The sequence below is a fragment of the Phoxinus phoxinus genome (genome assembly GCF_949152265.1).
Source record: "Phoxinus phoxinus genome assembly, chromosome: 3".
Taxonomy (NCBI): Eukaryota; Metazoa; Chordata; class Actinopteri; order Cypriniformes; family Leuciscidae; genus Phoxinus; species Phoxinus phoxinus.
The window spans coordinates 8384743-8498749 of record NC_136878.1 but is presented as its reverse complement, the minus strand read 5'-3'; the positions used below and the strand labels follow the sequence as shown (position 1 = coordinate 8498749).

General features: G+C 36.2%; 6 protein-coding genes across 7 annotated transcripts; all 6 read right to left on the bottom strand.

The window, feature by feature from the left end:
- Positions 1-5521: 5521 nt before the first annotated feature.
- On the bottom strand, positions 5522-20880 carry ckap2l (cytoskeleton associated protein 2-like). Its single transcript, XM_079607489.1, has 9 exons — positions 20684-20880; positions 19700-19766; positions 19502-19565; positions 18239-19413; positions 17744-17942; positions 12637-12792; positions 11560-11617; positions 7654-7807; positions 5522-6628 (listed from the first exon to the last, which is right to left on the bottom strand). Exons 1-9 carry the CDS (start codon positions 20727-20729, stop codon positions 6328-6330), a joined length of 2220 nt encoding a protein of 739 aa, XP_079463615.1. The 5' UTR covers positions 20730-20880; the 3' UTR covers positions 5522-6327.
- A 3564-nt stretch (positions 20881-24444) lies between these two features.
- LOC306995687 (metal transporter CNNM4) lies at positions 24445-61336 on the bottom strand. Of its 2 annotated transcripts, XM_079607487.1 has the most exons (8): positions 59947-61336; positions 44631-44774; positions 44157-44291; positions 42608-42777; positions 32461-32557; positions 30524-30586; positions 27060-27235; positions 24445-26292 (listed from the first exon to the last, which is right to left on the bottom strand). In XM_079607487.1, exons 1-8 carry the CDS (start codon positions 61316-61318, stop codon positions 26053-26055), a joined length of 2397 nt encoding a protein of 798 aa, XP_079463613.1. In that variant the 5' UTR covers positions 61319-61336; the 3' UTR covers positions 24445-26052. The 2 variants fall into 2 exon arrangements, with proteins under 2 accessions (XP_079463613.1, XP_079463614.1); XM_079607488.1 differs by lacking the exon at positions 30524-30586.
- A 1319-nt stretch (positions 61337-62655) lies between these two features.
- Positions 62656-85951, bottom strand: sec14l8 (SEC14-like lipid binding 8). Its single transcript, XM_079607492.1, has 12 exons — positions 85805-85951; positions 85368-85443; positions 81248-81291; positions 77549-77611; positions 76616-76804; positions 74037-74132; positions 73884-73944; positions 72756-72839; positions 69954-70060; positions 66110-66249; positions 63734-63903; positions 62656-63652 (listed from the first exon to the last, which is right to left on the bottom strand). Exons 1-12 carry the CDS (start codon positions 85856-85858, stop codon positions 63549-63551), a joined length of 1188 nt encoding a protein of 395 aa, XP_079463618.1. The 5' UTR covers positions 85859-85951; the 3' UTR covers positions 62656-63548.
- Positions 85952-86144: 193 nt separating this feature from the next.
- On the bottom strand, positions 86145-99573 carry tctn2 (tectonic family member 2). The gene is made up of 18 exons (XM_079607490.1): positions 99431-99573; positions 99041-99154; positions 98501-98574; positions 96203-96404; positions 95131-95231; positions 94584-94783; positions 93830-93950; positions 93611-93749; positions 93125-93205; positions 92228-92347; positions 91551-91625; positions 91360-91449; positions 91163-91280; positions 90958-91061; positions 87818-87965; positions 87546-87689; positions 87130-87218; positions 86145-86443 (listed from the first exon to the last, which is right to left on the bottom strand). Exons 1-18 carry the CDS (start codon positions 99516-99518, stop codon positions 86322-86324), a joined length of 2130 nt encoding a protein of 709 aa, XP_079463616.1. The 5' UTR covers positions 99519-99573; the 3' UTR covers positions 86145-86321.
- Positions 99574-102773: 3200 nt separating this feature from the next.
- ccl19a.1 (chemokine (C-C motif) ligand 19a, tandem duplicate 1) lies at positions 102774-104502 on the bottom strand. Its single transcript, XM_079607503.1, has 4 exons — positions 104344-104502; positions 103713-103836; positions 103411-103531; positions 102774-102907 (listed from the first exon to the last, which is right to left on the bottom strand). Exons 1-4 carry the CDS (start codon positions 104417-104419, stop codon positions 102869-102871), a joined length of 360 nt encoding a protein of 119 aa, XP_079463629.1. The 5' UTR covers positions 104420-104502; the 3' UTR covers positions 102774-102868.
- A 1630-nt stretch (positions 104503-106132) lies between these two features.
- Positions 106133-107394, bottom strand: ccl19a.2 (chemokine (C-C motif) ligand 19a, tandem duplicate 2). The gene is made up of 4 exons (XM_079607502.1): positions 107259-107394; positions 106807-106927; positions 106612-106726; positions 106133-106434 (listed from the first exon to the last, which is right to left on the bottom strand). Exons 1-3 carry the CDS (start codon positions 107350-107352, stop codon positions 106621-106623), a joined length of 321 nt encoding a protein of 106 aa, XP_079463628.1. The 5' UTR covers positions 107353-107394; the 3' UTR covers positions 106133-106434; positions 106612-106620.
- Positions 107395-114007: the final 6613 nt, after the last annotated feature.

The following is a 114007-nucleotide window of genomic DNA, read 5'->3' as shown; positions in this document are numbered from 1 at the left end:
AGACGGAAACGCCGGAGACACCGGACACAATGGGCCCTGTCTGCTCAGGAGGGGCGGACTCCGAGTGCGTGCCAGTGGACGTTTCTGCTATTGCACCATATAAGTCCAAATAAACTCAGGCACATGTTAACTGTGATTTCAGTCTGTTCCCTATTAATGGGTACACGCATTTGCCATAAATGCAATGGATACATCAAATCTCTGGTGTACTTTTGGTCAGATACACTGTTGTCTGGGAGAAGCTAGTTATTTTAGAGTATTAAGTTATAAATATGGGTATTTTTCTTAGAAAAACACGGCTTCTCTTCAGAAGGCCTTATTAACCTCCCAGAGCCGTGTGGAGCACTTTTATCATGGACAGATACACTTTTATGTACTTCAAAACAGAAACGGCCATTCACTGCCATTATAAAGCTTGGGAGAGCCAGGACATTTTTTAATACCGTTTAACTTGTATTCATAGAAGAGAAACATGAGTAATCCTTTTTTTTAATGGATTTAGTGTTCTCCAGGGGTCGCACAAGTTCAAATCTTTCATAACTTCCAGCTTCGAGAGCGTGAGCAATCAAGTCACGATGAGCGGTCAAGCGGGTCAAGAGTGCAGTTAAAGTCACCTGCTTCTATAACTGTACCAGGAAGAGAGGCAATTACTAAAGAAAAATGTGGGGTTATCCTAATTTGGGCCTTGTCTGTAATACTCTTATTCATCAACACCATAACCCCTCTAGAATGAGAAGAAAACCATGAAGCCAAGACCTGACCTGGCCATTTTCTTTGTACCTCCTGAAGTTTCCTGTAAAAAAATACTATAGAGGAAGTTGTTTTATCCTTGTCATCACTTGTTTAATATAATAAATCCCATTAGCTGTCAACCCTAAAAGGACATCCTGTCACACACCCCCTCTATCACCTTGAGATCTAAAGTTAGTTATATCCCAACACTGATCCAACGTCAACAAGGGAGCGGTTAAACCAGACCTAAAAAAAAGAAACAATAAAACAAGTGAGAGACTTTGAATCTTCTGGCGTCATTTAAAAGTTGTAAAAAAATAAATAATAATAAGTCTTTTAAATTAGGTTTTCGATCTCTTTAAAGAAATGAGCCTCTTATACAATGTGTTTAATTTTCTTACTCACTAAGATAGATAGGCTACTAGGCCTACTATTAGGTAAAATGCTGGAAAACAGCCGGTACAATTCAATGGAAAAATCTACCCATAAGTGAAGTTTTAACAGCATAATAAACAACAGCATTTTAATCCTTAGTTAAAACCTTGAAGAGTTAATAAAACAAAGTCCCTTAAAGGATAATTCCGGTATTTAACACCTTGAGTCTATATTGTAGTTTGTTTTGGATGAACAAGAGTGGTGGACAACATTTTTTTGACAATGGTTCCTCTCTCGAGTTTTTGACTATAATAGAATTGGCCATGGACCCATTTAACATTGGAGTCAATGGGCATGTCCGAAAATGTCATTAAAACAGCCAATAATGTTCGTTTACAAAACTGTTAAACTCACCGAGTGGTTAGTGGTGTTCGTTGATGATTATAAACAATATATCGTCGCAATATATGATTCCAATCCGTTTATTTTGCTATAGTGGAACTATTTTTTCAGACACTTCACAACCGTGTAACTTCTGCTCAATATTTGAATCTGAAGCGTTAGCACACTCCCGACCACTTGATGGCGATAACCGATGTCTCGCGGGATCGAAATCGAGCGGGTCCTCCATAATCCACTTTTCATAATCCATGTTACAAGTAACAATTAATGAAGGTTTTGTTTGTTTATTTCGCTTACTCTCCCGGAGCACAGTTGCTCTGCTCGCTAGCCTTATGAGAAACGGAAGCGAGCAAAAACTACATCGACCAAATGTAAACAGCCCCCTTTCTGTTTCCGGTAGCGCATTTATATTAACGAGCACTCAGTCCTTCAACAGAATTCAATGGGATTTTACAAAATGACGAATAAAACACGACAGAAACTGTATTTCGCAACACTTTTTGTTTCTGGAACATCAACTAACACCACTAACCACTCGGTGAGTTTAACAGTTTTGAAAACTAATGTTAAAGTCTGTTTTAATGACATTTTCGGACATGCCCATTGACTCCAATGTTAAATGGGTCCATGGCCAATTCTATTATAGTCAAAAACTTGAGAGAGGAACCATTGTCAAAAAAATGTTGTCCACCACTCTTGTTCATCCAAAACAAACTACAATAGACTCAAGGTGTTAAATACCGGAATTATCCTTTAAGGCAAGTAATTTCACTCGGCGGCCATCTTTGAAACCACTCTCGGGCAGCTACCAGTAACTCAGTCATGCAAGTACAGCTCCTAACTCTTTGAATGGGGAAACATAACATTTTCCAAAGTTGTTCACTCACAATTGCATGTTTATATCATGCAATTCTGAGAAAAGTCAGAATTTGTAATTTAAGATGCTGTTAATCTCATGTAATCAAAGATGAAGTGCTATAAATAACAAGCTATTTAGGACAGTTTTGCCTTGGCAGCAAATGCTAGACTAAGACACTGTGAGGAGCCAATGAAGTTACAAGGTTTAGTCACAAACTCTTTTTAATACTTTTCAATGTTTAAATATTTGCAAAACCCACAGGCAGGCAGACGTAAAGGGTGACCAATAGATTTTGTATGAAAAAAACAAAATAATAATAAAATAAAAATTATATGGAGATATGAGGTTTCTGCCCGACAGCGACGATATTTTAAAATGTATTAATTTATAAAGTAATTGTCAAAAAGAGACATTTTGAGAGACATGTCTAAAATTGTATAATAATAAAAACACAATATTATTTCTCCTCATTGTAACGGACATAATCCAGAATAAACTGTAAATCATCTATGATTTTAGTCTTGATGGAAGATAATTGTAATATAATTCCTGTAGCTCAAACAGTAGCATGGTGATGTATCCACTATTCACAGAACCTCCAGGAATTGATTGGATCGTTGTTATTTGCTAATTCGTGTGGTAGCTGGAAGCAGGGTTCCCACTCTAAACCAAATGTCAAATTCCCTGACTTTTCCCTGACTAAAAATATGAATTTCCATGACCTAAAATGAACGGCAAAACAGGCTGTTTTGCGGAGCACCGAGCTGTTTTGTAGAAAGCCTTTCTTTAAAGTAAAATTGTTTTGTATAAATTGTATCTTAATTTTAATCATTTTTGGCCTGTATTTAATAAATAAGAAGCAAATATATAGCCGACAACATAATCATGGAGGCGCGCCGCGGTCACTTGCATTGCACGTGCATTGGAGCACATCTCATCATAAATTAACCGAAACTCTGTGTATGCCTCACATACATGAGAAATACATCTGAAGATAGCTTGGAATGTCTTTAAACGAAACAATTCAAAACGAAAAGAAATGGGCTACTATTTTACATCGGATTAGGCTATGTAATCAATGATGTGGGATCTGATATTCATTTATGTGATATTCATGCTTTTTTTCTTACAGAGCTTTAAGCACAGTCCACAAACAACCTCCCTATAATAAGACACATCTCTGGAGGCATGCTCCAAGCACACTCTCATCTCATCCCTTTTCCCACATTTGTTAATGACACTAGGCTATAACCAAACCGGAAATTGTAACGCTTGTGCACGCGAAAAGTCCGTATTATTATTTTTTTGCTAAGGTCCCCTCAGCGGCTCCGTAGAAAGACGTGTGAAACAGCGCGATAAAAAAATTCGGTATAGAAAAATTACATTTTGATAAATGGAAACTAAAATTTAAAGCAACAAACTAAATTCCCTGATTTTCCATGACTTGGACAAAAACTATATAAAATTCCCTGACTTTCAATGTCTGGAATAGACCTTTAAAAATTCCATGACATTCCAGAAATTCCATGACCCGTGGGAACCCTGTGGAAGGGATGGAGTGTGAGAAAATGTTTTTCAGTAAAGATTACAAAGACACATTTGTCATTTGTGTTGGAATCTGAGGCCTGGAAATGATCCAACAATGAAAGCATTCAAAAGTGATTTAATCTTACTCCCTAACAAGCTCACGCATGCACATTTTCACTCACCGAAAGAATGTTGGACACCCATGGACAGGAATACATGGATCAGTAATTTAGAATGAGCTTTGTAATTCTGCATTGACGCAATAGTCAGAAACAGAAATGTACTCTTCTGACAGTAAAATAGTTCAGTTTAACTGAATTCTTTAATAGCCTACTTTTGTGTTTAATTTTAACACAAAACAATGTGTTAATTAAGCACAAATCTCAAACATTCTGTTCATTACCCAAATTTCTCCCAACTCACCCATTGCCACGGTCAACAAAAACTAACAAAATGCAAAGTGGATATAATGTTTTTCAAGTGAACCCCAGTGGAAAATATTGTTCTATCACTTCTTTTTAATTATAAAAAATGTCTGGATTTTTAAAGTGAAGGAGGGTGACAAAATAGAGAAAGACTTGTAAAATATACAACAGGGATTTGGCTTTTTCTCCACTGTAAACAGATCTTCTCAGTGTAGGAAGAACAGTATGCTATAAAACAGAACGGGTGGTCTAGGATTAGAACAGATGCACACACAGTACATATTTAATCTAACTGGGTTACACGGCCTTACACTTGGTGAAATGTTAACATTCTGGGCTCACTACTAGCTCAACCATCAGGACAACATGTATGTTTTTTTGTGGAAGAACATTGTTTTGGTTGTGCTTTGACTGTGCGGATAAATATGATAATCTATACTGCTCATAAAACATTCACTAATAGGCTTAAGATATATAACCAGTTTAGATGAAAAAGGATCTCAAGCTGACTAGCTGAAGACGTTACTCTAGCTTTACCCATTAATAGACACGGTACTTCCTTGAAAATAAATTCCAGCACAGCGCTACAACCATAATGAAATTATCTTTTCAAAATAGATAATGCTTTACAATGAACCCTGTTAGTGAGATATATGGGTTACCTGTCCAATAAAATAACGTACTCAACTGTAGGGTGACCATACGTCCTCTTTTCCCCAGACATGTCCTCATTTTGGACCTAAAAAATGCGTCGGCCGGAATTTCTAGATCGCCCAAAATGTCCGGTATTCTACAGTCGCCATTCATTATGTTTGCATGCACACCTTTTGTTTCAATCGGACTGAATTAATTCCGGTTGATGAATCTGAATCTAGTGTTTACATGAACGCTAAACAAGAAGTGACCGGGTTGATGTGCGTTTAAGCATTGCTTTAGGTCCTGCCTTCTCTCGCACGCCACCATTGGTCGTTCGCTCTATGTACGTAACGCAACAACTGACTCCGGTTTGAACATAAAAGGCTAAAAGTTTTTGAAATTTTCAGTGCATGTCTGTGTGAGTGCAAGCTCTTGAAGCTCCGCCCCCTGTGTCAGCTCATTTGCATTTAAAGGGACAGACACAAAACAGGCGTTTTTGCTCACCCTCAAAAAGCGAAAACCTCGAAGCCCACATAAGGAAAGTATACAAGAGAACATCAGGACTGAAATACATTTTTTTTTTTTTTACTGAAATAGTGTTTTTTTTTTCCTGCGCCCTCCCCTCCTTCCCTCCCTTGCCCTGTCCACACACACACACACACACACAAACACGCCATTACACATTTTTCAAACTTGCCACATCATGCTTACATTTTTTTACAGCGAGTATCCTGATTTTTTTTAAATGAGCTGTAAATAATGGGAAAAAATTTTTTGGTTGAAATATACCATCAGATGTGTCCTGTGAAGTGTGAACATACACAATAGTTCCCTCAGTAACAACTAAGACATTCTACTCCTAACTAAAGTCACTACTTGTATTGACTCACTGACCTTTAACTGAACCAAAAAAGCAAATAGTCGGTAGCACATGAACTTCAATGTCTTTAAAGTTTCACTAACCTAAAAACCACACAGTGTTCAGCCAATCAACAGCAAACATATTCGTTTCAAGATTTAATAAAGAAAAAAAAAACTTAAGAAAAGTCATGTGTGCTATTGCTCAGATATGCACAAGAGATTGAGGCTGATCCATAAATTATAACTGAAGTTATAAGGATAGGTTTGACTTAAGTCACTGATTAACTGAATATTGACTTTTCTGTTGAATCTTTTGCAGAAAGAATATAGACAATGTATTTTTTTTTTTACATACAGCAATGCTTAATGTTGAAATTCATCATAGCAGTCCAAATGTGCATCATATTACAAAAGACATTTTACAAACAAATAGTAAAAACAGATTTAAAATAATAAAAACAATTATTGGCTTCCAGGTGGGAAAAGAAGGTCAGTGCATTTTAACAAACATTATAATGTTTCAACCTCCTCTGGATAAACAAGTTTAACTTGAACATGGTCGCTCAGTGCTTCATTCTCCCGGTACACATACACAGGAGAGCTCTGGGGTTGTGTGTAACCTTCGACCTCTTCCTTACTCTCATCTGCAAGGTCACAAAGAGAGGTCACACAGGGGTCATGTTCCTGCAAGGCTGTTGGATAGCGCAGAGCCGTTTTCTTAATCCGCACTGAACGCCGCACTGGGGTAAAGAAACGGATTTCGTGACCGTCTACTTGTCCTGATTCCATTCCCTGCTGATTCCTTTTCCCCCTTAAATTGTGCAAGAAAATACAAAGTTATAAGACATTACTCAATTTATTGCAGGAAAAAGAGCAGACAATCATCCTGGGATACTTTGTGGAGCTGGACCTTTGGAAAATGTATTAATTTCCTGTATTAAATATTTGTATTAGTAGGGCTGGGTTGAAAATATACATTTCTCAAGTGTAATCAGTTCTCATTTTGATGAACCAATATTAATTCTTTAGTCTGTGCTGTTATCGTGTTGATGTGGAGTTGTATTTTACAGACAAACACCCTATATAAATATCACAGTCTAATCATATTAAGGCTCATATTTAAATGTTAGGGTTTTTATTAGACAAATATAAGCTGTTACCTTGTAAAAATGTCTTATAGGTAGCATACATTTGTAGATTTAAAGCTCAAATATAATTTCATGGTTTGTACAATGTTATGTTGATTATTACAATTATTTTAAATGTGAAAAGTTTTATTAATAAAGAATGAGGAGTTGTATTCAAAGTTTTACTGGTACTATAAAGAAGTAAATATATGATTTCAATTTATTATTATTTTTGGAAACACTTCACAATAAGGTTCATTAGCTGACATTAGTTAATGTATTAACTAAGACGAACTAACAATGAGCAATACATTTGTTACAGTATTTATTAATCTTCGTTAATGTTAGTTAATAAAAATTCAGCTGTTCATTGTTTGTTCACAGTGCATTAACTAATGTTAACAAATACAACATTTGTTTTTTAATAATGTATTTAGTAAATGTTGAAATTCTTACTAACTAAGATGAATAAATGTAGTAAAAGTAGTATTGTTCATTCTTAGTTCACGTTAACTAATGAACCTTATTGTAAAGTGTTACCATTTTTTTTTTTATACAAAAAAGAAACTGAATTTTACATCTATAACAGTCCAAACATTTTGCTACTTATTCCAAAGAATATTTAGCCAACTAATATGAACAAAAAATATTTACCATTAAACATGAGATCAAGGTTATTCAAATTCAAGTCGGAGTGTGTGTGTCGTACCCTGGGGTGGCTGTAATTTTATATTTGACGACAGACGAGTCTCCCCTCATTCCACATATGAGGGCTCCAACAGGTTTTGGGGTACACATGACGTCACCGACTTCCTGTTCGTCATGCATGCTAGTCTCTACCGTTTCAGGCATCGGAGACATACCTGAATGATTTAAAACATGGTGAGATTAGTTTATTCATTTACATTTATGCATTTAGCAGACACTTATCCAAAGTGATTTACAATACTTCTTATTGCATTAACACAAAGGATTCATATTCATCTGGGCTCGTATTCTTACTTGTATATAGAGACAGAGCGTAACGCGTCATAATCTGAAGACCATGCCCACCGGGGGGGAAAACAATCCAACCGTCTCTATTGACTTTGCATTGCGAGAGGCTGCCTCCTTGTCATTCCTTGCTTCTAACTAAAGACAGAAAAATGCCTTAAAGCTGATGTGTGAGAAGGTGTACAGCAAACAAGCTAAGAAACCCAGAAATAAGTTTTTATAAGCTGTCGACCCCAAAAAACGAGCGTTTAAAAGTGGATACAGGCTGGAACGAATGGGTAAATTGTGGGATCCTGACACTCAGTATGCACTAAAAATACAGTTACGTGTGCAGTAAGTTAAACATTTGGTCACTGCTGAGTCAAATATCCAAATGTCAGTTTTATATATTATATTTCTGTAAGATAAGCGATCCTGTGTTGCCGATTACGTTCTCTTCCAGCGGGCGTACGTTAGTTCTCAGAGTAATGAGACACGTTACGCTCTGTCTCAACTGCCTGTATCCACTTTTATATCCTTAAACGCTAGTTTTTTTTCGGGTCGACAGCTAATAAAAACTTATTTCTGGGTTTTTTAGCTTGTTTGCTATACACCTTGTCACACAGCAGCTTTTAGGCATTTTTCTGCCTTTAGTTAGAAGCAAGAAATGACAAGGAGGCAGCCTCTCGCAATGCAAAGTCAATGGAGACGGTTGGATTATATATATATTTTTAATTGCAATTAATCGCATGATTGTCATGAGTTAACTTACGATTAATCGCAATTAATCACACATTTTTATTTGTTTTAAATGTACCTTAAATTAATACTTTTCAAGTTTGTAATACTCTAATCATTATGGGCATGGATAAATATGGATGCTTTATGCAAATGTATATTTATTATTGAAACCATAGTCAACATAGAGCATGAAGATAAGACATGTTTCAAAGGTCATAGATGTTTTTCGAAGAACAAAGAAATACCAGGTTCCCATTACTTCTCTTTCTTTGCACGGAGCAAAGATTTATTATTACTAATTTATTATTACATTAGTTTGTCTCTCTCTGTGCCCATTTTGATGAAGCTAAATTCTCAATAAAACTGTTTTCATTGGTATATTTTACTGTTTCTGTTGTCAATCAACGGAGAGAGAGAGAGAGAGAGAGAGAGAGAGAGAGAGAGAGAGAGAGAGAGAGAGAGAGAGAGAGATAGAGATAGAGAGAGGGAGGGAGGTGCGGTTTACTCACCCTCAAGCCATCCTAGGTGTATATGACATTCTTCTTTCAGACGAAAACAATCTAATTATATTAAAAACTGTTCTGGCTCTTCCAAGCTTTATAATGGCCGTTTATGTTTTGAAGTACATCAAAGTGCATCCACCCATGATAAAAGTTCTCCACATGGCTCCGGGGGTTAATAAAGGCCTTCTGAGGTGAAGCGATGCGCTTTTGTGTGGAAAAATTTTATCGACTAAAATATTTAGCTTCCGGCATACGGCCGTACACATCGATTTACGGCGAAAGAGTAACACTTGACATGACACATGATGCATTGACGAACGCGGAAGCGTAGAGGATAGAGCAAAACAAAACACCAGTCATGAATTAGAAGTCCAAAATGACAATTTTTAAAGAGAAATGTTGGAGGAGCTTGAGTTTGTTGCCCAGCCCTGTTTGTTTGAGCCGAGAGAGGCGTCAAAGCTTACGCTACTCCTACATCCTCCGTCATACATCGTCAAGTGTTACTCTTTTGGCATAAGTCGACTTGCGTAGGCCGTCTGCCGGAAGCTAGTGATTTTAGTCGATAAAGTTTTAAATATGGATATTTTTCTTACACAAATGTATCGCTTCACTTCAGAAGGCCTTTATTAACCCCCAGAGCTGTGTGGAGCACTTTATCATGGGTGGATGCACTTTGATGGACTTCAAAAAATAAACGGCCATTCACTGCCATTACGGTACGTTCACACGGGGCGTGAGCGTCAACGCTTCCCATTGACTTTGAATGGGTGACGTCAAGCGTTGCCGAAAAGGATTGTGGATCCGTCGGCGGCGCTTCACTGGCGTTGCTCGCGGCAGAAGTTGAGAATTTTTCAACTTCTGCCGCGAGCAACGCCAGTGAAGCGCCGCAGACGGAAGCGTCAGCCAATCAGGATCGCTCTATGCAAATACAGTAGCCAGGCGGCAGCCAATCACGTTCTTCACTTTCATCCTGTCATTCCTGTCTAATTTCATTGGCTGACGCTGCTATGACCATGGCGTCTGCCAAACTTCAGCCACGCCTTCCGTCAAGCGTTGACGCTGAAGCCCCGTGTCAACGTACCGTTATAGCTTAGAAGAGCATTTTATAATATAACTCCGATTGTATTCGTCTAAAAGAAGAATGCCATATACACCTAGGATTGGCTTGAGGGTGATGAAATCATGGGATAATTTCCCATTAAAGCTGCAGTCCGTCGTTTTTCCTCTTTGTCGCCATCTCTGTTAGAAATCTGCAATTGCAGTTATTCGCGGAATTATTAACTGTGCGTGGGTAGTAAATCGGCATGAAACAGCGCGGATGAACACAATTGAGGCTGCCGCGTCGCTGTGGATACTGTAACGTTACTGTCATCAGCAATCTCAGAGTATACTTTTTGAAAGTGTCAACATTAGAATTTTCATCGGAAAATTTCATCTGAACAAGTAAGTAACATTCACTTTTGTTCTGACCAAATTCGGGGGGTGGGGGGAAGCATTGCAGTAGCTATATCATGCGGATTAAATCTAACGATTGCTTATATCACGTCAAAACGTGAACAATATATTTTTTCTGTAGCCAATCTGAAGTCCGAAGACTTTGGGTTTTACAACTGGTGAATCTCCAGTTGTCATTGGTGATTGTCGCTTTAAACTTTCGGGATCCGTCATACCAAGTGCTAAGCTAAATCTCCACCTCCATCATCCACACACGCTAGCCGGGGACTCCTTCTCTATGTGTACAGAAGTGACGTAATGACGCAAAGACATGCTCGAAATTCCCGCGGAAATCCACCAGTACCACTGGAATTAAAATCATTATTACAAGCTTACCGTTTTGAATCGAGGTAAGGCAAGCAGATCGTTTTGAACACTGGCTGGTTACGTTTTTTTTCAAAAATGTCTTTTTGGATTTTTTTAAACCCAAAAAAGTGCCGGACTGCAGCTTTAAATAACTATCCCTTAAATCTCTCCCTGTTCTAGCTTGTACTATCTTCAATGATGTCTAAAACCTTGTATTTCTGGCACTTCTTGCATTGATTGCCTTAAGATGAATTGTTTCTTGTCTATCTCGTATGTCGCATTGAATAAAAGCGTTTGCTAAATGAATAAATGTAAATTATTTCTGAAGGATCATATGACACTGAAGACTGGAGTAATGATTCTGAAAATTCAGCTTTGCCATTAATTAAAATTTAAAATATATTTTAAATATATTTAAAAACAGTTATTTTAATTTGTAATAATATTTCACAAAACTGTTTTTTTTTTTAAAGAAAGAAAAACAGCCTTGGTGAGCATAAGGCTTCTTTCAAAAACATAAAAAGATAGTGTACACTAATAATCCACACCTAATCGAAACCCAAGAAAATTGCAAAAACATGGATTACTCATCCTCCCACCTTGAATCTGACTCTTTTTAAGGATCTCAAAAACCACAGATCGTAGTTCATCCACTGGCTGTTGAGAAAAAAATCACATTAAGTGAAAACAAGTCTGTTACTCACACACATGCGTCTCTTTGATTTGCTTACTGTAAATCTTGCCTAAGTAACTGGAATTAGCTCATTTCAAAATACAAACAAAACTATGTTTTAGGGATGTTAATTTCTTAATTTCCCCCCTAAACAACAACCGAAGATTGTTAACCGATAATTTTTACCATTAACCGACAAGATTATGTTAAACTAGAATTAAATTAGAATGAATAAGTGTCTGTGACCCAATAAAACACCAGGGGTGTTTGTTTTAAATGCGCAAATAGCAGCATATACAACAGAACATGAGGATTCACACATCATCACATCACGCACCTACAGTGCTTCTGTGAACAGAGAAAAAGTACAGAAAGTTTTGTTCATTTCAAGTTCAGGCGTGGATACGCTGTTGTCAAAGGATGTTGGTAGCAGGCCGAGCCATTGGCAGACTGCCCGGACACGTCCCAAGAACACCAGAGTTACCGCTACCGTCTTTCTTTGAAAAATGTAATCCCAGGCCACAAGGAACGCAGACTCACTGACTAGCTGTGAGCCTTACGGCCATTTCTGTTTCAGTTCTGCTTTAAATTAATTCGCTTTGGCATTTATATAGTTACTTTTATTTTTTTATATTTAACCATATTTTACATCAATGCAATAATAAAATACAACTTATATGCAAATTGTTTATTTTCTCTCAAAAACCCAATTTTATATGTATAGCATATTTTTTTTAACCATGCAGCAAGCGTTTTCAAAAACAAATCTTGAAAATAATACTTTTAAACTGTTAAACCGACAGTGTTAATCTGTCAAAAAATTCGTACTGTCGGCTAACGGTTAAACAGTTAATTATGAGCATCCCTACTATGTCTATTTTTCTTTTCAACTCTTCAGTGGCTTCTCAGATTATCAAGACTAATACAAAAAAGCAACAAGCTAAAGAAAATACCATCAATAAAAAAAAAAGTGCGTATGTTTGACAGATAAAGAGAGACTGACCTCTCTCACTACACGGATGGCCTCCTGGAACATGGGCAGGACCTCCAGGTTTCCTTCTCTTTCCATTAGTCTGGCCTGGCAGATCCAGTATTTAGCAAACTTCTGTGCCATTGGCACCCGAGACAGCACATCTCTGACCTTTTCCACCGGGAAACCCTGTCAGATAAAAGACACAAACAGCATTGGATCAGTTCTCAATATGCTTGTGAGCACTTAAAGGAAAGCATCATTTAATCAGACTCATATTCGACAGTTATTTTAAAAATACCGGTAAATCGGTTCTGGCGAATTAGAAACTACTTTATGGGAAGTTCTAACATTACCAGTAAATCCAGTATTATGCCGTGTGTGAACGCAGAATGAAGATTATCGGTAAGAGTGCAAAGTCAGAACGGCTGACGTAAGAAATCTGCTTCAGGACAATCAGAGTTCTTATGGAGATGACGTGATTACTCAGCTCTGTGTAGAGTAAGCTCCGCTGCTTTGTGTAATGTGCGCTAAATGGACATTACCGGTAAATTCTGTGATGTCAGGTCACACACTGTTTTTTAAGGGGGGTTGGGGTGGAGGATTTTGGTGCAGATGTGTGAATGGTCCCTTAATGGTAAAAACTACCAAAAACAAAGTTTTTGGTCAAGATAGGTAATTTCTCCTCTTCTGTTGCTCACCTCTCCTGTGGCCTCCAACAAGGATCGATCTTGGCGCCCTCCCTTTTCTTGCTGTACATGCTACCATTAGGTTCTGTTTTAAGAAGACATGGTGTTTCCTTCCATTTTTATGCTGACGACACCCAAATATACCTATCAAGAGAAATGATCCGTCTGCATTAATTTCTCTTCTATTATGCTTAGATGAGGTTAAATCTTGGCTTGCTCAAAACTTTTTGTCTTAAAATGAAGACAAAACTGAGGTGATAGTTTTCGGCCCCACTGGTCATTTTAAGACCACCAGCATCGATTTGAGGAGCTCATCTGCATTCAGATCTACGCATGTGTGGAATTTGGGTGTGCTTTTAGATGGGCCTTTAAAACTTGACAAACAAATATCTTCGGTAATTGGATCTAGTTTCCATCAACTCAGTCTTTTGTCTAAAATTAAACCCTTCCTAACTGACAAAACACTAGAGATGGCTGTTCATGCTTTTATTACTTCTCGTTTATGGCGCTTTTCCACTGCATGGTACGGCTCGGTTCGGCTCGGTACGGTTCGCTTCGCTTTTCCACTGCGTGGTACGACTCGACTCGGTACGGCACGGTTCGGTTCGCTTTAGCTCGGTTGCTTTTCCACTGCAGTTAGTACCGCTTCAAAGTGGGTGGGACTGATCGTTAATATAGTTGCCGCCTCTACTGGCTCGGTAGTCACTTTTTAGTTAAAAAGACTCAAGAAGGAATAATATGGTTGAAATCTATAAAGTTTACAAAATGACAAAACAGAGAGAACAAAAATATTTTTAACCCGTAATTACAAAACGAAAACGGTTGTTGTATTTTTAAAAGGCAAAGTTGAACACCAAAATTTTAATTTTAACTGTAGCCTAGGCTACACCAAATGCTGCACAAAAAATAAATATTGACGAATTTTTGTTTATTACTTTTTGCACCTTAATTAAACATTTAAAATATTCACAAATTAATATGGATTTTGTTGTTGTTGATTTATTTTTCTAAGACAAAATTAGAACCTGGAAATTATATTATTCCCGCAGTGCTGAATGAGAAGAGCCATATCTCTGGAACCACAGCCTACAGAAAGGTGATTTATAGGCTAATGATAATAAATGTGTCAGAAAAAATAACGAGGCATTTTAATTGTTTATTAATAAACTATTGTTTTCTAAATCAGTGTCGGCTAAAAACATATCTCCATCTCCGCTGTTAAGCGGATGCGCCTTTAGAGAGAAATGGACCTTTCATACGCATTACATAATCAGAAGGTATTAGCTTTCGATTCGCATTTGTTCGTTTTAAAGTGGACATTTCGAGCTTTAGCCTACATAGACTATTTAGTTTCAGTTCTCGCGCTCCAGTTCACGGAGATCATGAAAGCGCGCCTGATTGTTTTATTTTATTTGACAAAAGCACAACGTTTTCTTGTTATTGCGAGTTTACACAAATGAAAGTAGTTGTGAATGTATTATTAGTTTCTGTATGACCAGAAATGATAGAGTATTTTTAATTGTTTCACTGTTGATAGGGAAATGCAAGTGTTCGCCCCCGCGCGTCTGTGCCATGCAGTGCGCGCTCACACTACGCTCCACAAACGCTTGGATATGCGTCAAAATCTTGTGTTTATTTGTGATAATCTTAGGCTAGCCCTGTATTATTATGGTCTAACCCGTGCGGCTACTGACCGTAATGCAGCGCAATATAAAAGACTTCGTCTTAGGTTTAACACTAATAATGAACAATATGAAACTATAGCCTAAGCTTAATTTAAAATGGCTTAGGAACTATATGCTATAGAGGTGGATAAACGCAATTTGGAAGTGGATAAACGCACTTTGGAGGTGGATAAACGCTATTTCAGAATTTTGGGAGGTGCCCAAACGGCGTTTACGTGCGTTTAGCCTCCACTACATCCCTGGGTCCGGTGGTAGCCGTGTGCGGCTAAGAGCTGTGCTACTTCTTGGAACACTTTTTCATTCCGTATTGCCCCATCCAGCTCTCGCTGGATCCGCTCCTCGGCAACCAACGAGAGGAACGTCTGCACCTCGTCCATTGACCAAGATTCAGCCATTTCTTGTTTGATTTTTTTTTACTTCTTTTGTCAAGTAAATACAGATGCTTCCGCGTTGGCTGTTGTCTGGCTATTTAAATCTAGCGGATTTAGTTGTGTCTCGTATCACAAATACAATGACGCTGAAGTGACGATTCTGTCTGACCAATCAGTGATCTGCAGTGTTTTCACGTCACATTTAGTATCGGTACGGTACGCTTGGAACCTCAACAGAGGTGGTACCATTTAAAGCGAGCCGAAGCGAGCCGTGCCGTACCATGCAGTGGAAATGCGCCATAAGTGAGCCGTACCGAACCGAGCCGTACCGTACCATGCAGTGGAAAAGCGCCAAAGCGTGCCGTGCCGTACCGAACCGTACCATGCAGTGGAAAAGCGCCATTAGACTACTGCAACTCATTGTATTGCGGTATTTCCAAGTCACAAATCACTCGCCTTCAACTGGTCCAAAATGCTGCAGCAAGATTTATTCGCAAAAGTCGTAAATATGATCGCATCACTCCAATTCTAAGAGATCTTCACTGGCTGCCTATTCAGTATAGAATTGATTATAAGATTATTTTATTTGTATATAAATGTCTGCATAACCATGCTCCTATCTACTTATCAGAATTGCTGCATTCCTATACCCCTTCCAGAAGCTCAAGTGAGCATAACCTCCTTCTAGTGCCACACTAGCCCAAATACTCTCCAGGATAGCCCAGACCATAGTCGCCATGACCAAATTGAAGGTCATCTGGAACGACAGTAACATCGCCAACGGCTCAAAGATCAGGCTGATGATGCGTTCCCTGGTCATGTCAATATTTCGATACGCATGCGAGTCATGGATTTGACAGCCGATATTGAGAGAAGGATTTAGGCAGTGGAGATGAGATGCTTCTGTAGACTAATATAGAAGTGAAACACATCACTAATATAGAAGTGAAAGCCCGAATTGAGAGCGCCATCGGGACATATGAAGACCTCCCATCTTCAGTAAAAAAAAACGCAAGCTGAAATGGTACGGGCACGCCACAAGATCATCAGGACTTGCTTACATAATATTACAAGGCACAGTACAGGGAAGCAGACGAAGAGGTAGACGGAGGAAGAGATGGGAAGACAACATCAGAGAGTGGACAGGTCTAGAGCTGAGTGACAGTGCGGAAAGCAGAGAACCGGGAGGAATGGAAGAAGCTGGTTGCCAAGTCTTCAGTGGTGCCCATACGGTCCAGAAGACTATGGGATAAGTGAAGTGAGTCCCACACTCACGACCCAAACGTAGAGGGGATCGAGCATTTTCTGTGGTTGTGCCACGTTTAGAGAACAACCTGCCCCTAGAGATTAGAGTGGCATCTTCCCTGACCATTTTGTTTTCTCTGGCATATTGATTTTTTAATGAACACACATTTTTCTTAAATGTGTACTGTATTTTCCGGACTATAAGTCACACCTTTTTTCATTGTTTGACTGGTCCTGCGACTTACAGTCAGGTGCGACTTAAATATCAAAATTAATTCATACTGACTGAGATAAACCAAGAGAAAACATTACCGTCTACAGCCACGAGAGGGAGCTCTAGTTGGCGGAGTTGTTCAGAAGCGACACCGAGGAAGAACTCAATGGATTCACTGATGTGGAATGAGATCGCGGGAGCTTGGTGAACTTGCTTACCGGTAACTTGTTGGACTCGCTGACTAATGTTAATTTAGCCTATTCAGCCTCCCAGGTATATGTTATTTGTGCTATTGTGGAGCTGAATAACTGTTAATGTGTTATGTTAACATACCGGACACCTATTCAGCCTGTTGTTCTGTGTGCTATTGTGTAGTTGAATAACTTGCCTTTCCAGATTAAATGTCTGTTCTTGGTCTTGGATTTTGTGAAATAAATTTCTAAATAAATGCAACTTATAATTCAGTGCGACTTATGTTTTTTTCCTCTTCATGACACATTTTTTTGACTGATTCGATTTATACTCCGGAGCAACTTATAGTCCGGAAAATATGGTATATTATATTTGTGTGTATTAAAGTGTGTATATTTAGGATATGTATTTAGTTGTCTTGTACAGCACTTTGATCAGTCTTGTGGCTGTTTTAAATGATAAATTAATTTTATTTATCATTTAAACTTTATAAATGAATTAAACTTGAAACTAAACTTGAAGTTATTATTAAGCATGCAGTTAGACAGTCAATTACTAAGAACATTTTTGATGTATATCAACAGCGTGATTTTGTACCAGTCAGTCAGAATTCACTGCTGGCTGGTTCAAACATCAATTCAGATTTCCATGGAAGAACATGCTTTGTTGCATTACCCGTTATAATGCCCATTCATTTAATTACACGTTTTTTAAAAGTAGAAACTCATATTATATGAATAATACCTGCTGTAATAATTGAATGCAGTCATCTAGTGACCGGTCCACAGCAAAGACAATGTTATGAACTTCATCTTCTTTCTCGATAGAAGCCCAGTATGGCTGAGGAATAGCAGAGACCGTCTTCCTCCTCACCAGCCGGACAGGCATGGGAGGACGTTTATACGTGATGCCCCTCGATTCCCGCCACTCCTGGAGCTTACACCTGCACAGACAACACTTTTTTGTTAGGGTTTGACCCATACACACACACAAAAAACCCTATACTTATTTCCCTACAGGGATCATTCACCCAAAAAAGAAAAGTCTGTTATCATTTACTCACCCTCATGTCATTACAAACACATACAGAAGATTTAAACTGCCCTTACTATGTTTTTTTTAAATATTCCCTTTCATGCAGTACTTTTTGTACGATATTTAGGAAACATGCTAAGTTCACATACTCTTTTCTCTGAAATGATGAGATGCTACAGTTAGCTATAACTTCAGTAAACTTACAGTCTCTGCTCCTGAGCTGCAGTCGGCATCTTCCTTCCTTCTACGGGGGCTGTTCGGACACCTTGAGTACTGGGACAGAAACTGGATTTAGGGGTCTGAAATTGCACCGCAGGCTTGGCCTGGCTGGATCTCTTGGCGGGCCCTTGAAGCTCTTGGGGTGCAGTGCTTGTCTGTGGCAATACACAACTCTTGGTGTTTCGACTGAGGAGTTTGGTCGAAGCAGTGGCACTATTTGGTTTAACAGTGGCACTATTTGGTTTAACAGTGGCACTAGTTGGTTTAACAGTAATATTCTGTTTATTTTTGATGACAGCTGATCCTTCACTATTTGCAGGTTTAGATAAAGTAGAGACACTTGCTCTTGTTACTCTGTTTGTGACAGGGCAATGCGATTTCGATTTTGTGGCATCAACTTTTGTGATAATGCATGAAATATCCTTTCTCTGGTTCACGTCAAATCTGTTTGTCGCCGAATTCGATTTTCGGCTAATGGGTTTACTGCTCTGAGAACTGCTGTTGTGAATCCCAAACTTGGGTACAGCACTTTGACTTCTGGGTTGCTGTGTTAGTTTTGCCTGGGTTTTAGAAACATTGTTTGTCTGAATTTTTGTCCCAGTTGTGCTCATTGGTCTTTGACTCTTCAAATTGGCAGTTGAGGTTGTTTTGATGGTTGTTTCTGTTAATTTCTTAGCCAAATGCCTTGTTGACTGAAGCTCCATCTTGGTACGGGACGTTTGATCTGTGCGTCTGTGAGCAGAGATGCCATATCCAGACTTTGAAGGGTCACAGACTGAAACAAGACTTGATTTTCTTGACGTTTGAGTTGTATTTGAAGCATGGGAAGCTGGCTGTGCTTGATGGGCTTTGTGTTGGCCATTTTGAAGGCTTTGTGAACGTGTCCTATTTGCTGCATGGATTGATGCAGTCGTTTTCTCAGCTTTGTGTGGTTTCCTTGGATTTTGAAGAGAAGCAGTTATATTGCTCTGTGTCTTTAAGCCATGAACGCCTGCCTGGCCAGTATTACTGGAAGACTGTGCTGGGGCTTTGGCTAGTGAATGAAGGCTGAGTCCTTTTTTTGTGGATGTGTTTTTATTAACCTCTGCCAATTTCTTCACTCTCTTCACTTCTTTTACATTTGTGCCATTGATGCCACAATTCTCCTTTGCATCACCTCGCTGAGAGAAATAAAGAGACATTAATTCATTAGTCTACACTTTCAAAATAGAATAGTGCAAAATTTCAAGAAATGTAATTTTAACTTACAATTTTGTCCTTTTGATTATTTTCAGCATGTTTCTTTGTAATGGGTATGTCCTTGAGATATGGTCTTTGAGTAAAAAACAAAACAAGTTTATTCAGAACATAAACATAACATACTATGGTGGTTATAAATGTTGAAAATATTTCTATATTTTAAATCATCTTTACAGACAGACAGAAAGATCCTTTAGGACCACCTACTTTGGATTAGGTGCTTTCAGTCTTCCTTTTCCCACCAGATATTCTGCCAATTTTAGTTTGCGTTGCTCTGTAAATGCAATGGAAATCCATTTAACATACCTGCATGCATTTAATACATTTTATAGATGTGCTAGTTTTGTATCTGTCTACCATATATTTTGTGTATTGTATATTTTTTATCAAATAATAATATAAATCAAATCAATATTACATTTTAAATCAAATATGTTTATTTGATAAGGACAATGTTGTCAGCTGGTCATTATTGAAAAAATGCAAAACATTTAGGGTGATGCCAGACAGATAATAGAACTTTTGCCATTTTAGAAGTAAAAGACATGTTTCTCCATCAACCATTTGAATAATGTCATAATAAGGTTATGGCGTAGTTGACATTTGACAGACATGCATACTGTGACATGCTGTGCTCCAACTACAATTATTTAAACATCATTTTGCCGTTTTATTGTGCATGCAGCTTGTATGAGCTCATATTAAGAGAGGAAATATCCGTACTTTTCACATTTTATTTGCATGACGTTTATCTGCATGACTGTTTTAACAAACTAGTAGCAGCTAAAGGCAAGCAAGAAGGGCCAATGATGGAAAGTGTCAACATGATACAGATAGAGAAGATATTATTAAGACTATTTTGTATCTTTATTAAGCTGTTTCCCTGGGGGAAAGATGAGGTGACACCACAAGTAATTACATTTAGGCAAAAGATGTGCCTCTTTCACTCACGCGCGCACATACACATAATACACACATCACTATCGTACTGCAGTGTTTTAAACAGCAGCTCATTGGTTTTTACATCAATGTTAGGTTTTTTTCCAAATTATATTCCTGACATAACTAACTATAATTTAGCGGTATAAAACTAAACAAATGTGAATCGATAGGAACAATAAATATCCAACAGCGTACATGATGCATAGGACTAACGTTAGCCTGGTGTTAGCTTATAGGCGAGCACTTTACCTATCTTAGATAGTTTAGATACGTCTCCCCCCGTCACTGTTTCCATTGCTTTATCCGATCATCCACATCAAAATAAATTTCGTACTTGTTTTTAACTTTGACTAGAAACGAGTCTATTAACACACAGACACGGTGTTGCTAACCCAACGTCCTCCACCAAACTGCCTGTGTTGCTTGAATTTTACGGGGACACGCCCATCTAATTTCCCATTGGTTCATTTAAATATTTGGAGAACGACTATTGGTTCGTCAGTTATGATGATTCATATGATTTGATAATTCGTTATGTCAAAACGTTCTCTATTTTGTAGTCGATATTTCAACCATTACGCTGCTTTAGAAGTCTGTCCGAAATCAGTTTATTATATTTTATTGTAAAACTTTGTGGTCCCCTGTTCTTAGGGGCAATTTGTTCTGCATGGGATTTTTTTCAAATACACAACATTAATAGCACATTAAGAAATCAAAATTTAAAATGACCTCTTTAAATTAAGAAAATGTATGGCACAAATGATAAACAAAAATTTAAATCTTTTTGTCTTGGCTAAAGGGACCCTATACAAAGATCCTGAGGGAAGCGTCTGAAATGCATGCATCATAAAGATGTGTGTGATGTGTCAGATATGGTGTGATGCGCTTTCTTTATCACCTGCATATCAAACGAATCTGAAAACCCAGGCCCATTTTTACACCCAATACTTTATGACAGTTATTTACAACCTTTGACGATGCATTCTTTTGTTTGACCTTTACTGATAAAAAAAAAAAACAGTCATCAATGTTCTGTTAAAATAAAATTTGGCTAATTTCCACAGACAATAAAGTCTTTTGTTGACTCATCTTACAGTCTATCAGTATTCTCTGCTAAATTAAATGTATTATTATTGATAATAGTGCCTAGGTACTTTTAACTTTCGACCAATTGAATCGAATGATTATCGATAATCGTACATGGTAGGTAGGCCTACTGATTGATTGATTGATTGATTGAAGATTGTTTTTTATTTCTGGATCAAACCGATACAAAATAACAAGACAGTAATCCAAGAGGATAACATGCTAAAGTAAAAATACTTATTTCCAGCACGGTCCTTGGTGTTGCACACAGGAAAAACAATAGACAGAAAAACAACAGGCAAGACATACAATATGAGGAGAAGGGTAAAAAAAACATCACATAAAAACAAAATAAAACATAAAATAAAACTATAAAGACTCTCCAATTTATCAATAACTATTCACCCTGTCCCATAAATGTTTTTTGACTTGTGCTTTAAAAATGCCTCGTGATGATAGGAGTTTTGTAGCAGTAGGCAAACTATTCCATGCCATAATACCAGTATAAAAGAAAGAAAATTTAATTGCGTTTGTAGCTCTAGGAACTATGCAAGAGCGGATGCTGGCCCTAGTATTATAGTCATGCTGCGTATGGACCATGTTTACGTTAGAGCATAAATATTTGTGGGCATGACCATTAACAATGTTAAACATATGATTCAACTTAAGTTGTTCCACTCTAAGATGTATAGGTATAGGTAGTAGACCAGCTCTTGTAAACTCCTCCTATACCTATATGAGTACGGGAGGGTACTTTTAATAGGAACCGAATAATATTGTTTTGCAGCACTTGGAATTCGTTTTTAAATTTCACAGTCAACTCAGAAAACCATGCAGAGCAAGCAAAATCTACATGGCATTGAATCAGAGTTAATACCAATAATTTCTTTACAGAGAAATCAAAAAGCTTTGTCTTGCGATATAATAACTTACAGGCACATTTGGCTAAAACCTTGGCTGCAATGGCTTCACCTTTAAGTGATTGATCCAATGTTAAACCCAACTATGTAACACTTGATTTGGATAATTTCAAACCCATTACACATCACCTTCAAAGTATTTAATTTTGCCAGTTTCCTTTTTGTACCAAACAAAATTGATTCAGTCTTGCCCAGATGCATAGAGAGCTTATTGTCTACCAGCCACTGGCTGACAGACTCGAGCTCTATGCCACGAGTATTTTCAATGTCTTTAACATTACACCCTGGGACAAGTAAAACAGAATCATCAGCATATAATAGCAACTTGCACCGTACCGCAGCTGATATGTCGTTTATATATACTAAAAATAACAGGGGCCCCAGGATCGAACCTTGGGGCACCCCGCATGTTATACTCTGTGTGTCAGAGAGGGTCCCCTCAACATCACAGACTTGAGTCCTGTCTGTTAAGAAAGAAGTGAATCATATGAGTGCGGAGTTACTAAACCCCATGCACTGTAATTTAGAAATCAAAATCTTGTGGTTCACATCGAATGCTTTTTGCAGGTCAAGTAATAGCATACCAACATAATTCCCTCGATCAAAGTTCTGACGCACATGAACAAAAAGGTGAATGAGACTGGTGTCGGTAGAATATGCAGCTCTAAAACCAGACTGGAGCTCATATAATAGATCATGCCTGATGAAATACTCCTCCACCTGTTCATACACAAGACGCTCAAAAATCTTTGATATAGACGACAAGATTGATACTGGCCTATAATTTCCAACATCAGCTCTGCTACTTTTCTTAAAAAGAGGAACCACTCTGGCATTTTTCATATTGTTTGGGAAAACACCCTGACTTATGGACAAATTTATAATATGGGTAAGAATACTATATGTAACCCCAGCACTACAAGTAAATGTAACCCCGAGGCAACAAGTCAGCTTCCTAATCTTTCAGATGCAGCCATAATATATGTCAGAACCAGTGTTAAGAGTTACACATTACAAGTAAGGTAATCTGATTACTTTTAAATTTACAACAAAAAATCAGTAGCATTTTTTTTTTTAAATAACGCAAGTATCTTTCTTTTCCCATTTATTGAGTGACACTTCTCCTGTCCGCATGAGAGAAATCAGGAGTAAGTGCAGAGACATGATGGTTATTGTAGACTGAATGCGAGCATTTATTTACGCTCACTTGCACAAAAACAGATTCAGTATTCCCCAAAATGAATAAAAACAGTGAAATACCAACTCAGAATAATGCGCTAACTTGAAATATTGTACTTTTTTTTTTAAATCTCACTTTAATGTCTTTGCTGCTGACATTCAATTATCCAATTAAACCATATGCAAAAATTACTTTAGCTAAATATCACAATTTGTATTTTTTTGTTTCATTGTTGTTTTAATTTTTCTTTCAATGTTGAGCTTTCTTCTCTTGTGTCCTTGTTCTTCTACAATCTAGAACAGCAGCTGAAAGGTTTGTTTGAGCTGCGTCCTCTACTGTACAGGTGTGTATTTGTATTTCATTCAGCCTGATGCTTATTTATTACACTTTTGGTGTGAAAGGGACTTTTCATTAACTTTTTTTTGTTATTAAAAAATAAACAAGTAAGCCTATAATCCATGTGAATATTACGTAACATCACTTTCCATTAAAAGTAACTAAGCAACACAATTTTTTTTTTTTTTTTTTAGGGAGTAATGCAATAGGCCTACTTTTAAAAGTAACTTTCCCCAACACCGGTCAGTACACCTGCAGATGACTTAATGCAGAACATCTGAATTGTTAAACAACACTTTTGCTGTGCTAAACAGTGGAGGAGTCAGAGGGAAAGCTGGATGACTTACAGAATAAATCCTTACAATGGAAAAACAGGAAATTATAAATCATATAAAAGGACTACTTCCCTTTAGTCCTTTAAAAAAATACTCTTGATTTGAGGTTCATAAAATACCACTGATTAAGAATACAAGAATATGAAACGTATTACACTGATTAAATAAATAATTTAATAGCCAAACTCAGATCATCTAAAAGAAGACCTTTCCCAAACCACAAAATAACTTGGAAAAATACAGTATAAAAAGAATCAAGAAGTTGTCACACCTTCAGTTTCCATTAAAGAAACAAACATAATCTGTGATAATTCGCAATGTAATCCATCACTAATTTGAGAAGGACAGGAAATAACTTGAATAACAGTTTGAATGAACAGGGAGTGTTGTCTTTGGAAAAGAACTGAGCAGCTGTCAACAGCCAAAAATAGAAATACACAGTGCAGTTCTTGCACCCCTTTTTTACCATAATTGAAAGATGCTACATAATTGAAGAGGCTTTTGTGTCCAAGATATCTTCCATGTTCTCATCAGTTTCAAACATATTTGGTATGAAAGCAAAATATTTGCACAGAGGCAAAAAAAGGCAAAGAAACAGTACATTTTATGAAGTCACTTCCTGAACCTGCCATCTCCTAGTTTTAGGCATCTACAATTTGTAGTCTGTACCATGTCAACCAGCATATAAAATGCACAGCAATTTTAAGAAATCACACACAAAAATAATAATAATAATAATAAAAGAATTTTTTTAAAATATACAACCTCAACTGAATGCTAAATAAATACAGCAAAGAGTTCAATTCTTTTGGTTAGATTACCTCTGGTCCAATGGGAGCAACAGATACAGTTCGAGAGCTCGAATCGCACACAAACGTCTTGTGCAGAAAAGTGACTCCATATACAGTTGTGCTACAATGACAAATGCTTGTTCTCTTTGGAGTAAAAAAAAAAAAAGTCAATGCATTATTTTCAAAAGGACAATTTTACACATACACAAACACTGCATCACATTAACAAACCTCCACAGACAACCAGCAGAAATACCAGACATAGAAATGACATGTGGATGCCATGTGTATGAGATGCAGTGTATCTTAGTATTTCACTGTTTGGTGCATTTGACGACAGCATGCTTCACTTTTTTTTTTTTTTTGATCACTTGTCGCATGGGTTCACGTAAATCAATAGGGAATTATCGAACATGCAATTAGTATGTGAAGCTCAGCGTCTCCCTGAGTTGTTGCGTACGTGGGCTGCAACGGCCAAATCGGACTCATGCGTTGTCGTATATACAAACATACACTGGCACGTATATCTCTATCACAAACTCACTTTCATTTTCACTCACACACATATAGAATTTGGTACAAATATGACAGAGCTATGGACTAACACCAAATAAAAAGGCATCCACAGTTTCCCTCATTCGCGTTTCTGTAAGCAACCTCAATAGAAAAATGACAAAATAAACATCTTCATGTATATAGAAACGGCTCTATTCGCACAGTCTATAAAACGCCCCGGAGAGTCTGTCTGAAACAGGGGTCCTTTCTCAGTCCAGATACACTTTGGCTTCTCTGTGCCTTCGTCTTGCACAATGTGTTACACAAAGTCTTCTTTAGATGTCTCAGCAAACTATTGCTCTTCGTAGACCCACACTGATATACTGTAATGGCTAGCGCTAAAACGGGTCTGGGGGAAAAAAGTGCTAAATGTCCAATGGGTGCGTGGGATATCGGTGAATTGTGTGTGAGTGTGTCAAATGGCACTCTCGTTGTGTGTGCTGTGGTTGGCCTGGCACGTGGGTTGGCTGTTCTGTTCGATGAGGAGCGAGGTCGTCTCGTCGGGGGCATCCGTGAGCGTGAGCATGTTTTCCGACGAGGGGTTGGGAATGGATGACGTGCTGTTAGCCACGCGGCCGTGTCCGCTGTCTGGAGACTGGGGCGAGCTGTCCAGCCGAGACGCCATCAGACCGTTTTGATACTGAGAGCGTGTGATCTGGAAAACAGGAAGAGACGGAAAGGTATTGTGAGAGGTTCAGAGATGATACATTTCAGTATATTCTATTGTATCTTTCACTTGTTTATTTTGTGCTATAACTAGTAGTAAAGATGATCGGTTCACATGCCGTATGTATTTTGCTATAAAAATGACAGAATATGAAAGCTGAGACTTAAGAAAGCTTATTGCGATTTTTGGATGGTAGGTGCGCTACAAATTTGACAAATTTACAAGTTTTGTTCACGCATCAACTGAAAACAGCATAGACTAAATGAAGATCGATTAAAGTCGGCTTCTAGAACAAGAAAAGAATTTAGGGCGGGGCTTGATTTTGTCCATGGGGAATTGATTGGATGGTTGAGGATTTCTATAGGTGGGTCCTTTGTGAGTGACAGGTTGTCCCGGCCTCGCGCCAGTAAACGTAGAGTATTGAAGAAATTTTGCTGCAAGAAGGGAGGGGAAGTTATTTTGATTAAATATAACGAAGGCACATGAATTAAAAAATATATATACATATATGTGCACGGATAAATTATTAACAATTAAAAACAAAAATAGGAATTGTGAATTTTGATTTCATGGTGCCTTTAAAATGAGAAATAAATGATGTCAACCCAGCCCTAGGGTCCACTCCACACACACATGCTGACATGTTTACCTGTTGCAGTTTATCCACACTGTGTACATGAAATATACGCTGGGACAGCCAAAACGTACAATTGTAAAAGCGCTACCGTTTTATAGTTACTACACCATATCTTTACCTTCACAAACTGTAGGTCTGCCAGAGCTCGGACATTGAAGTCTGGTGTGTACTGTGGCAATGGAGCGCTGCTGAGCTGCGTGTTGCTGCCACCGACAGACTGAGGTTCAGGGTGATCCGAGTAGTTTAGAGACGCAGATCGGTTGAGTCCGCTGATGTGAGAGGGCGAGCGGAATTCTGAAACACACACATGGAATGTTGAAAACGTGTGAGAGATGAGGGCGAGCAAATGACAACAGACTTGCCCAACACAATGATGATGATATACAATGTATATAGGAGTTACAGTGCAAAACATATGAGAAATAAAATAAACCAAAAAACTAAATAATACTTTACCACTTTTCATTGATCAAAAGTTACAAAGACCTTAAAATGTTATTTTTTTTAAACTATTTTTCAAATAAATGTTCTTTTAAACTTTCTATTCATCAATGAATCATGAAAAAAGGTATTACGGCTTCCACAAAAATATTAAGCACCACAACGGTTCTCAACATTGATAAGAAACGTTTGAGCAGTAAGTGACTTTGCAAGATGATAGATGTGTAAAGTTGTCTTTAAAATAAATGTAGTGCAGCAGACATGCTGTGGCAGATGAGACGAGTTCATCCGAAAATAAACAATTCAATGCATCAGCACATTTTCAGAGAGAGAGAGAGAGAGAGAGAGAGAGAGAGAGAGAGAGAGAGAGAGAGAGAGAGAGAGAGAGAGAGAGAGAGAGAGAGAGAGAGAGAGAGAGAGAGAGAGAGAGAGAGAGAGAGATGCAAACACACTCTTCATCACTACAAGGTGTTAGTAGAGAGGTTCAGAGAAGAGTGTTAAAAGAGTAGTTCACACAACAATGAATACAGGCACATAAAATATAAGACAATGCAGGAACTCATGGAACATACACCGTCATTCAAGTTTCATGGTTTTACGATTTTTTTTGTTTTGTTGAAAAAAAAAGGTATTCAGCAAGGATGCATTTAATAATACAAAGGTAACAATAAAGGCATTTATAATGTTACAAATTATTTTGATATGAAATAAACGCTGTTCTTTTCAACTTCCTGTTCCTCAAAGATTTTTGTTTCCACACAAATATTAAGCAGCACAACTGTCTTGAGCAGCAAATCATCATATTAGAATGATTTCTGAAGGATCATGTGACACTGAAGACTGGAGTAATGATGCTGAAAATTCTGCTTTACCATAACAGGAATAAAATAACATTGTAAACTAAAAAAATAACATTCAAAAACTAATCCTACCAACCCCAAACTTTTGAACGCTAGTGTACATGTTTATAGTTGTTGTTGTAATGTGTGCGAGTGTGTAAGAAAGAATACATTCTGATGTGAAGAAACACCAGACAAAAAGGATAAGGTATGCTGATGTGAGGGATATCACACAGATAAAGACAAGCTCCACTCAGATATCGCCACCTACTGGCACATTCAATGTACAGCAGCCCACAGTTGGATAGTTCACCCAAAAATAAAAATTATCATTGTCTTGTGTGAAATTATTTCTTCTATCAAACACAAAAGAAGCCATCTTGAGGAATGTCAAGCCACAAAAAGACAAATTAAAGCACCATGACAGCATCCACATTTTGAGCCTTACATTACTATTACAAAAAAAAAAAAACATTTAATTTGATATTCACTGAAAATGCACCATAGCTTCTGCGTATAATTTGTGCTTGCGCATATTCATTATATGGACAGTTTTTATGGTGCTTTTTGTGACTTGAAAGTGCCTACTTTTACATTTATAGAAAAGAGCTGCTTTTCAGCTAAATATCTTTGTGTCCCACAAAGAAATAAATTCATACAGGTTTGGAACGTGGGTGAGAAAATCATGACAGAATTTTCATTTTTGGGTGAACTATCCCTTTAAGTGTGTCAATTATTAAAGGAACACTCCACTTTTTATTTTAAATAGGCTCATTTTCCAACTCCCCTAGCTTTACCGTTTTCGAATCCATTCAGCCGATCTCCGGGTCTGGCGGTAGCACTTTTAGCATAGCTTAGCATAGATCATTGAATCTGATTAGACCGTTAGCATCTCTCTCAAAAAAATGACCAAAGAGTTTAGATATTTTTCCTATTTAAAAAGTGACTCTTCTGTAGTTACATCGTGTACTAAGACCGACAGAAAATGAAAAGTTGCGATTTTCTAGGCCAATATGACTAGGAACTATACTCTCATTCCTGCGTAATAATCAAGGATCTGTGCTGCCGTACCAGCAGGCGCAATGATATTACAAACTTAGTGCCGGTCACGTTGGAAGTTACCGGGCTATTTTACCCATAGATATCCATATAAGCCGAGGCTAGATGTCTTAAGGCGGAGTCTCAAACGGTATCACCGGCGGCCATCTTGTCACAGGGAAGCTTTCTGGCGGGCTCTGTGGTATCTGAAGTAAGGTGAGTGATCTGCACGAACACAAACACTCTTATCTCGCTGAAATCTTGACAAATTTACAAGCGGTTTGGTTTCTTACAAACGTTATTAACGTGGCTATAATTCTGGATGCTTGAACAGGTTGAAATGTATATTAATATAATTATTCATATGTATGCAGTGTCATAACTACATTTATGATGTTTATAACAAACCAAACCGTTTGAAAATTGGTAGAAAATTGAGCAAGTTATGGTTATTTAAAAAGTACATGCACCATTAAAACACAATGTTACGAGTGGGCGTGCCTCCTGTGGCAAGATGGCCGCCGTGTGCGGACATCGACCTCCATTGGCCAGCAGCGCGTACGAGACATCAAGCCTTTATTATATGATATCTATGATTTTACCAAGCTATACCGGGGACTATTGTCAGGCGCTGCGTAATATCATTGCGCCTGCGGGTACGGCTGCACAGTTCCTTGATTATTACGCAGGAATGAGAGTATAGTTCCTAGTCATATTGCCTAGAAAATCGCAACTTTTCATTTTCTGTCGGTCTTAGTACACGATGTAACTACAGAAGAGGCAAGTTTAAATAGGAAAAATATCGAAACTCTTTGGTCATTTTTTTGAGAGAGATGTTAACGGTCTAATCAGATTCAATGATCTATGCTAAGCTATGCTAAAAGTGCTACCGCCAGACCCGGAGATCGGCTGAATGGATTCGAAAACGGTAAAACTCAACTGTTTAACTCTAGAGGAGTTGGAGAATGAGCTTATTTCCAAAAAGTGGAGTGTTCCTTTAAGGCTCTGCAGGGTAAAAGGTGTATGAGAGGAATTATTCAACTCCAGATCTGTTCGACTGATCAAATCTACGTAAATCAAAGTGTTACGTTATTGATGTCTGTAAACAAAAACCTATCCACTATACTATTCTTAAGAGATAGGAGAAGGAGCAAAAGGCGGCCCCTTAAATAGCACTTGAATGTTATTTCTGCAAAAACAATCACTGTTAATCAGTCTGACCCTTCCCTGTCAGTGGTTAGAGCCCCGACATGCCGGCAGTTACCTGGGAAACGAGAGAAGAGAGAGCATCTCTTAAGAGACAGGTGACGAGGACGAGACACACTCACTGGGAGCGAGAGAGAAATACAGATTGATGATACATGTAAGACAGGGTTGAGGGAAGAGGGAAGTACAGGTAGAGGGAAAACACAAGAAGACACGCACTACCGTTCAAAAGATTGGGGTCAGTGAGATGTTTTTAAAGTAAAAAATTTATTATAGCAAGGTTGCTTTAAATAGATAAAAAAATGACAGTAAAGCCGTGTATAATGGTACAAAAGATTTCTATTTCAAATAAATGCTGTTCAACTTTCTATCCATCAAAGAATCCTGAAAAAAATTAGAGATTTCACTCTTAGAAAAAAAGGTTCAATGGGATTATAAATAGAGCCCACAGGTTCTTGGCTCAATTTTAAAGAACACTTTACGCCAAAAACTTTCTAAATAAGGACTTATTTTCATGTTTTAATTCATACAATTTAATCCTAATTAAAAACAATTAAAACAAAATTAATAAAAAAAGGTTCTATATGAAGATCTGATAGAAACACTTTAAGGTTCTATAAAGGGTGTATTATGTCCTAATATATTTTGGACCTATGGTTTATTTCCCATTTTTTAAGTGAATTTTAAATCCTATATGTGGGCTTTTGAACTGTTTAAAAAAAAAAAAAAACATGTTACTGTATTTTTGATAAAATAAAGCAGCCTTGGTGAGCATAGGAATTTTCTTTCAAAAACATAAAAAAAATTTATGAATCCCAAACCTTTGAACGATAGTGTACATTCATGAACACAGATAGAAAAACACCAGCATGACCTCTATTATAAATAAAGTGTTAATTGACCCAAAAATGGATATTTATTTACTCGCCCTGATGACAATCCAAAATGGACTTACTTTCTTTCGTGGGACGCAAAAGGAGATGTTAGGCAGAACATTCACGCTGCTCTTTGTGTGTGTGGAAAAAAAGAAATTTAAGTCATTAAACCCTATAAAGCCTCCTCTCCATCACAGCTCTCAAATCTCATTCATATAGATGTAATTACACACATGAAGATGCATTACATCAGGTGTTACATCTATAATGCCAATTGAAACTGGTTGTTGAACAGGTGGAATATATGAAAGCTATGGCAGAGCCGATTTCCAGTGACTTCAATTTTGCTCTGTTCCTCACACAAAGCTATTGTACAGATTCAAAATGCTTATACTGTGGAAGTTGTATGAAATACTTTTATGATGCTATTTCTGTCCTTTTTGGTGCTTCCCATTTACTTCTATGACAAAGGACAGCATCCACATTCAGCCAACAATCTCCTTTTGTACACCACTGAAAATCACACAGGTTTGGAATGACATGATGGTGAGTGACGGTAAAAAAAAGACAATTTATGGGTGAACTAACCCTTTAAATGAACTAAGAGGAAGCAGATGGCCACTAGAGGGCGATGATGTCCAGCTTTTTCAGAGCTCAACACGTAAAGATGGGTGGCCTGGAAAAGTCCCAGAATCCCACGTGAGATAATTATAATTATGAGTGATTAGTGGCAAAGCCGACTGTTGCTTTAAAGTATTTTCCCATCTGTTGTTGAACCCTTTCATAATGTGGCCTTTACCATAATGCACACACACACGCACAAACAAGACCACCTACTGTTCATTCATGCACAAATCCGAAAGGATAGTCTGTAGGATATGATCTTTAAATAGACTATCCTGACGTCGAGTCACTTAATAATGAACCCACAGCTTTGAAGGGGTGAGTAACACAATATGTAGTAGCATGTATGTTTGTGCATGTTGGTAAATCAAATATTAGAGGTTTAGACTGTCCTATTGATTCCCATTTTTAAGTTGTTGATGAAACGAAGTATGAAAAGTGTCTTGGTTTGCATGCATTTCTGATGCATGTTTTAGTTTGTGTGTGTTTGACTCACCTAATGTTGGAGCGCTGAGAGCCATGACTCCATAGAAAGAGAAAGGTCCAGTCTCGAACTTCATGTTTTCATTCCCAGCCTCCACCTCCACACGGCCCTGTACACAATAAAGGAAGATGATTCTGGCTGGGTTTTTTAAAACAAGAACTGCAAAAAAAAAAAAAAAAAAACTTCAAAGTGCATAAATTGTAGGTTTAAACAAAGTAAAAACAACATTATTCTGAAATAATATAACAAGTTTAAATAACCGTTTTCTTATTTAAATATATTTGTAAGTGTAATTTAATCCTGTGATGCAAAGCTGAATTTTCAGCATCATTACTCCAGTCTTCATTGTCACATGATCCTTCAGAAATCATTCTAATATGATGATTTGCGGCTCAAGAAACATTTCTTATTATTATCGATGTTGAAAACGGCTGTGCTGCTTAATTATTTGTGGAAAACATGATACTTATCAGGATTCTATGATTAATAGACAAGTTTAAAAGAGCAGGATTTATTTGAAATAGAATGTCTTCAATATCTTTACTGTAACTTTTGATTAAATTAATGCGACTTTGCTGAATAAAAGCATTATTTTTTTTCAAACTAAATTTACTGACCCCAAACCTCTGAATGGTCGTGTGCATTCTGATGAAAATATGCTCATTAACAAACATTAACAAAAATATTCCTGAAACAAGTACAATGCTCTTTTCAATATTTTGACAAGCTCAAAAAAAAATGGACAAAAAAGGTACTGTACAAAATAGTACAAATAGCCATGATAGCCAAAAATCATGTCTTCGACTGAAAGTCTGCTTTCATTCAATTGAAATCAGTAGCGTGAACATTTTTCAAAACATCTTCCCTTTGTGTTGCATGGGAAAACAGGGTTTGAGTGTGTGAATAAATGATAGATTTGTCATTTTTAGGTGAACTAATCTTTTGAATGAATTGGAGACATGAGATCATACCACAAGACTAGTTTCCCAGAGGCACCACCACCTAGGTGGACAGACACATAAATGAACAACTAGCTTTAGACCGAGAAGAAACGATAGGAGTGAGTGAATGTGAGCTCTGGTCAAGAGGAATGCGAGAACTGTAGCACAGTAAATCCACTGAGACAACAATGATGCTCTGAGAGAGGGGGCCGAATACCACGAGTGACTGATGTCCACATAATGAGGTGCACAATGCAGCGACACACACACACACACACACCAAGGTAGTGAGATTGTTTGCAGGGAGGGGACTGCAGCAGCTGCATGAATCCCGTTTTTCTGGAAAGATCAGATCAATTACGTTTCACAAATATGCAAACTGACCTTACAGAGAAAGACCTCCAGGACAAAAAGTACAGACACACAAACATCAGAAATGGGGAGAAGAGATCTTTAAATAGATCGTCCTGACTGTCATTGTGCCACTTAATATGCAAATCCACGACTGTTAGAAGGGTGTGAAAATATGTGTGCTGACAAAGGTAAAAGTTCACATTTGTCCTTTATAAACACTTAACAAGCACATCCCACCTTAGGATGTCAACAACATACAATCTCGCATATCCAGTTCTTACAAATACTGTTAAACACCAACTTAACTAAATGAGGACCAAAGACTTCAATTGTTTTTACAAAAGCCAATATGTGCGTTAATAAATAATAGTGAAAATAAAAACAATAAAACACTTTTTTTAAATTCATTTTTTATGACTTTTATCGTTATTTAAATCCAGCCAATTCTTGAATTGTAATTGTTATAAATTATTATTATTAATAATTATAATATTATTTTAAAATAAAGCCAATTGTTTTTAATAAATAGTAGTAATCATAATTAATAAATATTGACTTAATTTTTTTGTATTTCAATCAATCATAATAATAGTACTAATAATACAAAATATTGACTTCTATTGTTTTTTAAAGAAGCCAATTCTTACATTTTAATAATAATAAATTATACTACTAATTATAATAATAATAATAAAAATGTGTTTTTAAATGAAGCCAAATATTAAATTTTTATGTTGCAAACTTTTGTCAGATTTAGCCAACTCATTTGAATATTTTTACCTCATAAACAGAATGAGCCTTTAATGCCAGACAGATGGGCTGTATGAATAACAGAGGTGTTGAGAAGAGATAATGTTTGTTTATATATACGTGTGTGTGTGTGTGTGTGTGTGTGTGTGTGTGTGTGTGTGTGTGTGTGTGTGTGTGTACGTGCAGAAGGCCTCGTTGAGTTGCATCACTCCGTAACCTCTTCTCAGCGTCAGTATTGTCAATCATTCACAAACATAACGTGGGTGGCCAAGCACACAGTGTAAAATTACTATGAGTATGTTTAACAGCTCATTGTTTGAGTAACTAACAACAGTGAGCACAAGCAAACATCTTCAAATATTTGTGTACAGAAGAGACAATCACAGCCTCTCTTCCCGCACTGCTATAATTCTCTTCATCACGAAGCGGAGTTAAAAATAGGTATGTGCAAAACTATATATATCCAAAATCAATTAGACAGTGGTTTGTCTGAACAATTAGACGCTCTTGAAGATGTCCTGTATAATTATGCCTCTTTACAGCTACTCCACCAGACAGATTTCTTTAATGTATTCCACCAAGCAAGCAGAGCCCTTCAGTAACTTACAGTGACCAACAGATATTTAACAAATAAAAAGGCCAAATAACTATAAGGTTTTGTTTCATAAAAATATCACAGTGCTCACAAAAATGAAGACCTACATATTATAAATAATGAGAGCTTTAAAGGAACACTCCACTTTTTTTTTTTGGAAATAAGCTCATTCTCCAACTCCTCTAGAGTTAAACAGTTGAGTTTTACCGTTTTCAAATCCATTCAGCCGATCTCCGGGTCTGGCGGTAGCACTTTTAGCATAGCTTAGCATAGATCATTGAATCTGATTAGACCGTTAGCATCTTTCTCAAAAAAATAACCAAACAGTTTAGATATTTTTCCTATTTAAAACTTGACTCTTCTGTAGTTACATTGTGTACTAAGACCGACAGAAAATGGTAAGTTGCGATTTTCTAGGCCAATATGACTAGGAACTATACTCTCATTCCTGCGTAATAATCAAGGAACTGTGCAGCCGTACCCGCAGGCGCAATGATATTACGCAGCGGCTGAAAATAGTCCCCAGCTCGGTAACTTCAAACGTAAAAAAAAAAGAAAAAAGAAAAAAAGAGGTAACTTCCAACGTGACCGGCACGAGTTTGTAATATTGCGCCTGCTGGTACGGCAGCAGTTCCTTGATTATTACGCAGGAATGAGAGTATAGTTCCTAGTCATATTGGCCTAGAAAATCGCAACTTATCATTTTCTGTCGGTAGTTACTATTTAAAATATTACATTTTAGACAATACAAAAGTCTTATCTTTACATTAAAATAATATTAAAAGATAAACCTATTAAAAAAATCATTTTGAATATATAAAATATTTAAAGCAAAATTTGAAAAATTCATCCTGTCTTTATTTTCGTAATTTGTCTATCATCTAATGTTTTACTAATTATGTCTATTCATTTTTATTGTATGTCAGGTCTTCGGATTGTGCCAAAACGTCAAGTTTAAGTTAAAGTGCAAATTGGAAAATCAACGTACTAAATTTATTTCACAGCACTGAATCTACTCTTTTATTCCTCATAAACTCCAAGTCCTTTTGGCACATACGCACAGGAGCGCAACAGAAGAAGTGCTGTGTATCTTTAGCACAACGCTTGACACCTCAGAGAAAGCAGCATTAACATTTGATGAAGGTCAGTCAGCCCGCTCTCAGCTGGAGGCCATCTTCAACTGGTGCCAGGAAAGAAAGGTCTCCATGTTGGGAAGTCTACTTGCAAGCACACTCAATGTATTAAATAATAATCATAATAATACAGCACATCCTGCTTCCAACACACACACACACACACACACCATTGAGCGGCTTTAAATAATAAATAACAAAAAGCCACACAAACAGATGCCCAACATATTTAACAGCCTCAAACTGCTGCTAGTGTGCTCTTCATAATCTATTAATGAATCTCCTTCCCGCTGTGAATAATCTACACCGGGTGAACTAACTTCAGACATTTTAACCGGAGAGCTTGAACTTGACAAGTTAATTCCATGACAGTTCAAGAAACAAAGTTCACACTCTCAGAAGCGTAAATGCCAAAAAAAAAAAAGTTACAAGTGCCCCAATTATGCTTTTTCAGATAGTACCTTTCATGTAGCGGTAATATAGCCGTTTGTGAACGTAAAAGTTCTGTGAAGATGAAAGTGTCTCTCGAAAGAAAGAACCGATTTCTGAACTGCCTGAAAAAAGTGATTCCAGTCTTACTTCCTGCTCGAACCTACGTAGGTCTGTAACAAATTTGCATAATGACAGCATATGGTCTTTTGCATTGTATATGTGACCCTGGACCCAAAAATGAGACACATGGGTACATTTTTTGAAATTGAGATATCATTGAGATACAACTATTTGAAAATCTGGAATCTGAGGGCGCAAAAAAAAAAAAAAAAAAAAAAAAAATCGAAACAATGAGAAAAATTGCCTAAAGTTGCGTATTTATGTTCGCGATTGTGCTGCATTCATTCACAAAAATAAATGTTTTATACATTTACGATAGAAAGCTCCTGTTAGCCTTCACCAGAGCGAGGACGCTCTGAAGCGTTTTTTTTTTTAAATAGTTCAAAGTTACTATCAGATTTAATGTTATTACCTTGACAAACTATACATCATTAAAAATATATAAGTCTCACGTTTCAGTATTTGACCACTATTGTATTCTGAGAAACTTATAGTGACAGTTATGTCTTAATTTGTGTCAGGATTTATGTAATGAAAAAATGAGTCGATACCTTTAATATGAATTATGAGCATCAGCGCGTCCATTCATAAAAAAACTCCGGTGGTGTTGTCATGAGAACGCGTGACAAAACAACGTTCCTCAGGGCTTTTGGCTCAAAAATGTGCAGATTTGGAGAAATATTGATATATTCTCATAGGTTTACATCAGATTTCTATAGACAGGAATAATATTTATTGAATTTATATCAAAATGCGTCCATGTAATCATATGCGCGCTGGATACTCTGATGTACTGTGTTTTCAAACCATACAGAAGACTGAGGGCGCCAGAGATACACAGAATAATCCATATACGGATGCACTGCACATGAAGAAGAGCCATACCATGTGACCTTCCAGGACGCCACTTACATAAACACAGCTAGCTTTCAGAGATCGTTGTAACATGCAGATAAAGATGTTTTGAAGACAATAAACATGATTGCAATGATATTTGATTTACCTGTGTTCTTCGAGCCATGTCAGGTATTTTTATAATAATAGATTATATGTATAATGTAATGCTAATCTATATAGACTTTACAATAGTGCAGAATAACATAAACTCATTTATTTTCTGTCTGATTTTCTTTTCTGAAGCCAAATAAGCTCATAGAAGATTATTTAAAACACTCGACTTGCGTTTTAAAGTAAGTTTGGAGCACAAACACGGTTTTAATCTCATAAATTGTCGTGTATTGATGGTGTGCTAAGCTAACATGCTAGCTAGCTCTCTAGTTGCACCTGCCATCTAGCTGTTATTTTTTATGATTTTTTTCTAAATCGGAATGCTTACTGAAATATTTATTTATTTAAGAAAGGCATTTGATACAGTTATAAATGTGAAAGGTGAGAACTATGAAAGAAATTAGGGGGTGAAACGGCGTGAATAGCCAGATCGTTAGCCATTATAATGCAAACAAAAGAAAAGCATATTTATGGCCATAAGCAGGCTGGAGAGGTGTGAATGAGTGCAGGAGAGACTGACACTGAATGGGGCTCGTTTGCACCACAAAAAAATAGAGACAATAGACTGAATAGATGCTAATAGATGACAATAAACACAAGTTTGCACAAGTTTGAGTCAATTCAAAATAAAGTAATTTGAGATGATCTTGAAAAACATTTAACAAAATACAGAGTTTTAGACTTATCACCTTCAAATTTTAAATATAACATGGTCAGACATGTGTCTTTAGCTGGAGTGCATTTCTAGAGTGCTGACGGGCCAACTTCAATTTAATTTTCATGAAGATGTTTCATAAAAATAAATTTCTAATAACTTACACAACTTTGAAGCTATTCATAATTTTTTTTTCATTATGACAATAATTCATTCTACATTTCCAATAAAGTGCCAGGTGTCAGCTTTCAAATGAGATCATGCTTGTGCTTTTAGGACAAAGGGTCAATTAACTGAATCTGTTTTAGGTTCAGAATGCAATTTCTGGGGATTTTTCAAAAATGGCGCTGAAGGCTAACAGGTTAAATGGAACATGATCTTTACTTAATATACTAATGATTTTTGGCATTAAAGAAAAATCGATAATTTTGACCCATACAATGTATTGTTGGCTATTGCCACAAATATACCCGTGCAACTTGTGACTGGTTTTGTGATCCAGGGTTACATATTATAAAAAATAAGAAGTGTTTTTTAAACTATTTTTTAAAATCTTGGATGCATGTAAATCTATTGTAGGAGAACTCCACAACTAAATCAGGAACCTTTAAAATAAGAATATTTTTGTGATATGTGGTTCCCCGCATTTATTTTGTGGATTATCATAGTTTTGAACATTCATTATAGAAGAAACAATGTGTGAGGTCTGAAATTCACTGAATCACTGAAAGGTTGAGGTGTGCATGTGATGTTTAACCATCATGAGCTGAATGGTCTAATGATTGTTTAGAGGCCAATAATAACAACAACAAATCCAAGAAAGAGACCGAGAGAATGAATGAAGGAATACATGATGGATGATTGTTCCACTGTGGGAAAAAGTACAACTCTGCACTTAGGAAGTCATCTGGATTTTGCATGTGAAAAGCGCCAAAAAAATCTGAGATGAGCTTCATCCAGGTGATAACAATTTAACACAGTGTAAAATCACCAAGCTAATGGATGGGAAAGTGTGTGCAGACATTTTTCGTAGTTAAACCTGCTTTATTGGCAATAACCTCCATCAAATGCTTTTTTTTATTGCTCCTTCAGTTGTGCAAAACTTCCAAGGTATTTTGGCTCATTTCTTTATACAAAACAGTTGCAGCATATTTTTGGGATGCCTTTCTTGAGAGTTTTTTTTAGCTCATGCCAGACCATTAAAGTGGACTAAAGTCAAGACACTTTTTTTTTCTTTCTTTTTCCCCCCCAATTTTTTTTTAAACATACAGAAACAGCCTCTTTTTTACTGTAGATTCTGTGTTCTGAATTCTTCTGAAGCGACCAGAACATATACATGCAGGGCTGTACAGGGAAAACATTGGTCTGTGCGATGAATAAATTTACCACTGTAGCACGCGTGCGGTACAGTTTTGCATGTTCATAACACAGCACGCTTACTGTATTTTCCGGACTATAAGTCGCACTTTTTTTCATAGTTTAGCTGGTCCTGCGACTTAAGCTACGTTCACACTACAAGCGACTTTGTCGCTGCAGGTCGCCAGTGGCTGGTGGTTGTTGTGGCTAGTGGGCGTTCCCGCTACTGGTTGCCTAGTAATGTTTGTGAGTGACATTCACGGATGTTTCTCCAAGACAAAAAATGTGTTTTCTTGCCACTACAAACAAACATTTTGAAAGGAAAATTCTAAATATAAATGGAATCAGTACATAACATGCATAATATTAAAGATGAACGAGAAACTGTGAGTGCTTTTTGCCATCGCGGCTATTTAATTGCACAATAGCACACTTGACAGTTTCTGACTGCTAAAATTAGCTTCTCGTTCAACTTGCCTCTGTCAGAGAGTGACGGATGATCACGCGCGCTCCACTGCCTTCACTCCTATTGGTTGTCGCTCCCGAAAGTCGCTCTTGATTTGCATAAAGTTAAACAGCCTACAGCCGCGAGAGGGCGCTCTAGTTGGCAGAGTTGTTCAGAAGCGACACCGAGGAAGAACTCAATGGATTCAGTGTTGAGGAATGAGATTGCGGGAGCTTGGTGAACTTGCTTACCGGTAACTTGTTGGACTCGCTGGCTAATGTTAATTTAGCCTATTCAGCCTCCCAGGTATATGTTCTTTATGCTATTGTGTAGCTGAATAACTGTAAATGTGTTACGTTAACATACCGGACACCTATTCAGCCTGTTGTTCTGTGTTCTATTGTGTAGCTGAATAACTTGCCTTTCCAGATTAAATGTCTGTTCTTGGTCTTGGATTTTGTGAAATCAATTTCTAAATAAATGCGACTTATAGTCCAGTGCGACTTATGTTTTTTTCCTCTTCATGACGCATTTTTTGACTGATGCGACTTACACTCTGGTGCGACTTAGTCCGGAAAATACGGTAATAGTGTGAAGTGATTGTGCTTTTTGCGTGTGAGATTGATGCCGCACTGCTATTATACTTTGTAGTTGTAGTCTATTGTGTGGTTAAGGGGGCTTTCACACTGTTTGCTGCGGTCCGAGCCCGATTGTTCCCGGCGCCCCCCGCAATCATAAGTTTGCCCAACAAATAAAGCTTATCGTTAGTTTGACTGGATGAGCTCTGCAATCCGCTGTAAAAATAAAAATAAAAAAGACAACATACTGCACACTTGTGGTCTGTTCTCCCAAATTTAATTTACGATATATTCCATTAATAATTCACTGAAATGCATGAATAATCTCTCGTTATTCTCATCAAATCCTCACGTCTCTTTCCAGGTTTGTTTTCACAGGTAAATACAATTTTTATAATCGGTCAAAATTACGTAAATCATTTTGAAATAGTATCACGTAATGCTGAAGTTAATGAACATTTTTGATTAAGGCAACATAAGTTACAGATATATTACAGTGATATTTAACCAAAGACTCACGCTTTTGGGGTTATTTGATCTGTTGAAAGTACCGTGTTGATGCTTTTACACTTTTACATTTCCTTTTAATGTTCTATGGTTGAACGGTGAGTTGATTAACGTTGTCTTATGGTGACACTTTCTCAACATATCGCGAGCCTTTTCACTGATTGTTTACAGCTTAACGGAAGTTACACCCATAATTCGCGCAAAGCGTCATGGGGCGCAGGAACAGATAATAGTCTCATAGAGGAGTGTCATGGGATAGGTTAGTGCTAGTTTACAAACAAGAGTTTTTATTTAGTGATGTCTGCCCACGGATCTGTTCTACTTTGATGAGTAATGTTGAGGCAAATGTAATGTACGAGAGTCTGGTAGGACCAAGCTACTGACATGTATCAAAAAGTGCAACTTTTTTTTTCTTGAATCTGCAACTTTCCTCTTTTATCTTGAAGGGAAATTAAATTGGGACACAATTACCCACATCAGCACATATAGCAGTTAATTATTCATATTTCTGATAACTGTTTTTCTAATCTACACTATTGTTCAAAAGTTTGGGGTCAGTAAAATTTTATTTAAAGAAATGAATACTTTAATTCAGCAAAGAAGCATTAAATTGGTCAAAAGTGACATGAAATGCATTTATAATGCTACCAAATATTATTTTTTTACTTTACATTCAAATAATCCTGAAATTGTTTCCACAAAAATATTAAGCAGCACAACGGTTTCCAAATGATAATAATAGGAAATGTTACTTAATCAGCATATTAGAATGATTTCTGACGGATAATATGACACTGAAGACTGGAGTAGGCTAATGATGCTGAAAATTCAGCTTTTCATCAGGAATAAATTATATAAAAAATCTAATAAATCTAATAAATGTAGCTTAGGTGAGCATAAGAGACTTCCCCCCCCCAAAAAAAAATCTTTTAAATCGATCTTTTGATCGCTAGTGTCAAAACTTCTACATCTAAAACCAAGACCTTCTTTTGAGGTCCTCTGAAATAATTTCTGATAAGGCCATAGCGCACAACATAGATGATCTGCTGGGCTGTTCCCAAATATCATCATATAGCCCTGATAAACTGTTTTGTAAGCCAGCAGTTCTGTTGAGTCAATTCTTCAATCTTAGTATGTGACAACAGAAGGCAATGCCAACCACGCGCTCATGCTGCAAGCCAAAGCCTGTTTTCTTAAACCGCTTAAAACACCTCGTCTGTCCAACTGGCTGCAAGCCGTGACCCAGGTAAGGATCAGGTCATTAGGCGTCAGTTTGTGCCGTTACCTGCAGTATGAGGATGAAGTAGTCCACGGGTTTGCCGCGCAGGTAAAGGTAGTGATGCGGCGATTTCTTTTCGCTCTCGTTGAACTTGATCTCCTGGATCACATCAGGGTGTTTAAGGATACGCAGAAGGATTTTCTCTGATATCAGAGATGGACTGAACAAATTAACCTCTGCGGAGACACAGGCGACAGAGACAGAAACAGACAGACAAGAGATGTCAAATTTATAGATCATTTTGCTTAATTTAAGATGCTTTTTTTTTTTAACTTTTTGAGAAACCTGACCAGTAACACTTTACAACCAGATTAAACATGTTGGTTTGTGGTACTTTATAGTAGGGTTTCATTTCTTAACATTAGTTAACAACATTAGGAAACATGAACTAACAATGAAAAATTCTTAATCTAAGGGTAAGTTTACACGACAACAATGTCGTGTAAAGTTTCCAGTTTCTAGTTGAAAACTGTGTCATTTAAACAGCCATTTAAAGGAACACGCAGACTTTTTGGGACTTTAGCTTATTATCCCCCAGAGTTACATAAGTCCATACATACCCTTTTCATCTCCGTGCGTGCCGTAACCGTATACATACTGGGAACTATATTCTCAGAAGGCGAAGCACTGCTACTTCTGCGGAGTGATTAGCGAACTCTCTGCTCCTCACCACGGGGCTTCTCAGGCGCTGCGAGCAAATCACTCCGCAGAAGTAGCAGAGCTTCGCCTTCTGAGAATATAGTTCCCAGTATCTATACGGTTAGAAGATGGCTGTGTCTCATGTGACCTTGTTATTTGTACACGCTGTGACTATACAAATCACAACATGTAAATAGGAAAATGTTGGCGTTATTTTGTCACTTATTGGGAGCAGTATGCTAGCTGGAGCCGTTTACCTCCAGTCTTTGTGCTAAGCTAGGCTAGCGGTGGTGCGTCAGACAGAGTTACGGCAAGCACGGAGATGAAAAGGGTATGTATGGACTTATCTAACTCTGGGGGATACGGTGAATAAGCTAAAGTCCCAAAAAGTCAGTGTTCCTTAATTTTAACATTTACTAAAATATTATTACAATCAAAAGTTGCATCCGTTAATATTATTTAATGGACCTGAGATAACATGAACAAACAATGAACAGTTGTATAACTAATATATATAAAAAATAAAAAAAAGAACTGTAATAAATGTAATGCTAATTGTTAGTTAAAGCATTAACTAACGGGACCTGATTATAAAGTGTAACAAATTGTACCAAAGGTAAATGTAAATCCATGCCAGCATTCAAGGCTATTTTCATGGCAAAAATCTAGGTTAACATCAATTTCGACACTGCATGCATAATTATTATGCAAGTCAATATTCTGATCATATTTTTTTTCCAAGTACATTTTAACAATTCCAAAACACCAATATTAATACTAATTATTCATTTAGTATATAATCATTTAAAAGTGATATTTAATTGTTGACGAGGGCAGGAAGTGAAAAACGCCTTGTATTCAGATGTGCAGTTATTAAGCAGGTTTTCTTTTAACACTCAGTCTGGTGATTGTTTACCTGTTGCTAGGAAGCGGTGAGCGGCCAGTAGCAGCTGAGGAGAGATCTTGACTTTAGACTCACTCTCATGTTTGAAGGCAGAGAAGTCTCGCTTGTTCTTATTGTGTGCCACTTTCTTTCTGTTGCGGTTATCGGCTGCAAAAAATACACACACAAAAACTGATATGAGCAGAACTGGAGAAGAACACAGGAATATATAACAGAAGTCAGATGACTTAATTCCTCCAACAACAACAAAAATCACATTGATACCATGAAAACTCTAACATCATGAACATGATGATATGTGCTTTTCTCAAGAAATGCTGAGTGCATGTCTCTGTCATTTCGTAAGCACACGTGAAATGGTGTGTGATGCAGCACAGCAAGAGGAAGTCAAATGTATGCGTGTTGGAAAACTGAGATGTGCAAATGCTGTGTGAATTTATTTAAAGAAAACGTAAAAACCACATTCACTAGACACTGTCCACTCACTGTAGAGGTCAGACTCGTCCAGGATTTCTGATTTGATGATCTCCTCGATGACATCTTCCAGGGTGACCAATCCCAGCACCTCATAGAACGGATCTCCCTCCCCCTCATTATTCACTTTCTGAACAATCGCCAAGTGTGATTTACCTGCAGAAGATTGAATTATAAGCGTATTTGTGTTACTCTTTCAATAAACAGTTAATAATAATAACATTCATCACACACACACACACATATATATATATAACACTCGTCAAAGAGCTTTAGTATTAAAGGGGTCATCTGATGCTCATTTTCCACAAGTTGGTATCATTCTTTAGGGTCTTCATGTAAAGTTTGTAACATACTTTGGTTGTGTAAAACACCCTTTTTACCTCCTCAAAAACAGCTCTGTTCACAGCGACCCATTTCGGTGCATGTCTCTTTAAATGCCCCTCTCGTCAATGGGGTGTAATGACACAAGACACATAAAGTGCTGCCTTGGCGGACCGTATACAAACGGCTAAGGGCGGAAATATGCTAATACAGGAAATATGCTAATACGGGAAATATGCTAATACGGGACAGTCTGTCAGTGGTCGTGGGCAGAGCATGAGCAATATGAAGTAATTTAATCATACACATCCAAGTTCAATACGGGTGCTGGATCGAATATAATACAAGTAACAAAGTAAAGATCCGCACACCGACAAAGCTCCCACTTACATAAATGTATTAGTGTAACGTTTCGGGCCTTTCGCAGCCCTTCCTCAGACCAATGACATCATATTGCTCAGAAAATCCAAACAGCTTGATTATTGATAGCGTTTAGACTTTTTTGAGAAAAAAAAAGAAAAAAGGAGTGAATGGATTTTTTTTATGGTGGTTGTGTCCATACACACTGCAACAACACATTTAAATGCAAACACCATATAAAAGTGAATTTTGCATCCGATGACCCCTTTAAAGCAGGGAATACATTTGCAAATAAGAAATCAATAATGGTTTGATAGAGCTTTGCATAAAGATAACATTTTTAATATTATATGATTTGTATATTTATAAATATACTTAATAGTTATATTATATTATCATTATCATTCATTCGTTTCTGCATATATACTAACGCATTTATAACATTTAAACAGAGCATGAATTTCAGCATGGCATTGCACATAAATTTAGACATTACTGCAGTTATCGCAATAATAAAGCAAGAAATTCCCGCAAACATTTATGCGCTTATAGCATATTAAATGAGTAAATTAATCCAAGCAGATTATCAGAGAAAATAAGTCATTTGAAAACTTTCTGTGAGACGTAATATCACAAGAAGTGATGCAACGGTATCATATCATGTCCCCTCTCCCTCTCCCTCTCCCTCTCCCTCTCCCTCTCTCTCTCTCTCTCTCTCTCTCTCTCTCTCTCTCTCTCTCTCTCTCTCTCTCTCTCTCTCTCTCAAAATACGAAAAGATCTCCACATCACCACATCTCGCACTGCGATACAACACTCTCTGAGAGACTCTCAGCCAAAGCGCACACACATAAAGCCACTCAGCTTGCTTGCTCGCTCAAATTGAGCTATTTTTGTTAGGCTTATTGCGCTTTAAACGGCCAAATACACACAAAAATATGTAAAAATACCTGTCTTGGCAAGTATTCATGTTCACACTGTCAGTTATGTCTAAACAGCTAAGAAAGAAAACGCATGTGTATCAGTATACTGGTGGATCCATGCATTAACTCTTAAAGTGACAGCCGCCTAATAAACCTGCTGCTGTCTGTCACTGTAAATCAAACAACAAAAGAAAAGAGACAATCACTCACTCCTCGACTGAACAACCTTTTCAGCTTTAATAAGGAATCATTTATATTTAATCCGTTGTTTTATTTTTGATTATTCAATTTCTGTGGTATTTCTTCCTTGAATACTGTTAGACCTGCCTGAAAAACATACAGTGAGTGCTATTTAATTCATTTGTATCTTTGTATCTTAAAATTGTATTTATTTGTGCTCCTGGTTGTTATTTATATGTTCTTGTTTTATTACTGACTCAAAGTTTGAAATCAAGCTTCCTTGTGCTGTCTAAATGCTATTGCAACAAAATTACCCCATTGTAAAAACAAACACAGAGTGAGCAAACGCCCCACTATATCTATCTTTACTATATCTTGTTTCTTTGTAAATAGTGTCATGGACAAACAGAAAGAGCTAAGGGTTCACACAGTTTATACGACGTCTATTCAGCACACAAAGAGCCAGGAAATCCTAAAGCGTTTGCTCATCAAAACAAAAATCCAGGAGTTATGCGTAGACATAACACCCTGTTGCACTGACATAAGAAGCCAAAACAGTGAATTGCGAAACATAATTTAGCATCTACAAAATATTTCAACTCGTCTTGTCCAAAACCACAAAAACACTTCCTATCTTCTACCACAGAAGTTTTGACTGCAAATGAACAATCACAGGAGAAAGAAGATTTCACTGCAATGTGGCATGACATGAAAAATCATGATATTTAAAGCTATGATTTAAAGGGTAGAAAGATTGCAAGAATTAATCTAAAATTACAAAAAAAGTGTTAAAAAAAAAACACATTTCCATTAACGTTCTTTAGAATGTTGTTTTAATCAAATTATCCGGAAAAAAGTCACTTTCCACACTTCATTAAGAAAAACAACCATTTTCAACTAATAATAAAAGGATGTTTCTTGAGCATCCAATCATAATATTATAATAATTTCTTCAGGATCAATTAATACTAAAGACTTGATTAATGGCTGCTAAAAATTCAGCTTCACCACTACAGAAAAAAATACAAATTAAAATACAATAAAATAGAAAACAGAAAATAAATTCTTCAATAAAAGAATACCAAAAAAAAACCCACAACTGTATACATAAATAAAATGTATAACTGAATATATATATAATATTATAAAAAAATGATATTATACATATATATATATAATTTCTAATATATATATATATATATATATTACTTCTTAGTGTGTACATTCACAATGTTATTTTAAATTGTAATAATATTTCCCAAAATGACAACTATTTTGAACGGTCCAACATAATTTTTTTTTTTTTTTTTTAAACAAAAGAACTCCATACTGTTCCCAAACTTCTGAAGGCTGTACTACCAAGAATAATATGGCAAAAGTCCCAAAAAACAACGATAGTACTATGGGGTATGTCCAAAAACATGGTAGTATAATGACAGTTGTTTTAGTGTTTTCAACAGATTTCAAAGTCACTCAAAGTCAGCATGGTATTACCATGGTGCATATCGAAATTATATCGTTTTACCAACATGGTACCACATCTAACCAATGCATGGTAATACCATGGTACTTTTCAGTTAGCGGACATGCAATGAAGAGTTAAAGCTCGCCAGCTTATCTTCCATCTCACTGTTTGTAATGTGACCGGATGTGGCTAATAAAGCCTGTGCGGCACATGCAGACTAAACAGCCTGTACTCGAGTCATGCAGAAGATTCCGGATCCCTGATTCTACAGCAAGCGTCTTTGCTTGAGATAAGCGTAAAGTCAGTTCAGTGCGTTTGTGGAAGAGATCTCCGGCAGTAGACGTCTCTCAGTGGGTCTGCATTGTGCACCGGAGGAACAAATGAGCCAAAAATCATGACGACACAAAAGAAAGAAACTCTTCACGTCATGTACCAGTGGAACATTCTGAAAAGCTTCGTTTGGCTTAATGTAAACCATCTACTGCCAAAACAACAATTCCACACAACAACACAATCAGAACAAAAATACAATATTTTCATGACCCTCATTCTGAACCTGCTCAGAATCATCAAATGCTCCGAACAAACATATAATCCTCCAATGCAATCTGGAATGCCATTCAAAATAAACGGACCACTTCCTGACGCAGATGTCCGATGGTGTAAATCTACTTTTCAATGTCTTGCTCTGGAGGCAGTCATGTGACGTATTTGTTTATAATGAGAAGAACATTTTAAGCTATGAAACTTGCAGGATGTTTTAATGGTACAAAGCAATAGAGTGAGAAATAGAGGTGATGAGATATATATATATATATATATATATATAAATAAAAGAACATCCTCTGTACTTTCTGCATTTCACGTCTTGCCGAGTCATCAATCCCTGCGGCTAAAACAATGCTTGTCTGTCTCTTGCTCCCTCTCTCTCTCTGCATCAGTAAACACACTCACCCACTGACACACTCTGTACCCTGCGATCTACCTTAACATTATGCCATTATGTATTCATTCATATAGTCACACAGGACATACCTAATCATTCTTACACATTTTAAAATAATTAAGTCTTTCAAAAACCTTTCAAAAGTTACAAAAGAAAGTAACTCTTTCCTGCGACACTGAGGGAATTTTCCATCATTTACGAGACAACACTTCCCCGCTATTGATGGATTTTTCAGGCTTTCAGTGTTTTTACTGTTATTCGGTATGGGGCGCTAATATGCAACTTCTGAAGAGTACAGAATCTCCTGATCAAAACAAGGCGAGAAAGAAGCAGAAACATTGGATATAATCATTGCTTTTGCACGATGACGTCTTTGGGGGAAAAGAAGTGATTTTCTCAGCTTTTTGTTCAAAATATTGCTTTTTTTAATGAAACTTGCCCACACTCTAAACAATTCTGCATTGTTTTAACCCAATATTGGGTCAAATATGGACAAACCCAAATGTTGGGTTAAAAATGTAATTAAAAAATGTAACCCAGGTACCCAACGGCTGAGTTTGTCCATATTTGACCCAAAGTTGGGTTGAAACAAACCAGCATTTTTTAGAGTGCACATTCAAGGTTTGATTTAAAAAAAAAAAGCATAATTTTTTTATTTTTAAAGCATTGGCTCTGTTTTTTGGTTATATTTCATGTTTAGATATTCATACAACAAAATATTCTGGGGGCCATAACATTTTTGTGAAATTATCAGAAATGCTGGTGGGGAAAGAGTTAATACTTTTATTCAGCAAGGATGCATTGAAGGAGAACTCCGGTCAATTTTAACATTGAGCTCATTTTTTTGTAAATTTGGAGTGCTGTCAATACAGAGAACAACGACAAAAATCGGTGTTGCCTACACCGTGTTATCCTCTTTTTAAAATTTGCACCCTGTTGACTTCAATGGGGCAAATCATCTAACATGGCTGGGCACTTGTAATGACACATCAAAGATGTTAAGACTAAGAACTGGTTAAGTTTAAAACTTGCCCCATTGAAGTCAACAGGGTGCAAATTTTAAAAAGAGGATAACACAGTGTAGGCAACACCGATTTTTGTCGTTGTTCTCTGTATTGACAGCACTCCAAATTTACCAAAAAATTAGCTCAATGTTAAAATTGACCGGAGTTCTCCTTTAAATTGATCAAAAGTGACAGTAAGACATTTATTAGGCCCATGTTCTCAAATTTCTATTATCCAACGAGTTCTGAAATGTTTTACTACAGTTTCCAAAATATTAAGCATCACAACTGTTTTCAACATTGATGATGATGATAATAATAATAAATGTTTCTTGAGCAGCAAATCAGCATTAGAAAATGATTTCTGAAGGATCATGTGATATGACACTGAAGACCGGAGGAATGATGCTGAAAATTCAGCTTTGACATCACAGGAATAAATTACGTTTTAAAATATATTCAAATAGAAAACAGTTATTTTAAATTGTAATAATGTTTTACAACGTATAATATAAACTAACAATAATAAACATTATTATACTGCTACAATAGTAATAATCAGATAGAAAACTGTCAATGTTAAAAGGTGTCATCAAAGTAGATGTTCTGATATTTGATAATTCTCAGAATTTGGTGTTACTTGAAATTACTTTCTCGAAAATACAGCAGCAGTATTTTAAAAGGAAGTTTATAAACAACTTTGATTAATTTGTAAAGTAATTTCAATTACCAACTTAAATTGAATCACATAACATTAACAACTATCATTGGGCCGATGCTTGTTAAATATATAAAGGTTAATGGAGTTGATTTAAACTGGTTGGGTCACTTGAGTCGCTCACACCTCTAAATGTATCAAGACTGTCGATTAAAAGGCGTTACAATATTTGAAAGAAGACCGTTAGGAGGAGTATTTCTATGAGACTTGTAATGATCATTATGTATCTTGACAAATCATGAAATCAAATCATTTTTAACCTGCAAAAAAATCTTAATACATATGCATCCGAATGTTATACACTTAAGTACACAAAATATATGCATTAAGCAAGCATGTTCACACTCACTGTAAACCCTAATGCTCAAAATAATTAATTGGTTTGAGTAGGACAAACTTAAATTAAACTAATTAGTTCAGTCATATTAACTTTTATGAGTAGCCTATTTTGCACTCTCTTTTTCTTTCAAGTTCACAGAACTGATATATTTTAAGTAAACTGAACTGTTTCATTGTTTTGAGTTTTATGAAATATCTTTTAATTTAGACGAACTTAAGTTTAACTGAAATGGCTGAGATGTCTATTTCCCAGCATGCTTTGCCAATGGCACTCGAAAGGGAGAGTAAATGCTAAAATTAAGTTTGTGCAAGATTAATGTTAAGTGGGAGATTTAGTGATTAATGTTTTGTTATGCTAATTTAGAAGAATTTTGGTTAATGTTGGTTTTAGGATATATACCATCATGGTGACAAGTGGTGCATGCAGCTTGATTTGAGAGCAAATAAGAGCAAATAATTGATTGCCTTAAATGTTTTGAGTTCTGCCAACTTATTCAGGTTTACACTGTTGTGTCCCACAGAAATTGCATTCTGAAAAAAAAAGTGGACATTACTGATCTCATCCAAATGAATCATTCGGCTAATCTGAGTCATATTCAATGGAAGACACCAATGTTTTTTTTGCCAATGAGTTTTTTGTACTCAGGGCCAGGGGATGAGTAAATTGCATCTGTAACTGCACACGCCGTCTTTAGTTTTTTTGTCATCTGCAGTTTCACTGAGGTTCTGTTTCTGAAACTCATCTCAATTACTTCACTACAGTACCACATTAACTGAACATCTGTCTGCAGCCAGCACTGTGGATGTGGATGCGCTATTGTTAAATATTGTCGTCATGTAGTTGTCATTACTGCAGCTTTTAACATCTTTACGAAACCTCCAGAATTATTTCTGGGATAAGTACAAACACTGTGATGTGAACATGAATTGCCACTTACACTACTGTTACATACATATCAGATTGGAACCAGACCCAAATGGAGAGTTGTCTAAAATGATGTATAATTGGCTATTTGTCTGTTAGTTAACAGTTAGTAAAGTCATCTGAAAAAGAAAGTGAATTGAGAGAAAGAGCAATATGGTCGATACTGATTTGATGACAACTATGGATATACACAGAAACTTTCACCAATTCTCAAATGTCATTTCAATAATGCATATTAAGATCAACCATTTAACTTAATAGATTATACTATAAAAAAAAATATTAAAAAAATCTCAAAAATACATAAGGTAAAATGTTTTTAATTTGACAACTAAATTTGAGCAAAAACTTTAAATAAATCATAACATAATTATGTAAAATGCATATATAATAGGGTGCCACTCAAAAAAAAATCTATTTTTCATCCTCTCACCCCCCAAATGTGTTAGTAATGTGAAAAGAAATAGCTGACAAAATTTGGATGTATTCTAATGATTATTAATGGTAGCTCAACGCGGACAGTTTAACAATATGCAACATTTTATGATACTATCATGTAATATTAACTTTGACATCACAAATCAGAATATTGCAAAAATCCTCAAAAAGTAGACTAAACGGTTACTTCAGCAGTTAATAATCAACAGATCAGCACAATCAGTTGAACACAACCGATGTCAAATAGTGACCAAAATGTCAGCAATTAATGTCTGCAGATGTGGATGTTGCGGCAGCAACCGCTTACCTAACTGCTGTAAAGGTGGACTTGTTAGGATTTGGAAAGTCATGGCGGTGAACAAAATTGTACATTTTTGTACAAAAAAAATATTATTTTTTGCGATAAAATGTACTACATATGCAACATTTGAGCTCATTGAGCTACCAGTAAATAATAATATATATGAATGAAACTTGGCACTGCTACTATGCATCATATAAAAAAGGTATATATATATATATAATTTTTTTTTTTGAAAATTCCATATTTGTGTAATTAAAAGTGTAATTACACAAAAAGTGTATGAAAGTGAGGCTCTGACATTAGACCTAGAACCATCCAAATCCTCTTCTCCTTCCTCAACAGAGCCGTTCCTCCTTGGGATCGAACACAAGCACAAACACACAGTGTGTGCTCGGTCAGCATTCCTAATCACCAAATGACATGACAGGAAGTGAAGGATAGGAAGAGAGAAGTATTTGTGACACTGTAGCCATGAATGCATTCACAGAGAAACAGAGACCGTGATCCAACTAGAATACAGAGAGGCTTATGACATGACAATACCGTCAGAGAGCTGGCCAAATCCACTTAGCGACACTAATCACTGACCAAAACAACAATGTTTGACAGAAATGTGTGTCTTCCTCTTTCTCTGACAGTTTTTTTTTTGGATTGCACTTGCTCTTATATGGGGCCAAAACTTATATGGGGCTTCAACCAGGAGAAAACTAAGACATGGGTCTTGCAAGAAATACAAAGACTAAACTCATTGTAAACAAACTAAAAATGACTGAGTGCACTTTTAGGAATCAGCCATTCATTGTGGTGTTTGCCCTGCTTTTCCCCCTTACACATGCATGCATGCAATGCATAACCAAAACCATTTGCCAGAGTACCACGTGGTAGACGGCAACACAAACACTGGGCGGCAGAGGCAGAATGCCATCTTTGAATACTGCTATGTTCAAGCGGATGAGGAAAGAAATACAAAGATTCGGGTTTGTATCATGGACAGAAAGTGAAGAAAAGACTTCTGCTTAAACGAGAGGAAGTGCTTCAAAACGGACAAACTCATGAGCTGAGCGAACAGCATGCATATCAATACCACCATGTTTTCATTTAATTAATCTAGTAGCCAGCCGGTAACTAATATATTACCTTGTCTGCCCAAATCAAAAGGACAGTAAGAAAAGCATGCGTCGCCACCTTGGGGCTTGACTGCCTTTCTGCTATCCGGTTAATGCGCAAGCACACATTGTACGATTTTGGGCGGTCCCAGATGGAGGATGACCAATCGTGTTGTGATTTCTGTGGTCGTTGTTTTCTAAACGGTGGTTCTACGTCGTACAGTGAGAGAGGTTAAAATACCGTCTTGCGACCAAAGATCGCGTGCGATAATTTTCTGACAGTGTCAGAAATGTAACATGATCATCTCACAGTGTGTTTGCTGCTACGACCTACGACTAGCCAGTAAAAATGCAACATGAAATGGCGGATTGATCAACGCGACATGGCGTTAAAACTTAAAGGGGTCATGACATGGTTTTTTTTATTTTATTATTATGTTCCCTTAGTAGGGGTGGGCGATATGGCAAAAATATCATATCACGATTTTTTCCAGGAAAATCACGATTCACGATTTTATCACGATTCCTTTTCATGTTGGTTTTACTATTTTGCAATTGACTGAGCATCACAGCCAAACTAATGTCCCTATTTTAAAAACAAAGCCTTAGGTAACAAAATATAAAATAAAAAAGAATGGCAGACATTTAGGCCAAAGTGGCGAAGATAAAAAATATTTGTCATTGTCTTTGTTATTAAAAATTAAGAACAAAGATACACATACACAACTTAATATACAAATTAAATAAACAGTGTTTTATTTTTTCAGCTGTAGGTTTATTTAACAGCATTGAAGAAAGTAATTAAATGAACAAATATGAAAATAAAACACAACATCGACTTCACTGTATAAATTTTACATTGATTCTTATTAAAGCTGCTATTAAAGTTCTCAGTCAAGAGTGAGTGAGATGCTCTTTGTATTTTGTTGTTTTATTAACAGGGATAGTTCTCCCAAAAATTTAAATTCTCTCAAGCCGCTTTAAACCCGAATAAGTCTCCCTCTTCTGTTGAAAATAAAAGTTATTTGGAGGAATGTGGGTAAACAAACAGTTGATGTACCCCAGAGACTTCCATAATAGTTTTTTCCTACTATGGTAATCAATGGGGACCAGCAGCCGCCCGGTTAGCCACACTCCTCAAAATATCTTCTTTTGTGTTCAGCACAAGAAATAAATTAATACAGGTTTGGAACAACATTAGAGAGTGAGTAAATAATGACAGAATTTTTATTTTTGGGTAACTGTCCCTTTAAGGACAAGCGGCAGCATATTTACTATTAGGGCTACTGTCACTTTAAGATCTGCGCGCAACGAGTCTACACGCATTTGACAAGCAGATTTTTTCTTCATTTTTTCTATTGTTCTTTCACTTTAGACATAACCAACTTTGTTTATGTAAACCTTTGTGTATTTGACAGTATTAGCGCAATAAGACTCGAAAGATTACTTAGCCCAGTAACAGGCGCTGTTAGACAGGCTTTTAGTGCATGTGCGCGCGTCGGGTGTTTGCGTTCAGAAAAGCGCCCGTTAGAACAGCGCATCAGCAGCGAATGACATGTTTAACCGGCAAGGCTTTAAAGCACATGCAAATAATACATTTTTATGAACTACAGTGTCCCGTTCCTCTGCATTTCATGTGGATATACGTCGCGCTGTACAGTATGTTGAGACGGAGGCGCCAGAAATGCAAACTGATAAAATGGACGATCCTACGATATTTCTTCAAAAGCAGATCGTGGAGACATTTTAATCGTCCACGATCAAAAATCGTAATATCGCACACCCCTATCCCTTAGGTGCAATTATAATATTACTATAGTTTTTTTTACAAAAAACTTTTAAAATGTAGTGATTTATGAGCTTTTCCCACCCTGTTTCTCATCCTCTGATTCAAACAGTCTGTTTTGGGGGTGTTTCCCCTTTAAGAGTTCAGTGTTAACGCCCACTGTTATGATTGGCTAACGTCAGTGCCTATGCATCAATTATTAACGCCCCCAGCCAGAGGATTTGCGGATTCAGCGTATTTAAAAAGTAGTTTAAAGTTTTAAATACATTACTTACAGTTTGCGTCGTCGTTGTTGAGCCCAGAATAGTCGGCAAGGTCTTTGAGCAACAGTTTTCTGGCAAAGCCAGCATCATTTTGGGATTTTTTCTCAAAACAGTCATCCTTCAAATGTATAGAACAAACGCTTAAATTAACACCGCCGTGACTGAGACGTCCGCAAAAAATAAAGTGCATCCATTTCTCCCTGACGTCTGGATCTTTCGCAGCGTATTCACAGATGTTGTTTGTCCACAGCCAGGAACAGCACATCTGCGTGGCATCGTAATTTCCCTGTACACAGACAGACCCACACGCTGTCCGGCGTCGACTGAACACTTGTGAGGCGCGCAGCGAGCCCGCGGGCGCGGCAATGATACGAAATGAGCGTAGTTGCCTTGCGCTTTAAGCGTAGTTGTCCTGTGACGGAGGCGGTCATATGCAAACGCTGGTACGTCACTTCGTACCGTGACGTCACTTCTTACCATGAATCCAGAACGAGCTGTATTTAGAGCTTGATTAAATAAATGATTCGTTTATAATGGGGAGGACGTCTTAAGCTATGAAACTTGCAGGACGTTTTAATGGTACAAAGACCTCTTATATACCAAAAGATCAAGGCAAATTTGGTTTCTCATGTCATGACCCCTTTAAAACTACTTACCTCAAGTTCCATTTGCAAAATTGGCATGCCAAGTTGGCCTTTTTTCCCTAGCCTTGACCGCATTCATATTCTCCTCTTTCTTCTCTTTTTTTCAGCGCACAACATGCGATTCATCTTTCTCTATTTGTTTACCACTAGCACATGCTGATTATGTTTTATACTTCGATACTAACTTGCATTGTTGCCTATGATTCCATAGTTGTCATCATCGTACAGTCTAGATACATCTAAGGCTGTAAACGATTAATCGCATCCAAAATAAAAGTTTGTGTTTACATAATATATGTGTGTGTATTTTGTATAATTATTTTGTATATATATAAATACACACACGCATGTATATATTTGAGAAATATTTGCATTTATATACTGCATATATATTTTTATATAATTTATATTAAATAAAAAAAAATTCTTAAATATATACATGTATGTGTGTGTATTTATATAAATAATTATACACACACATATATTATGTAAACACAAACTTTTATTTTGGATGCGATTAATCACGATTAATCGTTTACAGCCCTAAAGTTTATTAAATCCATGTTGTACAGTGTGATTTGTACCAAGTATAATTAACAGTGAATCCAAAGATTTTTTTCTAGCTTCTACATTAAAAGTCATCATGTTATCAGTTCAAATTCCTTTGGTATTATCGCCTAACCATTTGGACACATGGTGACTATCACTTCTACTGTAAAAGTAATTGAGCTATAATACGTGTCAAATCGGTCTTGTTAAAACTAATGTGGCAGGAATATTAACACAATAACTAATACTAGAGTTAAGAATTATACTGGACTACAGGGAATCAATCAGACTTTGAATAATTGCAATTAATATGCCATTTTTGGTCTGGCCATGTTTAAATGGCTGTTAATATGGAAGACACAGTTTGTACAATAAAAAAGTCCAAGTTCAGAAAATATAGTCCCCAAATCAAAACCTGCTGACAGTAAACTTGCACAAGAAATGATAAGATAACAGGTTTTTCTCCATTATTAGTCATGGTTATTGTGATGACAACAAACACACGTGAATAGTCAAACAAGGGCCGGTTGCATAAAATGCAACACAAAATAAGATCAATGTTCTGACGTAGAGCCTGGAAGCGCTGCACTGTGTTTACTACGTGAACAGAGTAGCAGACTGACATTGAAGAGAAGAGATTGTTGAATAAAGTTTGTTTAAAAGCTGATTATTATTTTTTGCACACAAAAAGTACTCTCGTCGCTTAATAACATTAAAAATGAGAGTCACATGGACTATTTTAATGATGTCTTTACTACCTTTCTGGGCCTTGAAAGTGGTTATAAAAGGTCAGAAAAGCTCTCGGGTTTCATCAAAAATATCTTAATTTGTGTTCCGAAGATGAACCCAGGTCTTATACACTGTAAACCCAGATTTTGTTTCTAATTAAACTTACGAGTGATCATTACTTATTCTTTTATGTTTAGTAAAAACCTGCTATCATTACTAAACAACATTAGTTGATTGTACTATTTAGCTGAAAGATTCATTGCACCAATCAGGTTTAGCAGAGATAACTTAGTATGTTTAGTTTCATAAGGAAGGGGAGGGGGCTAAAACCTGCCTGGTCACGTGAAAAAACCCGCGTCTAACGTGCGTCCAAGGCGGTACGAGCACAGGCCTTGGCAGCAGACGGTATTGAGAATTAACAGAGGTTTAGATCTTGATGAATTACTGTTTAATTTGTAGTCACCATAATGGTGACAAGTGTTGGCTTTAGTTGGGCCCTTGACATTTGAACATTAGTTTTTCTCTGGCTGCTTGTGTGTTTAAAAGGCACAATTGGTATAGCAAAAAAGCCAAGAGTAAGTGATCCAGTGACTATGACTGCGTATTGATGTTATCATCAATAAAGGTCATCAACAAAGATTATAAGTCAGTAGCACCTCATTTCATCTAGAGTTTAATCTATTATTGTCTGGATCTTTCCATATGATTGATATGAAAGACCTGTGATTTTTTTCACCAGGAAATCCAACAGAATTGTTATAATTTGAACAGTTGTAAAAAACATTATGTAGATTTTTTTTTTAAATGCCATGTTATTTTGTCACACATAGACATCAACAATCAGCATATGAATCTCAACAATGGTGACACTCAAATGAAAAGTTTAGTTTCAGCTTGTGTAAAAACTAAAGTGGTATAGGGCAACGGGTTTCCACGCGAATTGTGAGTAAAGTCAACTAATTCGGGTTAAGAGTGGAAATTAACACTAAGTTAAGTGAACTTTATTGTCTAAGTACATTAAATAATCGTCAAGTTTGGTGAACTAAACAATTTAAGTCAAGTCTACATAAGCACCAAGTTAAGTAAACTTAAAAATGCACGTTTTGGGAGAACACTCAAAAGAGTTTACTCAAATCAATTGAGTTCAATCAACTTATTAGGGTTTTCAGTGTAGGTTTGGATGAGGTGGAGTAAATAATTACCAAATTTTCACTTTTGGGCTAACTAATCCTTTATGACACAGTCTGATGTGGTTACCTGGATTGATTTATAAGGATTTTTAAATAGTCAAAAAAAATTGAGCGTGGGATCCCCTGTCGTTGTGTTTAGTGTAAAATGATGTCTTGTGTTTCATCTAAATTATTGGTGGATGCCATTAATATGGTTAAAAAGATTATACTGTATGTGGATAATTGTTGTTAAAAAATACAATCTTGATGACGTCAATATAATTAATTGTTTAAATAGTGGGTGGAGGATTAGATCATCTAACATACTGAAGAAGGCCTGCGAGCCGAAACGTGTTATTCCTCTGTGAATAATGTAAAATAAAGTAAAAAAAAAAAAAAAAAAATCTAATTCTGAGTAAGGATCAGAGCTGTAATTTGAAGTTAAATATAAAATTCAACTAAACGAAATATAAAAATGCTGCCTTGGCAAGTAACTAAAATAAGTTTAAGCTCAAGCACTAAAATGACTAAATTTAAATAAATAAATACTTAATTTAACTGAAATAAAAATAAATTAAAGCTAAATAGTGATAGAATCAACATAAATGAAATAAAATTACACATGCACATAAAAATTAGTACAAAATTGCTATAAAAAAATTTTTTTAAACAAAAGCAAATTCACAGTTATTAATAAAACCTATAGGCTAATTGTATATAAAAACACTAAAATAACACTGCTCTATATGACCAGTGTTTGGAGGGGCAGGATAATTTTCAGGAATGACATCATGCACTGACGACTTTATTAAGAAAGGTCAATTATGATTTCATGTCGACTTCATGAGCCTCAGGAAAGCAACCTCCCAAAAAATGTGTGTGGAAGAAAGAGAAGCGAATACAAGAGAAGAAAGAATGCCAACAACTGACCTTGACAGTCAGTGGAGGAGAGAAAGGCCCATGGGGAGAGAGGATGCATGTTTTCCAACCTGATAAGAGCGGGACTAATTAATTAAAAATAGATTAGAGACCTTTTCCACAAACTGTCTGAAAGATACACGTCCCTCCTCGCTACACCTGATGGAAACCTCCCTGATAGTGACAATGAGAAATGCTGTAGGAATAACAGTGTGTGCCACTGACAAAAAATGTACCAACCTTTTTTAAACTCCTCCAGCATGGAATCCAACTTGGTGTCGTGAAACACAAAATGGACCGGATGGTTGTAGAACTTAGTAATGGTCTTCAACGTAGTGCAGTCATCTGGATCCACGAACGCCAGGTCTTTCACAAATAGGATGTCCATGATATTGGTCCGTTCATCCTCATAAACGGGAATGCGCGTGTATCCGCTCTCCATGATCTCCGACATGGTGTTGAAGTCCAGGACAGCGTCGCTGTTGATCATGAAGCAGTGGCTGAGAGGAGTCATGATGTCCTCCACTGTCTTAGTCCTCAACTCCAGAGCTCCCTGGATCATGTTCATCTCCTCTTTCACCAGGTCATTGTACGGCTCGGTCACCTTAAGCATCCCCACCAGCTTCTCTCGGTTGTACACGGTGCCGATCTCCTGGCCTAGCACGCAATCCAGGAGTTTGCTGATGGGGAAGGACAGTGGAAAGGTCAGAAGCATGAAGAACTTGGTGATGTGGATGGTGTTGGCACCCACCGCCAAGCCGTGGCGAGAGCAGAGCGCCTGAGGAACGATCTCGCCGAAGATGACTATACCGATGGTTGACGCCACCACGGCCCCCAGACCTGAGCCGATGAGATCATCGAGCAGGATGGTCAGCGTGGTGTTGACCAGCACGTTCCCGAGGAGAAGCGAGCACAGCAGGTAGTTTCCTTTCCTCCGTATGGGCTCGATCTTGCGTGCATACTTCTTCTCTTTATCAGTGCCACAACTCTGCACAATCCGCAGCTCCATGGGGTCCAAAGCCATGAGCCCCAGGTTTAGACCACTGAACATCCCTGAGAGCACCAGGAGGAAGGCTATCAAGATGATCTGGAACCAAATGGGAAGCAGCGACTTCTTCATCTCCACCACACGCAACCTTCCATCATCTTCTCCCAGCAGGTACCACTTCCCATCTTGGCTGTGTCTGATGCACAGCGCATACTCCCTCTGGGACTCACTTTTTCTAAGTGCTTTAATTTGGAGCCCCAGCACCCCAGAGGTGCCCTGGCTGTTGACATTCATACCTTTACTGATGGTGATGTCTTTGGTGAAGTCAACACAAGTACTGTTGATGTCAGAGATTCTGGCCTCGCTCTGATCCACGAACTTAATCTTCTCCCAGGTGTCATTGCTGATCTGCAGTCCGTAGAACCTGAGCTTGATGTCGCTGTCCTCGGATACCTGTATGATCCCATCATCGGTGGTCGTGGCAGGCTTGATGCTCCTCTCCAACCGCATGCCGAGGATCCGGCTGTCGCTCCCCCAGGATTCCGCTCTATACGCACAGACTCTACTCCAAAAGAACAGCATTAAAGTTAGCGTGTACCCTTTCCAACTGCATTCTGTCGCCATGTTTGTTTCACTCTGCGGAATGAGAGTTGACGTCACCTATTCATTTCACAAGACCGCGCCCCCTCATTAACATAGCGTCCGCGGAACTCCAATCAGCGAGTGGTTCGTCAACTTATGAGGAAGAGCGAGCCTTCTTGGTTTTGGTTGTTAAGGAAGACCGGCTTTTCTGAGCTGTTAAGGTGGAGCGGTTTTCTTTTACTGTCCCAAACTCTGAAAAATATGAGATAATACCGTCTATAAAAAATACTTGCATAGACCAAGGACGCATTAAACTGATCAAAGCAACAGTAACATATTTATAATGTTACAAAAGACGTCCGTTTCAAATAAATGCTGTGCTTTTGAACTTTAAATGAACTGTTTCAACATTGATAATAATAAGAAATGTTTCTTGAGCACCAAATCAACACATTGATTTCTGAAAGATCTGCGAATTCAGGTTCGCTATCACAGGGGAAAAAAAATGATTTTTAGATTTTCACAATATTACTGTTTTTACTGTACAGCCCTGATGACCATAAGAGATTTGAACGTAGGTGTATATAGCCTAATAACATAAATTAAAATATACGTTAGGAATATATATTGCATTACACTACATTAATGAATGTCACAATACAAAACATCGTTTTAACAATCGTCGGATTTAAACACATATATTCACTTTTTGTATTAGATGAAAATATTTTAAAATTAATTAATTTATATGATATATTATTTATGAGTATAAATATGTGAATGTGGGTATATGTTTTTTAATGCTTTGGAATTGGAAATGTAATGACTCTTCAAAATATGCCAATAAAAAGCCATTCTGCATTCCCGTTTTTATGGCGCCATCTAATGGACAGAGATGTAACTGGCTTGATTAAAATGGATCAACATGCTTCACCAACAGATGGAGCCATCAGACCGGGTACAAATGAACACTACTACTATATCACACATTGTAATATTAAAGGGATAGTTTATGGGCCCCTTTGATTTCCATAGAAATGTGTATTTCCTACTATTGAAGTCATTAAGTGCCGTCAAATTTAAAATATCTTCTTTTGTGCCCAATAGAAGAACGAAACTCGTACTCGTCTCGGCCTAATGACAACATTTTAATTTTGGGGTGAACTATCCCTTTAACACGGACTAAAATACTCACTTTGCATGAACGTAAACTAACCTCCTTACAGGAATCAATCTTGATAATAACCAAGCTTGAGTTAATGTTCTTTATTCCAAATATTTTTAATTAGATTTAGTATGTACATGGGAACTGGTTATGTTAGACACTCCTTTAAAAGTATGCATAAATAAAGGTCAGAAAGAAAAGAAAAAATTGTGTTTGCTATTGTATTGTATATATTTATTTAGTAAATTAATCAAAAATCAATACAATATATTGCATCAATATTAAAAGGACATGCAAATCAGACAAAATACATTGTGGTCATCATAGAAAGACATGGACGAAACAGATGCATGTTGCTGGAATCAAATATGGACACCGTTACTGTAAACACAACAACCTGAGGTAAAACTCATTAATAACCAAAAGTTTACAACATTAATTAGAATTAAATCAATCATAAGTTAAATTATAATAAAAAACAGCAACATCATACTCTGAATCAAGCCAAATGCTCTTTGTAAACAATATATTTCAAAAGGTCCACAGATTGTGCGTCAATAACATAAAAGTATATAATAATTTAACTAAATTCTGAGGGGAAAAGGTGTGCAGACTCATTATCTAAACTAATTAATTATCAAAAGGAATGAATTTAAAGAGATAAAATACCTACAAGGCAATGATAAAGAGGGCAGACCAGGGCAAGCTCAAATAATGCGTACCAAGGCAGTTTCATTCTAGTAATTTGCAGCACAGTTATTGCACTTAATAAACCACAGTTCAATGATAAGTTCAACGATAACACTTCGTTAATATATGGCAAATCAACTTGATAACAGCTGCATCTTAGAGATACAAATGTAAAGAATAACACTGGCATTGAAGTCAGGATCCAGATACGTTGATGGACGATCACTAAAGCTCAAATTACATCCCACCATTTTAATGCCGTGATTGGTCAGTTCAATTACATACTCTCCTCTTCCCATGAGTAGCTTCATTATCGTTTTTTCCTTTATTAACTACAGCAGATATACTGTATTCAGAGCAATAGTTTCTAAACAGTTTCATCACTTCAATTAACTGGCTTGCTTGCTGCCATCATTTCTAACGCTCTGATTGGTTGACCTGACTAGGTAGGAGGACGTCCACTGTGAAGCTGACAGTTTTGGACTGGAAGATGCTGTACGTGTTGTCAAATCGCAGTACATCTGAAGAATGAAGACAGTGCAGTAAACTCATGTGCATGTTTAATGTTTATCTCAGTTACTTAATAGGAACTGTGTACTTACACACTCCTGGTTCTGGGCAGGTGAGCGATCCGTCCTCTGGAACAAGGTGAGCGTTGTAACGCTGATTCAGCACAATCTCCTTCATATCACTGGCCTTCATCCACTCTCCTATCTTCTTCTTCAAATAGACACCAAAACCTACATCGGCACCATCACATGAAAACTGCCATCTGAGGAAGAGAGCATTGAATTGAGTAGAGTATCATACATGGACTCCTCACAAGTTGTTTACAATTTCTGGTTGTATTGTTCTTGTTGTTTTTCTCTAGTTTTTAGGCCTAATAACATCTGGCAAAGGGACTACCAATGAAAACTAGCCTTCGGGCTAATTTGGGTATTTACATCCATGAATGTTGATTAATGTACACTGTCCCTTTTTGAATTTAAATAAACAAATAAATGTTACATTTGAAAGTAACTTAAAGGGTTAGTTCACCCAAAAATGAAAATAATGTCATTAATGACTCACCCTCATGTCGTTCTAAGCCCGTAAGACCGCCGTTCATCTTCGGAACACAGTTTAAGATATTTTAGATTTAGTCCGAGAGCTTTCTGTCCCTCCATTGAAGCTGTACAGTATACTGTCGATGTCCATAAAGGTAATATAAACATCATCAAAGTAGTCCATGTGACATCAGTGGGTTAGTTAGAAGTTTTTGAAGCATCGAAAATACTTTTTGGTCCAAAAATAACACAAAATAAGACTTTATTCAGCATTGTATTCTCTCCTGGGTCTGTTGTGAATCTGCGTTCAGGACTCCGCACTGACGCTGCTGACGTAAGACGCTGATGACGTGTTATCTGGTGCGCCCGAGCTTCGTTTACAGTCTGAGGAAGACGCACGCTATATTCAAGCTATTCTACATTGTTTGCGTGGATATCATTTTTTTAATGGTGCGTAAATGTGCATGTCGCGGATGAGACACTTTTACAGCGTGCGTTTTCCTCAGTCTATAAATGAAGCTTGGGCGCACCAGATAACACGTCATCAGCGTCTTACGCCAGCAGCGTAACTGTGAAGGATTCACAACAGACCCGGGAGAGAATACAATGCGTAATAAAGTCTTATTTTGTGTTATTTTTGGACCAAAAAGTATTTTCGATGCTTCAAAAACTTCTAACTAACCCACTGATGTCACATGGACTACTGTGATGATGTTTATATAACCTTTATGGACACGGACAGTATACTGTATATACAGCTTCAATGGACGGACAGAAATCTCTCGGACTAAATCTAAAATATCTTAAACTGTGTTCCGAAGATGAACGGAGGTCTTACGGGCTTAGAACGACATGAGGGTGAGTCATTAATGACATTATTTTAATTTTTGGGTGAACTAACCCTTTAATAAATATTATATCAATTACATCGTTACACCAGTAGGTGGCGACAAGTGACTTAAAATAATTATTTGTGTCATTGAAGCATTTATTCAAGAGATTTGTTCAAAAATGCTGATTCATCCAGTAATGAAACAAGTGAAACAAAAATTATCCATTCAAATTCATTAAATATTTTTAAATAGTGCAGCAATTAACATTTTGTTTAGTTGTGGGAGAATCGCCATCTCTATTTTAAAGAAAAAGATTCTCAATTTATCCAGAATCGTGTAGCTCTATTGCTCAAAAGCTTGGGGTCAGTATGATTTTAGTTTTTAAAGAAATTAATTGTTTTATTCAGCAAGAACGCATTAAATCGATCAAAAGATTTCTATTTTAAATAAATGAAATGATGAACTTTCTACTCATCAAACTGTTCTATAACTGTATAATGGTTTCCACAAAAATGTGAAGCAGCACAACTGTTTTCAACATTGATAATAATAAGAAATGTTTCTTGAGTATATAATCAGCATATTAGAATGATTTCATAGAAGTGATAAGTTAACATGAACTAATATAACTGTACTGTATATTAAACAAAACTAGTGCACTATTCTAGTTCAAGGTCCAATTTAGTGGCAATAAGCACATGCATGTTGAATCCAGCAAGTTGCTGAAAGTATTTTTAATGTTTTGTTCACTAAATTAGACCCCACACTAATATCCAACCCCCACTCTTTCAAAGACATGCCAACAAACCCAATATCAGTAAACCAAAAGGACGTCTCATATGCAGAGAATGTTGCTGGTTAGCTATAGTTGGCTTAAAAAGTTTGGTAGTCTCATAAAAAAAATTAAAAAGAGTATCAAGTGCTAAAAAGAAGTATACAGTCTCAAGTATACAAGTATACAGACATGTAAAGTATACATGTCTCTTTTATGCATGATTTTCTAAAAATAAATTGTTTACAGCATCTTTAATGTTATGATCTGGTGGTTCACGGCAAACTCCATATTTAGTACGAGTATCAGAAAGTGTTTTCTGCTCACCTTAATGCACAGTTTGGTGCAAGTAGCTCATATTCCACCTGATGAGATGAGCCACGGCCAATAGTCACACACTGATCATAGTCCATTTTAATGGAGTCTCGAACATAGTAGGTCCTGGGAATCTCTGACCCGAACGTAATCTGGAGAAAATAAAAAAACAGAAACATTTGCTCAACATATGCTTGGTTGAGATGAGTTTGTAATAATTAATCAGAATTAAAAATGGAAAAACAAAGGAGGATGAAACTTACAGAAGCATCGTGAGTGCAAAAGATAAAAGCCTCATATTGAAATGTTAGTATTTTATGAACGATGAGAAAGCAGAAAGAAAAAACAGACAAGGAAAGCAGCCCAAATCAAAGTGGCTTTTAATAAGGAACACAAATTGCCTTTACATTCAATGTATGAGACTTATTATCCTACATATAGGTTGAGAAGTCTACTCTGAAGCTTGAGGAGAAAAATGTAGTCTATTATTGATTTTATTTTCAAGAGCTCAAAGTTCAGTAAAATACAGAAACAAGAGTCTAGACTGTCAATGAATACAATAAGACAATAAACAGCTTAACATGACAAAAATATCCGACACTTCATAAAAAAAAGAAAAAGGTTAAGGTCATGTTGTCTGGAGTCGCAGACCCAAATATAGATGATGGTTGAGAAAAGGTGTCACTCCAAATGATTTACTAATATTTTGATACACAGAAAAAAGCACATTTAGACACTCACAATCACTAACAATAGTATTATATCACTCAACATATAAATAAAATCCCAATTCACATTCTTTACATCTTAATCGTATGCAAGATTAGTGAATCCCAAGTAATACTATACAAACGGTTTATGGATACTATACGATTTCCATAAAAATATGTAATATACACTTCTGTTCAAACATTTGAAGTCCGTTATTTTTTTAAATTCATACTTTTTAAATTCATCCAGCAATGATGCATTAAATTGATCAAACGTGACAGTTTAAATATTAAGCGGCGCAACAGGTTTCAACAATAATAATAAATGTTTCTCGAGCAGCAAATCAGCATATTAGAATGATTTCTGAAAGATCATGTGACACTGAAGACTGTAGTAATGATGCTGAAAATTCAGCTTTGACATCACAGGAATACATTACATTTTAAAGTATATTAAAATAGAAAACAGTTCTTTTAAATTATAATCATATTTTGGAATATTATCTATATTTTTGATCAAATAAATGCAGCCTTGGTGAGCATAAGACAATTGTATCACTATTTCCTAATATCTTTTTACATACTCAAAGTACATACTTGTAATGTGAATGTGGGATTTAGGAAGTATGTGAAATGGGATTTTAGCCACAATCTTATAACTCACTCCATAAAACATCTTTGTGAGAAGACATTCCAGCGGAAGTCTGTTTTGTGATTTGCTCAAGTTTCAACATGTCATTCAAACATGTCATGACCCCATCTGTGCTAATTAGTACAAACAAATATTTTTTTACTTAGAGATTTTCCCATGAAGGAAAACATGAGTTTACAGGTTTAATAGGCAAGGAAATTGCCATCCGCGTCACACCAGAGGGAAAACAAGCAATCTAACTCTCTTTAAGACAAAATACATAACTGCTATCTTCAGCTCTCTAGCATTAAACACAGAAAACAAACACTTATTTGACTTGCGCGATATCACAGTCCAACAAAAGACTCAGAGGATTGTAGTTAACACATATTTTGTAACTAAATATCAGTCCACTTTGAGTTTTCACAAAGTCTTCTGAGATCTTTTTAGCACTTCCAATCCTGAAGAGGGCAGCAGCTTTACCTGTGTATCTACACACAGAGACAACATGTCTCATTTCAGAACTCTGAATGTGATTCTGCATGTTACAAAATCATCATGAAATCAAAATTGACCATTCCTACTTTCATAGGGAATATTGCAGTGTTTTAATAATAAATTATGTATTCGTGCACATCATTATTATTTTAATTCATGTGCCCACATAAACTTAAATCAAAATAACGTATCCTTCCTCTTGCAGCAACATCTCTGTTCACATTTTTTCTTGATACTTTTTTTAAACTTTTTCGGAATGGAACATGGTTATTTTTGGCACTTGCTATATGAACACGCACACTTGTGATCTTGAAAAGAATGGGAAATATCTGAAGAAAGTAGTACCGGTAGTCTTTGATAACGTCTGAATATATAACCAAATGCAAAACCTATCAAAAGTAATTATTTCTGAAAATATAATTATAAGCAACTATTTTCTTTATAAATGTAGAGGTGAATATTATCTACACAGAAAAACATTTTCATAAGTTGTAAAATAAAAGATTACTGGAGTACGTTTTACTAAAAAAAATTATTTCAGATTTTCTACTTTGAAATTTTCCATTTAATAGTGTTACTTGCCGTTTGAGTTAGTGAAACTTTCTTTTACAGTGTAATGAAACCTCTTAATAAAAATATTATAATTATCTCAAAATATATTATAAATAAAAAAATATTAAAGAATAAATATTCCTGAAACGAAACATAGTACATCAATTTACAATTACGATTAACATCTTCCTGTGACCCCTTAGTGAGGAACACCACAGGGTTAAATATGTGTTGTCTGTTTGACGGGGTGCTTTTCAAGTGGCCGTCCTCCTATCATAACAGCCCTTTGCTCTTCACATTTAGGATTTATCAGAAACAGAATCATAACCACAACGCTAAGACAGATTGAAGGGGAAGATTAGTCATGTCATGTGTTCCAAAGCTTCAACCTTGCCAACCGATCAACAGAGTAATCAGCCTATGCAATAACCATAGAAGCAATCCAACGGGCTCTCATCCAGATTACACCACAGCGTATCATTATGAAGTTTAAATGTTGTGCAAGAGGAAAATAGATAATGTGATATAGATAAACAACCGTTTGACAGTTATTCCACCCCTCTGTTGCTTTGAGGCAGACACTATTGCACGAATGCATCTATAAGGAGATTGTGAGAGGCAACAGGCCTCAGTATTTACAGTATTCCTTGGTATTGCTAAATGGGTTTACTGGTATTAGGATAAGCAGGAAGCTCGTATATTTGAACTAAATAGGTGAATATGCAAATATAAAATGTTAAACTGACTGACCAGGTGGACTGAAACTTTTCTGCCATTGTTTCATAACAATAAACTGAAAAGGAAATGATCTCAGGACAAATGCTGATGCCTGAATATAGCACTGTTGGAAGTTATACTAGCAAATAATACATCTTATATATTAATTTCATACCAAAAATATACTCCAAAACAATAAGCGATCATCTTCCAGTCCAAAATGAACTTTTTACAACACTCTTGACAATTGCACATGAGAAAGCTATTAAACTAATTATTTTCTAAGAAAAAAATCGGAATTGTTAAGCTATTTTCCCTAATATATGCAATAGGTGATGATGTCTCACATAGCATCATATACAAGCCAGAGAAACTCTCTGTGACGCCAACTGTCATAAAACTGTGATCTTGCTCTTGTCCCTTATATTTACATTTTGGTGGTTTAACTGAAAGACTAACTTAAAAAGAAAAAAAATCTTAACGTAAGTAAAGTATCAGATAGAGGACACTCTATGGCAATCGAGAAAGTCGGCTGTGTGCAGCTAGACCTCAAGGATCGTCGAATGGGAACTGTTGTCTGATTCTTATGTGGGTTTAGCAACTTCCCTAATATCTTAAGTGTCATTCTATATAAAAAGAGAACTGAAAGAAGAAACCTGGGACAGTTGCAGCCCAACAAAACCTCGTTAGCAAGTCAATGTCACTTGGCCAACACTAGACTGACGTGTGTCGAGTGTCTCTAACTCACCATGGTCTTACATTTAGGGTCACCATCAGGGTCGGTGAGTTTGCCCCCATAGTACGCTGGGAGCTCCTCGGGGTCGATGTATTTCTGTAACAACTCCTTCCAGTTTGCTGAGGAGACAGACACAGAAGTTTAGTCACGGCAATCTTGGAGTCCTTGCACTGGCTCCCTGTCAGGTTTTGCATAGATTTTTAAAATCTCATGTTTACCTACAAGGCCCTGTATGATTTATCACCAGAATACTTGTCTGAACTTTTAACTGTCTACACCCCAAGGCGTAATCTCCGCTCTTCTGACTCAGGCTTTTTAACTATTCCCACTACTCGTTTACGCTCTATGGGTGACCGGGTTTCTTCTTCTTTGGCTCCAAAATTGTGGAATTCTCTCCCCACTGAGATTAGACATGCAGAATCTTTTAGTGATTTTAAATCTTCTCTTAAAACGTATTTTTTCCGGCTAGCATATATGTGAATATTATTATTATTAGTGTTTGTTTTTCTCCATGACTTTTAAATGATTTTTGATTGTATGACTATTTATTGAGTTTTTATTTTAATTTACTTAATGTCTCTTTTCTGTACGTCTCTGTAAAGCGCTTTGAGATGCAACTTTTGAAAGCGCTATATAAAATAAAGTTTATTATTATTATTATAAACATCTGGATGACAGCGGTGGATAAATAAACAGTAACCCCGATAAACAGTACTAGCGGACGGTGAAGATCTATTTTGTTTGATCTACCCCTTTGCTTACTGGTAAAAAGAAGTTTTAAAATACATGACCAGCAGTATACTGTTAAGAAACATCCCGACGCCGATCTGTAAATCAATATGGGTCCCACTTTATATTAAGTGGCCCTAATACCTGTGAACTTACATGGTAACTACATGTGTACATAGTATGTAACTACAGTGTAAGTACACATTAGTACATAGTATCTACAGCTGTAACATTTGCGTAACTACACATATGTAACAACCCTCAGAATGGTATGTGTAAGTACAAATGTGTAACAGGACATTGGTAACAACATTTTTTCACTTCAGTAAGTACACATGTGTAACAGTAATTATGTAACTACATTTTGTAACAACAATATGTAGCCTATTTGTTGTTCCACTTCCACATGCAGTTTTAGATACTGCAGTTACCAGTTGGAATACATGTATTTATGACTGGCAGGACTAATGTTGAATTACAACTAAAGTTTCACCTTGTGAAACCAGTGTTACATGGTAACTCCTCAGGAACTGTCCACTTAATATAAAGTGTAATTGTTAAGGTAATTGTTGTGTACATCAACTGGTAACTGCAGTATCTAAGACTGCATGTGGAAGTGGAACAACAAATAGGCTACATGTTGTTACAAAATGTAGTTACATAATTCCTGTTACACTGAAAAAAGTGTTGTTACCAATGTCCTGTTACACATTTGTACTTACACATACCATTACGTGGGTTGTTACATACGTGTAGTTACACTAATAATACAGTTGTAGATACTATGTACCAATGTGTACTTACACTGTAGTTACATACTATGTACACATGTAGTTACCATGTAAGTTCACAGGTATTAGGGCCACTTAATATAAAGTGGGACCATGTGCTGCGCGCTTTCCTCTCAATAACAAAATAAACCCACAACAAAAATGACAGCGATGAGGAAACAGCAGTTAAGAAAGCATCTGATCATAGTGATGTGGACATGTTTGCAACAGTTCTGCAATTGACCGTTCGCAAAGACCCGCCCCCTTTAGTTACTGTTGCTTTGTCCGACAAGCTACGGCGCTCTCACTCTACACCATGTTCTCACAGAGTGAAAAATACATCGCTGAGCAGAGAGGAGACTGACAACGCTCTGACAGACAAGGTTACTTTTAATATGATACAAAGTCTCACCTTTCATATTTGGTCATTTTTTAAAGAAATTTAAACAATAAATACTGTTTTGTGGCTCTTTAATGTGTCTGACAGATCGCTGTGTCGCCTCAGTTAAAGCTGCTCGTGAACCGATCATCTCTTCCTTCTAGTTCATTTATAGCATCAAATAAAAATGAATGAACAGAAGAAGGAATGTTGTTTTAACCGCGGAAAGACGTCAGGACACTCCGTTTTTCCAGTTCAAATCCTCCAATGTTAATCTACTAACTCTCCTGACTGCTTTGTAGGACAAAAATGGCGGATTCTGCGAAAGGCGGATTATGATTGGTCAGATCGCCTGTCAATCAAACTCCCTGCGAAGGGTCAATTAAGCACTTTAGTCAAGTTATTACTTTATACAATATATTTCTTTAAAGCAGCAGCTTTACAGTATCAAACATGAAAAACAGTTTTAGTTTCTATATCAATCAGAATTAAAACTTCAGTTTCTACTTTAAAGCGGCTCTGACCTCTGAGGAATGAACAGGAGAAATGAAGCGGAGAAGATTTCCACGTCTAGGAAGGCGGATCCAGTTCGAAGGCGTTTAAACTTTCTAGAAACTTTCCGGAAAGTTCACTGGTAAGCTTTCAAACTCGCCTAATTTTGTTAGAAATGACGTTACAGCAGTTTGTTTGATTTCACTTGAAGTATATCGGGGCCTTAACAACATTTTTGTATCAACATCCATGTATTGTATTAACAACATTTGTTGTATAATTCCTCAACCAAAGGTATCTAAGAAGCTTTCCACCTGAATACATTTAAATACAACTGTTGAGACTCAAGTTGAGACCTTCTCTGAGCAAGTGTTATGAAAGGAATAGCAACAGATGAATTTTATAGAAAAACATTAGTGTAGTAAGACACATGTGTTAGCTTACACCCCAGTACGATGACCTTACGGCGAGTGTCCTCACTCAAAAAATGTTTCACCAGATTGTAAGCCACAGGAAACAGCTTGGGTGCTGCAACAGAAACAGTCCAGAGATTCAGATATTAAAAGTGGTACATCACAGAGGCACGATACAATAATGTATTGCATACTTAGGGCCCTATAAAATACGTTTTATTTTTCTTAAATTCCATTTTCTTTTTTCCCAAAATTCATCTTTTCTTTTAGAATGTTTCTGGGATTCCGTTTCAAGGGTTTAATAAAAATTTTAGTCAACAAAAATATTGTCTATAATAAAATAAAATAAAATATGAAATGCGTTTCATTTATTGTTTTAAATTATGTGTTGTCTGTTTAAATTGCAACACTAACCTACAATAAGGTTTCATTTGTTAACAAACATTAGTTAATGTGAACTAACAATGAACAATACTTCTACAGCATTTATTAATTTTAGGTCATCTAAATCTCAGAATTTACTAATACATTTTTGAGATCAAAAGTTGAACATCAATTAATGTTCTATGAACTAACATGAACAGGATTTTTTTTTTAACTAACATTAACAAAGGTTAATAAATGCTGTGTATATATATATATATATATATATATGAAATATGCTGAAATATATTGCTCATTGATAGTTCTTGTTAGTTAATGCATTAACTAATGTACATAAATGAGACCTTATTCTAAAATGTTACCGTTTCAATTTTTCTAGATTCTGTGTTTTATGATTTAACACAAGTTTATTATCAAAAATGGTGGTGGTTATCAAATAAATGCATAAAACTTTTTTTTTAAATGTAACAAAATAAAATTTGAACAATCCCTGAACAAAGTGCTAAATAGTTTTACTGTTTAAATTAAAACATGGACGAACAATTGTGATATTTGATTAAGTGTACAGCCCTATTCTTGATTTATTCATTCAAATTTTGCCATATTCTGTGAAATTCTGCATTATTGTTACTGTAAATTCATTATTTTGACTGGATTCCTGCATAACGCAAATGATAGGGCCCTACTTACTAAATAACTTTAGTGCCACAGTTCAATTTGTTTAATGTAATATGCTTTATATGCTATTCGGATGAGTTATAAAACTACTACTGACCTTTAATGACAAATAACCTCTTGAGTCCCTCTGGATAGTTATCTTCAAACATAGTGAGAATCTATGGGGAAAAAAAGAGACTACAGCTAAGTCTAACGTACCTGAAAGAGCCAAGCAACATATTAATAATCGAGGAACAAATAAAAAACACACCTCTCCATAAGTTTCTATGGCCGGTTTATATAAGTGCTTCATTCCCAGACCGTCACAGTCATAGACCATAGTAATGGACTCAACGGTCCTACCCAACTAGGAGAAAAGAACAAGTAACAGACAGACATAAAAAGCCATGATATGAGTGATTATATGAGTGACTATGATATATAGTCTTACCGACTAGCCCAAGACCAAGGTATAATCAGTCTTACTTTTCAGACTCAAATTAGACACATCTACATTTTTATGTAAAGACTAAAAAAGTTATGACCAGTCTTAATAGTTCACGTAAAAATTTAAATTCTGTCATCATTTACTCACCCTCAAGTTGTTTCAAACCTGTATGAATTTCTTTCTTCTGCTGAACACAAAAGATCTTATGAAGGATGTCAGTAACTAAACAGTTGATGGACCTCATTGATTTCCATAGTATTTTTTTTTCCTACTATGGAAGTCAATGGGGTCCATCAACTGTTTGGTTACCGATATTCTTCAAAATATTTGAGACAACTTGAGGGTGAGTAAATGATGACAGAATTTTAATTTTTAAATGAACTATCCCTTTAAAGAAAATACTGATTAACTTGTAAGGGAAGTTTTCAGTGAAAGTGAGAGTTCACCTTAAAGGTAGGGTAGGTCAGAATTGTCTAAAAAAACTTGTATTCAAATTTGTTTAAACTGTCTTTATATACCAATGCATAATTAAAATGTAAGTACTCTGATAAAAAGAGTATAAAAATCGAGTGACTCTAGACCGTTTAATCTTCATTAAACACAGCTCATTAATTCCATTCACTCCCACCTAAAAACGGGTGCGCGACTGCGCGCACGTGAGCGGAGCCAGTAATAACGGCGGTAGTCATGGCGACGTCGAGTGACAGTCGCGCAAGCCAATCCTGTGATTCGTCCCGAATGGAAATAATGAGCTGTGTTTAATGAAGATTAAACGGTCTAGAGTCACTCGATTTTTATACTCTTTTTATCAGAGTACTTACATTTTAATTATGCATTGATATATATAGAAAGTTTAATCAAATTTGGTAAAAAGTTTTTATATAAATCCTACCTACCCTACCTTTAAAGGGTCATGAAACCCTAAACCACATTTTCTGAGATTTTAACAGAGGTAGGTGTGTTGAATACCATTGAAGACAATGTTAGTATCTGTTCGATTTAATAGTAGGGGGAAAATGGTTAAATGTGAGTTTGTATCCGAAAAATGCAGAGTAATAACGAGTAATGCAGTACCAAGTCCCGAGGACTTTTCTATCCCTTCAGAGGTATGTGTGTGTCTAAAATGTAACCCTAATCGTTTTACATGCCTTTTGTTTAAATAAGCACTCGTTATTAAAATGTTTGAAATTTCGATAATACCTCAATTGTATGCTTAATTCGTGCACGGAACGTTTTTTTTTTTAAGCGGAAAATTTATTATTTTCAAATATATGCATTTATAGTGTGCATATAAACAACTATATATTTTATAATGACATTATAATTATACATGTACATTAATATGTTTTATTCAATAGAATTCGATTACAGGGCGTTCAGTTGCTTTTGAAAGGACAGAAATAAGGTGTCAGTGTATTTCATTAGACTTTAACTTTGCCAGCTATAAAACAATCAAGCATTTTTTTTACTCACGTTTTACCACAGATTTTTAATGGCAGTTGATATGCATGGGCCACTGGCCAATGATATCCCTGCCGTGCCATACCATACCACACCCACTCCACTCCCTTCTCACAGCCATCCACACCCATTTAAGTTGCATTTTTTAAAAAGATTGTGAGCTAGACTTGAGTTTAAGTAAATAAATAAAAAAACTGAGAATTTAAGTAAATAATTCAATAATTTAACAACACTTGCATGTTCACGGTTCTCTGATGTCAGTTAATAGTCATTGGATCAAATATTTTAAGCTGTTAAATTAGCAACTGTTTTATTTTTATTGTTTTTTATTTAAAAATGCTTTACTTGTAAAGGGCTGCACAATTTGGCCAAAAAATATTACATTGCATTTTTTGTTGTCATATATTGCACGGAGCTGCTAAAGGGACATGGTGATGATAAAAAAAAATAAAAGATACTCAGAAAAGTATTGCAGCCCCGCATTACATTAGCTCGCAAAACTTTTGTGATGGAAATAATCTGAGGTGGGAGGGAACACTTTATTTCAGTGATTTTGTGAGGAAATTTAATGGCTTTGTAAGTTTCTCAGAGAGAGCAATATTTTTGTGAGAACGCGAAAAGTTATGCGAGAGAACGCTCATTTTATCCAGCCTTAAAAATGAAAAATCTGTTTTCATTTACTCTCCTTTACCCTCGTGGAAAACAAAATTATTATTTTTAAAGAATATTCATGCGGTTTCAAAAAGAACTGCAGAAAACTTGGAATATAGTGCACGACATATGCACGAGATGTTTTTTGGTCTTTTTTAGAGCTTGGCAGTTTGATGATTATTCACTTTGTGTATGGTATTTCATAAGACTTCAATATGAAGAAAGAAAATACGTATGAGGGTGACAGAATTGTCATGTTTGGGTGAACTATTCCTCAGCCGCACACCTACCCGTTCGGTCTGTAAGTCGCACTCTTTCTGCAGAATCTCGCAGTCTCTGACTTTAGACTTGATTAAGTCCTGCTTAGTCGCTGAATGCATCAGACCCTTAGGGTCCATAGGTCCGACGACATCATACCACACCGGGCTCCCTTCACGGTCATGGCCACACATGCCACCAGACAGATACTTCTCTATTACCTTAAAAAACACACACACACACACACAGTACCAATTATAAGTAAATCGTAAGATTAAACGCCTAAAGGGACACATCACAGAAAACAGGAGAGATATAGTAACTAATATATACTCAACATCAACATTGCAAAAATCCTTTCCCACTTTATGCACAATATTTAAACTAAACTACAAATAAGGATAATTATTAAGAAATGCTTATGGTTATAATGAGCATGAGCAGGTCAGCCAATCATAATAGAGTCTTAAAGACACAGTAGCAATAACCACATGTTTAATTTTTAAACAGAAAGCAGGAAAAAAAAATGTAATGCTAGAGGAGAATATGGCCTCTTCGGGACTTAATATTCAGGACTTAACTCTTAAATTGAATAAAATAACAAATCTAATATTAAAATGTTCTGTCTCTAAAAAAAATTATGTTGAAACTTCACCTTTGCCATCACAGGAATAAATTATGTTTAAAAAAAAAATGTATAAAAATCAGTTATTATTATTATTAATATAATGAATTAATATATAATAAATAAATAAATATTTTAAATTGTAATAATATTTCACAATACTACTGTTATATTACTACTAGTAATAATGCAACTACAATAATACTACTACTGAACATGAGAATCTTCTTTCAAAAATAATAAAATGTTCTTATCCAACACTGAACAGTAGTGCAAATATATTTAAAAACAAAACTATGAAACAGATATGTATTTTTATCATAAATCGAGGGTGTCGTACCTCTGGCACCTGCCATTCTGTAGTGATGGTGTCAACTTTCATGTATTTCCGAAATTCCACATGCTGCAGATGAAAAACAACACGTGATTAAAAACATGCCTGTGTATTTGCATAATCAAATCAGGATTCAAAACCATCATCATAGCAAAAGTTTGACAGCATTATCAGTTCTGCCTGAACATAACTTGCCACTATGAGTCTTTGTGTATTAGTTACAGCTGTGCTTTGACCTGAGGTTCAACGGATACTGGTGACAGAGTTCAAAGATATAACATGGCGGCCAAAAACGTCTGTAATTAAAGTCCCATGAACTACACAAGCATCACTCACATAATGGGAAAGCAAACAGCACTTTGAACACCCAATAGCACTGAATGATCACGGTGTAATCATCCATAAGCTGTGATTAGGCAATGACGTGACTCATCAGTGCAATGTAGGCTCCTGTATTAAATCCTGAAAAGCACAGTTCACCTCTGCAGAGCTGCTATCTGCTAATGCTGCATGACTACTTTAGTTATGATCATGCATTAAAATGAAACCTTTTAAACTGCACGGCCAGACAAAATAAATGAATCTGAAATAGAACATCGCCTATCTACCTTATTTTTAACGTAAGAGCGGCCGCGGCCATTTGTAAGTTGATTTTGAATGGATTTCGGTGTCATTCGCTTCCAGTTAGTTAGTTTGTACAAAAACAGCCCATTATGCAGCTTTATATTACAATGTGAACACTGTAGCAACATTGACTATTGACATCTGGTCAAATTAATGAATCGTGATCCTCACACTGCAACAGGACAGGACACCAACATGGCTCACACCAACATGTAACCGGACACCACACATTCCTCACAACAACATCTGGTCTTCCACACACACAAACGTGTCCTTAAACGAATCATGTTGAAAACATTACCAAATATATTCTGTGTTGCCATTTATATGTCATGACAGGTTTGGGATTTAATTTGAGTTCTAATGTTTATTAATCAAACTCTAAATGCTTCTAATATTATATTCCCTATATATTTTATGTAACCTTGTTATCAGATAATCTGAACCTGAGGTGTTTAGTAGCATTTTGAATCTTGAGACCTAACGGAGTCGAATTCTGATAGCAGAATGCAGTAATGTACATTGTTTTACACATGTTATATTTCTGGAGCCAAAAGGTTTAAGCCACACACTTTTGTAATTCAAGCCAGAAGGATGTTCACAGCAAACAAAGAGAGTTTCCCGCTTTCGAATCACTGAAGGTGATTGGCTGCTCGCGCCGAACGAAGGTGGAGCTATACATTCTTTAAAGCCAAAGCTCCCCCAAAATCGCCCCCTTCCTGCTCTTGCTACCCGACCTAGTCATGTGAACAGCCCGCGATCGACTCCTCTCTGGAGTCCGTCTCTTTTTATTTTCTTTATAAAGTTTCTTTTGTTTCATTTTCAAAGTCTCCTTCGTTCGTTTCCACCTACGAGTCGAACGAACGAAGCCTGAATTCCTTCAGTAACATATCACTTCCACAAGAGGCCTTCTTCAAAACTCGTGCCCTGTCCGAGGAGACACGAGCGCGCGCACTCTGCTCCGAGAACACGCGCAGGCTGGACACAGCTCGTGCACACAAACGAACTTTGCAAGTATTATTCACTCCAACGAGTTTAATGTTTTAAGGTTTGTTTCGATTGTTGGCTCTCTCAAAGGTCTGTGATTTTTGCTGTCCTATGGTCACACGTGACCATTTTCTCTTTCTCTCATTCTCTCTCTACGACCTCAGCGCGTGCTCCGGCACGGCGTGCCCCTCCGCAGAACTTTCTCTCTCTCTCTCACTTTCTCTCTCATCATCTGTTACCCGTTTTGTCTTGTTTGTTAACTGTAAGTAAATGTACATAGACATATAAAACGTGTATCTTGTGTAATAGTCCATATATTCTGTAGTTGTGCATTTATTAAAACCATATATTATGACTGTTTCTGAATGTTGAAACTTAATAAATACGAGTCAATGAGATAGACCCGAGCTACCGCGCTCTTATTATGCACTACATTAAGGTAGTTTAATTTTATAAACACAGGAAAATTAAGGTTCACGACCAGAAAGTTAATATTTCTTGGAGTTATAATAAGGGATAACTTTGTTGAGAGATTGATGGATTGATCTTTGATGGTTTTGCAGGACAAACACCTCTTTGATCATTACATGAATTTCCCTTAAAGGTTATCTCATAATCGAGGTTAAATAAGATTATTGATATATGAATGAGGAATTATAAGACGTTGTGATCGATTATTCATATATTCATATAATCTATACATTTTCAATTTCGATAATTTAATGTAACTGTAATATGCAAAATATTAATCATATTCATGATTAGTTATTAAAATTCCCTATAGATCATTTGAGCTAATTCATACGGACCCAGGAGTCCGAGGCATATACATTACAACACTAAGCGAACCAGGACTAAATGTAGCATTTTCTTTTTGGCCCGGACCTAAAGAACCAAGATTACTGAACTACAAGTGTGAACCCTTAGCGCAACAAAGTATAATTTTATAATAAAATTGTCTAGTTTACATCTGGTATTAAAGGGATAAAAACTCTAAATGTGTCCACCACATTTGGAGGACTTCAGCTTGTGACTCCTACATGAGACTATATAAAAGACATTAACCAACCAATTTTGTTGTTTTTTTCAACAGCATGGCATCGTGAGCGATGTATACTATATATTAGTTACAAAATCAGCAATCCTCCCCTTGAAATCTGATCACAAGTGTTCCACCAGGTGCAAACGGTGCCTAATATTAGTCAGATCATATTTCATAGTGTTATTCAACATGTCGTTTGAAGCCTTTGGGTAATGTACACCAACCCCTGACATAAAGCCTGGCATTGTGAGGGTCCGTCACACCCAGAGAATGAATCCAGAGATGACGAATTTACAGAAATGTTCTTCTATAAGACCAATTTGAGACAGTCTGTGCCCAAAGTTTAATGAATTACACAGCGCATTATTCTGGATTGTGTAAATGTGAAGTTTAAAGTTAGTGAAACCAAGAGCTTGTTTATATGCTGAATTAATAGCAACTTTAAATATGATGATTTCCACTACCGTTCAAAAGTTTGGGGTCAAAAGTTTTAGTTTTTTAAATAATTGATACTTTTATTCGGGAAGGATACATTAAATTGAAAAGACATTTGTAATGTTACAAAAGATGTCTATTTCATATAAATGTTGTTCTTTTGAACTTTTTGTTCATCAAAGAATCCTTAAAAAATACATTTAGCAGCTAATAATATTTTAATATTTGACTAATAATAATAAGCAGAAGAAATGGCATTGCAATCAAAGAGAATTAAAATGTATAAAAAATATTAATTAATTGATTATTATTATTTACTATTATATATTTATTATATATGATACTAATAATATAATATGTATTAATTAATATAATACACACATATATATATATATATATATATATATATATATATATATATATATATATAATACACACACATATATATATAATACATAATGCATATTATTATTTGGCCTTGGTGAACATGAGAATCTTAAAAAACTAAATATTACAGATCCCAAACTTTGAATATTAGCGTAAAAATACATTATATATATATATATATATATATATATATTTTTTTTTTACACTGTAGTATTAAGTTTGTGTGCTACCTTGCGCAGCATGGCCTCGGCTTTCTGTAGATTGAAATTTCTGGCTGGAAAACAAAAGAGACAAGTTGCAAAAAAAGATGTAATTAGTATAGAAAAGATAACAAAGTATGCACTAATTTGTCATTCAACAGGTTTTTATCCAATATAACTAATTTATTACAGGAAGCTTAAAGGGATAGTTCACCAAAAAATAATTTACTCAATTTGTTCCATACCGTTATGAGTCTCTTTCTTCTGTTGAAAACAAAAGAAGATATTTTGAAGAATATGGGTAACAAAAAAGTTGGTGGTAGCCATTGACTTCCATTGTAGAAAAAAAAAGAAAAAAACGATGGAAGTCAATGGATCCCATCGACTGTTTGGTTACGACATTCTTCAAAATAACTTGTTCAACAGAAGAAAGAAATTCATAGAGGTCTGGAACAACTTGAGGGTGAATAAATGATGACATATTTGTAATTTTTGGGTGAACTATCTTGCAGGGTTGAAACCTAGAAACCTTCAGTTTCCAGCCTCAATATTTAACCGCATGGCTAGTACATGGCTAATAAATCCAATAATAAACTGGCACACTCACAGTATAAAGAGCATATTGTGCTAACAGACCTTACTCAACATCATGACTCCATAAGACAAGGTGCTATCATGTGTTTTATTAAGATAACTTGCACATAACTGGAAGCCATATGCCACTGAAAGTTACTATTTGGTAACAGATTAACTGTTCAGTTGAAAAGAAGCAAAGACTAGGTGACCCCAGTGTGACCTTCAACATATTCCCATGTAGATAGGCTTTTTCCCTCCAAAAAATAAGCCTATCCTCAAAAAAGTATTCAACCCAACCCTGTATAGTGAGTGGATTAGTTGCATTGTCTTATAGTCACTCTAGTCAGTACCCGACTGGCCTAGAGACACAACGGTCCCAGAATTAGTCAGACATGGAGTCATACATAAGTATTTAATACTCATAAAGAAGATTATGTGACACAGCTGACAGATGCATTCAGTGTTTTGTGGAACGGATATGTCAGTTGCTTTCCTGTGAACACTTTTTGTGGTGAACTCGAGTGACTTATTATATTTTATTTACAAACTAGATTTATTTATTTATTTATTAATCAGCAGCAAAGAGTCGAAATCAGAGAAGTAGATTTCAAACTAATCACAATAACAATAAAAGTAATTAAATAAAATTGTATAAGTCTATAATTAATTTAACAATATTTTTCTTACCACAAAAAAATATACCAATTATATAATTCAGTTTGATCAAACAATGTTTTATTTTGTATACATAGTGTATTTGCCTTTGTTAGGATGATGCGGGTGGTCGATGATGTCGACGTTTTTTAGAATGTTGATAATTTGGTTGCCAGGGTGTTCTGGGAGGTTGCTAGGTGTTAGCTTACCGGCGCATCCCCAAGTCTTGATATCTCTATGATATTCTGATCTCTAAATATGTCTTCAATGTATGTCTATGAGATTTGTTCGCTCATTTTATTGTCCACAAGGCAATAAGTCTTGGTCAAGGCAACACACTTGATGTTATACTGTAGTAAACTGCACTCATATCACATCACTGCAATGACTTGCGTCACAATCATGTGTTTATCTTATCAACACTTGCGAGATGCCTTTATTAAGGAAATGTGCATGTGTCAACACTCTTACGCAGCACAAAAAGATTATAATACAGGTATGTAGAACTACATATATGAATAACTCCAAATGCATTGTCAAAATATGTGACACTCTTGAGCTTCCATCATGCATTCTAGACTCTAGATGAAGTCGTTTTTTTACATGCTAATTAAACAATGACATCAGTAATCTTATGTAAAATCTGTGCTGCTAGTCTCTGTCTGGTGCCTCAAAATCTCTGCAGAAGACTGGCTGCATTCAGCAGCGTTCATGCACACAAATCAGCCTTTGTCAAAATAACAGCCTCTGTAAAGCTGCCAGATACGGGTTTAAACGCCACTCTGGGGGGTCAAATTAAAGTTTAGAAAACATTTAAATTTATGCATTTAGCAGACGCTTTTATCCAAAGCAACTACACAACAGAGAAACAAAAGAGAAAATCAGAAGAACTTAAATAAAAGGCCTCTATGTAGAATTCAGAAACTCTTGTTATTAGCGGTGGCCGTTAAGTGAATTGCAGCCATAAAAGTATTACTCGTGCTCGCGTAACGTACGTAAATGTGATTCATGGCCCCGATATACTCACAGCAAAGTTAGTTTTTTTGTTCTTTACTTAAAAGAAGTAATGGGCAACGATTAATCGCATACAAAATAAAAGTTTGTGTTTACATAATATATTTGTGTGTACACAAACTTTTATTTTGGATGCGATTAATCGTTTCACAGCCCTAATATATATATATATACAGTATACACACATGCAAATATTTATTAAATATATACATGCGTGTTTGTATTTATAAATACAAAATAATTATACACAGTACACACATATATATTATGTAAACACAAACTTTTTTTGGATGTGATTAAACGCGATTAATCGTTGCCCAGCACTACTTAAAAGTAAATAGAAGAGGGACATTTAGATGAATATGGAAATATTTGCTGCGTGCTTTTCTCTTAATTAAAAAATTAACTAACAAAAATGAGCAGTGAGAAAGCAACAGTTAGGAAACATCTGATAGTGATGTGAATATGTTTGCAACAGGTTTTGCAATTCACCGGCATCATGTTGACAGATGAGGTCATTAAAATGACACTGTTGTGAATGTGATAGATTGATCATAAAGTAGGCCTATATTTGACTATATAGATGCACTGCTTTTCAAAACTTGCTGCTTAGTTATTTATTATATAGGTTTTTCTCATTTTTCAGTTTACTAAGTTATTTCTAAATTTAGTCTATTAAACTATGTTTTGTTGTATGTATATTGTATATTATTTATATTTTGTATTACGCTGCTGGTCCTGAGTACATGTTTCGTTCTCATGTGTCAACATGTACAGAATAACAATAAAATACCTTCAACCCTGTAGATCTGGCTATGTGGGACTAAAGTTTGAATTAAACCCTTTTCTTTGCAGGACACATTGACATTACAGTACAGAATAGTTATTTCAACATTTATCTTGAACATTGTATAAACATTCCTTTCATGTGACATAGAGCAGAAGAGAGGCTCTCGGGAGAGCGCGTAAACGTCACATCCTTTTCATTTTCCAAGGAAAAATGTCCCGAATTCTTCACATAAAACAGTTAACCGAGGAAATCTGAGAAGGTCTCGTTTTTTTAACGTTTCGTTACAAGCTGTTCACACTTTTATTAATGTAATTTATATCAGTAACTAAAATAGCCATAATAATTTAAAATAACTGAATGAACAAACAAATATAGAACATTACATTTCTAACCAGAATAATACACGAAGGCCTAATCTATCATCTATTGTGTGAGTTCCAGCACTATCTGAACACTAAGCCGATTACACTGATTCATACGGTCTGAACATGAGTCAGTGCAGAACATATCATGTCTTTCCAGAATCCTTCACAAAACCTATGATTCTATTCTTAAAATAGTGATCATAGTCTAAAATAGATTCTATTCTATAGACTGCATTATTACATAATAATATTCTTGGTCAATGTGCTTTATGGTCATTCCATAATACTGTATTAAACAGGTATGCTAAATTTGTATTTTATACGATCATTCTATATCATTCACAATTGTCTTCCATGTGGTATCAGTTTAGAAGATTCGTTTTAACAGTTGTCATTATAGTTTAATAGTGTCATTCTACATGATTTTATTCTATAGACAGCATCATTCTAAAATATTTTATTCTATTCCACTCTATAAGATTAGATTCTATAGATCCTGCTCACTCTTTTAGATTAATTATGCGTTTTAATGCCTGTTATAATATTGCCATCTATGCAACTAAGGACTTGCAACTGTTCTCCAAGTAAGTAAAATGCATTTCTATATATTACAATAGGATAGAGGGATCTCTCTCTCTCTCTCTCTCTCTCTCTCTCTCTCTCTCTCTCTCTCTCTCTCAATATTTAAGTACTTAAGCAGGACATTAGTATTTAACCTTGCATCACGAATGTGACAGTAAAAGTAGCTCACCTCTCAGCCATCGTAGCAGAAATTGGTCACTCTGGGATGGACACTGAGGCAGAATATCCTGAACCTTTTCTCGAAACTGAGGAGTACAGATGAAGAATTATGCAATCTCAACAGTATGAAGTTGCACACACACGCACATTGCAGGAAACTCTCCCGTAACAACATCTACTCACGTGCTGACAACAGTGCAAACTTGCGCAGTCACGTCACTTACACAACTCAGCAAGAGAGGCAAAAACTAATAAAGCTTATTAAACACCTTGGCTTGTACTTTTACAAAAGTCTACTCATTCTGCATTCAAAACGAATGTATTTTCATCTGCGATGTGTGGCCTCTCTCTGCTCGGGAGAATGTTTCATCCCGTCGTCATCTACAGGATCACTCCACAAATAAATCCCCGAGATACTGCTGATAGAAAACAAGGGAAATAATTCACCTGGGCCAAAGCTTCGGCTTGTTTCACGCTCAGATCTCCAACTCTTCCGCTCATGTCGCCACGAGTACACCAGAAATAACAGTCTAAAATTCAGCTAGAGTCAGAGCAAGAGACTGTGAGGCACCGAGTGATGCATTTGTCCCCGCCCACCTGTTACGCGGCCTCTGCACCGCTGGGGGGCGCTGCGGGACCACTGATTCAAATCATACACAATTACATAATTATATCACATATTCATAATAATAACAATAATAACTAAGAACAATTCTTATTATTAGTTAATATTATAATATTTGATAATTTGTTACATATATAGCAGTGGAAGAAACAAACTAGTTTTTAATAATAAAAATATTTTTTATTTTGCATTGAATATATTTAATAAAAAAGTACAAAAGTTTAATTTCACAAAACATAATAAATAATTTATAAAATATATAAACCACAAAATTTACAAATAAATATCACATTTTATTTGATACATAATTTTCCTTTTCTATCACTTGCTCTCTTTTTCTCATAATCGAGCATTGTTCCATGCCTGTCGGATTTGTCTCCAAGGCGTTCCTAAAACAGACGCAGCGATGAAGAAGAACACTAGAATGAGACCCTTAGCCAGAGCCTGGGAATATGGCTCACCTGCAAAAAACAAAAACCGGAAAAAAACCCTGTTACATTCATATTACTTTAAGGCCTGGTTTCACAGACAGGGCTTAGACTAAGCCAGGATTAGGCATTAGTACAATTAGGGCATTTAAGTAGCTTTTATAAGCGTGCCTTAGATGGTGTGCATTTTGAGATAAAACAATGGCACTGACATATATGCCAGAGCAAGTTGCTTTCAGTTAAAACAGCTCAATGCATTTTAAACTATCTTAAGCCGTGTCTGTTAAATGACTTAATCAAGGATTTAGGTTCAAATGTAAGCCTATACATTTTTGTATAAGGGAAACTTTATGTGTGTGTGTGTGTTTTTTAAATCCCCTATTTGCAGCTTACTTAAATAGTTCTGTAGTGTGACAAAATAAAAGCACAAATATTCTATGTTATATACAAATATAACAATGGCATACACAAAAATTACAAAAATAGTTTTAGATGAGGTATAGCATGTCACACTGCAAGACTTAGTGCTTCACGTTTCACATCAGCTACCTAAATACACCAAAACATGAGTGATAAACTAGTTCAAAAATATACAAGGACACATAATGTTATTTCATATACAAAAATGGTGTAGTCTATAAAGTGTTGCTGACTCTTACAACAGGACAGAGTTTTCATGGTTATTTCTGTCTTATTCTATAATACATTCAAGCCCTCACCAGTGTAGTATCTTGTGAGAGGGAACGCCAGCTCAGGCCAGCACACATCGTTCCGGTCACAGTCAAACTCTGTGAAGTTAATGCTGAACCTGCAGAATAGAGAAGATTCTTCAATTCAACTTTTCTAGAGTTCACGAGACTGCACGACTAGCTTGGATTTGTGAAATAATGCCATATGCAAGCAACAGATTCAAACAAATAGAAATATGAAAAACTATTTCTGAATTGTATAACATTAAGATTCTGGGATTTATGTTAATTATATTTAAATATATATATTTTTTTTTTATTGCACCTTTTATCAGACAAAAAAAAAAAACATTAAACTGTAAAAAATTAATTAAAAAAAAAAATTGAAATGTCACTGCATCTATAAAATAATCATCAAACTCAATATGTATGCGTTTAGGACCGACCTGGATCTAGGGGGTTGTGTATTAAGAGGATTCTCAGTAAAGGTCACAGAAGAGGTCACGGGGAAATTCTGCACTATCTCTGGGTTTACACAGGGGTTCATCTTGCCAATATCACACTTAATCCTCCATGTTGTTTCTATAAAACTGAGAATTGGGAAAAGAATGGCAAACACAATGTTCAAACCAGGATATGCATAGATACATTAAGCTCAAACATTAATGAAAAGCTATTGTTTTTGCTATCAGGATAGTGAGATGATAAGAACCTGTACCTAATCTCCACTGCCTGGATAACTGTCTGGGGCACACCCTGCACCCTGCCCATGATGACGCTCCTCACGTGGATGTGGAGGTGGGTCGGGACGGCAGAACACTCTCCACTGATGCCCTCTGCTGGCTGACTGGAGTTCTGCAGTGATGCTGAGAGGCACAGGAACATCGTTTACTCATTCATTCAAAGCAGTGGTTCTCAAGCAGGAGCCGGAGCCCACTAGAGAGCTTCAGCAAACTTCTGGGGCTATTTTACATAGCTATTATTAAAAATTCTGGGGCTACTTTAAATTGAGCTATATTCACAATCTTTAAGGGATGGATTAACGCACTGGCCTACAGGGCATGTGTCCAGGGCACTCGAACAGGAGGGTGGCAGACAAGCTTCAGTGGGATCCCATACGCAGCGCTATGGGTTTAACCGCACCACTTCTCCCACACCCCCACCCCCACTCAACAAGAAATCGGAGCACCGAAGGACCTTTTGACCATCATGGTCCATGTCATAATCCATCCCTGACCACAGGCGCATATCAGCTTAGACAGAAGGGCCTTTGAATATTGTCTTGGAAAATGGGCAGTCATGCAGTCAAAAAGGTTGAGAATCACAGACTTAAAGCAGTAGTTCACTTTTTCAAGTGGTGATTTTTTATCCAGGCTGAATTTGTTTGATCGAAAATACATTAAAAACAGTAAAATTGTGAGAAATAACAATAAGTTAATTAAGTTTTTTAAAACATGCAAGTTTTTAACAATAAGTTAAAATAATTGTTACTTGTAAAGCATAACTTATTCCTGTGATGGCAAAGCTGAATTTTCAGCAGCCGATACGCCAATCTTTAGCGTCACATGATCTTTGAGGGTGTCTCAATCAGGCTCCCGTCACTACTGGCAAATATGAACAGCACAGCAGATATCTTAGCGGGCCGTGCATTTCACACCTAGGCCTTCAGTGATGTCCACCCTGAATTAATAACCTTTAATAGTGTAGCAGCGCACGCACATACTCTCTATAATTGTTGTGAAATTCCTGTTTTAATTTTGCACCGGCAGTTATAGGGTTAATGCGGTGAGTTCGCGAAAGGCCGGGTAGAGAGAAACGAGCGAGTGAGTTCGGCTTTTGTGTGCAGTGGTTCTTGCGTTCCGATTATAAATTCAGAAACGGATCATCCCTGTCTTATCCTTCAATGGCTACAAGTATTAATGTTTGAAAAAAAGAAGTTGTTTCGATCCTAAATTTACAAGAAAAATTAGGAAGAAAATCATATTCAGCACGGACAAAAACGGGGGAAAAATGCATTATAGCTACTCTCCAAAACTCCTAATTTCTTTCCTCAAAAAGACTTGAATTACTTGGTTGTACAGGTTGTCTGTGCTTTTCAGTCCCAACAACCTTTTCTATCGCCATCGAGGATAATGTGCTGAAAGTCGAGTCTGTCCCGTCGTATTTCTGTCATAAGTTTTAATTGGCTTTAGTGCTGAGAGTGTCCGCTCGACAGAAGCAGTAACGTTAAACCGGGAAAACACCGCAAAACATGACGATGTGTAACGTTACAGCCGACACAAGCTCTCACACAGATTTTTGAACAATATCAATGAGATCAGCGGGACTTTTGCCTTCAAAATCAGTCCTGGCATAACTTTACATTGCAGTCAGTTCTGTTTTTACCCGGACAGATCGATAGAGTTCCGTGACTCTGCGTAAGCTGGATAAGGGATTTTTTCCGGTAGGTTTGAACCTGCTGGTGGTCGAGGAAGGAAATAAACATGAATTTGTGGGTTGAAAAACTATTAAATCTACAGGTATTTTAGTTTACACAGTTCGCAACAGATGCGGTTAGCTAGCTCTGACTACCAGTAATAATAGTAAACGCTCTGACCATCCAATCAAAGGGCGTGGAAATGCCTACGTTATTATATGCCTGCTAGATGGCCCCGGTGCAATCAACTCGATATCTGATTGGCTGATTTAATCTGACCGATTATCTGATTGGTTAAAGCAACAGTTTCATTGCCATTCATTTAAGCTACAGGCGCCCGCACTATCGATTCTGAAGGCCTCGAAGCAGATATATTTGACCCTGGCAACACATGATGACTGAAATATGATTGGATAAAAGCACTAAAATAAATATACACTACTGGAAGCAGCGCAACCAAGAGAAAAGCTATGAAATTATGAGAACGGACTATTGGGAATAATTTAATACTCATTCATAAAAAAAAAATATTAAAGTGCAAGTCAGTGATTCTCATAGTGTTTAGGCCAGCAGAGAAGGCCTTGCTGGCCCTGACGGCCCACCACTGCTTTCTGACATTATTTGTTTATTTTATTTAAAGGTACATTTCCCTGCAACTTTTCAGCCATAAACTAATAATAAATGTTAGCTAAATTATGTTCTAGAGATGTATGTTCATACTAAAATATATAATAAAATAAAACATCTTAAATATTTTAAAAACATGCCATTTATGTTTTGCACTTCTGAATTTCCTTTTAAGGGAAAATAGTAAGCATCAATGCTCCCTGGGTTTTACAGTGCATTCTGGGACTTTTTAGGGAGCGAACGTTTCAGTGCACTGAGAGGATTTTAGCATTGAGATGTCCTTAAAACGGCCTACTGCCTGATCAGTGCCCTGACTGTTGAACTAAGGAGCTGATTGAGACACACCCTCAGAAATCATTCTAATATGCTGATTTGCTGTTCAAGAAACATTTCTTATTATGATCCATGTTGAAAACAGTTGCTTCATTTTTTGGAAGCCAAAGTCGTGATACATTTTTTTCAGGATTCTTTAAATATAAAGTTCAAATAGAACAGCTTTTATATGAAATATATATTTTTTGTAACATTATAAATGTCTTTACTGTCACTTTTGATAAATGTAATACATTCTTGTCAAGTAAAACTAAAAGTATTAGTTTCTTTAAAAAAATAAAAAAATATATAAAAAAAAATCCTACTGACCCCAAACTTTTGAATTGTAGTTTATATAGACTTGGCGTATGTGTACATATAAAGACAGCTTGATCAGAATTTAAAGCTGCAACATTGCAGTTTATAAGATTAGGTATAAATAGACTCAAGAACAGCTTGACATATTATACATATTAGAGATAATTATATGATGTAGTGCTCACTAGTAATGTTGACCCAATCCACTAGGTTGGAAAAGTTTGGGTTTCCTGTTGTGGAAACAAGTGTAGCAGTCACTAATTCAGCTAGGACAGCACGCACCGTTTCTCTGCGAAATGACATGCACAAGAAAGACTTATCAAATATAACTGTTCAATAGGAATCTATTGTATTGTGTTGTGTTCAAAAGCCTTCGGCAATGATACTCACCTCAACCGACTGCACTGTCTCACATTCAGCAAACTCACAGGAATCACACAGCCTGATGTGGAGTTGATCCCGAACAGAGCTGGTCTCAGTTCAGCAGAAGAGCATAGTCCATCTCCACCTGCAGAGGACACAGCACTGGATTAAAGTCATAGTTTTTTGTAGTCCTGTATCGTTAAAATATGGATATGCTACACTACCTGGCTGCCAGAGATTGATCTGGGCCCTCTGTATAACTTCTGTAGCAGGGTCCAAAATGCCACCAATCACTGGCCTCTTCACCAGGTAACCTGTGCAAACATTAGTAATGGATAAGAAATTATTTCTGCTGGATAAGTTAAACAATGTTCCTGAGCATCTGAAGCTGAGGTATTATGGGAGTTGCTTTAACCTGAATTCCCAGAGTTTGGCTGAGATGTTTCATTTCCGTTCACAAACACTGCAGAATATCTTCTGGTCAAAGATACTAGATGGGAGGTAAGAGGTAAGATTTAATATATATATATATATATATATATATATATATATATATATATATATATATATATATATATATATATTAGGGATGCGAAACGATTAAACGCGATTAATCGCATCCAAAATAAAAGTTTGTGTTTACATAATATATGTGTGTGTACTGTGTATAATTATTTTGTATATATAAATACACACACATGCATGTATATATTTGAGAAATATTTGCATTTATATTCTGCATATATATTTTTATATAATTTATATAATATATAAACAGAAATATTTTATATATAAATAACAAATTTTTCTTAAATATATACATGCATGTGTGTGTATTTATATATACAAATTAAATAATTATACACAGTACACACACATACAGTATATTATGTTCCCACAAACTTTTATTTTGGATGCGATTAATTGCAATTAATCGTTTCACATCCCTAATATATATATATATATATGTATGTATGTGTGTATATACATGTATATGATAGAGAGAAAGAGATGCATTCCATAAGAAAAACGTGCAGTGAAGAGGTGTGTCGTATTGTAAGAGTGAACAGGAAGACAATAGTTGTGACTTACCAGGTGATGATAGAGTGATGTTTGCAGTGGTCCGTTTCACAGTAATGGCAGTGAGGCCATTCTCTCTCCAGTAAAGAGTGTAACTCAAGGCCACAACCACATTATCACACTTTTGTGGCACTAAAAAAAAAAAAAATTATACAATGAAAAGGATCAAACTTTACATATAATGTCCATCGTGTCTTCAATGTTACTAAAAGAGAAACTTTAGTACTATTTTCTGTATTATTATTATTTGATAGGTACAATACCAAATGTTTGGGGTTAGTACGTTTTTTTAAATGAAAGAAGTATCTTAAGCTCACCAAGACTGTATTTATTTTATTAGAAATACAGTAATATTGTAAAAAAAATACAGTTTTCTATCTTATTATATTTTAAAATGTAATATATTCCTGTGATGCAAATCAGAATTTTTTTGCATTATTACTCCAGTCTTCAGTCACATCACATGATCCTTCAAAAATCATTCTAATATGCTGATTTGCTGCTCAAAAAAACATGTATTATTATTATCAATGTAGAAAACAGTTGTAACAGTTGCTTTTTTTTGTGGAAACTGTGATACCTTTTTTTAGGATTCTTTGATGAAAAAAAAGTTCAAAAGAACAACATGCATTTTAAATAGAAATGTTTTTATAACATTATAAATGTCTTTACTGTCACTTTAATTTATTGCATCCTTACAGAATAGAAGTACTCATTATAATGATTATTTTTTACTTTTGAATGCTTTAGTGTATATTATTGATATTTTATACAAAATTAATAATCAAACTCACAATTTACTGGTTCTTAATATTTTATATTAGGACTACTTCAATAAATAGTTCATATTTAAAAATAGATTAACTTATTTTTAAATAAATAACTGCTGAAAAAATTCATACAACTGACCAGATATGGGCTCAAGAGAATTTGACAGAAATAATCTAAGGTCATTGGCTGCTTCATCCACAACGCTGACTGAGACCACACCTGGGAAGAGTGCAAAAATATGAACAGTCTCACACATGCATATTTGCATGCATACTCATATTTGCATGCAAACAACATGATCAATAGATTCATAAGATACAGTATATGTATCTGAAGCATATCATTGAGGGTATATTCACCATTCCCATGCTATTCCTTAAAAGCATAAAATTGTATTCTAAAACACTGTCAAATAAGTAAAATAGCACATGGGAGATGGATCTCTGATATATTGACATGGCATATGTATATATTTACAGGATAAAAATCGTTGGTACCGATGGTATGTTTGATTCAGCATCTACAGCAGCATGCTACATATTATATTATGTTGTAATATGTGGTTTATGTTCTTGTGTTTGGTTGAGGAAAGCAAATCAACTTTAGATTATATTGAATATCTACCTCCCAATCCATCTTTAACATCCAACCTCAGGTCATCTGATGGTGATGGACAGGACTGCAGCCTCCTCACACACTGAGACTCAAAGTTTTCCAAAAATGCCACTGGAGCATTGTCTGCACACTGGCCGAGTCCAGAGTTCTGCTCAGAGGACAGATACACACATGCATGAATGCGTGCACTCATATAAACAGACACGTACACTAGCAATGTTATCTAACCTGTGGGATGGTGAAGTATAGGTCATCCTTAGTGAATATTGGATCCCCCTGGCGGTAGTTTATGGGAGGTACAGCAGCTGTCATCTGCGGGGCTTGGAATGATGGACTGGGTTTTGGGGAGCTGTAAAAACCCATGCAAGTTTAGAAAATCACCAAACATACACTACCATTCAAAAGTTTGGAGTCAGTACGTTTTTTTCTACACAAATTAATAATTTTAGTCAGCAAGAACGCATTAAATTGATCAAAAGTGACAGTAAAGACATTTATAATGTTACAAAAGATTTCGGTTTCAAATAAATGCTGTTCTTTTGCACTCATTATTCATAAAATAAATAACAATGCATCACAGCGTTCAAAAAATATTAAACAGTAGAACTGTTTGCTTTGTAATAATAATAAGAAATGTTTCTTGAGCAACAAATCAGCATATTATAATGATTTCTGAAGGATCATGTGACACTGAAGACTGAAGTAACAATGCTGTAAATTCAGTTTAGCATCACAGGAATAAAATTACATTTTAAAATATATTAATTTAAAACAGAAAACACTTTCCAATATTACTGTTTATACTGTATTTTTTAATTAAATAAATGCGACCTTGGTGAGCATAAGATGCTTTTATCTTATTGACTCCAAACTTTTGAACAGAAGTGTATTTTTGAATAAGTCTAATAATACTCTAAGTTATACATAAACAAAACTGAAACTGTATAGAAGATAATGCACTAGAAAAACTTCCACTCCTTACACAGTCCGACCATCATAGAAAAGTCCCAGAAAGGGGTTGTTGTCCGAGGGGGAGGTGACACAGAGAAAGGGGAACCAATCAGGGTCATTTTCAGAGGACTGAGCTGAGCACTGATACTCTGGAACGGGACTGAAACTTCCCCCAAATGGTCCAGGAAGACACTGAGTCGCAAACAAATGCAGAACTTCTTGAGTGCAGTCCTAAAAGAGAAAACATACACTCATAAATAAACTAAGAATTTATAAAAAAAATTATCAACACCCCCCTTTGTTGATGTAAGCTTTACAAAAACACTAACCTACTTTTTTTTTTCTTGTTCGAGAAGCCGTTTCACTCAGATGTACATCACAACAGGGATGAAAAGACTATCGCAACTTCTGTTTTATGGCGCATTTAATGTAGGGCTTAGCTAAGTGTCAACTGGATCAACAGCAGAATCCCATTGAAAAGGACTGAAGTATTAGAGACAGATGTTCAACTGTCCACCTATCATGATTAAATACATTTAACTAATAAACTAAACTTTTCTCCAAGCTTTAATTATTACCTGGTCACAACAGCAGCGTATGTCACACTCGCCAAGGGAAACATCACATGGGCAGCTGCCGAGAGGCTGAAACACTTGGTTGGGAATGGCGGTTTTATTTTCTGCAAAAAAATCAAATATGCATTATGATATTATACAAGAAACATTAACGCATGTAAGACTTCTCTATGAAAAAGTACTATAGTGGTACCATGGTACAAATTATGGTCTCAGAGGGTTAATGCCAAGATTGCATGCATTTGGCGGACAATTTTATCTGAAGTGAAATTGCGTTAAAGGTATACATTTCTAGGATTCCCTGGGGAATAAACCCAAGACCTTGCTATTATTAGCACCATGCTTGTGATGTTCCTCAAATGTACTTCTGCTAAATGAATATATGCAAACAAAAATGCTTAAGTGACAGCAGTATTAAACGAACCATGCAATATGCTTTATTGCTGATTTGGCTTCATTTTATAATTGCACATTTTGCAACATTGACACTGTTATTAAAAAGAATTGAATCAACAATGAACCTACTCAGAGTGAATAATGACACTATTGTCTTCTGTAGGGCTGCTTATAGCTAAACTGAACACGATGAACTTCACACAGTAATTTAACTGAACTGAATCAACAATGAACTGAGCTGAATAATGACAGTGTTGTCCACTTTAGACATTCTACTAACTATAAGTAACTTTGCAACTACATGTCAAATAACTCTCATTCATTTGCAACTACATGTATACTAACTCTAATTAGAGAATTAGTAGACTGTTACATTAAGGTTAGGATTAGGGTTAGTAGAATAAGTTGGCATGTACTTGCAAAGTTACTTAGAATGTCTGTTGAGGAGCATCAAAATAAAGTTAGCAGATGTTAAGCAGACAGTCTCCTAATACTCGAATGACTGCTATTGACATGTAGTTGCAACAGAGAGACATTAGTACAATGTCTAATTGTTTAAGTGCTTTATAAATAAAGGTGACTTTACTAAAAATCAACAATGGTAGTCCCATCATGGTACTAAAACCACTAGGTTGTACTACAACACTTCAAATTTAGTAATATGAAAAGAGAAACTAACCAGAAATTGGCTTGTTGGGGAAGATCTGAGCATAAATATGGGTCTGTATGATGAGTGAGGCTTTGGGGGTTTCATCAGCACATGCGGACACAAGGAGAGTCTCCTGGAGACAGAGCGGCTCCTGGCAGCAGTCCGGGACAGATGTTTCATTCCCACACAGCTGCAGACTGCGGTTGAGACTCACTCGCACCAGGAAGGCATTCTGATATATTGGTATTCAACAGAAAGAATATAATGGTATTCAATATTGCAAAGTTCCAGTATTGCTTATGTTTTGACTCGTTTTCCTCAACGTATAAACTTGGACATTCCACTTTGAAATGAATCGCACATACACAACCGTTCAAAATTTTGGGGTCAGTAAGATTTTTATTTAAGGAATTAAAATCCCGTTCACAACAAGAATGATAACTATAACCATAACTATGTTTGTGTCCACACCAGCGGGCGATATCGTTCTTCAGTTAATTGTAAGCGCGCACCTCAGGTTTGTCGTCTGCTGCTTAAAATGCTCGAGCTCTTTAAAGCAGGATGGATTCTGATTGACTGTCAATATTTTTATCTTTCATCAGCTGGAAAAAAATTCATTCTAAAAGTGATTCCAACTAAATATTTTTTTTATGCCGTTAGCGTTATAGCTCTGGTGTGAACTCTGTGAACTATTCTAGTGTATAATGTGGTGCATTTCAGGTTAGGTGAGGGGTTCTTGTGTTATATGAGCCTTGGGCTGTGTTTATGAAACCCTGAGGCAGAAGTTTCAACAAAAGAACACAATATGTCATTTAGCTTGAGGAGGCATACTGTGGAAAATAACAGTATCTGGAAAATCAAGCAGTTAAAATGTATAGTTGAGCCGCTCATTCTGGTTTGTCAAACTTGAATGTCAGGGATATTCCTAGCATGTTTATTGAAGTCAACCGGATTATTTTTCCACCGTGAAATTAGTTAAGCTTTCATATGAACAATGTACAAATTTCAAGAAGGTCGGAACCATTCCATACTATGAGCTAAAGCCATGTTTTTTTATGCTTTTAAAAGAAGTCTCTTATGCTCACCAAGACTTATTTGATCAAAAATACTGAAAAAAGTAATAATGTGAAATATAATTACAATTGAAAATAACAGTTTTCAGTTTATTTTCAAATAAACAGACATTTTAAAATGTAATTTAAAGCTGAATTTTTCCAGCATTGTTACTCTAGGCTTCAGTGTCACATGATCCTTCAGAAATAAATCTAATATGCTGATTAGCTGCTCAAAAAAAGATTTCTTATCATTTCTTATTATTAACAGTTGTGTTACTTAATATTTTTTGTGGAGGACCAAGGATTCTTTGATGAATAGAAAGCACTGATTTGAAATAGAAAGATTTTGTAACAATATAAATATCTTTACAGTTAATTTTAATCAATTTAATGCATTTTTCCTCAATGAAAGTATTAATTCCATTAGGGTCCAGCTCTTGCTATTAACTAGTTGCTTATTATTAGCAAGCATATTCCTAGGATATTGGCTGTTTAATAGTAACTATAAAGCACATATTAATGCCTTATTATGCATGACCACATCCCTTTATCCCACCAAATACCTAAACTTAACAACTACTTTACTATTAATAGTACCTACTTTACAACATAACAACTATTCATTTATTAGGAGTTTATTTTTGGGAGTTAAAAATCTTACAGACCCCAGAAGATACTTCTTAGAAGATACTTTCTTACCAGAGCAACTTAAGAGAAAGTGCCATTTCACAACAGTGAAAATTACCACAAAAAGTCCCGACTGTTTGAATGCTCTATTAAACTCTAAAGTAACTGCTACGCCCTGTGCGGAGATACCTAAAGAAATAGAAAGGAAAGTAGTTTCTCATTTTACTTCGACGTCGCCCAAAAGATTATTACAAATCACTGGGCAAGTTCTGGAGCTCATAATACGCATCTCTATACAAACTATTTCCCTGAGAGGGCTAAGCAGAAAAACAGGAGGGGGAATTTTAGCAATGCACAAAAACGTGATGCGTAGGTGGCGAACACACCCTGCTTAATGACAGGTTGACGTTAATAATACAGATTGCATTTTCCTGTTAATTCACCGGGGGAACTTCACAAGTACATTTCTTGACGTCTTGATTCTCATTAACTGTTGGAAATTCTTTCCATGTTACATAGATAGATTTTCCATGTTGCTGATTTTGAGTACCTTCTAAACAGAATAAAGATGGAGATTTACTAAACAGTATTTGCCCTTGCTTCTATACTGCATAAACCTACAGTTAATGTGGCAGAATCAACTCACCTTCCCAATTAATTCATATGAAAGATTCCACTGTGTTTGATAAACCGGCACACAAGATGACGATGGGATGCTTCCTGAAGTAGTTCACAATGAAAACATTTGTTGAAGTTAAAATATTACAGTATGCATGGGTAACACTTAACAATAAGGTTCCATTTGATAACATAAGTTAATTCATTAGTTATCGTGAACTAACAAAAAATGCGTAGTTCACCCAAATTTTTTTAATTCTCTCATCATTTACTCACCCTCAGGTTGTTCCAAACCTGTATGAGTTTCTTTCTTCTGCTGAGCACAAAATAAAATATTTTGAAGACAATTGACTTCCATAGTATGGAATATCTTATAAATGAATAAAATATCTTCTTTTGTGTTCAGCAGAATAAAGAAATGTAAACTTGAGGGTGAGTAAATGATGACATAATTTTCATTTTAGGGTGAACTATCCCTTTAATGCATTAACTAATGGGACCTTACAGTAATGCGAGTAGTTGTTGTATGTGTTTGAATAGAAATGTTGTGGTAACATTAATTGTCTACCTGTTGCATTTGATGATGAAACAGCACTGATGCTGAAGGAAATGCCAGACACGTTTCCAACCAGAAATGATGATATTCTTGGTCCAGATGCCAGAATAAACGCAGGCTGAAACACTGAAATAATCATACATTCATACATTCCCTATTGCTTTCAGATGTAACGTTATATTACGATTGACTGGATTGTAAGGGTTTATTTAAAAATGTATGGAGTTATTAATGAGTACATGCTTTATTTAGATTATTAATATATGCTTTAATAATAAATTCAAGCTTGTGCTTCTCCATGGCAACAAGATGTTTGCTAACAGTTATCCAGCTAGCTAGCTTTGTTTTTGTACTGTTCACGGGTTTTCTTACTGATATTTCATTTATTCAAAGCTCACTTACCAACATTACAAATAGTTCCGTCATTTAATAGCATAATAATTATACACAGAAAATTAAATACGACGTGAGAGCCTGGAAATCGTGTCATATTGTGGCGTCGGTCTGACAGCGACTAGTCCTCTTCTTCGTGATTGCTTGATGGCGATTTATACAGAAGAAAAGATGAGATCAGCTCATTAGCGCCGCTCCGTGGCGTATAGCGCTAGTGTGTGTGTGTGTGTGTGTGTGTGTGTGTGTGTGTGTGTGTGTGTGTGTGTGTGTGTGTGTGTGTGTGTGTGTGTGTGTGTGTGTGTGTGTGTGTGTGTGTGTGTGTGTGTGTGTGTGTGTGTGTGTGTGTGTGTGTGTGTGTGTGTGCGTGTACATTATATAAACACAAACTTGTATCTTAGATTAATCAATTTGACAGCACTAGTTACTACCCAGCACTATGCATTTATCAAGTCTATAAAATCAGAACGTCACATAAAGAATACAGTCCCAACAATAATTGTGTTTGTCTACCAATTTACAGTTTTTTACAATCACTTTGTTACTATTTTCAGAACCTTGATGTAATTTTTCACAACTCTAGACACAAAACTCACAACCAATGATCAAAATGCAACTTTTGCAAAACTAACCCTTTTCTCAATTGCTTGGATACAATACACATAAAAATTTGATCATTTGTTCATTCAACAAAAATCACCTGTTCAATATGACACAACTTAACATCAAAGTACTACTATTTCAAAAGGCAATTCACACATTAGTGTCTATTCATTTCCTTACAATGATCTAACTATCAATTGATACAACTGCTCAAAATGATAAGTAATTGTCGCATTACTCTTAATGCATAGTTGTATGGAAACAGACAAACAATCTTCCATGTTTTCAGTAAATCATGAAAGTTTCAAGATAACAAGATTCTTTGTCACCAATTAGCGTGGAGCACGAACCAATTAGACTACAATATCCATGGATGTAGCCTAATATTTTATCATAATGCTTCATCAGACACTGTGTCTATGGTCCCAAATACTGTACCACCTTTTCAGACTAGTTACAGTATTGACAGGACTGCACTGTATAGGCTAGATGCCCTTGTAATTGCTTGTCCAATTCTGCCAACTCTTTACTGATGATTGAGTGCACATTGTGGAATGAGTATATACTGTAAACTGTTGATTGGGATCCAATTGCAAGAGCATAGTGATACGTAACATGGAGCCAGCAGGTGATCCAGGTCAAGCAGTGGTGGGAGGAAGACGAGGAAGACGTGTTGGTCAAAGGAATGGCTGGGGACAGGCACTCCTTCTGAGAGGTGGTCGTGGGCCTTGTTTGAGAGGTGTGGGGGAACGTGGTAGAGGACAAGGCCACGGACCAAGACAGCGGCAGCAACAGCATAGAGTGTCCAATGAAATTCGGGCAATAGTTGTAGACCATGTCATAAATCATGGCATGACAATGACTGAGACGGCTACAATGATACAACCAAAAGTCAGAAGGTCAACCGTGGCCTCAATAATCAGAACGTTCCGCAATGAGAACCGGTAAGTTATCAGCATGCACTAAACATTATTCTACTCTCAATTGTCAAATGACTGCATACCAATGTGTATCACAGAATAGGTGATGTGACCAAGTGTCTTCTTACTCTAATGTTCCCTGTAGAATTGTGACCAGGCCAAATAGTGGAGGCAGAGGCACAATACTAACTGACCAACAAGAGCAGGCTGTGGTCGATTTGGTTCGGGCCAGAAATGATATTCGCCTTACAGAAATTCACCAGCATATCTTGGACAATGAAGACATGTTGTGTTTCTTACAGTACAAGCAAGCAAGTTGAGGGACACTGCATTTGATGTTTTACAGTACTGTCTTTTCTTTACTATTTCATAGCTAATTAATTTGGCTTTGATTCAAATAAACCTAAGTTGTGATTGTACTGTAGTGTTTTGCATCAATATATTAAACAATTTGTTCAATGATTCCACTGTGTATTCTCTCTACTACTGCAGTACTTTTACAGAGATGTATTTACTGTACATGTAGTACCATAATGAAACCTGTATCACCTATTTTGTTATAGAATATTTAATGATTGTATGAACAATGACACAGTGAAACTATCGGTTGCTTGTGTGTGGGTGATCTATAGTTAGGCTATGTTTCAATGGTATTTCACAGTAAATTTGTTTTTTGAACCAATGATTGTGCAAGTGCAAGATTTCTTTAAAGATGTGAATGCACAATGCAATGTTTCGAACATTAGACAGCCTGTGTTACAAGTGATAACCGTTTTGAGTTTTGTGTCTAGAGTTTTGAAAAATGGCATCAAGGTTCTGAAAATAGTAGCAAAGTGATTGTAAAAAACTGTATTAAATTCAACAAGATGATTATATCAAAATACAACAAACAAACAGGAAAAAAATTGTATTTGTGAGTAATAAGATCACAGCATGGCCTGATTTTTTCATAGGCAATGCTGAATGGGGAAGAACTGGATTTCCCCCCCCCCTTGTGTGTGTGTGTGCGTGCGTGCGTGCGTGCGTGCGTGCGTGCGTGCGTGCGTGCGTGTGCGTGTGTGTACATATCAACACAAACTTGTATGTTAGATTAATCAATTAGACAGCACTACTACCCACTACGCATTTATCAAGTCTATAAAGTCAAAACGTCACATAAAGAATACAGTCCCAACAATAATTGTGTTTGTCAACCAATTTATTAAATTCAACAAGATGATTATATCAACAAAAAACAAAAAAAAAGGAAAAAATGTGTATTTGTGAGTAATAAGATCACACAGCATGGCCTGATTTTTTCATAGGCAATGCTGAATGAGGAAGAACTGGATCCCCCCCCCCCCCCTTTTTTTATAAAACATAAAGATGTTAGCTGCCATTGAGTGTGTGTGTGTGTGTGTGTGTGTGTGTGTGTGTGTGTGTGTGTGTGTGTGTGTGTGTGTGTGTGTGTGTGTGTGTGTGTGTGTGTGTGTGTGTGTGTGTGTGTGTGTGTGTGTGTGTGTGTACATATAAACACAAACTTGTATGTTAGATTAATCAATTAGACAGCACTACTACCCAGCACTATGCATTTATCAAGTCTATAAAGTCAAAACGTCACATAAAGAATACAGTCCCAACAATAATTGTGTTTGCCAACCAATTTATTAAATTCAACAAGATGAGATTATATCAAAATACAACAAACAAACAGGAAAAAAAATTGTATTTCTGAGTAATAAGATCACAGCATGGCCTGATTTTTTCATAGGCAATGCTGAATGGGGAAGAACTGGATTTCCCCCCCCCCCCCTTTTTTTATATAAAACATGAAGATGTTAGCTGCCACTGAATGTGTGTGTGTGTGTGTGTGTGTGTGTGTGTGTGTGTGTGTGTGTGTGTGTGTGTGTGTGTGTGTGTGTGTGTGTGTGTGTGTGTGTGTGTTCACTCAAATAGTCAAATTCTTCAGGACATGACAGCGTTTCTCCTGAAATACAAGCACACAAAGCAAACAATTAGTTAAAGCCTGCTTATAAAGAGATTGTAGACTTTCACTTGACTGTCAACGTCAAATTTAACAGTTCTAATTTTTACTTAGCATTCCTATCAGAATTCTAAAACGAATTCTAATTGCATTATTTGAAACAGATCTGCTGCACATGCTTCATGTCAAACGCTCGACTGAGTCCAAGTCTGAGTCCACATTGTTGGTGGTCTGTTTAAAGCTCAGTAAATTTGCCGTAGGAGGATGTTTTGGCTTGTGGTTTCATAGTTGAATAGTTTGTGGTTTTGTATGAGTAAGACTTTAACATCCAAATCGAGATCTACTACATATAAACAATGTCATGAGTCAGAGGAAAACCAGAGAAGAGAAAGTGACCTGCAATAACAATGACATGCCTGTTAAGCAACCGGTTTCATGTCATCCGATAGACAACTGAGGAAATAAAACTATTAAGCCACTGAATAAATCTGAGGTAAATTACATACACTGAATTTGGTTTCTTTGCACCTCTTGAGCCTAGTGTCCAGAAACTTGATAGTCTCCTTAACCCACTTCTCCTCAGTGGCAGGAGGGGCGCAAAGCTTACGACCTCTCCTGGTTATGAATCTGAAAAATAATGGATTTCTGCGCATTATTTGACTAGAACAGACAATCAGAGCATGTTTAATACACACTTTCACATCTGCTTTGCTTAGAAATGTGATCATATACTTTCATTCTCTCCCAGGCTCCCACATAACCCAGCATTTTGAACTGCATAAAACATCCGGTATTTTACGATACTTACATAACAGCATCACGGGGGCAGCCGTCACCTTTGAACTGCTTCCGGTAAGTGAGGAGGACGTGTTTAGGGATGGATATATTGCTGACCATCAGGCAACAGTCCAATGCTAAGTCTGCCTGAGCCTCTGAGAAAGGTCAAGACAAAAGGGAAATGGAAATGATGAGCAACAAGAGATGGGAAGACAGGAAAAGGAGGAATTAGCACCACCTGTGTCTGCCAAGTCTCGAAAACATGTGTGTGTAAGAAAAACAACACTTATTGGGGTTCTTCAACACTTATTTCTTGGCATAAAATTGCACAAAATTTGCTGTGCTGTACTTATATAATAACTTGCAGTAAAGCGAGTAGTAAAGTAAAATTGAATATATAAATAATACACGTCTATATTCTGAATAAGGATAATAATAAAACTTAGAATAATAATAATATTATAACTTTTAGCCTATTATAAATAATAAAACTGATGACTCAATTTAAGTCTTTTAAGTTAAAATAGATGAGATTTTGTTTTCTGTGAATACTAAAAACTCGATTTGTTGAGTTGTGTGACACATCTGCTATCATACATGAAAGATCAGAAGAAATGAATGAAATAAGCACGTGGATGAAGGACGAAAGCATGAGCGATTACCTGCCGGACTGCAGTAGAGAAGGAACGCCAGCGCACAGAGACTCGCACTCAGCGCAGGGATGACGGATGAAGCCATGGCAACGGGAACAGAAGATGCGGGAGCAAGCGTTGATCGGTCCTTCTCAAGTGGCTTTCCTGACACTCTCCTCTCATCGCTCCTACAGTCCCGTTTTATACAATCTTAAGTTTCACTATGACATATAGTCCCTCCCCGTCCTGTAAAAAAACAAAAACAAATGTTAAAGCAGGAGAGGCTGGACCAGGGGTTGTGACCTGGACTGAAGGTTTTTTTTCTTTTTTTTTAAAAATGAGGGCCATGCTTACAACACAATGCACCGCATTATCTCTGTTCCTCACTCTCTCTTTTCTCTTTTCCATTTATGCCCACATAAAAACTCTCACACACTCTCACATACTGTCTCGCTCAAAGGCCAATAGTCTGGCAAATGTTTCAATGTGACTGAAGAAGTAGTTCAGCCAAACCTGCCAAACTGAACAGTTTGCTCGACTTCATAGTTACTGAACCTTGGGAAAGCAGAGCCGGGAATTCCAGAGTGTTAAAAAAAAAGAACAAGATCTGTCAATGTTTACTTGTTACAGTTAATTATTATTGGTGTGTGTGTGTGTGTGTGTGTGTGTGTGTGTGGTTCAGGTAAAATCTATGTTAAAATCTTCTATAAAGATGACAATATCTGTAATCCTTGTCCCTGTGGGGACATTTTTTGGTCCCTATGAGGGAGCTTATAAATCTGTTTTTAGAAAATGTTAAAGTGCAGAAAGTTTTCTATGATGTTTAGGGGATAGAATATAAAGTTTGTACAGTCCCCATAAAACGTGAAAACACAACACGTGTCCGCACGCGCGTGTGTGTGTGTGTGTGTGTGTGTGGGAAACGACATAGTTAATTCTGTTAGGTTTATTGTAAAAGTTTGAATGTCAAAGCACAACTTTATGGACTTTTACAGTATGTACTGATAGATGGCTTAATGGCTGAACATTTAGGGTTGTAAACTGATGGTTTTAGATTAAATTCTTAAATGTAGCAATAAAAATTTATAAAATCTAACAGTATTATGAAAAATGCCTTTCTATGGCAACCATTGTGCATTTGAATAAAACAGGGGATTCACAAAATTTCAGACTAAATTTCAGATATCTTCATCACTCTTTCAAGCATTTGACAAAATACAACAACAACAAAATGGAAAGTAACAGTATTGTGCATGAACGTTTGATATCATCGTGTTTGTAACGTGAACATTTACATCAGACATCAAACAAGTTTATAATGAGAGTTTCTGCCATTTCAAACAGTATCATTTAAAAGTTTGGGGTCAGCAAGTTTTTTTTTGGAAAGAAATTAATACTTTTATTCAGCAAGAATGAATACATTTAATCAAAAGTGATGTTGCAAAAGATTTATTTTTCAAATAAATGCTGTCCATTTGAACTTTACAATCAAAGAATCTTGAAACAAATTTACCACGGTTTCCACACAAAAAAAATTGTTTTATTAGAATGATTAGAATGACTTCATGTTACACTGAAGACGAGTAATGATGCTGAAAGTTCATCTTTGCATAATTGAAATAAATAATTTTAATATATTCAAATAGAAACAGTTATTTTAAATTGTAATTATATTCCCCAATAGTACTGTTTTTGATTTCGATTGAATAAATACACCCTTTGAAAGCATAAAAGACTTGAAAAGGCATATTACTGCATCTCCAGAAGGACAAATGAAGGAAAGAACGACACTGATGAAATAATTGCGGTGGACAGGAGATTTAACAAAATGAGTTTATTTGAAAACATTCTTAGCAAAAAATTCCAGTCACACAAAGTTTGATACATCTTACATGATATCTTGTGCAAATGTATGAGACTCACAATCGCTACAGAAAGACAGTAAAACATAAACAACATACTACATTGCGCAAATAGCATTTAATCATTAACAAAGTTCAAAATACTTAGTAAATATTTGTTTAAAAAAACCACTGTCGCAGTTGGTGATTTAGTGAAGTCACTTCCTGTGTATTCAGTGTTGCTCAGTGCAGCTACAGGGTCCTCATGTTCACCTCCTGTCTGTAAAACAGGAAAACGAAACTAGATTAAGTAAAGCTTTTAAAGAAGAACTGCACAACTTCTTTTTTTAACTTCTGCTAAATGTCAGATTCCACTTAGGATATCTGTGAGATATCACAGAACTGAGAGAGCAGAACCAAAGCTTGAAAAGGGACATGCAGTGGGAGTTGTTAGTACCATGTGTTCCTACTGAGGACTTTTTTTCTTCTTGTCCAGGTGCGAGATGATTTTGCTAATCCAGCCGTTTTTCTCTGACGGAGCGCACAGTTTCCTGCCCTTTTTTGTGATGAATCTATGGGAACATATGGGAAACATCCATTAACACGATCCTAGTGTATCAATGAAGCCAATTGGCAATCAACTGATACTTACATAGTAGCTTCAATGGGACATCCACTGTCTATGGTTTGATGGAAGTAGGATGCAACAATTTGTTTTGGGATACGAGTGTCATTGGTGGTCAGACAGCAGTCCACAGCTGTGTCTGAAAATGCTGAGAATGAAAGGTTGCCATTAGTAATGCTTTTCACTGGAAATCCCCCCTCATTTAATGTGTAGCCTACTTGACACCATGCAAGAACAAAACTGGGTCTGTTTCTGGACTTACAGGAACTTGCTCCCACAGTTACTATAACTGAATATTTGAGAAGAACAAGTCAGAACAGAAAAAGCCAAGAATTGCTCTATTTATCAATGGCTGCAAATCTTGAGCTGCAGACAGTCCTCGATTTCGATATGAAATTGTGCAGGATGCTTCTGAGAAACTGCAAGTGTGTGTGTGTGCCATGAGAGTAAGTGTTTCAAAGTGTCAGTTCCACTCTTACCTTCTATGTTGCCCCAGAGGACTGCAGCAATGACCAGGAGAGTTACTGTTGAAGTCTGCATTCTTGTCTTTGTGTTGGATCTCTGCAAAAGCATCAGACAATTGTGCACAGGTGTGACATGCAGGTATCAGGTGCATGTATTTATACACAAAAAAATTAACTCACTTTCACTTTCACACTAAGACTTCCCGCACCTGCTCCACCCCTACTCGTAAATCCAGCAGTATTTGGCTTCACCATTCCCAAATTTCTTGGCTGTTTCCCCCCCCCCCCCCCCCCCCCCTCAATTCCAGTAGAATTCTCTGCAGGGGTGCATGACCTGATCATTCACTCAGCAGCTTATAAACACACACATAAATCTTACTTAACTGAACTCTCAGTTATTTTTTTTATTTTTATTTTTTTATCAAGGATGCAATGCAGCATTGCATAACAGTGTAGTGCTCATAGCTTTCATTTTCTCTACAGAACCTATTCATAATTATCTGATTTAGTTACTATATAGACGTGGGGAATGTGGCCCAAAAGTCCGAGACCACCATTGAAAATATTTCAGTTGCATTTTTTTCTAATTTAATCATTTTTTATTAAAAGTTACATTTTCAGCATAGGAATTTGAGTGATTTGGAAAATTTATTTTAATAATTTCAGAATGTTTTGTGTATATTAATATTATCGATATAAATATACATCACTAATAAATGTATTAAATATATTTTACATTTGAAAATCCAACCCGGATAGAAACTGATGGGTGGAATGAATTTTCTGGGAAATGTCTTTATGGAGACAGAATAATAGAATAATCTAGATCTTTCAAAACCCTTCTGTACAACAAAGAGGCATTTAAAGTGATCAAGACAGATTATTATCTTAATAATGAATATTTGAATGCCTTTTGACATGTGAGAGCTTGGCAAGGATACGAGGGTGTGTGATTTCCCGTGAAGCAACAACGCCAAGAGCATCATATTGTTAAGAGACTAAAGGCAAATGTGCCCCCACAATAAGTCAATGACATGCCCTGAGCTGAACTGCTAAACGAAAGCTTCATTTTCAAAAGCACAGCCCTCCAACATTTATGCACAACTAAGTTTCGTTTTTAAGAATACATAACGTTAAATTTCCCCGTTCTGGTTTACTGTAGCTTTCCAAAATGAACAGTCTATGCATGCCAATAACCTGAACCATGTGCATGTGTCCTGAACCATAGACTCTGTAGATAAGGAACCAGAAAAAGACGGTTCAGTGGGTAAGTGCAAATTCACCTGGTGAATTCGACATACGAGTTGGTGCCGGAGACGTATCGACAAATATTCAGAGCGTGTTCAAAGCCGAACAAACTTATGTCGAATTCGCCAGAGAAAAGAAAATGCTTTGAAAAGTGGTGTCTTGCCAGTAAGTCTAGCAATTATGAGGAGTTGCAAGAGTCGGTCTTGCTGGAAGATTTCAAAAATTGCGTACCAGAAAGTTTTTTGTTAATTTAAATGAACAAAAAGTGTCAAAGCTTTCTGACGCGGCGGTACTTGCAGATGAATTTGCACTCACCCACTGAACCGTCTTTTCCTGAGTCTAAGGCTCAGGACACATGCACATGGTTCAGGTTATTGGCATGCATAGACTGTTCATTTTGGAAAGCTACAGTAAACCAGAACGGGGAAATTGAACGTTATGTATTCTTAAAAACGAAACTTAGTTGTGCATAAATGTTGGAGGGCTGTGCTTTTGAAAATGAAGCTTTCGTTTAGCAGGCTTGCTTTGAACACGCTCTGAATATTTTCTCGATACGTCTCCGGCACCAACTCGTATGCTCTTAAAACTGCCATATAGTCCAATGACTACTCAATTGGCAGAGCCGCACACACCTCCTGTGCCTTGCCAACCAGGTTACACTAAAGCAGCAGAGCCCACACGTCCTTCGGCCAAATCAATTTAAAGGTTACACTCTCAAAAGCAATAGAATAAGAGTCTTCTTCTTCTTCTTCTTCTTTCGTAGGGTTTGTGTCTCGAGATCAAGCTCTCAGAGATCAACGAGATTAAGCAAGCTTTAATTTCAAGAGCTCTCAGAAGAAGCAGCTGAGTCTTGTGCTTCTGCTTCCTTAATGCCAGATCAAGCTCTTTTAAGTGCTACTTGAGGACCTTGTTAAGATTTTTTTAACACTACTTCCTGAAATTGAGATACTGGACGCAGCTTCTGTGCCAATTTCGGTCTCGTCCCCATGCACTAATATCTTTTCTGGGAAGATACCTCTACCAATTTCTTATACAATTCATCTTTTATCATCAGTTTCTGTGCTGCTCTAAAAGCCGTTATATTATAAAAGTCAGCTATTACAAGAATATCTTTTTTCTACAACGATTGAATTCCTCCAACGCAGGAAACAGCGTAAATTTGATCATATCGAAATCCATATTTTTCAACAATATGGGACCTCCTCCCACCAAAGTTTAAAGCAGCCAAACAAAACTTACCGATAGATCAAATAATAAAACCGTTGTGAACTACGAAAAAGTGAAAGCACAGTCCAAATTATGTTAATAGGCGGACGAGCACCCAATTGTTACGTTCCTCCCCAGTCTAGGGGCCAGGGAAGCATTAACAAGAAATTGCTCAGTTGTCACAAACTTCCATGGTAATGCTTCCCTGGCCTCTAGACTTGGCAAAGGTTTTAAGTACAAACTATTTACATAGAAATCCATTCTTCTTGAATTTCATGACTGAGAGCCACCGATGTCATGGCAAGCACCTTCATTTCTGTTATTCTAACTGGAAAAATAGACAAGTTTACCTCTTTCCAAAAGAGTTCTTTATTTTATTGCTTGTCAGCAATTATGCATAACAAACAAACGAAACCCACGCAATCTGAGCCCCATCTCAGAGCAGGCAAAAGGTCTTCCTGAAAGCATTGCCCAACATTCTGAATACAGTCCCCAAAAATGGACAAACATGAATTTCCATAGGTCTACATTGCATAAATAAATAAATAAATATGGTCTATAAATATTATGCACGCAGTAAGGCGAGCCACGTGGCTTTTCCCACGCTTTCTCTAAACTCCTTTACATGGAAAACCCTCTATAGCTGTAAATTACCCTTTTTTGCCAAATAAGTTTGTCAGATACCTTAATACCTTAACCAAGTTTGTTTAGTTTTTTCTTCACAATTAAAATATTTTAAATATATTTTAAAAAAATTATGGTGTGATTGAACTTGTAGGGTAATTAAATAGGGTAGGGTAAATATATATATATATATATATTGTATCATGTGATTCCCTGTTTGTCATGTGATCCTGCCATGTGTATTGTCATTGGTTAATCGTCAGTTCATTGTTCACAGGTGTCTTTTGTCTTGTCTGTGTATTTAAGCCCTCATGTTTGCCATGTGTCTTTGTCAAGTATTGTTTCCCTCTAACCTGTTAGTCAGTCTACGTTCATGTCTTGATTTTGAGTTCATGCCATGTCATGTTTTGATCTTTTTATGTTTGTAATAAACTGCACTTGGGTTCTCATTTACACTTGCTTCCAGTGGATCCCTTACAAGTGTGTATATATATATATATGATAACAATTATTAGTGCACAACTCTCTGGAATTTATATCACGCATGCTCTCTTTCTTTTCCCATAATAAAATTAAAATTAAAAATCAATATTTCATGTGACCAAGGCTTTCTCAGTAAGAGCAATATAGGGGTTTTCTTCTGAACCTTTGTGGTTTGTTGTTGGCTTTATTGCAGTTGGATTACTGGAATGTTTGCTTTGACTCTAACATTATACCACATCCAAGCACAACTTCATGTTGAATTCTCAACTGAGAAACCACTGAGGGACTTTCCTTTTAGTGAACATACTTTTGTTATGTCATAGCCTACATATAGCTGGATGAGTGCCCAAGACCAGCCCTCCCTCTCCCTCTCCCTCTCCCCTCCCTCCTCCCTCCTTTTTACTCTCATGTTTCAATAGGATTATAGAGATAAATAACAAATAACACTTTTAAAGCAAACATTATACAATACAAAGTAAATATGTGTGATGATTAGTAACTTCAATTATCTATAATGTAACATGCATTTTTTAATATGCAAAAAAGAAAAATGCTTCGAAAAACAAAAAGCTTACAGGAAAAAGCATACATTGTCTACAACATAATCAGTTATTATTATTTAATTGGTTCTCTCTTGTTTTTGCAGCTGTTCATAATTTCTTTGAAAGACAGCCTGGCAAATAGTATGTCCGTACAACTTGGATTATTTCAATTGTGTTATCACGAATAAAACAATTGACTCCAAGCACAACTACGAAATCTTTAACAATTTTTTTAATAATATTTAAAATTTAAATAAAGGATGAAGATGTAAATTTTCTATAGGCATGACATTACTTTTGGCCACTACTGCATATCTGCACAAAATAACTATATATATATGGCTGGAAATAGCCAGATTGTTAAAACAATTATATTCCGGCTCAAACCATAATAAGAGACTTTGGAAATAATATTATTAGGTATTATTAAGATGTCAATGAACAGTAAAACAGTTTAGATTCTGTTGGGGCTTTCCCTGTGGATGCAATGATCTTAAAAGGTCTCTGACCTACTTTGCTACATTGGTGCTCTCGTCTAAAGCTCATCTTGCAGATTTTAAGCTGTTGGAGCAATAATTGACTATATTTACAAGTCTAAAACTGCATAAAACAAGTCATAACTGGAATGCAGTGCAAATAAACCTATTGTTTTTTAAATCTAGGTCAGATCATATGCTTCAATTGTATATTCTGGCAGGCAAGTGTTTTCTTAGCATTTTCATGCCTGTGTTAACATTTGTCATGCCCTGTAATTTAAGTAATTTAAGTGACTCAACTTGGAATATTAAGCATCAGTTTTAACTATTAATCCAAAATTAATGTATTAAGCAAAACTCCTGATGTTTTTGAACGCTAAACATAGCAAAAGCAGAAACAAGATAGTTAATGTTTCCCATCAGCAACATTACCTGAAATTGCTGAAGGGGAAGCAAGTCTGATCAAGTTGTCTCAGTCATGTGGTTTCCAGAAACTATGGGAGAGTGCAAGCTCACTTTTTTATCGCTCCTTGGTCCGGGAAGCATGTTGGTGGTGTATGGGCTCCTATGAAAGATAAATCCTATAAATCCTATAAAAAGATAATCAACAAATAAACAAACTGACAAAACCACAAATTCACATGTACACAAACAGCCCACACAATTAGCCCTTAACTTTTGATGTACAGACCCTGTTCAAACTGTATTTGGACATAGACATTATAATAAATTGCCTTGCATTCAAAGAATATTCCACAAAACTGAACCCTATAAAATCCTTCTGAAACCAGTCAACAGTCTTGCAGTGCGTATCTCAAAAGCATTGTAATCGTAAGTATCACGATGCTTTTGAGATACGCATTCCAGGTTGGGAGACCAACAAACAATCTTTCAGTGAAAAATAAGTACACTTTCGATTTTTTTTAAAGCTTTAAAAGTTTTTGGTTAATAATTGCATGCTAATTTAAATTAAATTAAAATGTATTACAGTTTACATTTATATTAAATGCAAATAGTTGAATGTAAGAGTGCTTTTTTGACAACTTAAGTCCATCATTGTATGTAATTTCATAATTACCTATATTGTAGTCAATTAAAGTGTAGCCTACTGTTGAATGTATTGACAAGCATTTATGGTAAACTTAAATGTAGGCCTACTATTAAAACGTATTAAAATATACTTTTAATTAATTATTTGTAATGATGCAGTTGCAGTTTAGAATAATGTATTAACTTTATAATACGTAATGTAAAATAACCAGTGGTGGAAATGAAGATTCACTGATGGACCCCATGGTTGGGGACATATATTTTCTTTCTGTTTTTAAATATCACAAAAAGGATTGATGGGGTTCAATATAGAAACCTAGGGTTCTTCACTCAATGTTAAGGAACTGTTTATGCCAAAAAAGGTTATATTTATCAGGAGAAATGTCTTAAATGATCGCATAGTGCATTTAATGTTTAACAGGTTATTTTAACATTTATAAAGATAAAGTATGTTTACAAGCTGTTTAACTTATAACATTTTATTAAAATTAGAAATGAATTAAAATAAAATGTATTAATTCAAACTAGATCCAAACGATCACATGATGGAAACCCCTAAAAGGTTGTAGCTATATGAAGTGCCTGACAGAACAGAAACCTTTACGTTTTTTTATTTTCTTCTAAGTGTGTAGTGCATATAATCCCACTATGTATGAAATGTGCAACAAGTTTGGAAGGAAGCAGCTATTATGTGGATAAACAATGGAAATCATCTGCATTTTGAACTGGAACTTCGTCCTCTCCTTGAAATTCACTCCCTGAACAATAGATGCAACCAGCCTAAAGTGGTTTGCTGGTCTTAACTAGTCTCCCAGCATAGTCAAACTCACTAGACTGTTGGTTGATTTTAGAGCCAATAGCTTAAAACTATCTAAACCCTGGGTTGTCGTTTGAGTGATGTGATGTCCCACATTCAAACACTCGGCATCAAATAACCACTGAGCATTATTGCTTACTCTGGAGTGACATCATGTGGTCACTAACTAGTACTAAACTAGAAATACGGAAAAGACACTTCCTTGTCAAGGACGTTCATTGAATTTTGTGTTTCTCACTGTGGTTTCTCGGCACACCCACATCCTGAAGTTCACTGAAATTATTCAGTAATTCAGTTCAATACATTTTCGAGATAAAT

Bases quoted from the DNA above. Each gene is read 5' to 3' on its own strand.
- ccl19a.1 (XM_079607503.1), bottom strand. From the start codon at position 104,419: ATGGCTTCATCCGTCATCCCTGCGCTGAGTGCGAGTCTCTGTGCGCTG. The intron at 103,837-104,343 runs GTAATCGCTCAT...GACCTTTCTCAG, and splicing joins TCTCTACTGCAGTCCGGCAG to AGGCTCAGGCAGACTTAGCA. The intron at 103,532-103,712 runs GTAAGTATCGTA...ATTATTTTTCAG, and splicing joins TGCCCCCGTGATGCTGTTAT to ATTCATAACCAGGAGAGGTC.
- LOC306995687 (XM_079607487.1), bottom strand. From the start codon at position 61,318: ATGGCGACAGAATGCAGTTGGAAAGGGTACACGCTAACTTTAATGCTG. The intron at 44,775-59,946 runs GTTGGTACATTT...AATCTTCTGCAG, and splicing joins GCTGGAGGAGTTTAAAAAAG to GTAAATCACACTTGGCGATT. The intron at 27,236-30,523 runs GTAACTGCCGGC...TGTGTGTTTCAG, and splicing joins TCTCTTCTCTCGTTTCCCAG to AATTCCGCTCGCCCTCTCAC.
- ckap2l (XM_079607489.1), bottom strand. From the start codon at position 20,729: ATGGAAACAGTGACGGGGGGAGACGTATCTAAACTATCTAAGATAG. The intron at 19,566-19,699 runs GTAGGTGGTCCT...TTTTACTCAAAG, and splicing joins CTGAAAGCACCTAATCCAAA to ACCATATCTCAAGGACATAC. The intron at 7,808-11,559 runs GTGGGAGGATGA...TAAATCATTCAG, and splicing joins TAAAAAGAGTCAGATTCAAG to GTATGTCTCCGATGCCTGAA.
- tctn2 (XM_079607490.1), bottom strand. From the start codon at position 99,518: ATGACACGATTTCCAGGCTCTCACGTCGTATTTAATTTTCTGTGTATA. The intron at 91,450-91,550 runs GTTAAAGCAACT...ATGTTTGCACAG, and splicing joins GCCAAACTCTGGGAATTCAG to GTTACCTGGTGAAGAGGCCA. The intron at 87,966-90,957 runs GTGAGCACTACA...TGTGCCTCTCAG, and splicing joins GGATTGGGTCAACATTACTA to CATCACTGCAGAACTCCAGT.
- ccl19a.2 (XM_079607502.1), bottom strand. From the start codon at position 107,352: ATGCTTTTGCAGAGATCCAACACAAAGACAAGAATGCAGACTTCAACA. The intron at 106,928-107,258 runs GTAAGAGTGGAA...TTTCATTCTCAG, and splicing joins CCTCTGGGGCAACATAGAAG to CATTTTCAGACACAGCTGTG. The intron at 106,727-106,806 runs GTAAGTATCAGT...ATGTTCCCATAG, and splicing joins TGTCCCATTGAAGCTACTAT to ATTCATCACAAAAAAGGGCA.
- sec14l8 (XM_079607492.1), bottom strand. From the start codon at position 85,858: ATGAGCGGAAGAGTTGGAGATCTGAGCGTGAAACAAGCCGAAGCTTTG. The intron at 81,292-85,367 runs GTGAGCTACTTT...TTTGTTTTCCAG, and splicing joins TCTGCTACGATGGCTGAGAG to CCAGAAATTTCAATCTACAG. The intron at 66,250-69,953 runs GTGAGTTAGAGA...TATTTTCTCCAG, and splicing joins ACCCTAAATGTAAGACCATG to ATTACGTTCGGGTCAGAGAT.